General features: G+C 45.7%; 1 protein-coding gene across 1 annotated transcript; it reads left to right on the top strand.

Annotated features, from left to right (window-relative positions):
• The first annotated feature begins 20,541 nt into the window (after positions 1-20,541).
• SLC45A2 (solute carrier family 45 member 2) lies at positions 20,542-135,716 on the top strand. Its single transcript, XM_088466971.1, has 7 exons — positions 20,542-21,035; positions 26,667-26,849; positions 56,526-56,839; positions 78,849-78,992; positions 84,478-84,601; positions 91,202-91,407; positions 135,476-135,716. The coding sequence occupies exons 1-7, from the start codon at positions 20,591-20,593 to the stop codon at positions 135,698-135,700; spliced, it is 1,641 nt and encodes a 546-aa protein (XP_088323097.1). The 5' UTR covers positions 20,542-20,590; the 3' UTR covers positions 135,701-135,716.
• The last annotated feature ends 2,646 nt before the right edge of the window (positions 135,717-138,362 follow it).

The raw sequence follows: 138,362 nt of genomic DNA, 5'->3' as shown, positions 1-138,362 counted from the left end.
GGATCTTGTACTGTGTACGGTGGAGCGATATTGTTTCGTTGTGTTGCTGGCCTGCACAGTCATTCAGATCTGTATCTAGCTTTAGTCCTAAGGATACACTGAGCAGCTCTCCAATGGATATCCCAGCCTGCATAGTGGCATTCCTCTTATACAAGTTTCTCCGGCGCTGGAAGGATAGTTTATAGCTTAAGCTGCATACACACGTAAAGATTTTCTGTCCAACCAGCCAACTAGTTGATTGGTTGGAATGAAAATCTGGTAATGTATGAAAGCAAATGACAATCAGCAATTTGCTCCCAAACGCCGGAAAATGGACAAAAACTGTTGTTTCAACAAATTATTTAGATCGAACATTTAACAAACTTGTCTGACCGACCATTTTCATCTGTTTTCTTGCATTTAGGAGCAAATTCTTGATAATTATTTACTCCCATACGTTACCAGATGTTCATTCCAACCAATCAACTATTTGGATGCTTGGACAGAAAATCTTTACGTGTGTATGCAGCTTAAGTTTGGAAAATTCATTCTGTGACATATATGTCAGAGGTTCCCAAACTCTGTCCTCAGAGCACCCTAACGGTCCCTGTTTTAAAGGATAACCATGCTTGAGGACAGGTGACTTAATTAGTCCCTCAGTCTTTTGATTTAACCATCTGTGCTCAGCCATGGATATCCTTAAAACCTGGACCGTTTAGGATGCCTTGAGCACCGAGTTTAGGGAACCTCTGACATATGTGAATGGTGGAACAGATCTCGTACCAATTTGATGAGCTATTTAAATGAGAACTGTTTGATACAGACAAATAAATAAAAATAGTCTACAGATAATTGTGTGGTGGATCCAATCCCTTTACTCACCAGTAAGGTGAGCTACAGTATATAGAAACAGGGAATATCCAACAAGTGGCGATAAAAAAAATAAATGATTTATATGTAATAAATGACCACTTGAACCATACCTCCCAAAAGTCCCAATTTTGTTGGGACAGTCTTGCTTTTCAGGCACTGTCTCATCCGCAGGCCGCAGTGTCCCGCAGTTGGGATGCCACCTATCTCCCGTTGCTCTGCTTAAGCAGAGCACGCTGTGAATAGATGCCGTGCGCATGTGGAGAGAGGGTGAGGAGCGCAGCTTGCGGGCACGGCGTTTCCTACAAGGCCACACCCCCTTTTTTGGGCAAAGGTCCCTTACTGTACTTCTCACGAAAGTTGGGAGATATGCTTTAACTGAAACATATTGGTGCAAACATACTGGGGAAGGAGCTTTATATTCTTCTATGGAGCCATGTGCTGGAGTGTTGGACATAACGCAGACATCATTTTCCAGGATTGATTGTGTCAGTGAAATGGTTGGAGCTCTTACTCCCCTTCTCTTTTATTTCCGTCATTAACTACAGTAGAACATAAAAACCTTTCGAGGAATATTTTTCATTCTCTACTCAAAAGCTTCCTCTTCTAGAAATGATCTCATCATCACCTGGACTCCGCACACAGCGGGGTCCTTTCCACCCACCGAGTGCCATCATGTCATTCTTTCTTTTTCTTTGTTACAGAAATGAGTGATGTTAAACTCTATCCTTTCCATTCTGCATCTACTTAAGAAGTATTAAATACTGCTCCGATCATATTCCTGGGACTATAAAATTTCTAAGTAAATTACAGTAGAGGAGATGAACTTATAATGAATAACGGTACGGGAACACTCAATGACAAAGGGGCCTATTCATTAAACCTAAAAATTCGATGGAGATAATTAGGTCTAGAACTCGCATGGAGTTCTAGCTAATTATAGGTGGAATTCATCATTCCACCTCTCCATAAGTATCTATTCCGAAAAGCTGTCATTTTTGCGATGACAGCTTTTCGGGAAATAGATACTTTTCCCTGCCTACACTACCTTATCGCATCTGGAAACAGTGCTGCGCATGCGCTGTTACATCTGTAAAACCAGTGCATGCGCAGCACTGCCTACAGATGCGGTAAGTTTGTGTACCCCCCCCGACTTACCTGACTGCGCAGCAGCCTCTGGCTCCGTCCTGCTGGTCTGTCATGTGGTTTCCCAGCAGACCACATGACAGATTAGAAAAAAAAAAAACTTTTTTCTTTTCTTTTTCTAAACTTTCTTGTGCTCTGCTGGGGAGCACACATGTCCGACCAGCCTCCGGAGCCTGAGGACGGAGCAGAGTGATATCTCCTGTGCTAAGTCTGTTCATGAATACCAAAATTACATTATTTAAGGAAAATGTCCTTAAAAATGTTATTTTAGTGTTGATGAATAGGCCCCAAAGTGTGTTAGGGCTGTGCTCATGGTAATATTCTCTACCTATGTACACTCAGTGGGTCTGGTTCAGAGGTGCACACTAGCTACACGCAATGCTGATATATATGCCATTGGCCGATGCGGGAAGTACTCCCAGTCGCAGTGCAGATGCATCCGTAGATTACCGCTAGGCGACGCAGAATGATTTTGGATGCGAGCGCTGGAGATTTCACTGGGCGATCCTGGGAGGTAATGCATGCACCTCTGGATTGCATCTATCCTAAATACGCTATGCAGCGCGTCTTGCCTGGCGTGAGTGAGGTGCCAGGTCTCGTGCAACTCTGCTAGCGTCGGGGGTCTTTCTTGCCTAAAATGCGTCTTAAGTCACAATGCGATGTGACTAGGATGTGCTACAGACTGCTGATCAATGTGATATGTGACACTTGTATATCTGTATGCACCTGAGTCTGTATATGACGCACAATGGACTTGGAATGAAATAAAGATACATTGTAGCGCTTCGTATACAGATTCAGAGACTCAGCCGCACACAGATATACAAGTGTTGCATAGCAAATTAATCAGCACAGTCTGCTGGTCCGAGTCTCATTGAGTTGCGACATACAGTATACTCCTTTTACACCAGAGCTAAAACCCGGGTTATTGCAGGGTTAACCCGGGTAGCTCCTTGGTGTAAAAGGGGACAGGGTTGGATTGCTGGGTCGAGTGACCCGGCAATTAAACTCAGGTAGCTTGCAGGGTTTAACACGGGAATGACCCGTGAAACCCTGCAGTGTAAACGGCATGGTCCAGGTCACGATGACCTGGTGCGCGCCTCATGCCGTGGCGTTTGGAGATGATGTAATCTCCAAGCGTCCACTTCCACGCCGGAAGAGCCGGGTTACTGCAGACTCGGCTCCGTTGTGTGAACGGCGCTGACTCTGGAATTTCCTGGGTCAGCGCCGGCTAAATCTCGGGTCTGTTCCGGTTTGGAACCCTGTTCCAACCTCCGGATCAGACCTGGAATTTAGGTATAAAAGTGGTATTAGACTAATTTTTGGCAAAAAAGTTACCTGATGCTAGCAGTCTCACAGGACCTGCAGCAAAGATGTATGCTGATGGGCTTTGCTGCCAGCTCACTGCTCACCCCCACTGGTGCCCTCATCCCTCTGTCACCTGAGGCACATACCTGCTTTTCCTCTACCCCAGCTGCTCCCCTGACGTGATGTATGCCTGGCATAAACAGTGTGTGCAGTATGCGCTACTAGTGCCGACCTGCATGTATTTTTTTGGAGCAGAACTTAAGCACATTTTGCTGACAAGTACAACCGGTGTATCAGGCACTTACAGTGTGGATCATGTATGCTGCATTGCAGTTATTCCAGGTGCATTTACACTGTAGTCCCACCCAGCTGTAGGCATACATGTGAGGCAACTGCATTTAAATCATGCAGCAGCTGTATTACATGGCGCCTCTAGTACACACGCCAGTGAATGATAAAATGCATCACATAAATGAACAAGAAAATGTGTTTTAAAAGGGAAAAATATGAGTATAAAGCACATTATTATTTCCAGTACTTATCTGGACCTCATGTAAACAGAGCCCTGGTATTCACAATGGGGTGTGCCTATGTCCCTTATTTACATCGCCTGACAGATCTCCTGGGTGCAACATTCAGAGTCCAAATAAATGGGCCTACCTGGAAAAAGGTCCTGAATGTAAATCTTTGTCAGACCCTCCATATAATTCAATTTAGAAATACAGGAAGTTCTTAAGCAAAACATGGTGACTTCTAGCATATTGTGTGTGTGGACAAAGGTTTCATCAACACAATCCAGAGAGAGGGGCACTTTAATGCCCATGAGGACCCATGTTCATGCAGTCCCTCATCCTCTGCACCTTCTGTGGCTGGCACCATCTTCCCAAATGGTGCCAGAATCTTTGTATTCAATGTATTGTCGAAGCTGGATAATTGGCTGAGACAAGATCAGTTTAAAATTGAAGCGTGTACAATGCCATCTTGCGAATGGCATCTAGACTCCATTTTAGAAACAAGAATCTACAAGACGCCATTTTGCGACCAGCGCCATTTTAAGTTACAACTCACAAGCTAAGTACAGATGGCAATGTTACTGATAATCTATCAAGGGCAACTGGAAGAATAGCTTCCTGAGAAAAAGTAAATAGAATAGACAATGAGTGTTTTTACATACAAATTGGGAATCCCTATATGCAGACAAGTATAGTTGTGGCAATTGTAATATAATCCTGGCATTGATCTACACAATTGGATTTGTCTGAATCCTAAACAGGTTTTAGCCCCACACCCAGACAGGATGGCCCCAGCTTCACAGCTTGGGGTAACACATTTGCATTCACACAAGAGTCTGAGAGAACAAAGGACTTTTCTTTAGAGCCTGGGAAAGGTGGGGGCTGCTGAGAGAGGGGGGGGGCGTGTGGAACTATATGGCTCAGCATTCCACACTGCTAGGTGTTCACTTAGTAAGTGAGATTTAAGTGCACCATTTTTCATACACACATTAATACGCACAATTGCGCTGGTAACTAATCGCATATTAGCGGATGCATAAGACCTTGTATGAAAACACTGTTTTATTAGCTAAATGCGCACGCATCTGTCCCAAGTTAACTAGCGTCTTTACATCAAACCCCGTATACTCACACATTACATATTCACAAACAAGGTTCCATAAGCTTTAAGGTATAAGATTTAAGTTGTTCATTTAGTATAAATGCTATGAAATAAAGATTGTTTGGTAACTACGGTTTTATACATGCTAAGTAAGCCGTGTTTGGTTTTGTACTGATGCGTACTCTTTCCACAGTATTCCGGTGATATCGGTGGGGAGATCGCATCATGCATTCTCGAGTTATGGACCGCAGAGACTTCAAGCAACAAAATGTATATGATATAAATAACTTATGATGTTGCATGTGGCGGGAATCTATGGACCCTCAGTTGTCGGAGGCTGGGTTGTGTCTATTTGAATCAGCCTGTTAAATGCTATGTAACAGATGGATCCCCCTTGGGAACCAATAGCATCAGCAACAAACGTCTCTATTGTTTTGTCTATTACTGGGGGGTATAAATATGTGTGCTCCAACACTGGGTCTTTAGTCTTCATGCTGAATGCTGATAGATGAGGGGTTTCTTGCTGATGCCTAACATCTGGTCCGGAAGCGCTGCGTATGTATACTGTACTTGGGTCTGTATAATTCCTATGCGCTGAATTGTGTCTGGATCAATAGCGTGTAACTGTACTTTTACCTGAATAATACTTGTGCTTTGGAATCATAGATTCCAGGTCTTAAGTCTTTATTTACTGTATGACTGCATACGCAAATTAGCGTCATCCTTAGAGGTTTATAGGTAGGATATTAGAAGGTATAGGCAGAGGTATATAGAGGTTCTGATCCAGAATCATCAGTATGATGCCATTTTTCTGACATCAATGGAAAGATGCCGCTGTCCACAGAAAGGTACACTTGCCGTGTGAGGTATGTGTGTACCACCACCCTGCACCCATTATAGATATGTCTCTGCCCAAAAAAGCTAAATTGTTCTTGCTTCTACCATCTCGATTACTTCTTTGGTGACCACTGCAACGTCATTTTTGTAATAGGAGCCACATCATCTGCAAACAAGCGACCTGGCTCTGTGTCCACCAACAAGCATGATTCCAAAGAAATACGCCGGGAGCACCGGCATTCCGTGCTGGCCGATAATCACCAGAAGAACTAGTAGAGGAATAATGTTCAAGTAAATAAATTGGTGAAGGACAGTTATGGTTCCGGCAGCTGACTTTGATAATGTCTGACATCTCCCCTTTCTGCTGTCTCTCCGCAGTGTACAGTATCCATAATATCACACAAGTGCCAGCCTCCAATGGCTGCTTAATATTGGTGGCTGATAATGCTGCTCACTTAAGCTGCATACACACACAATGATTTTGTTACCAACGATTTTCTGAACGATTATCTGTCAGATTTTTTAAAGTGTAATGAACGATTTTTGTAACTTCCCTTAAGGAAAATCGTTCAGTTGGTCAGTCAGAATGAACTACAAACGATTGGTCAGTCAGAAACGAACGATAACGACGTCGTTATAGTTAAATCGTTCAAAAAATCGTTACGTGTATGCACCTTTACTGTAACCACACACACTTTCTTTACCAAATGCTACAATTGTTCTACCACTTACGCACTCCACATAGTTAGATTGTAAGCTCATTTATTTATTTTTTTTAACCTTTTTGACGTCTTTGTAAATCATTTATTATTAAGTATAAAAATGATGGCATGCTGAGGAGCTTGAAGAAACGATTGACAAATCTCGCTGTACATGTCATAAGGCTGCTTCGAGCTGTATCAGTTATGTAGACCTGCTATGTTATTTTTGTATGTTTTAAGAAAATGTAGAGATCAGATAATGACAGACTAACCTACTGTAGAAGGTAGCTGTCGCTCAATAATACAGGCTATATGTATGTATACAACAGATTGTTCATAACCTGCCCAAGGTACATAAAAACTTAATAAACCCACCCGGAAGACCCATAACATCGGGCATCAACTCAATAACCTCACCACTATCAGAATACATAGACCATTTTCTACAGAATAATGTCAAAAAACAAAGATCCTACTTGAAAGATACAACCCAGGTACTTAACATCTTAAAAGACATCAAATGGGAGGATAACTACTGGTTAGTAACAAGTGATGTTACATCACTGTATACCGTGATTGATCACAACCAAGGGCTTGAGAGTATCAATCACTTTCTACAAAAAGATCCAGAACTCAAAGGAGAACAGGTAAACTTTATCCTGGATGGGATAAAGTTCATCTTGACACATAATTACATGTGGTTTGAGGGAGAATTCTATCTACAGCGGAGAGGTACCGCCATGGGAACCAAATTCGCTCCGAGCTATGCGAATCTCTTCATGAGTCGCTGGGAGGACGATAAGATCTGGTCAAATCCCGAGCTCGGAGCGAGTTTGGTTCTCTGGCGGAGGTACATAGACGATGTGCTGTTTATCTGGAGAGGGGAGGAAACATCATTACAAAACTTTTTACAGTACATCAACAATAACAACAAAAACTTGCAGTTTACTTCCAACTACAGCAAAAAAGAGGTACAGTTTTTGGATTTAGATATTTTTATTGACAATTCCATGATTTTGACAAAAACACATCATAAGACAGTTGATGTTAATAGCTAATCTTAGCTAGCAGCAGCCATCACCCACAATGGATTAAGGGCATAACAAAAGGCAAATTTACCAGACTTAGACGCAATTGCACAAATATGGAGGACTACGTCATACAAGGAGAAAACCTTAAAAATCTATTTGAACAAAAGAAATACAATATGGGAGAGGTAGAGACAGCTTTTAATACACTAAAAGACACTTCAAGAGATTAACTGCTAAAAACCTCAACTAAGCTATGCACAAAAAATAGTGAAAAAGTATGTTTTATTACAGAATACAGTGGAGCAGGCCCAAAAATAAAAACCATTCTACAAAAACACTGGCACATTCTGCAGATGGACGACAAACTCAGACAAATATTACCTGAGAAACCAGATCTCATATTTAGGAAAGCTCCAGACCTGAGAAAAAAACTAACTCACAGTCACTTGAGAGAAACAACAACAAAAAAACTGAAACAGAGCACAATAGAGGGAAATCAGATGTCGATGGGATTCTTCCATTGTGGAATATGTTCCAATTGCAGAAATCTAGGATTCAGGAGTACAAAACCCATCAATCATATCATATCCAAGACAACATTAAGGAAACATAATATCAAAGACACCATCACGTGTGATAGTGACCATGTGATCTACATGTTGGAATGCCCTTGCGGGCTCCAATATGTGGGTCGCACCACAAGACCTTTAAAAACAAGAGTCACTGAACATCTCAGAAATATCAACAAAGGGTTCCAAAACCATAGTGTATCAGAACACTTTAGGTTAGTTCATCGGAGTGACCCAAAAGGACTTAAATTTACAGGTATTGAGAAAATACACTATAACTGGAGGGGGGAAAACAAGATAGAAAAAATAGACCACGCAGAAAGTAGATGGATTTTTGAATTACATACCCTACAACCAGAAGGTCTAAACATTGATCCATGAACATGGCTATAATAGGCATATATACGATAATGCCCGTGCGAGCACATATCATCAAATCGGAGCACGGTCGATTTAATTTTTGACAGTGTAGGATAGGTTATGTAGAGTATAATCAACTTTATTATATTAGATACTCGATACAAGGTACATACTATTTTTGGGGATCCTATGATAAGGGCATTTAATGTAGTTATATCCACACTTACCCCCAGGTTTGAGCACTAATAAACAGCAATATACCATATATAACAGTACATTATCGTTACCTAATATTACCCTATAGAATATCTGCTTTTAGAGGGTTTAAAATGATAGCAGGTATGTTTGTTCTAAAAACTCCCACAAGATGGCCGCCGCCATAGTTAGACACGGAAGACCAAACAATAGGGTACTACATACAGGGCATCCTAAGGCATATCCAATCACTAGAGGACATTATCACCATGCAAAGCTATTACAAAAGAAGGCCGCGATATGAGCATGACGCTCGCGCAACAGGGACATTTCGCAAGGCACTCACGTGACACATCACGTGAGCGGGTATAGTCACGTGAGCGGGAACAGGACGAACCCGGAAGTGCGGCGGGAAAATGCCGCGAATGGACTTCTAAGAGAGTATAAAGCAGGTGAACACGCAGAGAACCACATTTGCCCTTGATAAAGTCCAAAACTGTGGACGAAACGCGTTGGGACAAGCACCCATTACCCAATTGACTTTTAGCATTTTAAATGTTTATGACATTTGATCAATGGTCATGTGACCGTCTGTTTATTTAAATAAATTCCTGATTATCTATACTCCCATCAGTTACATTATTAGTGTATGCCACCTCACTCACATCCATCTTACTCACATCCACGGGGAAAGGAGCCGGTTACCAGGAGGACCAGCAGAAGCCGTCAGGGTAAGTACTATCCAACCTACCCTTATCTGCACCACCAGTGTCCACAATATCCTGATACTGCACTCATTGTTTTGAGGTACCCGAGGTGGAGTGGAAGAGAGAGAAGGTGCTCACTACGACACACGCAACAAATAAGGAGTAACGGGAGCAACATACGGGATAAGTATCATACTGCAAGTTCGTTTTAATGAAAACACTGCCTACAGTTTTTGCCAAGCAGACATACTGATATCTCGTTACTGACTCATGAACAGTTACTTTTGAACAGTTTCTTCTGTCACCATTGACTTTGCACATAGACGATAAACTCAGAGGGAAGATTCTGCCCACAGTTATTGCTGACCGGTTGCATCGAGGTTTTGGGACTTACTCATAAGTTAGGATACAGCTGTCATATAATACTTCACAAATAACCATAATATTCATTTCCAGACACATCTACTAGTAGTGTACACAATAGGGAACAACTAGTACGTCAGTCTACATCACAGAGCGCTTACCCTTCCCCCAAGATTGTTCATAAGTGACTGTTACTGCACTATGGGGTCTACAGTATGTACTAAGCCTTGGAGAGAGAGTGTATCAACCAATCAGCTCCTGTCATTTTTCAAACTTTATCTCTGTCCTAAGGGTATATTTACTAAAGTGTGGAGTTTTATCAGCTCCTAATTGGCATGTTACAGGCTGTGTTTGGAAAATGACAGGAGCTGATTGGTTTATCAATTTCCAATTTATCACTTTCCAGAGCTAAGTGCATCTGCCTCATAGACCCCACAGTATGTAAAATGACAGGAGCTGATTGGTTGGTACTTTATCTCCATGCAAGGCTTAGTACATAGACCCCTATGTTTGGAGATGAAAGGATCTGGTGATCTCCAAAAGCAGTTTTACTAGAAGGAAAAGGTCATGTGACACAGGATGATGTGCAGGAAATTAACACGAACTGATGAAAGCAGGCTGATTTCTCAGTTTACTATACAAACATATTATTATTATTAATAATAATAATAATAATAATAATAATAATAAATCATAATAATATGAAGAAATAAACTGTTTCCCTGATTATTAATAAATTTTTTTCATTTATAGGAATTCTCTTTTTTTTATACATACCAGTCTTTCTTGAAATTTAAAAATTGATAACCTACTTATATTAAGATGTTTTGCATTCATATTACATAACACATTAATAAAAGTGTATCAAAAATAGGTGAAATCAGTGTGAATGGTGCCAATCCTTCTTCATCCTAAAATGTTACCACTGCGTTTAAAATTTTTGAGCATGTCACAACTTGTTTGTCATCCATTAATGCAGTGGTTTCCAAAACCAAAGGCACTGTAAAGCTGGGCATCGACTATACAATTTTCTGTTAGATATCTGTCCAATCTGGCTGGTTGGAATGAAAACCTGGTAATGTATGGGAGCAAATGACAATCGTCCATTTGCTCACAAACACTGGAGAATAGCCAAAAATGGTTGTTCAGACAAATTGGTTAAAACACACAAATGTAACCTATTTGAACAATTTTTATTGTCCTTTTTTTCAGTGTTTAAAACCATATGATCGACTGTCATTTGTTCCCATACATTACCAGGTTTTCATTCCAGCCAGCCAGATTGGACAGATAATTGTATAGTGGATGCCCAGGTTAACAGCCCAGGTTAACAGTCCAGGTTTTAAGGATATCGATGCTTAAGCACAAGTGACTAAATAATACCTCCGTTAGTTTGATTATACCAACTGTGCACACAGTGCCGTAACAGGGCTCAAATGCGCCCCCTTGTGCTGCCGGCACCCGGTAAGTGCAACCTGCGGACGCTCCGAATGGCGGACACAAATGGCACTTCGGGCATCACTGCAGCAGCGATCCTGGCTACAATGTGCCATTCCAGGCACCCTGCTAGCCTGAAGCATGGGGCAGCGACGGCACCGCTCCACGCCCTTAGATATGGCCCATGGATATTCTCAAACCTTGGAGTGTTAGGGTGCCTTGAGGACTGAATTTGGGAAATGCTGCATTAATGTATGTTAGCAGCAATCTATTGTATTGGTTAAAAAAAAAAAAAAAAAAGAGAAAATGCTTAAAACATGATCCCGAACTCCATTACAGTACAGGTTATAAGGATATCCGTGGTTGAATCAAAATGTTTAAATCACACTGACTGAGGTACTAATTAAATCACCTGTCCTCAAGCTTGAATATCCTTAAAACATGGACTGTAATGGTGGAGTTTTGGAAACATCTGGCTTAAATCATGTATCATCTAAAGCAGTGGTCGCCAGCCTTAATTGGGATGTGAGCTGCTCGAGAAATACTAAACCTCTTCTGGCTAATAACCAAAAACTTAAAGATCATTTAATGAAAAAAATGTTTCATAGAAAACAACAATGCATTTAATTAATACAGTGATATTGTTGCACATTTAGGTATAGGTAGGGCTGGGCAGGAGTCACTCACCCCAAATGCAGTCGACTCCTGTGATGTCCAGATGGTGTTCGTCACGTAATTGTGTTGCCCTATGGCAATCACCTGTCGCGCTTCCCCGTCGCCCCACCCACGGCTTTGTCAAAGGTCACTTCCTCCTAGTTGACTCAGCAAGATCTTGGTTGGAATCTGCGATCTGTGTTAAGGTGTGTATCCACTACACGAGGGTGGAACGACTGTACGATTACAACATTGTAATCGTTCATCGTACTGTGCAGTGGATAATGTGCCCACACTGAATAATATGTCGTTCTGTGCGGGCACCTTCCCTCATCCCCGAACATGCACAACCTGACAATCTCATCAGGTTGGCCTGCATGTTCAGGCGATGACAAATTCCTACAACGGCCAGCAGGAGCGTGCATCACTGGTCATTGCCGGCATATTCACTGCACGATTAATGAGCGATTGAACGATAACGATGTCAGCGAGTAATGAATACACCTGTGCACCTGCAGGGTGACCTGAAAAACGTGACCTGTGTGGGATCCTGAGGACCGAGTTTGAGAACCACTGATCTAAAGCAATGGTTCTCAACTCCAGTCCTCAAGTACCACCAACAGGTCATGTTTTGTGGATTTCTTTAATCATGCACAGGCGAGTTAATCTATTTTTCTGGGTCACTAATTATCCCCCCTGCTTCCACAGACAGAAACCCTCAAAATGTCATCTGTTGGGAAAACTTGGATTGAGGTTGAGAACCATTGACCTAAAGCATTTTGGCCCTCATTCAGAGCCGTACGCTCTGAGCAGAGCGCACGCTCTGAATGAGGGCCGCCCTCCATAAAAATGGAGCGTCCTCCTGGACGCTCGTATAGCTGTGGGTCACCACCCACAACCTATACGAGCGTGCAGTTTGATGGTCGCGATGGTCGTGACCATCGCGACCATCGAAACTGCGAGCCGGAGCCTGCGGTTGAGGTTTTCAACCGCAAGCCCCGGAGTGATTTTGGCTCTATCACAGCCAAAATCACTCCCACTAGTGATGTCAGTGGGCCGGCTTCTGACGGGAGGCGTTCCCGTGGGAACGCCCCCATCAGCGAGGCACGCCCACCAAAGGGGGCGTGCTGTCAATCAACATCGACAGCACGCCCCCTTTGATCAGACACAACGAGCGAAGGAAAGTCCTTCGCTCGTCGCGTCTGGCGCATGCGCACGACGGAGCTCCCGCCGTCGTGCGCATGCGCAGAGCACAACATCGACCCACTTGCGAGCGGACAGCCGCTTGCGAGTGGGTCTGAATCAGGCCCTTTGTTTTCAGGTGTTTTTTAATTTTTTTTTATGTACCCATTTTCCCACCTCATGAATAAGCCCTTAAAAGATCTCAGCTTCACCAAGCACAAAAGGTGCATACACACACAACGATTTTTTGAACGATTATCGTTAACGATATCATTTATCGTTGAAAAAATCGTTCACTTTCTAAGTGTCAAAAAATCATTCATTACACTTTAAAAAGTCTGACAGAAAATCGTTGGTAACAAAATCATTGTGTGTGTACACACCTAAAGGGTTAACTCAGTGGTTCCCAAACTTTTTTGAACCAGAGTATGAGCATTGTTTTTATGGTACCCCTAAGCCAAAATTTGTTATTGAGAAATTCAGAAAAAAATGTAGTAAAGTAGTGAAGGCACCCCAGGGTGCCACAGCGCACAGTTTGGGAACCACTGTTATTGAACCAATGTAGAAATAAAATATTATTATTATTATTATCCTTTATTTATATGGCGCCACAAGGGTTCCGCAGCGCCTTACATAGTACATAAACATAGTGCACAAACATAGTACATAGACATAGTACATAAACAGTTGAGCAGAACAAGAAAACAGTGTCATACAGTTTAAGACACTACAAGACAAGTACATGGTATATAAACACTGCTGCAACAGAAGCAGGATGGCAAAAGTCACGGGTTAGGTGCTTTTGAGTATAGAGCAGATAATATAAGTAAAGAAAGGATAAGCACAAGAGGAAAGATGGCCCTGCTCGTGAGAGCTTACATTCTAAAGGGGATGGGCAGACAGACAGGGGTGACACAGATGGGGTAGACAGTGAGCGTGGGACAGAGGGTTAGGATGACAGATGGGTGGATTCCTATTTTACAGTATGTGAGGAAGTCATTTGAATTAAGATATATGCCACTGACATTGTACTTTAAGAGGCAGTTTTTGTAGGTGGCTGTAGAAAGCCATGGCTGTTATATCAGTTTACGTGAAGTCTGACGGGTAGCTGAAGCCACGTCATGAAGGGCTATTTAGAGAGTTTGGTTAACGTATAAACCAGCAGTCTCAGGTAAATGTAGAAATTGGTAAAATTAGTTATTGTAGAGAGATGTTCAGATGTAAAATAATAAGTTGTGATCAAGTGTGAATTCTATAAGGCACATTTATTGATTAGGAGGGTGATGGGAGACATGTGAGGTTTGCAGAATATTTATTCCATAGTATATCTGCTGTCCGTGTGTGGGGCCTGGATTTGGTGATATGTCACCAGACAATAAAAGCAGAAGAATGGAGAAGTAGATAGAGTTGTAGGTGTGTAAAAATTTTTTATAGTGACACAATGAGGCTGTAATAGTCAATTTTTGATGAAAAGAAATCTCATTAGTTTTTAGAGGAGGTGAGTGACTCAATAGGGCGGCAGTGTGCCCAGAGAGGTGAGATGCAGGGAAAGTTAGGGATGTTATATCCTTAGAGAAAATACAAAGGAGGGAGTTGAAAAAAAGAAATGTGTAGTAGATGGTGAGTTTTAGGTTTGTTTTTTTTAGACAAATTTTAAAGTAATCAGTATCTTAATCTGAAATTACCTTAGATGTTGGTAAATGTTTGTTCAACTGTTTGATTAACTGTTATGTAATTACACTTTGTGCATTTAACACTTGGTGTTTTTAACCCCAGCTGCCCCTAGACTGAATATAAGGAGTGGTATCCCTTGATTAAGACAGGCTACAACTGACTCAATTGGCCTGCTGATCAAAGGAGATAACTTGCTCTGAGTTGGAGCAAAAACCAGGCCAGATATATACCATAAACTATGCTTCACTGACCAATACAGACTATACAGGAAGAGAAAAAAAAAAATCTATGCAAGAGATACAGTCACATACATTTGAATCCACACACGATTGCAAGCATGAGGTTCTATGCAGAATATCGGTGCAATAAGCAGGATGAGACAGTCACATACATTTGAATCCACACACGATTGCAAGCATGAGGTTCTATGCAGGATATCGGTGCAATAAGCAGGATGAGACAGTCACATACATTTGAATCCACACACGATTGCAAGCATGAGGTTCTATGCAGAATATCGGTGCAATAAGCAGGATGAGACAGTCACATACCTGAGGGATGAAATTAAATAAACAGATGATTAGTCCATATTCATGCAGGATAAATGTTTGATTAACTGTTATGTAATCACACTTTGTGCATTTAACACTTGGTGTTTTTAACCCCAGCTGCAAACAGCCCCAGCTGCCCCTAACAGTAAAGCTGCATACACACACAACGAGTTAGTAAATGAACGATTTTAGTAAACGATTTTCGTTCATTTTTTCAAGGGAAAAATGAACGAAAATCATTTACTAAAATCGTTCATTTACTAAATGTAATGAACGATTTTTATGAACTACAAACAATTTTTGTATATTCCTTTACTGAAAATCGTTGAGTTGGTAAGTCTGACTGAACTACAAACGTGAACGCGCATGAACAATAATCGTTCATCATTTTAACTCAGAAATTGAACAATTTTTTCAACGATTGAACGATAAACGATATAATTATTATCGATTCCTACCTATCTATACACTCTAAAATTGTCGCTATTTAGCGTTATGAGTCGCACAAGAAATAATTGATTTCAGACTTTGATTGTGGTTCCAAAGCACAAAAAGTTATTATTCACCATAAAAACAGATAGTTACAAGCTGTGATCTAAATACAATTAGCGCAAACAAATTATACAGACACAAGGTACAGTCATTACATACGCATGCGCTCTGGATCCAGATCTCGGCATCAAAGATGAAACCTCTGTCAACAGCAAAGCAAGATGACTAGCATCTAGTTTCAGAGAGCCTGCATATATACTTTAGCAGAGATAGGCAATACAATAGAACAGTTTGGCATGATTCCATTGGTTCTTCTTTCTGGTTCTTCTGTTACAGTACAGTTCATAGGTCAATTTGTATGGTCACATTCCAGCATCCAACAGCTCTTTGTGTCCATTTTCCCGCTGCATAACAAATCTAAACTGGCTGCATTACAGGAAACATTTCAATCCCTAACTCTCTATGATCCATAACTTGCAGACACATGTTGCGATTTCTTCCCCGATGGAAACCAATGACACCAAACACGGTCTGCTTATCATGCACTAAACCTTACATATCAAATAACATGTATTTCACAACAATACTAATAATGAATAAAACCTTAAATATTAACCTTAATGCTAGGCAGGGCCGGATTAAGGTCTGTGGGGGCCCCTGGGCAACAAACTTGTGGGGGCCCCTATATATACCACAGTTTCTCATCACCCTAGGAATTTTTTTTTTCTTTTTATTCACCTCAGTAGTAGTGCCCCTCTTGCAATGCCCACTGTAGTAGTGCCCCTTATGCAATGTCCCCAGTAGCAGTGCCCCTTATGCAGTGCCCACTGTAGTAGTCCCCTCTATGCAGTGCCACCTGTAGTAATGCCCCTTATGCGGTGCAGCCAGTAGTGGTCCCCCTATGCAGTGCCCCTTATATAAATCCCCCAGTAGTGGTCCTTATATAGTGCTCCAGACCTGTATAGGGGTACCCCAGTAGTGGTCCCCCCTTTGCAGTGCCCCTTATATAATGCCCCAGTAGAGGTCCCCCTATAGAGTCCCCCAGTAGTGGTCCTTATATAGTGCCCCAGACCCAATAGTGCTCCCCCCTATGCAGTGCCCCTTATATAATGCCCCCAGTAGTGGTCCCCCTATACAATCCTCCAGTAGTGTCCCTTATATAGTGCCCCCAGACCCAGTAGTGGTCCCCCCCAATGCAGTGCCCCTTATAAAGTGCCCCAAGTAGTAGTCCCCCCCTATACACTGACCCTAGTAGCGCCCCCCCAGTGCCCCCATGAAGCGTGCCCCTCCCCATGTAGTGCCCTCTGTAGCAGCTCCCCTATGCAGCACCCTCTGTAGCGGCCCCCTTACACACACACACACACAAAATAAAATCACAACTTATCTGAATCGCCGCTCCTGACGCGACCGCCACACTCAGCTCAGGGTCCCGGCTCTTCTCCTTCAGTATGGGAGAGATGTCAGCGTCATGACATCTCTCCCATCACACTCTGCGGGGGGAGCCGGAAGGCGGAGCTCATGATTGAGCTCCAACCAGCTCCCTCCGTTGTGCAGCAGCCAATGAGAGTCTGCCTGACTCTCATCGGCTGCTGTAACATACACACAGCTGCTGCCGGCGGCTGTAAATGTCACTGTGTAGTGTGACCGCGCTCACTGCGGTCTGCACTACACTAGCGGAGGGGACACTAGTAGCAGGTGCAGACAGCACACCACTGCTAGTGGGGGCCCCTCCGCCCCTGTCGCCCCCCCCCTTAATCCGGCCCTGATTCTAGGGAACCTTTTTATGTAAGCGTGCAGTGTGTAAGTATTGGGGTATTGAGAAAAGACGCTAGTTAGTGTTGTGCGACTATGTGTTTTGTGGAGTACACCATGGTGTGTGTTTTGCAGGGTTGATCATATTATATGTTTTAATAACTGTCTGTATTTATATGATGAGGACTTTTAACATCTTTCTATTGCATGGGAATCGCACGACGCTAAATAATAGCATCGCCGTATGTACTTATGTGTGAGATTCGCTAAAATGGCGCTGGGCGGCCAGTCGCAAAATGGCGTCTTGTTGCCATTCGCAAAATGGTGTTGTGCAGATTTAATATTAAACAGATTCTGTCTCAGCCAATTATCCGGCTTCGACAGTATTGATAATCGTTCAAAAAATCGTTGTGGGTGTGTATGCACATTAAGTGATACTTGTAATGAATAGGAAATTCACAGGGCAGTAATAGCTCATGGGTTAAAATGTTTTTTACATTAATAAAATCAGTTTGTCAGCGCACAGCGCTGAAAACATTCATCACATTGTAGATCCAGCCAGTATCCGCTTGTGTTTAAGCGTTACAGAAAGTGAATCACATCTATGTACCTGACGTTTATCAAATGTGTCACCTGAAATACCCATGTAATAAGTAGATCGCTAGACATAAACTGTAACATTAATACAAGTTTCTCCTCCCACCAGAAAGCAGTAAGAAAGTTACTCATTTGTATCACTACTTGGAGAGTAGTACAATAATAGTAGCAGCAGCTTTGTCTTTCTTTCACTTTACCTGACACAAAAACCTGTTGTTGCTAATCAATCACTAGTGCAGCCCGACAGCGCTGGAAATCCCGATCGTCCTCAGGTAAGTATATATTAACCTAACCCTCCTTAGGGGTGCCTAACCCTAATCCCCCCTGTAAGTGCCTAACCCCCCCCTTCCCCGCTGCCTAAGCCTAAGTCCCCCGGGGGGGTGCCTAACCCTAACCTCCTCTTGGGGGTGCCTAACCCTCCCGGGGGGGGGGTCTAACCCTAAGTACCCCCCGGGTGCCCTAAACCTAACCCTCCCCTCCCGTGGCTGTCCGTTCGCGGCGCCCGGCATCCCTTCGTCTAGATACAGATGCCTGTCATTTAACCCACGCCGGGATAAAGCAGTCGGGAAGCCGGCTGTCGGGATCACGTCAGCCGGTTTCTCTTTGCATCCCGTGCAGAGGTTCCCAAACTCCGCCATTACAGTCCATGTTTTAAGGCTATCCATGCTTAAGTCCAGATGGTTACATCACATTGACTGAGGTGCTAGTTACGTCACCTGTGCTCAAGCATGGATACCCTTAAGTCATGGACTGTAATGGCAGAGTTTGGAAACCTCTGCACTAGTGTTTTGGCTGCATTAACTTTAAATATAGCGGATATTCTTTAAATAATCAATTATTAATATTTTTTTATTAGTGGCAGTAAAGCTATTCTTTTTTATTTCACTTTAACCGTTTCTATAATGTAACAAATTATAACCAAAAGTAAGAAATTAAATGTAATCAAAAGTAAAAAAAACTCTGCTTGATGCAGGGCCAGTACTATTGTAATGACTAGGAAATAAGGATCGGAAACGCCGACCGGCGGCCATCGATGTTCCGCGATCAGTTTTTGATCATCATCATCATCTGTGTGTTGGATTTCACCGATCCTGCAATGCAGGGTTGCAGGAATGCAGCGATCCGTTGCTGATGTATGGGGGCCTTTAGAGCGTGATACAGGTTAGGTGGGTTCTCTATTATACAGTTGTACTAAATGCTTTTGGTTTCTATTCTTTCTTAAAATATTTTAAATGGTTTTGTTCCCTTATGAAGAGTATAACTGGCTTTCCACTAGATTGCATCTACAGTAATATTTGATCAATTCATTAGGTCATCACTGGTTTCTAATTATTAATATTTACATGATTACTAGAATAGACTGCAAACATGTCTGCCTCAATTGGGCCTTCTATATGAGCACACAGGAAGATACTGTACACACCTGCTTACCAGATAGCTTGGCAAACTAGAAGTGCACCTACATGTATGGAGAGGCAGGAAAATCTGAAGAGGGGCAGCATGCGAATGTGTTATTATCACGTCCAACTTAAAGTTTTTTCTTTTCCATTTTTCTACTAATATACTGCATGATTTAGCCTACATGTAATAAAAAGTGGGGAAAAAACTGGTGCAAAAATTCAAGTGGGGAATGAGATAGATCCCCTTCCGTTTCTGTACGATGACGTCATCAGCCAGTGTCCAACATCATTCCCTACCATCCAAGTGGGCATAGAGGGGGAATATATTCATGTGGCGAGCAAAGCAAGCCATCGTGCCCGCAGCATGGCAAACCTGCAAGGGGCCGACTTTCTTATTTTTCTGGAAAGTGTGTGCAAGAACCTCCACTTCCGCCCTCACTCATGTCACTTCCAGGTACAGCTACTGAAGGGTTTTATACTCTTCCGTGAAAGTGGTCATGAGCCTAATTCTGCCTGGGAGCTGAGCAATCCGGAAGGGAAAGAGTTAACAGGTTGATCTAATGAGAACCATACCCTGATGGACTAAAACCTCAGTTTGCAGAAGGAAAGTTAATTCTGCAAGCCATCATTTCCGTGATGCTCAGATTCGAATCGCCAAACACAAAGCTAAGGTATACTAATTAATTACTACTACTGTATCGTAATAATTATGTATTGCTATCTATTTGCAAGGCAGTTTTGACAAATGTTTCTCATAAGGCATGCTTATTGTGGAGCCATTTGTTTAAGAATGCAATCTATTAACGTGCCTCGTGCCTCATTTATAATGTAAATAACTGAACGGATCTTATATAACGTTGATCATTAACAATGCAATGTTTATGCGCCATGAGAAATGTTACACATTCTGCCTATAACTTGTGATACGTTGGATTACTGTATTTGACCTTTTCTTTAAATGGAGCAGGCGAACGCTTTGAAAGTTAAATCGTCTTAAATTGACATTCACATGATTTTCCCTCTTCCTCCCTAACTTGTGATCTTCCAGCTAAGGAGCAGAGTCCCACCTCCCTTAAAACTGTGTGTGCAAAGCTGAACCTCCTTCACAGCCAAAGAGAAGCATTGTCCATCCACTACTGTGAATATATTTATCCTGGCTGGTTTAGAAGACATGACTCTCTCCAAGAATGTGAAGTATCAGGAACCTACAAAGCGCATTGCCAGCACCAGTATCCAACCCCATGCAAAGGACATGGATTACAGCAGCAGCCTGGATCAGATGGATGAAGAGGTCTTTCAGTCCATGGAGCCACCCAGAAGGTCCACTGGCAGGCTTATCATGCACAGCATGGCCATGTTCGGGAGAGAGTTCTGTTACGCGGTGGAAGCTGCCTTTGTGACGCCTGTCTTGCTCAGTGTGGGACTCCCTAAGAGTTTGTATAGTCTTGTCTGGCTCATCAGCCCCATCCTGGGTTTCATTCTCCAGCCAGTGGTAGGTTCTGCCAGTGATCACTGTCACTCGCGCTGGGGAAGGCGGAGGCCTTATATTCTATCTTTGGGGATATTGATGGTTCTGGGTATGACACTCTACCTCAATGGCGATACCGCAGTATCTGGTAAGTGCCTGTAATATTGCTTAGTTGTGTGTGGGTTTTAATAATAATAATTATTATTATTATTATATAAATGTGTGTGTATATATATATACAGTATATTCATTTTAACCATTTCTAATGCAAGGCGGCGATGGGGACTTTAACTAACTGTACATCTGTTAAAAGACCACTAATCCTACAACACAAGTTAAAGAAAAAAAAATAAAGTTACATCTAACATTCCCAAATTTATTCAAAAAAGGAGGCTGACGGCAGGTCCCTTTATTGGGGTTACTGTGCGGAAGTATACGGTGTATACTGTGTATAGGAAATACAACACACACACACAACTTCATTCCCCAAATATCTTCAGGTCTAATAAGCTCCCGAAGCTTGTATAACTATTTGTAGCCTTTACGGAGCTTGTAAGTTTAATATTTGACTATGGGGCATACGTATCAAGCCATTTTTTACATAAAATGATGCAGAAACGGCACTAATAGCACGATGCAGGAGATTTCACAGATATCTCCTGCAAAGTGCTAATTAGCACTTCAGATCGCAGTCCCCATTATTATCAATGGAGACTACGATCTGACCCCTATGTACTAAACTCCAAAAAGCAAAACTTTTCGGAGTTTAACACTGATAGTTTACACCATCTTCAGATGGTGTAAACTACTGTAAGCCTATGGGGCTTCAGGGGCAGGAGAGAGATATTCCGATATCACCCCTGGTCAGTGGCGGAAGCTGACGCTGTGCGCATGCGCAGTGTCGGCTTCCCCAGGGGAAGTCTTTCACTTCTTCTAAATGCCGGGGATATGACTCGTGGGGACACTGCAACCGCTGTCCCTGCAAGTTCTGCATAGCACTATACATAGCCGGGACATTTTTATTAAAAATTAAAATATCCCTGGAGAGTTAGGTACATAATAATCTTGGCAGTACCGCGATTATTAGTGCATAGACTAGAGAGAGATAAAGTGGAGTAACCCATAGCAACCAATCAGATTCTGCCATTTTATAGACTGTGCTAGACACATGACAGGTAGGAGCTGATTGGCTCCTCCTCCTCCTCGCATTGTGAACTCAGGCAATATCACAGGGATTTACTACAAATCCCTTGCAGGGATAGAACTTGCGAGAAAGCTCTGTCCCTGCGAATCCCCTCCGCACACTAGTCACGGTATTTTTGCCAAAAAATACCGTGACGAAGTGCCCCGCGCATGCGCCGACTGGCCGCTGTTGCTACCCCCCCCCCAGCGCTAAGCCTTGCCCCCACGATCGCGGACCCCCCCTTCTCCCCCCCGCGACCCCCCCTCTCCCTTAATTACACTTACCTGCATGATCCGGGCTGCGGTGATGTCTTCCATGTCTTCCGGTGAGGTGATATCCCATACTGCACTGGGACCCGATCACCGGGCCGCAGTGCAGCATGGGAGACCAGCTGACCGAAGGGGAGACATCACCGGAGCCCCGATCACCGGTCCCTGGAGTCAGGTGTTTATTTATTTTTTTACTTTTTTTTTACACTGTATCAGCGTCTGGTCTGTTTAGACCACACAGCTGATTACTGGGACCGGCTCTGGGCTCTGCATGTTAGAGCAGAGTAGGAGCCCGGTAACTGGGGGAGACCCTGGATAACGCCACCTCCGAGTGGTGTTATTATCACAGGGCTTTCCCCGGTATTTTTTTACAATGTATTTTTTAGTAACTTTGGTCGGATCACATTTCCCATTACAGTCATGGGAAATGTGATCTGATTACTAAAAATAAGTGATACTTAGGGGCTGGAGTAGAATTTTACGAATCCTACTCCAATTGCCCTGTAATAACTATAGGTGATACTAAAATAATGTGTAAAGGGTGTGAAAAGACCCTTTTTCACTTTATTTTAGTAAAAATAATGATAATAAATAGAGCCTAGGAGAGATAGAAAGTGGAGAGAGCTAAAGTACCAACCAGTCTGCTCCTGTCACTTTACAGGCTATGGGGTCTATGGCCCTCATTCAGAGGCAGTCGCAAGAAGCGAGCGCTCGTTCTAAATGAGAGCGGCTGCTTGTATTTTTAAGTGCTGCCTCCTGGTCACTAGCTAAGCTGTGGGTTACACATGGGCGCCACCCGTAGAGGGGCGGCACCCCTCCCCAGCATCCCGATTTCAGCGGGACAGAAGTGGCCCGCGGTTGGTCAAATCAGGAGGCTTGGTCCCCCACCGCTGCAGCTGTGCGGCGGCGCCAGACCCCCGGAGAGTGAATGGATGCCGCGCGCATGCGTGCAGCAACCATTCACTGACAGGAGAGGCTGGGGGAAGTCGAGCCAGTGACGGAGTGCTGGGCTTTACCCCCAGACTGATATTATTTGGAGGCATGCAATGCGGGCACGCCTCCAAATAACATCACATAGGGGGCGTGGCCTATGGTAATTAGACCATGCCCCAAATTCGGTTACATTGAGGTGTGTTCTCTATATTTATAGACTTTCCTCTGATATAATATTGGGCACTGAGATTCAGGGGTCTATTTACTAAGCAGTGTTAGGAGATAAAGTGAACGGAGGTAAGGTACCAGCCAATCAGCTCCTAACTGTCATTTTTCAAACACAGCCTGTGAGATGGCAGTTAGGAGCTGATTGGCTGGTACCTTACCTCTGTTCACTTTATCTCCTAACACTGCTTAGTAAATAGACCCCTAAATCTGTTACTGTTAAGTGATGTGCTGCACCTTCCCCGTGGTATGCTCTGTCTGCCATACAGTATATATAGACAGTGTTGCCAGATCATATAATGCAATGTGATGTCTCCTGTGCTGATATGCTGTATTCTGTCCCTTGGGACCCTCACCCTCTGCACATGTAAACTGCTTTGTAGTGACCTCTGCCCTAAAACATACATCATCTATGTGACTTCACCATACTTGGCTACTTTTGGAAAAGCATTTCAGGGAGAATGTGAAAGCAGCACCTATGAGCGCGGCGTAAAGTGGGCGTGTACTGCTACATCTGAGAGGCGTGTCATAAAATTTATTTAAATCCAATAGTAAACGAGCAACAAAGCAGTTAGTAAGATCTACTTGTTGATGGAAACACACTAATACTTCTCAGACAATACATGTAACCATTGGGATCATTGTGCCTTATAACCAATACAGGGAAATGATACTAATAATCCCACTTGAATGTATATATCTCTGTTTCTTCTTTTATATAACAGCTTCATAATGGGGGTAAGGTGCAATCTGGGAGATTACTAGACTCTTCAGGGAGTCAGGGAGATTGCTACTATTTCAGGGAGTCTCCCTGATAATCAGGGAGAGTTAGCAAGTATGGACTTCATACTGTATGTTGGCCTTGGGGTTTCTATACTCTTATATACTAAAATAAAAATAATCTATTTCCTAATGATATTCTTTGTTGTGTCCTATGATATGTTTGGCCTTTATTTTATTTTGGGGGGAAATGTATCAAGCCTTGGAGAGAGAAAGTGGAGAAGTTACCCAATGCAACCAATCCGCTTCTAGCTGTCATCTAGCACAATCTTTGAAATCACAGAAGCTGATTGGTTGCTTTCGGCAACTTCACTTTTATCTCTTACCAAGACTTGATATGTCTCCCCCAGACTGATACTAAATACACTCCCCAGTGATAGGTTCTGTCTTTTTATACACTGCACAATGGAGAATCATGTCCTACAGTATGCCTTCCCGATGTCTTTTTGTGTGTGCTCTCATGGCTTGTCTCTATGTCAGGGAGGTGTATGTTGGAAGTTATATTCAGCGCTTTACAGAGCATGTGTAATAGTTCACATCCAGCCCTGCACAGTGGAGCTTACAGTCTACATTTGCACTGTAACATGAACCTGTAGTTTGTTTCTTGCCTGTGGGATGATGCCAGAGAAATTCCATGTAAACACAGGAAGAACATGCACACTGCCTGGTGGGGGTACACCCTTAGGCCCTCATGCTACAAGCTTTTCACGGCATAGTCATTCTGACCATGATGATGTATGGAGCAGTCTGCCCTAAATACTTTATCCAGACCAGCGGCTCCTTTTCTGTTCTCCGGTTTTACGTTGCTGACAAAAGCCAACAGTACTGGTGTATACGCCAGGGGATGTGATTTGACTAGTTGATTAGCACTTTAAATTAGGGATGTGCAGGCTCGGATAGGTTCGAGTTTGCACGTGGAGTTCGGATTTTTCCCTCCAAAAAAACGGAACTCAGAAAGAGGCAAAACGTCATCTTGCACGGACGAACATCATCATTCCTGTACTTTTGTCCAGGAATGATGATGTTCGTCCGTGCAAGATGATGTTTTGCCTCTTTCTGAGTTCCATTTTTTTTGAAGGGAAAAATCCGAACTCCACGTGCAAACTCGAACCTATCCGAGCCTGCACATCCCTAATTTAAATATATATCCTATACATATAACAGGCTTACTGTGTTTGGACAGTGCTATTAATAATACTAAGTCACATGTAGCATACTGTATTTTTTAAGTAAAGATGCAAAAACCAAATCAAACAGGGTTGCATAAAATTTGATTTTTTTTAAAAAAAATTAAAAACCGATTTATTTGATTTAAATAGGTTTTTTATTAAAAAAAAAAATTTTCATAAATGTTTAAACATTTAAACCGTTTACTTAAAAATTTTTTTTTAGAAAAAATCCTATTTCAATCCCAAAAATCTGATTTAAATCAAATAAATCAGTTTTTGATTTTTTTTTTTTTTTAAATCCAATTTTATGCAACCCTGAAATCAAATAACTAAGTTAAATTAAACGCAAACATCCATTGTCTTCCCCTTGAAAAAAAAAAAGAAAATTAAAATAAATCAAATGGGTGTCAACTTTCCTGCCATAGACTGATTGCAAATAAACATGACATAATGTGACTCGGTTGCTGCTGCAACCACACTGTGACTACATTGAGTAATCGTATCAGAGGGTGGGATCTAAGTGCAATCAGCCAGTCAGGAGCGGCTACATGTCATCGTCGTCATCCGTGCGTGATGCACCTCCTGACGGGCGCATGTGCTTCTATGTTGTGGTCGGCGTGAGACCTGTATGCTTGAATGTGCCCAAGCTCGCACGCCCTGGCCACCCTGTGTTCCACCTCTCAAATAAAGGGGATGTGTATCAAGGCTTGGAGAGAGTGCGAGTGGAGAAGTTGCCCAAGACACCAGTCAGGGTCTGTCGTTTATGTAGCACAGTCTTTGAAATGACAGGAGCTGATTGGTTGGTACTTTTTCTCTCTCCAAGGCTTAGTACATTTCCCTTTTTAGTGTCTTGAGTGTAAATCGCATCCTAATACCCATTGCCGCTGGATGCACAGGAATCTTTTGTGCCCATCTGCAGTTTAAAAAAAATGCCCTTATGCCCCCAAAACTCTACGTCAGCCCCCTCTGTGTTGATAAACTTGGAAATCGCAAGAAAACTACTACTGCATATTTGATATGAAATTTGGCAAATGGGGCACATGGTTCTCTGTGTGTCCATTTACTCTGTATCATTTAATTACCCTCAAACTATTAAAAAATATTTTGTATCAGTCATTTGATTTATTTGTGCATAGGTATGGAAAAATAAAGGGAAAATAACGATTTATGAATGAGATTTATTTTCACAGTATAACTGTCCCTGTACTTCTATTCTTCAGCCATATTTAAGAACCGTGTCAGTGCCGAGAAGACGACTTGGGCTATAGTAATCACTATGCTGGGAGTCGTAGCTTTCGACTTTGCAGCGGATTTCATTGATGGGCCGATAAAAGCCTACCTGTTTGATGTGTGCTCACACCAAGACAAGGAGAGAGGACTTCATTACCATGCACTGCTGACTGGTAAGTACCCGCTCCAGCCCTCTCCCTTCTATGCTTCCTCCCATTCATTGCATGTTGGAAGGAATGAGCTGTAGTCATGTGCCCAGGTCACAAGAGCTCTCCTGGCATTTCACTCGTGACTGTATCAGTGCTGCAGAGGCTGAGGCTGGTTTTATATAGATCCCCGAACTGTGTATTGTTGTGAAATGGTAACCTACAGACCTGTCGCTTGTATATGATACAGCACATACAATGTAATTAATATATATTAAGTAATTTACATAAGATGTGTGTATATATATATATATATATATAAATTTGAATATAAAAGTAGTTTCCGTTTTTTTGGTATGTTAGTACTGTATATAGTTTTTGTTATGATTTACCATATCCAGCATTGTGACAAATCTCACCGATATGACTAAGGGTGCATACACACTAGGATGATATCGGCAGAATTTGGCCAAATCAGAACGCCAAATCGGGCATATTGTGCAGTGTGTATACCCAATTTGCGTGCTCTCGCGCACAGTCAATAACACGATGTCGCATGTGAGGCTGTACATATTAATGAAGGACGGAACAGTGATTGTTCCATCGTTCATTAAATCTTTTAAGTGTGTACCGGTAATCATGCGATGTCCAGGGTGAAGGCAAATAACCCTGAACATTGGCATGATTGCCGGTCGTTTAGGTGTGTACCCAGCCTAAGCGTTGATATACAATACAGATTTCTTCTCCTACATCTTGCCTGGCGTGAGTGAGCCGCCAGGTCCTGTGCTACTCTGCTAATGTCGGGCGTGTTTTTCCCCAAAATGCATCTTAAGGTGCATACACACTAGACGATATGCTCCCTGAGCGATATCGTCTAGTGTGTCCCCGGCAGGCTGTGCTCAATGTCGTTCATGACATTGAGCACAGCCGCTGAACGATATCATTAGCGATATCGGTCAGCGCCGGGCTCTCTCACCCATTCCCTGACATGCAGCAACCTGACGAGGTCGTCAGGTTGGCCTGCATGTCAGCCCGATGAACGAGGATGACGAACGACCCGCGGGAACGCGCGTCGTCGTCATCGTTCATCTTTTTTGTGTTAAAAATGGACGATAAAGTGGACGACTGAACGATAACGATATCGTTATCGTTCAGTCGTCCACTTTAATCGCCCAGTGTGTACGCACCATAAGTTGCAATGTGTTGTGACTAGGACACTCCGGCAGATTGTGCTGATTAATGTGATATGTGACACTTGTATATCTATAAGTCACCTATAGGTTTTATTACTCCCACTTCACTTACTTGATTAATTAAAGACACAGACAAGTCTAAATGTTTATTAATTGCTATTCCTTCTAAACCATATGAAATAACGACACGGACAACTGAGTAAATTTGCAAAAAGGGAGGTCTCAGCCAAATTTATTAATCAAATTAAATTATTGATTGAATTATTGAATATTACTTCACCTATTAGCAATGGTGGCGAAAGGCAGTGCACCTCGGCTGAGCTGTATGAGTACATTATTAAATAACCGCTGCGGGTCGAAATCCCACCCCTTGTGCACAACCGACCTGAGTAGAACCAGTTCCCCCTAAATGGCCCAGTACTGGTCCCTCCATGAGATGGTGACCTGGTCCCCCCTTTTAAGGTAGTGACCGACTCGCCGTTCGCATAGGAGTAACCGTAAATCAAGCCCTATTAGCTGCCTAAAGCACAGCCTTCCGCCACGTACGGGTCCAAGACCAAGTACCGCCACCAGAAGCTAACCAACTCCCCCTACCTAATGAATTGAGATAAGAGCCTTAACAAACAGCTCCAAACCCTCACCAGTCAAATGCACGCCATCCTGTAAATAAAAATCCACCTCCTCAAATCTAATGCGGGGGTGCTTAATAACACGCCCACCTATGCCTAACACAAAACGAGAAACAGCTGCATTAAGCTTCCTTCTGACCCTATCCAAAGCGGCCCCACTTTGCTCCCCCCTCCAAAACATACGGGGTATCATCTCTGACCAAACTAACAAGACTCGTGGCCAGCGGTCCGCTATAATCTGAAAATCCTTCTTGATCGCATTTATCAAATCAATGCCCTTGCAACTGCCAAGGTCATTGCCCCCTTAATGGACCACTAAACAATCGGGGATCCCCCACTTCTCTTCTGACTGCCACAGCAGATCCAACAAACCATTCATTCGCATGCCTCTCACTTCAATCCATCTATCCGCAAATGGTGCTTCAGCGGCCAAAAAGTGCCTGCTGGCCCAAAAGACATAAGAATGGCCGATAAACCACACCCGACTTGAAACCTCCAAAACACCTGTAATATTAAAATATCTAAACATTAGTATTGTAAAGTAAATAACATAACATGTCAAGGAAGGGGTAACAGGCTGTTTGGGTGACCCAAATGAAGCTGAAAAAGACAAAAACCTCCTATATCTATTTAATTGTGAGGGTAAAACTTGAAAAGCATTTCACTCCCCAGTGTTATACTGCGAGAAGCTTAAGGCGTTGGGTTTCCCAAAAAGCAACACGCAAGGAGCACTAATCTCTATGCAATCCCCTCCTCTAATATATCCTTTGTAAGCAGCAGAGCGCCAACGACCTAGTTGTTTTATCTCTGAAATAGAAGCTCCTGATTGCGCTGCACATGTCGCTGCCCCTATGCGAAAGGAATGCGTCCCACAATAATCTAGCGGCAAATCCAGCGCAACTAAACATTTCTTAAAAACGCTAGTGAATTGAAATCGGGATAAAGGGGACAAGTCCTCATGGACTAACCACTGCACCCTCCCTTTTGGACGCTGTAACAAGAAACTCCTAGCTAATGTCACTGGACAATGTCAGGGTCCTGATACGAAGGGACGAAGAGATACGAAGAGATCCAGCACCTCTACCCAATTGATCGGTTTTTGACCTCTGAATTCTAACCAAGACCAGATCTGTCTGTACTACTATATTGGCAGCAAGTAGCCCGGAATCAATCGATCTTTTACTAGATGCTGTCAACTCGCCTACCCTGAGAGCCCCAAAAAATGCCAAAGAAAGAGCTACATTAAATAGAACCACTTCATAAGGCCCGACACAATACCTGACACTGCCATGACCAGATTCTTTAGTAATTTGATATCAATTGACCTGCGCAAATCACCCACTTGAACTTGCTCCTTTGCCCATCCTTTCATGGCTTTACTAAGGACGAAGGATTTGCTGGGATCACTAAGGCCTAACATTTTAGAAAAATAAGAAATCCCTGCCAGTGATGCTGCCATAGCAGCTTTGGAACGGCCCTTTTCATGCCCATCCCATACAAACTCCAAAATTACCTCCTGCGACGGCTTACCTCCACCTCTTGAAGCCAAAAACACTTGCCAGTCATTCCAGGCTGCAGAATAAGATCTCATCGTACCTGGAGCCAAAGCCTTCATCGCTAGACCTTTTATGCCGACCTGATAACCTGCCAGATGTGATCAGGGCAAGTTAAACCAACTCTGCAAGCTAACGATGCTAAGGATCTAAACCTATCCCATTGAAAATGGGACAGCACATCTGCTATGCCGTTATCAACGCCTGGAACATGGCGAGCGGTGAACTCTATTTCCAGTTAAGCAAAGCAACACCTCAATAAGCGCAAAGCCGGAGGGCAGTCCGTTTTTTGGTTATTGATGGCCTGCACTATGCCCAAGTTATCACACCAGAAAACAATACGCCTATTGCTGAGCCTAGAAATCCAAAGCTCGACTGCCACAACAATCGGAAAGAGTTCTGAAAGTAACATGTTGGCTGTCAAACCCTCCGTCTTCCAAAAATCAGGCCAAGCCGCCGCGCACCATTCACCATCTAAATACGCCCTGAAACCTACTGAGCCGCAAGCGTCAGTATATAACTGGGGCACACTGTTAGTAACTGACTGCGGCAGTCATATGCGTACCCCATTGAAAGTCTGCAAAAAAGACAACCAAACTCGCAAGTCCTCTCTCATCTCTACTGACAATCGAATGAAATGGTGAGGTTTCTTAATGCCTGCAGTAGCCCGTTCCAACCTACGGCAAAAAACCCTCCCCATCGGTATAACCCTGTATTCAAAATTCAATAAACCTAACAAAGATTGCATTTGCTTCAGTGAAACTTTTTTAGCCGAGACAAAGGACACCAACAACTGCTGCAATCTGCAAACTTTATCTTCCGGCAGCCTACAAAGCCCCAAGACCGTGTCTATCTCGATACCTAAATAGGATAACCGGCTAGTTGGCCCCTCCGTTTTCTCCTTAGCTATGGAGACTCCCATAACCGCAAAAAGTGCTTTCACTGAAAAAAGGTCACTGCACACTGCGGAATCAGCCGGCCCCACCAACAGGAAGTCATCTAAATAGTGTGCCACTCCCAACTACCGCGTGCCCGCTTGAATGCACCACTTTAAAAAGGAACTAAAACATTCAGAAAAGGAACAAGATATGGAACATCCCATCGCAAGGGTGGATCGGGAACTTAAAGTGGCCCTGGAAAAAATTCTCAAAGAGTGGCCTCATTCAAATTTGGCGCTCCAAAACAATCATAAGTTGTGCTAGCAAACAGCCAACTTCACAGCCATACAATATAGAGAGTAGCTTTGTGTCTGCCATACAGCACAAACAGCATCCCAGCCAAGGGCTACAGTAGGTGCAGAGTGTGCTACAGGCTATAGGCACCCTCTCCCTGCACTGAGTAAAACGCCATCTCCTGGGCCCCGGCTTTTCTATTCTCACCAGAGTGCTGCTGTAGGACATCTAGGCCCAGAGCTGATCTAACTCTAGCCATCTCTAGCTGCTGCCTGCATGCATTGTGATGTCACAGTGCAGGTCACAGCCCTATATAAAGGATGCCCAGCTACTGGCAGCCATTTTGTGGTCACATTTTGTCCTACATTGATACGCTCTGAGTAGTTCCTATTTTATGTAGGCGACTTTGGATAACGACTACAGATATGAACTTTGGATTATATCTCCTAATAAGGTCCTGAACAGCAACATTTTTAGAAAAAGAATCTGAATAACATCTTAAGGTAAGGACTTTATAATAAATTTTGGCCTGTCACCCTTACCCCTCCCTCCATTTTACCAGCGGTTTTAAATTTAGAAACAATGGATAAAGCAAATTATTTATCTGATATGACACTGCATGACTCAAGATAGATACACACTTGTCCAAGAGGATTCAACTCCAGGCCAGGCCATTAACACAATCCTACTGGAGACCTGGATGCAGATTCAACATCCAGTATATGCCTACACACCTGTCCAGTATATAGCTACACACCTGTCCAGTATATAGCTACACACCTGTCCAGTATATAGCTACACACCTGTCCAGTATATAGCTACACACCTGTCCAGTTGTGCAGCAAATCTCAGACTGTAGGTACAGAGAATGGGGCAGCTATGGGGCCCAGGCGGCCTTTGAGTGTTGCTGCAGGGCATTTGCTGCCACTGGCCCAGTCGTCTCTGCCTCCATCTCTCTCCATTAACTGCTTTATTAGTGAATCATAGCCTTCTTATATACCATGCTGTTCCATAAACATTTAGGATTAGGGAGACTATATAATTGTTTTTTATATATATTTTACATATAAAATGCTTACTATATGCTAATTACAATTTATTTAATCCTGCATGTCAGCTAAGTAGGTACAGTAGATATTAGGTCATTTACAATCAAAATTTGCCCAGTGTGAAGGGCTTTGGAAATGTTGCTATTGGGCCCCCATAGGTTATGCTTGTGATCCCAGTAAACATCTTACAGTACAAAGAGCATCTCAATCTTGGTTACCACCATAAAGTACATAGATCATTCCAGGGGCTGGCACACATTATATTGAGCATCCTTGTGACAATACAGCACAAACAGCTACCACCATACAGCAAAGGCTATATCCCATCATCACCATACAGCATCCCAGTGACTGCCATCATGTACAGACAGCACTCCATGGAATGTCATACAGTACATTGAGCATCAAGGTGATGCCATACAGTACATCATAATGGGAGATCACCATATTTGAGTGACCCTTGTTGCCCAATTACTGTTGCATGTTGAACAAAACAAATTCAATACATCTACCAGTGAAGCCTACAACCAATCCGCCCTGCTGTTTAGGTGCTCATAGTTATTCTAGTCTACATCAGTATTTTAAGTCATTGTTTCCTATAGTTTAGTAAAATTAGTCAGTATTTTGATTTAATTATTTATTATATAGAGGTATGTTTTCTCATAACCTGCCACTAGTTATAGTTAGTATTCTGCAGACTAGAGTACGAGAATGACAAATTATGTATCCCTGAGTTGCTTTAATCACAATTGTATTTTGATTGCTGGCATTGTAAATAACGTGTGTCTGTTATTTTGATAACGGGATCTTCATATGTTCAGTGTGTCTGGACGATTATGTAATATTTCCCTCACCACATTTATGAGACAGGAGGAGTCAATTAAATGATGAGGAGGGGAGGTCTTGTTGACTGCGACCCACTCTGCTAATCCCCAGAGGTGAATCTTCAAGCTCATTGGCAACCGAGTAGACAGGACTTTCCTCTCTGTGAGGGAGCTTCCCAGCTGCTGGATTTGGTTTGTTTTTTTTCCTTCTGTCAGCAGGGCCAGATTAACAATGGGGCTAAGGCCTCCACATAAAAATAGGCCAATCATCATAGCAGCATGATGGTGATCAGCTGCATCAAATAGTCGGCCATAAATCTCAACTATTAAAATGGTTTTTCTATTTTTTTCACAGAATTCTGCAACTTTTCTCTTTTTATGTATTTAGGAAGACAGTGGGGCTGAGAGTGTAGGGGGTGGCCACACCCACACAGCACTGGCCACACCCACACAGCACTGGTCACACCCACACAGCACTGGCCACACCCACACAGCACTGGCCACACCCACACAGCACTGGTCACACCCACACAGCACTGGCTACACCCACAACACTGGTCACACCCACACAACACTGGTCATAGATTCTACCCTTCTCAATATAAGCCATTGTACATTTACAGCCCCAGCCCCATGTAGCCCTTAATGCAACTATGCCTGTCATCCATGGTTAGGAGAAGCAAGGCTGCTTATTCTTCAAAGGGGTCAGGACAAGTGGAGGAATTTCAGCTGGGAGGCAGAGACATTTGCACAGTACACAGTAACATACCTCCCAACATTTAGAGGTGGCAAGGAGGGCGGTGCTTACGGAAAACGGGGCGGAGCCTTGCGGCTTCCCCCGTTTTCGTCACTTTGGGGGCATGCCCATCTCTCCTAGATGCTGGGCAGCCCCCAGGATCTCCCTACACAAGAGAAGAGATGCAGTGCGCATGCGCACGGCATCTGTTCTCCTCCTGCACACCCTCTGCTCTGCTATGCAGATTCTTAAACACTTTGTCATACTGCCGCCATACATTGGCCCTGGCTGACACATACATGCCATGAATCATATGCATATATTTCAAAATGTTCCCATACTCGCCAGGACGGGTTTCCGCATAACAAGCCGCGAACACATACATGCCCGACAGCCGCTGGTGGAGGGGGGGGGGGCATCATCAGGGGAGGGGGTTGGAATGCTGGCTGCGGGCCTCCTGAAAAACTAACTGACTGCTGCGTAAACTGAGATGGGGCCATGTGAAAGCCGGCAGGCTGCTGAAAGTGCTGCACATGCGCCTGTGACATGAGTGGGAGGAGGGACGAACAAGGGCTGCTGCTGTTGCTGCAAAACAGTCACCATGGGAGGGCCAAACTGGTGTTGCGGCGCACCTGTAAAATAAGGTGACCAGCCTAAACCCGCGTTTGGTAAATAATGCAGTGGGGGGGCGGGAATGATTGGATTAGGTGCTGGTAGTGCTGTGGCCCCCGGCATCGCCGACCGCCACCCAACCCCGCTCCGCGCCGGTGAACTGCCCAGATGATAACTGAGCGGAGAGGGAGACCGCAGCGCACCAGGGCTATGGAGCGGAGATGCTCTTGACAAGTTGAAGCCAGTAAAGGGAGAACCCACGGCCCGCGAGGTCCTGGGTGGATACAAAATGGCAGCTGGGGACATGTGTGCCGAGGAAAACCCGGCTCCTGGATGCCCCGGCAGGTCTAAAATGGCGGCCGCGGGAGGGGCCGGGCGACCGAGCCGAGCATGGCCCGGCCTGCGGGAATGTGACCCGCGAAGCGGGGTCAGGCGTGCCCGCGACCGCACGCAGGAGCCAGGCCTGTAAGGCAGATGGTGAGGGAGCTGGCCCCGCTGTGAACCCGGCGTCGACGCGGGCGCTGGGTTGGCGTGCGGAAGCGGCCGCTGTGGTGGACAGGGGGCGAGAGGCCTCCATGAGGCGGCGGGGTGGGGGGGAATTGTGGCGGGATGGGGCATGTTACCGGCACTGGGGTGATTAGGAGGGGATGGTTGAAGTGTTTGGGCAATAAGGAAATGGGTTGCTGCGAGGGATGAAAAATATAGGGATTATCAGGTAATGCAAAGTTAAACAAAGGAAAGGAAAAAAGGTTAAGTGATTAAAGTAAGTGGTTTACTAATTAATCAGTAAAGCACTGGGTACTTAGCCAGCCTGGTAGGATCACAAAACTGGACGGTCACTCCTCTACCAGCAATTATATATAACCTACAGTACCCGCCTACTAAGAACTATCTATTGGCTAGACTACGCCCTAGCAACCCAGCAAAGCAATCTGCAACTGGAACACAACAACCAACCACACTCGAGTGTATTGTGCACCTGAGTCTGTATATGAAGCACAATGAAACTTGGAATGAAAAAAGCTGCAGCCGCTACTTTGTAGCACTTTGTATACAGATTCAGAGACTCGGGTAAATTTACAAAAGTGGAGATGTTGCCCATAGCAACCAGACTCTAGCTATTTTTTTCTAGGAGGTGCTAGATAAATGTTAAGTAAAATCTGATTTGGTTGCTATGGGCAACACCTTCACTTCTAAAAACTCTCACTTTAGTAAATTTACCCCTCACGCACAGATATACAAGTGTCACAGATCACATTAATCCTAGCTACACCGCATTGCGACTTAGACGCATTTTCGGCAAATAAGACGCCCGGCGTTAGCGGAGTCTCACAGGAACTGGCTCAGCGAGACAGGCTTTTTAGCCCCACTACAGCAAAGATGTATAAGGACTAGGGGTGAGCGGGTTCGGATTTCTGAAATCCGAACCCCCCCGAGCCCCCCCGATCCGAGTCCGATCCGAGTCAGGCTCGACTTTTCCCGCCTGACTCGGATCTGACATCGAGGCAAAACGTCATCATCCCGCCTTCCGAGTCTCGCGGGTTTTGGATCCTATATAAGGTACCCGCGTCGGCGCCATTTTCTCACTCGGCTGTGGACAGTGAAGAGGGAGGGTGGGAGTTAGTGCTGTGTAGTGTAGTGTAGTGTAGTGCTGCTGTTGTCCACTACTTCAAAGTCCATAGGGGCTGGCTGTGTTGTGCTGTGCTGCTGTTGTTAATAGGGGCTGTGTCCACTACTTCAAAGTCCATAGGGGCTGGCTGGACTGTGTTGTGCAGTCAGTTCCAAAGTCCTGTGCAGTGTCCCAGTCCTAAAGGGGTGCTGTAGTGTTGTCCAGGGGGTGCTCTGTCCATCAGGGGTGCTCCCCCCAAGTGCTAAAAAAATAATATATTTTCTGTGTTTGTGAATTGTGTGCGCAGTAGCCGCACGTGCATCAACAAAGTAGTGCCAAGCGTGCGCCTGTGTCATAAGTAAAGGGCCGGCTGGCTTGACCGTTAAGGGTGCTGTAACCCCCGAAAGTACACTCCAGTCCAAACCAAAAAAAAAATTATTTTCTGTGTTTGTGAATTGTGTGCGCAGTAGCCGCACGTGCATCAACAAAGTAGTGCCAAGCGTGCGCCTGTGTCATAAGTAAAGGGCCGGCTGGCTTGACCGTTAAGGGTGCTGTAACCCCCGAAAGTACACTCCAGTCCAAACCTAAAAAAAAATTATTTTCTGTGTTTGTGAATTGTGTGCGCAGTAGCCGCACGTGCATCAACAAAGTAGTGCCAAGCGTGCGCCTGTGTCATAAGTAAAGGGCCGGCTGGCTTGACCGTTAAAGGGTGCTGTAACCCCCGAAAGTACACTCCAGTCCAAACCAAAAAAAAATTATTTTCTGTGTTTGTTAATTGTGTGCGCAGTAGCCGCACGTGCATCAACAAAGTAGTGCCAAGCGTGCGCCTGTGTCATAAGTAAAGGGCCGGCTGGCTTGACCGTTAAGGGTGCTGTAACCCCCGAAAGTACACTCCAGTCCAAACCTAAAAAAAAATTATTTTCTGTGTTTGTGAATTGTGTGCGCAGTAGCCGCACGTGCATCAACAAAGTAGTGCCAAGAGTGCCCCTGTGTCATAAGTAAAGGGCCGGCTGGCTTGACCGTTAAAGGGTGCTGTAACCCCCGAAAGTACACTCCAGTCCAAACCAAAAAAAAATTATTTTCTGTGTTTGTGAATTGTGTGCGCAGTAGCCACACGTGCATCAACAAAGTAGTGCCAAGCGTGCGCCTGTGTCATAAGTAAAGGGCCGGCTGGCTTGACCGTTAAAGGGTGCTGTAACCCCTGAAAGTACACTCCAGGCCAAACCAAAAAAAAATTATTTTCTGTGTTTGTGAATTGTGTGCGCAGTAGCCGCACGTGCATCAACAAAGTAGTGCCAAGAGTGCGCCTGTGTCATAAGTAAAGGGCCGGCTGGCTTGACCGTTAAAGGGTGCTGTAACCCACAAAGTACACTCCAGTCCGAACCAAAAAAAATTTTATTTTCTGTGTTTAGCCGCACGTATATATCAAATCGATATAACATAAATGGAGGACCAAACTTTCTCCGATAAAAATAAAATAGAGAAAGATCAAGAACCACTTCCTCCTAGTGCTGAAGCTGCTGCCACTAGTCATGACATAGACGATAACATGCCATCAACGTCGTCTGCCAAGGCCGATGCCCAATGTCATAGTAGAGGGCACATACAATCCCAAATGGCAAAGTTCAGGAAAATGACCTTGAAAAAGACATTTAAATCAGCTGAAGAGAAACGTAAACTTGCCAATATGCCATTTACGACACGGAGTGGCAAGGAACGGCTAAGGTCGATCCCTAGTATGTTCATGACTAGTGGTTCAGCTTCACATGACGATGGAAGCACTCCTCCCACTAAAAAAATCAAAAGAGTTAAGCTGGCAAAAGCACAGCGAAGAACTGTGCTTTCTAAGAAGATATCACAAATCCCCAAAGAGAGTCCAAGTGTGGTGGTGGTTGCGATGCCTGACCTTCCCAGCACTGGACGGGAAGAGGTGGCTCTTTCCACCATTTGCACGCCCCCTGCAAGTGCTGAAAGGAGCACCCACAGTCCACTTGCTGATATGCAAATTGAAGATGTCACTGTTGAAGTACAACAGGATGAGGATACTGGTGTAGCTGGCGCTGAGGAGGAAGTTGGCGAGGAGGATTCTGATGGTGATGTGGTTTGTTTAAATCAGGCTCCGGGGGAGACAGTTGTTGTCCGTGGGATGAAAAAGCCCATCACGGTCATGCCTGGGCAGAAGACCAAACATTCCACCTCTTTGGTCTGGCAATATTTCTATCCAAATCCGGACAACAACTGTCTTGCCATATGTACCATATGTAAAGGTGAAATAAGTAGGGGTAGGGACGTCAACCACCTAGGAACATCCTCCCTTATACGGCACCTGCAGCGCGTTCATAAAAAGTTACTGTCAAGTTCAGAAACTTTGGCTCAGACCGTAAGCAGTCCAGGGACACCTAAATCCCGTTGTCCTGTTGTATCCAAGCGCCTGCAAACCACACCGTCAACTCCCTCCTCGTCAATTTCCTCCTTAGTCAGGATCGGAAGTAGTCCTGCAGGCCATATCACTGGCATGACTGACTCTCCTATCCGGGATTCCTCCGGAGGATCCTGCATTGCTACGCCTACTGCTGCCGCTGCTGCTGTTGCTGCTGCTGCTGGGAGTCGTTCATCATCCCAGAGAGGAAGTAGGAACACCACTACTTTTACTAAACAATTGACCCTCCAACAGTCCTTAGCGAGGAGGATGAAGTACGACAGCAGTCATCCTGAAGCAAAACGTATAACTGAGGCCTTGACTGCTATGTTGGTGTTAGACGTGCGTCCGGTATCCGCCATTAGTGCAGTGGGATTTAGACAATTGATGGAGGTAGTGTGTCCCCGGTTCCAAATCCCGTCTAGATTCCACTTCACTAGGCAGGCGATACCGAGACTGTACAGAAACGTCAGAAAAAGTGTCCTCAGTGTCCTGAAAAATGCCGTTGTACACAATGTCCACTTAACCACGGACATGTGGACAAGTGGAACAGGGCAGACTAAGGACTATATGACTGTGACAGCCCACTGGGTAGATGTATCACCTTACGCAGCAACAGCAGCAGCGTCACCAGTAGCAGCATCTCAGAAACGCCAGCTCGTTACAAGGCAGGCTACGCTGTGTATCACCGGTTTCAGTAAGAGGCACACCGCCGACAACCTCTTAGAGAAACTGAGGGAAATCATCGCCCAGTGGCTTACCCCACTTAGACTCTCCTGGGGATTTGTGATATCTGACAACGCCACCAATATTGTGCGGGCATTACATCTGGGCAAATTCCAGCACGTCCCATGTTTTGCTCACACAATAAACTTGGTGGTGCAGAATTTTCTGAAAAGCGACAGGGGCGTGCAGGAGACGCTTTGGGTGGCCCGAAAAATTTCTGGCCACTTTCGCCATTCAGCGACTGCGTGCCGAAGACTGGAGCGCCAGCAAACACTCTTGAACCTGCCCCGCCATCACCTGAAGCAAGAGGTTGTGACGCGGTGGAACTCAACCCTCTATATGCTTCAGAGGATGGAGGAGCAGCAAAAGGCCATACAAGCCTATACATCCACCTATGACATAGGCAAAGGAGGGGGTATGCACCTGACTCAAGCGCAGTGGAGAATGATTTCCGTGTTGTGCAAGGTTCTTCAGCCCTTCGAACTTGCCACACGTGAAGTCAGTTCAGACACTGCCAGCTTGAGTCAGGTCATTCCCCTCATCAGGCTTTTGCAGAAGCAGCTGGAGAAAGTGAAGGAGGAGCTAAGACGGAGCGATTCCGCTCGGCATGTGGGACTTGTGGATGAAGCCCTTCATTCGCTTTGCCAGGATTCCAGGGTGGTCAATCTGTTGAAATCAGACCACTACATTTTGGCCACCGTGCTCGATCCTAGGTTTAAAGCCTATGTGGTGTCTCTCTTTCCGGCCGACACAAGCCTGCAGAGGTGCAAAGACCTGCTGGTGAACACACTGTCAGCTGAAGCGGAACGTGACACGTCAACGGCTCCTTCTTCATTTTCTCCCGCAACTGGGGCTGCCAGGAAAAAACTTAGGTATCCTAAGCAACCCGCTGGCGGTGATGCAGGGCAGGCAGGACCAAGTTTGGACATCTGGTCCGGACTGAAGGACCTGGCAACAATTTCTGACATGTCTACTGTCACTGCATATGATACTGTCACCATTGACAGAATGGTGGAGGATTACATCGGTGACAGCATCCAAGTAGGCATGTCAGACAGTCCATACCTGTACTGGCAGGAAAAAGAGGCAATTTGGAGGCCCCTGTACAAACTGGCTCTATTTTACCTGAGTTGCCCCCCCTCCAGTGTGTACTCCGAAAGAGTGTTTAGTGCAGCCGGGAACCTTGTCAGCGAAAGGCGTAGGAGGTTGCTTCCACAGAATGTGGAGAAGATGATGTTCATCAAAATGAATTATCAGCTCTTCCAGGGAGACCAGCCTCCAGAAGGTACAGAGGGACCTGTGGTGGTGGATTCAAGTGGGGACGAGTTAATACTTTGTGAGGATGAGGATGTACACACTGAAGAGGGTGAGGAATCGGTGGATGAGGAGGATGAGGATGACATCTTGCCTCCGTAGAGCCAGTTTGTGCAGGGACACATTAATTGCCAGCTTGTTTTGTGGGGGCCCAAACGAACCAATCATTTCAGCCACAGTTGTGTGGCAGACCCTGGCGCTGAAATGATTGATTTGTTAAAGTGTGCATGTCCTGTTTATACAACATAAGGGTGGGTGGGAGGGCCCAAGGACAATTCCATCTTGCACCTCTTTTTTTCTTTGCATTATGTACAGTTTGGGGCCTAGTTTTTCTAACTGCCATCCTGCCTGCCACTGCAGTGTCACTCCTAGATGGGTCACGTGTTTGTGCCGCCCACTCGTGTCGCTTAGCATAGTCATCCAGCTACCTCGGTGCAACCTTTTGGACATAAAAACACTATTGTGAGGTGTGAGGTGTTCAGAATAGACTGGAAATGAGTGGAAATTAAGGTTATTGAGGTTAATAATAGCATAGGAGCAGAAAAACCTACAAATTCTGTGATTTTAGCTGTTTTTATGCTTTTTTTCAAAAAAATACAGATCCAAAACACAAAACCCAGAACCCAAAACACGGAAGGGTGGTTTTGGCAAAACCAATCCAGATCCAAAACACGAAGAAAGATCCAGATCCAAAACCAAAACACAAAACACGAAAAGTGGCCGGTGCACACCCCTAATAAGGACACATCGTTAAGTCACCTGTGTAAACTCCTTATCCCTCCAAAATATAGTAAAGGTACTTACAGTACGATAGGTGACCAGATTTTTCAAATGTAATCCAGGGAAGTCTTCGTGCCACATAAATACAGATTTGGCATGAATTGGGCACAATAAAAATGCAAGCTTCCATATGCAGAGCAAATTCTGCTATGTAATAATTATGTAATGCCATCATGTAATGCTTGACTGTAGAGCTGACATTTGCAGCGAGACGGTCACTCTGATACTGGTGACCAATGATGCTAACAACCAGTGCCTCCAGGGGTGCACCTTGTTACCAAAACTCTGATATATAACCTCAGAATTAATTCAAAACATGTAAATATAGCCAATACCTACTTATATTCAAATAAAGATACAGACAGAGCTTTGGCTCAAAAAAATAAGTCAAAAGTTATTATGATAAAAATCAGACTGTATGGTGGCAAACAATGACAAACAGCAATAAACAACTTTCAAACATACAGACAGTCATTGGTGTACCGCGTTCCCTTGGAAACCCCTTCCGGTGTGGTGCCCGTCCAGGGCTGTCAGCATCACCAACCTAAGGGAGGGTGCACCAAGACATTATAAATCTGAGCCGTTCTACACGGACGGAATGCCGACCGCCGGCTTCTAGACTACTTAATCCCGGCGAGGGTTCAATGACAGGCATCTAAATCTAGACGCCTGTCATTTTATTGACGCCCGGAGACCGGCACCCGGCATTTTGATCGAAGGGATGCCGGGCACCGGGGAGGACTTAGGGTTAGGAACCCCCCGGGAGGTTAGGGTTAGGCTATGGGGAGGGAGGGTTAGGGTTAGGCACCCCTGGGGGGGGGGTGGATTAGGCACAGGAGGGGAGGTTAGGGTTAGGCACCCTAAAGGAGGGTTAGGGGGTAAAATTAGGTTAGTTTATACTTACCTGGGGACGATCAGGATTTCTTACTCTGTCGGGCTGCCGCTGCCGGTTTTTGGCCGGCAGTGACTCATACCGATTCCATTCTACACAGCCACCAAACTCCCATCTATTCACTGCCATAAACATTAAAAGGGATGTAGTTGGCATCCCGGCAGTCGGAATGCCGGCGCTCAATATACCAGTGCCAGAATCCCTGCTCCAGTTTCCCAACCGCCGGCATCCCGATGTTAAGTGGTCTATTTATCAAGCAGTGAGAAGTGGACCAGTGGAGAAGTTGCCCATAGCAACCAATCAGCTCCTACCTATTATTTTATAGACTGTATTTGATAAATGCTACTTGAAAGCTAATTGGTTGCTATGGGAAACTTCACACTTTTCACTGCTTGATAAATAGACCCCTAAGTATTGGGCTTAGGGGAAGGGTTAGACACTAGGGGGGGTTTAGGCTGTGGGAGTGGGGGGAGATTATGGCTAAGGTGTATGGGGGGTTAGGGTAAGGCTGTGAGGGGGGAGAATTAGGGGTTAGTATACTTACCTAGTTGGGTCAGGATTCTGACTGTCGGTATTGTGATCATCGGCATCCCACCCGCCGGGATCCCGTTCCCAATCCCATTAAACCACTAATTAACAATGGAGAGGGCCAGAAGGTAGATTCCAGAGTTCAAAGAGAGAGAGAAGCAGGAAGAGCGGCTCACTCATAGCCTAGTGCTCATCTCCTCCCACAAGCGCCCATCATTTACTTACACATCACCTTATGCCTACTTAATCAGACTTTGGGGCTGAGCATACACCGTAGCCGCAGTGACCACTTCTTTTTCGACTTTACTTAGTACTTTAGTACATGAAACCGAGGAGCCCCTTGTAACTTTCAGCTAGCAGTTTCCAGGGCTACACTAACGGGCATATTCAATTAGGTGCGAAAAGTGCGTGACATCAGTTCGCAAGGGGAAAACTTATTCCCGTATTCAATTCCAAAGACTTTTCGCCAGTGCGGAAAGTCAATGCATTGGAATAGGCGAAAAAGACTTGCCTATGTAAGCTGTTGAAAAAAAAAGTGCAGAATTGGGGATTAAAAAATCCTTAACACCCAAAAAAATGAATTTGAAAAAGGTGGTGAAAAAGTACAAAGTTGGGGGGAAAGCTTAAAAACTAGCAAAATAGACTCCAGGGGGGTCCCCAAGGATGTCCCAGGTGTTTTTAAAATTGCAGGTGTTTGCGGCAGTTGGATTTTTAATGTTTTTAAAACTTCACTTTAGCAACTTTAAAGTATACTAGCACCCATTTTCATGTACCCCAAATTTGCTGGGACTACTTATTTCCACCAAAAAAACTGCTAAATGCTATTCTTCACCACTTTTGCTTAGACGCTAATTAGCAGCTATCGAGATCATTTAAGTATCCCAAATACCTTCAGCAGGGCTATTCGGGGGTAACTATAGTGATCCCCAATGTCAGTGCATCTTTTGGGGGGTGTCAGGGTGATTTCCCCAAATCTGACAGCACTTTTCACCAGGTCCAAATTCGCTGGGTCCCGTTTTCGATAATTTTCTAATTGAATACGGGGATAAGCGGGAATGAGCATGATACTTTTTCCGCATGGAAAACCAGCGATGTTGACGAAAAGTCCGGCATGCGAAGAGTACGGGACTTTTCGCACCTAATTGAATATTCCCCTAAGTGAGCGAAGTTGCAGTGGTAACTAGAATGCTGCTTTGAGGTGCATTTGTCTATGGTTCTAGCACATTTTGCATTTGCGCATCGTTTCCATCTAGACAGGATATAAAGTGTAAATTTGCGAGGCCCAGTACAGATTAAACATGCAGGGTCCCCTTACTCTCCCCTGCCCCCCACCCACTTTCACAGTCTTTCAGTTCTGTCAGTATGCACCAAACTGAACAAAATTTATTTGATCAATGAGCAGAAAATTATCTTTCCAAATAAAGGGCCAGATTCAGACCCGCTCGCGAACGCATAGCGCTCGCAGGCGGGTCGATGATCGGGCAGTGCACACGCGCGAGCCCCGGAGCGAGTGATAACTTCACTCGCTCGGGGCTCGCAGCAAAACGGAGCGGCTGTCGATGTTGATTGACAGCTTGCCCCATTTTGTAGGTGGGTCGGGGGGGTGGCTACACAAACGGAGGCGTTCCCGAAGGAACGCCTGCCGTTTGTGGGCGTCTCTAGTGACATCACAGAGCAGGAAGTTCACTGGGGCTTGCGGTGGATGAGACCCTACCAAAAGGGTCTTGTCGCAAGCCCGATGGTCGCAATAATCGCGTCCATCGCCAGGCTGCCCGCACAAGCTGTGGTTGGTCACCCACAGCTATGTGATCGGCCTGGAGGTGGATTTCTTTAAAAAAATATCCGCCCTGATTCAGAGCGAGCGCCTCTGAATCAGGACCAAAGTTCAAATGTATGTGTTGTTGCTTATGGTTGCTAGCTTGCAATATTCTCTACACAGAGACCGCTGAGTGGCAGCCGTACCTTTCACTGCTTCTTCTCCGAGACGCTGGCACTGGACCAGGGAGCTAAAAAGATGCTGTAAGGTCACATTTAAAGTCAAAGGACTGAATGCAGGTGTGGTAGTTGTCCACATGGGTGGTGGTTGGGCTGTGATGGTGTGTCCATCTGTGCCATCTTCACGCATAAATCTTTACATGTCCATCAAACCTCCCACTTTTTTCCCAGCCCACTCCTCATGTCCCTTTGTTGCCCCTTATACTACTCCATATGCCTTTTACATGCCCATAAGTCTTCCCCATGGGATGTAGTCAGGATCCTGGCGGCCGGGATCCCGACAATCACAATACTGGCAGCAGAATCTTGACTGGTCAAAATACAGACGGATCCCGACGGTGATTATTATGGTTAATCACTAGGGGGAGGGTTAGGGTTAGGCTGCCGAAGGGAATGGTTAGGGTTAGGCTCCCGAAGGGGACGGTTAGGGTTTGGCTGCAGGAGGGGGTGGGTTGGGGTTATAATACCAACATTCATTGGGATTTTGACAGTCTGGTTTCCGCTGCTGATATTATGACTGTCATGATGGTCACCGCCGGGATTCCGTACCAAACCCTCCCCCACATGCCATCAGATCTCTCCAGCTCTTTATATGCCTGTTACTCCGCACTACATGCCATCATACCTCCCCACATGCCTTCTTATATTTGCAAAATGAGACGCCTTCACACTGACATTGGTGAGCAGAGGACTAGAAATCTGCTGCAGACTGAGACTTGTAGCAATGCAGCAACCAGAGCCAGAAGTGCCAATGACGCTCCATCTCTTCCAGTCTGTAGAGCAGCTGCGGAGCGTCAGGTCACACTATCACGTGATCGCGGCAGTCACTGGTGAAAGTGAGGCGACGGTCTACAGCTGGGGCTGGTATTTTCCTTCCAACACAGAAGGGAACGGAAGCACTGTGAATCACCGTTGCCAGGGTCATTGGCAGCAGAATGGAGGCAGGCTGATAGCTATAGAATTATGGTGGGTACACACCTAAGCGATATATCTGCAGATCGGGTGATCTGCAGATGATGGTCATTCATACACACTGAACCACCATCATGTGCACGCTGCAATGGGTCCCGGTTGCCAGGGGGGCGGGTTGGGGAAGTGTCCCTGCGGGCGGGGGGGCGTGTCCCGCCCCCCCTCCCCACTGCCGCTGTGTGTGTATGGACAGTCTGCAGACATATCAGTCCATCTGCTGTGCAGTGCAGCCAATGCGATCTGTCTGTGAACGACGCCGTTCACAGACATTTCGCTGGTACACACTGGCCGACGTGCAGTAGATATATTGTACAATCAATTGATCGGCCAATATATCTGTCAGTGTGTACCCAGCATTACAGATAGAGTAAGAATCGGGGTCCACAACCGCAAATAGCAGAGTGAGGCTCCTGTCACACTGACAAGGTAAAATGGTGGTGTCCCACATCACTACATGACATGAAGTTCGTGCATCTGACTGGTATATGTTGTATAATAAATCACAATCATATAGGACAGTGATTCCCAACCTCAGTCCTCAAGGCACACTAACAGTCCTGGTTTTAGTGATATCCATGTTTGTGCACAGATGGTTAAATCAGTATAACTGTGGTACTAATTAAGTCACTTGTGCTCAAGTATGGCTATCCCTAAAACCTGGACTGTTAGTGTGCCTTGAGGACCGTGGTTGGGAACCCCTGATATAGGAGCTCATTCAGAGTTGGACGCAAACGGAATAAAAAAGTTGAATTTGCTACCTAGATGCACCTCCCTCCGCCTGCAAATAACAGGAGCATATGCGCCAGAAATATGACAGGAGTCGCTGCTACACTGTGAGCTAAAAAGATGGGCAAAACATAGGGTCTGATTCAGACCCGCTCGCAAGCGCATAGTGCTCGTAAGCGGGTCGATGGTGGGCCAGTGCGCATGCACGGCGTGCCCACCATGCATGTGCGAGCCCCGGAGCGAGCGCAAAAAACACTCACTCCGGCACTCGCATCCAAAAGGGGTGGCTGTCGATGTTGGTTGACAGCTCGCCCTGTTTGGAAGGCGGGGAGGGGGGGTGGTTGGGCAAACGGAGGTGTTCCTGCAGGTACGCCTGCCGTTTGTGGGCGGCCCTACTGACATCACTCATGATGTCAGTAGGTGGACTTCCTGCTCTATTAGAGCAGGAAGTCCACTGGGGCTTGCAGTCATGAGACCCTACCGCAAGGGTCTCGTCGCAAGCCCGAAGGTCACAATGGTCTTGACCATCGCGACCATCACCTGGCCACTCGCATAAGCTGTGGGTGGTCACCCACAGCTATGCAAGCGGCCAGGAGGCCGCAACTTAAAAAACAAGCGCCCACCCTGATTCAGAGCGATTGCTCGCTTTTTGCGAGCAGCTCTGAATCAGGCCCATAGTACACAACTCGCACACATAATAGTAAATGGCAGGAAAGTGAAGTCACTAACTCTTATGGAACCTGTGTCTGTGATATGTGAGTCGAATAAGACAGAAATATCAAGTTGTGTCTATTTTTAAAGTCCGCATTAATACATATCAGCAGCCTTCCTCTTACCAAGCAGAATAGGAAACATTTTACATTGTTAAAAACAAGTGTATAATACACTACAGTCTTGCTTTTAAATCACAGCAGCAGCAGTTTTAATCATTTGCCGTATTGGGTGTGTCTTTGATGCAGTCAACCAATCAGATGTTGCCTACAGCTGGCTCATTATCAGTTGCATTGGGGTTTGAGTACCCGGTAGTCATGCCCCTCCAAAAGGCGCTTAACACTTTTTCAGCACCCAGTTCATCTCCAAATTGCATGCACTTGCCCTTACTGTATGTTTGATGGAACAACACACCCCTCCAATTCCTGGCCTGGCTGGCACCATTGTTGTAGGTAGTGTGGCAGTATCACACTAGGTGGCGATAGTGAGCCAAGGGTTGTGTGTGGGGCTAGAGGGATCCGCCCACACAGGGTAGAAATAGGAAATGTGTTAAGGATAGAGTGACCTCATTAACTCAGTCCAGCAACAACCTTTAGGGCTGGATAACTTGGCTTGCCACGGCCGTATAGCAGCCTTGAGGGCTGATTATTCTTGGCTGGTAGTGGCCTGTGGGTCGTGGAATAAGTTGCGGCCTTTGGGATGTGTAGCGGCCGCATGGGCTGGTAATTCTTGGTTAGAAGCGGCCAATGGGCCGTGAGCTAGATGCAGCGTTTGGGCCGTGTGACAGTCTTGAGGGCTGGTGTGTCTTGGCTGGTAGCGGCCTGTGGGCCATGTGCAAGGTGCAGCCTTTGGGCTGTGTGGCAGCCTTGAGGGCTGGTATGTCTTGGCTGGTAGACGCTGGCATTGGTGCGCTAGATTGCGCACTTAGGATGCTGAGGTGCGGCCTGTATCACCGGGTTGGCACAGGCATTGGTGCACAGGATTACACACTAAGGACGCTGAGGTGCGGCCTATGTCACTGGGTTGACACAGGCATTGGTGCACCGGATTGCGCACTTAAAACGCTGAGGTGCGACCAGTACCGCCAAGTTGGCACAAGCCACTGGACTTGCGCACTCAGGACTGCGAGTGCACTCTGTGCCACCAAGATGACACAATCGGCTGGGAGTAGAAATGCACACCGTACTGCCTAGATAACACAAGCGGCAAAGAGCAGATGTTATGCGGACCGGTCCGCCTGGATGGTACAAATGGCAGACAAGAAATAAAGCAAACAGGAGAACTGGAACTCGACTGAAACAAACAGGAGACTGGTCACAACCAGAAACACGTGAAAACTCTATCACCAGCAAGGAATGAAGGGCTGGCTGCAATTTAACAGATACAGGGTCCAATCAGAGCAAGCCCTGCAAGCCTCCCTAATGAAAGATGAGTGTGCACCTTGGCCTGTGCACTCAAAGAAGACAATTAACTAGTGTGTAGCTGATACTGCACACAGACAGACAGGAATGACAGGCTAGGCTAAACACTGGCTATACAGGATTTAATGCAGTGTCCCAGTAGCAACTAAGACTGGAAACTGCAACCAAGATGATCTGATAACCACAGATCCTTATAGCACCCCCCTCCCCTTGACGAGGGGTTAAGGAGCTCCTACACCCTGGTTTATCTGGAATGTTCTCAAAGAATCTTCTCTGCAATGTAAAGATCTTCCGGAATCCAGGAGTGCTCCTCTGGTCCATACCCCTTCCAGTGGACTAGAAATTGAAGGCCACCTCGTGAAATTCTTGAGTCAAGGATTTTTTCCACAAGGAATGCCTGATGACCTTGAACAAGCACTGGTGGAGGCCTGACTGGTTGCCGAAAAGAAAACCTGGAGGAAAAGAAAACCGGTTTCAGAAGAGAACAATGGAAAATGTTATTGATCCTAAGAGACCGGCGTAGTTTCAGTAGAAATGCCACAGGATTAACTTGATAAATAATTCTAAGTGGACTGATGAACCTGGGATCCAACTTCTGTGATCTCTGGCATAGATTGATGTTTTTGGAGGATAGCCAAACTAAGTCTCCCACTTTGAAATTACAGGGCCTGTCATGTTTGTCAGCCCAGACCTTAGAATGACCAGATGCTTGGAGAAGAGAATGGTGCACTTTCTTCCAGACTGATCATAACTTGGAAACAGATGAGGATGGAAGAATTGTGGTTGATGTCATTTCAAAGGAATTACTCCTAGGATGAGCTGCAGAATTGCAGAAGAAAGGAGATAAGGAAGAAGCTTTTGTAAGCAAATTCAGCAAACGGTAAGAGAGTAACCCAGTTATTTTGATCCTTGGAAATAAACCAACGAAGGTACTGCTCCAGGGACTGATTGGCCCGCTCCGTCTGTCCATAGGGATGTTGATGGTATCCAGATGACAGACTGACATTGATGCATAAATCTGCAAGAAAACATCTCCAAAACTGATCAAAAATTGGGTACTTCAATCCGAGACCATGTTTGACGTAAGTCCAGGGAGTCTAAACACATGTTGGATAAAGAGCACTGACAACTCCTTAGCTGAAGGTGATTTGCTGAGAGGAACAAAATGTACCATCTTCGAAAATCGATCCACAATGGTCCAGATGACTGAACAGCAGGAAGATGAGGGCAGATTCACCATGAAGTCCATGGCTATATAAGTCCAAGGTTTTGAAGGAGTAGGTAGTGGACACAAGAGACCAGATGGAGTAGTTCGAAGAGTCTTGTTCTTGGTACAGATGTCACAGGCCACTACAAATTCTTGAACATCCCAAGACATGGACTGCCACCAAACAGAACGGGACAGAAGCTCAAGAGTCCTGGCAATGCCTGGAAGACCAACAGCTATGGACAAGTGGAAATCGTTCAGGACTGCCTTGCGAGACTTCTTCGGAACAAACAGCAATCCTCGATGCTTGTCAGGAGGAGCTTTAGATTGATATTGCCTAAGGGAATTAGCCAAAGTTCTAGTCAAGGCAAGAATCCGGGTCTTCGGAATGATAGTCTTTTCTGTAACACTAGGATGCTGAGCGAAGGAAAAGCTACGAGACAGGGCATCTGCTTTCAAATTCTTGGAACCAGGTTGGAAGGAAATAACAAAATGGAAGCGGGTAAAGAACAGGGCCCATTGTGCTTGCCTAGCATTCAGCCTCTTGGCAGTCTCAGTATAGGCCAGATTCCTTTGGTCGGTCAGAACAGAAATCACATGGTTGGCTCCCTCCAACCAGTGTCTCCAATCCTCAAATGCCCATTTAATGGCCAAAAGCTCTTGGTTGCCCACGTCATAATTTCTCTGCGCAGATTCAAACTTCCAAGAAAAGAGAGCACACGGATGCAGCTTGCCATCCTTACTATCCCACTGGGAAAGGATAGCGCCAACTCCGATATCGGAAGCATCCACCTTAACCACGAATGGGAGGTCCGGATGGGGATGTCAAAGAACAGGAGCAGACACGAAGGAAGTCTTAAGACACTTGAAGGCTTGAATGGTGCTGGAGGACCAATTAGCTACATCTCAAAGTGAAGGCTGTTTTGGACTGGGAGCAACCCACTTCGCTGAAGACCTTCAGCGAAGTGGGTTGCTCCCAGTCCAAAACAGCCTTCACTTTGTTAGGATCCATGGAGAATCCGCGGGAGGAAATAATGTAACCCAGGAAGAAGACCTCTTCTACCTCAAATTCACATGTTTCCAGCTTGGCATAAAGACTGTTATCAATAATTCTCTGTAAAACGAGTCTCACATGTTGTCGGTGCTGTTCTAAAGACTTGGAACAAATGAGAATATCATCCAGATAGACGACTGCAAACATTCCAAGAAAGTCTCTTAAGATGTCGTTGATGAAGTCTTGGAAGACAGCTGGGACGTTAGAGAGCCCAAAAGGCATGACAAGATACTCAAAATGCCCCGAGTGCATTTTGAAAGCCTTCCATTCATCTCCTTCTCGGATTGCGGATGAGATTATAAGAACCCTGAAGGTCGATCTTTGAGAAAATAGAGGCTTCCCACTGCTGATCGAAGAGGACCGAGATGAGTGGTAGAGGGTACGCATTCTTAACAGTAACCTTATTCAGCCCTCGAAAATTGATGCATGGTCGGAGTGATCCATCTTTTTTCTCAACAGAAAAGAAACCTGCCCCCACCGGTGATTTAGATGGACGTATAAATCCCTTTTCCAGAGCCTCCTGGATATAATCCTGCATGGCCTTATTTTCAGGAACAGACAGTGCATATAACCTGCCTTTAGGAAGTCTGGTGCCCGGTAGGTGGTCAGTAGCACAGTCGAAGGGTCAAAGAGGTGCCAAATCATGATATGGAGTAGGAATGGACAATGATTCAGATGGAATGACTGCAGAAAGATGAACAGGATGGGAAAGACAACAAGAAAAATGGTAAGAGCCCCACTAGAGGATTTCACCAGTCTGCCACTGGATTACCGGGGTATGTCTTTTCAGCCGAGGCAGTTCCAATACTACAGGAGCAAGTGGACAATGAAGTACAGGAAACGATAATTCTTCGAGGTGCAACGCTCCCATAGTCACTTGTAGAGGAGGAGTCCGGGAAGCTATGGGCGAACGTGGAGCCTGCGATGGCAGGTTCTTCTCCATCCTGCGTTCCCGGAGCCGACGGTCGATACGAATGGTCAGACTCATTAAATCATCCAGACTCACAGCAGAAGGATGTTGAACCATGATGTCCTTTTATCTGGTCAAATAGACCCCATCTAAACTAACTCCGGAGAGCGGAGTCATTCCACCCCGAATCTATGGCCAATTTAATTGATAATGTTAAGGACAGAGGTACATCATTAACTCAGTCCAGCAACAGACTTTAGGGCTGGATAACTTGGCTTGCTGCAACTGTGTAGCAGCCTTGAGTGCTGATTCTTCTTGACAGGTAGTGGCCTGTGGGCCGTGGAATAAGTTGCGGCGTTTGAACCGTGTAGCAGCCTTGAGGGCTGGTGTGTCTTGGCTGGTAGCTGCCTGTGGGCCGTGAGCAAGATGCAGCCTTTGGGCTGAGTGGCAGCCTTGAGGGCTGGTATGTCAGCTGGTAGACGCTGGTGTTGGTGCGCTAGATTGTGCACTTAGAATGCTGAGGTGCAGCCTATGTCGCCGGGTTGACACAGGTGTTGGTGCACAGGATTGCGCACTAAGGACACTGAGGTTGCGATCAGTGCCACCAAGTTGGCACAAGCCGCTGGATGCTGGATTGCGCACTCATGACTGCGAATACACTCTGTGCCGCCAAGATGACACAAGCGGCTGGGAGTAGAAATGCACATCGTGCCGCCTAGATGACACAAGCAGCAAAGAGCAGATGTTATGCGGACTGTGCCGCCTGGATGGTACAAACGGCAGACAAGAAATAAAGCAAGCAGGAGAACTGGAACTCGACTGAAACAGGGAGACTGGTCACAACCGGAAACACGTGAAAACGCTATCACCGGCTGCAATTTAACAGATACAGGGTCCAATCATAGCAAGCCCTGCAAGCCTCCCTAATGACAGACTAGTGTGCACCTGGCCTGTGCACACAGAGAAGACAATTAACTAGTGTGCAGCTGATACTGCACACAGACAGACAGGAATGACAGGCTAGGCTAAACACAGACAAGACCGGATTTAATGCAGTGTCCCAGTAGCAACTAAAACTGGAAACTGCAACCAAGATAATCTGCTAACCACAGATCCTAAGAGTCGATAGCAGGGCTAACTATCGACTCGGTTGCGAGCACATCGGTGCTTGCGACCGGGTCTGAATGAGACCCTGAGACTGCTACATTTGCAGACTAGCTGCCCATGACAGTCAGGGTTCAAGAAGTGAGTTATTGCCCTGAATGGGGGCTAGGTTTTTGTTCATGAATGCTGAGCGTAAAGCACCGTTTAATTTAAACCTGAAAAGCTGCATGTGGATCTTTATTATGCACCTACTCACTGCGCCACTGACGTCCCTACTGAGCTGATTACCCCAGATATATCACAGAAGTCACAAAAAAAGACTTGTGTTTACCCACAGCTCACCCATAGACCCGTATTCAATTAGTTTCGCACCCACGATACTTCTTTGACTGACGGACTTTTCGCCTACATTGCGTAGTTTAGCCGCGGAAACTTATTGTGCGTGTACCCGCGATTCGTCCTATTCAATTCCAAAAGACGCGAAAACGGAGATACGCGATGTCAGAACAGGCGAAAAGTTGTGTCAAAATCAGGGAAATCAGCCTGAACCCCCACAAAAATATGCGGAAACATTGGGGATCAATGTAGTAGTGCCCGATTAGACTTACTGAAACAGTTTGGGGTACTTAAGTTTGCACAAATGCCAAATTGGTGAAGAATGGCATAAAGGAGTATTTTTTTGGACAAAATAAGTAGTCCTGTCAAATTTGAGGTACGTGAAAATGGGTGCAAGCGTATTAAAAAGTTGCTAAAGTGAAGTTATAAGAAACGTAAAAAACTCGCCTTCAGCAAATACCTGTAATAAAAAAACACCTCCTCCATACTTGCTGACCCTCCAAAAGTCTATTTTGCTACTCTTTATGTTTGTACCCCCACTTTGCACTTGTTCACACCCTTTTTCAAAGTACTTTTTTGAGGTGTTCCTCACTTTTTTGGGTTTTTATTTACGCAGATATCCTTTGGGGGGCTGTCCCAAGGGTGCTGAGTGGTTTCCCCACCTTTGCGCCCCAAAATAGCGATTTTGCACTTTTTTTCTCCACCTATTCAACGGTGAATCTTTTTCGCCTATTACGTTGCATTGCGTTTTCGGGTACGTGAAAAGTGTTTGCAATTGAATACGGAGACACTTTTTCGCGGATCTCTGCTTTTCGCCTCGAATTGAATAAAGGCCATAGTGAGCAAGGCGACCTGATCTCTAGCGTGCCGTGTCATGTTCCTTATTTAGCAAACAAACCACTCTGTGCACGCTTTTATACTTACTTTTTAAAGGAAACTATCTTCCTGTTAATGCCTTTTTAATTATTCAGTGCTCGTTTTAGTTTTGTTTCATGTAGAATTTGCATACAGTAAAAGAACAATTTGGAGACTATTAATAATGGCTCTTACCACAGGCTTTCTTGTGACAATCTTATAATAATGTTTTACCTACATATACACTTGAGAAATGAGGATCATTATGTTAGCAGTGTGGAAGTAATTGTATAAAGTTTAATGATGGCTGGTTATTCTTGGCCTGCTAATATGTAAAGCGCTATGGCACATATTAAAGGAAATACATTTCGGCTTGTGCTAATTTATAGGATCTGCGGAAGTGCCGTCTACCTGTCTGAAGACTGAATAATATGAAGTTTAGCTAAAGCAGAAGAACCATATGTAATCTCTCATTAAATGCCTTGGTAACAGCTACTGCGCAGTACTTTGGATAGGGCGGGTGGAAGGTACTAGGCAGAGTCATAACTAAAAGCATGAGTGCAGTACTTGCATCCAGGGCAATGGGGCAGAACCATTGCATCCCCAGGGGCACTTGTATTTAGCTAGCAATGTGCCTGGAACAACATCCTGCAACCTGATAAAAGACCCTAGATAGAGCTCCCCCCCTCCTCCCTGGCAGGCAGATGCAGGGGATCAGTGCTGCTACCCCTACGTGTCGGGGGCATCATAGACCAGCCTGTCACTAGTTATGGAGGAGCATATTATGGAGAGGTACATTTTCCCCTACTTCCCCATTATCAGGCCCGCCATGAGCCATGGCGGGCCCCGGTAATAGGGGCGTGGCCTAATAGGGGGAGGCGTGGCCACGCCCCCTTGCCGAGAGAAAAAAAAAAAAAAAGATTTGCGCCGCTGCGCGCTGGGGAGGGGGGCGCTCTTTGCCCCCTCAGCCCGGCGCAAAGCCAGGGGGGGCGCGATCAGTGTCATCGCTCCCCTGCACAGGCATAGGAGACTGCTGTGGCTGCTGCTCAGCAGCCACGAGCAGTCTCCAACTGCAGCTCAGCACACGGGGGGGGGGTCCTGCCTCTTATTTCTGGCATTATCCTTGGTTGAACATAATGCTATGAATACAAGTTAGCCAAGATACATAGAATACATGACCTACTCTAAGGGAAAAGCAGTCGGGAAGCCGACGGACGAAATCCTGACCGCCGGCTTCCCGACTGTCTAATCCCGGCAAGTGTCTAATGACGGGCATCGGAATCCCACCGCCTGTCATTAGACCCACGCCAGGAGCCGGACACCTAGCTTACCGATCGAAGGTAAGCAGGGCGCGGACAGCCGCGCGAGGGGGAGGATTAGGTTAGGGGCTCTCGGGGGGGGACTTAGGGTTAGGCACCCCCCTGGGAGGTTAGGGTTAGGCTAGGGGAAGGGGGGTTAGGGTTAGACACCCCCCGGGAGACTTGGGGTTAGGCTGCGGGGAAGGGGGGTTAGGCACTTTGGGGGGTGTTAGGGTTAGGCACCCCTAAGAGGGTGTTAGGGTTAGGGGAGGGAGGTTAGTACATAGAAAAAATACTAACCTGTCAGGATCTTCACTGCCGGCCTTCCGCTGTCGGCCGGCGGTAAATCATACTGATCCCGTTGGTAAGACAGTGTGGCCAACAGAAGTTTTAATATAACTGGAGTGCAGATAATTTTTGACTCGGCCTCGTACATATGTACAGTAATATGGTTTTCCACCATGGCAGGGCATTGTGAGGTCACAGTACTAACTGGTCTTTGTCACCCATCTGTTTGCTTCTGCGTCTACACCAATTTGTCTTGTGGTTGAGAATGCTGGTTAATAAACCTTTAATGTGACTGCAGAAATGACAGAACGTCTTAAGTGGTCCATACACAGTACGATAAAAGCAGCCAATCAGACTGGTGCGATTTTGCTGCTATATCGCACAATGTATGGGCCTGATATAGGACCGACCGCGCACCCATGGGGTTGTACATCGCACCCCCTGATCTTACCGCAGGATCAGTCAATCAGGGGATACGATGTGCGATCTCATGCAGCGCTATGCGGGTGAGGAAGGGGGGAGCCAGCATATCGTGTGGTCGTCCACCCGATCGCACCGTGTGGGGACCGCCCAATATGTCGGACATCGGATCCCCCGTAGCCTCACACGGTGCCATCGCACCATATATGGACAGCTTTCTTCTGCCAGTCCGTAATGGATGTTGATGGTGCCGTGCCTCACTGAGCAATCTGGGCCTCAATAGATTTATCTTAGACTACAGTTGAATTAATGGCATGTGAATTAGCGAATACAGCCTCTATACTGTATATATATATCTTTGTTTGTCTTGCAGGATTTGGAGGAGCTCTAGGTTACCTTACTGGTGCGATAGACTGGGGGTCTACATTTCTCGGAAGACTGATGGGTTCGGAGTTTCAGGTCATGTTCGTCCTGTCCGCTTCAGTCTTCCTCCTGTTCCTTGTTGTACATTTGTGCAGCATTCCTGAGATTCCCCTGGACAATATACCAGAAACCAGGCTTCTAGTGGAACATGAAGTGTTACATGCCTATGGCTCTATCGATAAAATACAGAATGGTGAGCTAAAGCCAGAACAATCAAAAAGATCTTTCTCTCATGTGGAAGATGACCTTGAAGATGACACAAAGGTACTAATAATGGATTGCGGGCATGGGCATAACTACCATAGGTGCAAGCGCTGCAGCTGCTATGGGGTCCAGAGCTGAGAGGGCCCATCTTCCTTGTCAAAGTTACATGTGTTATTTGATACATGGGGGGGCCCTTTCAGACTTTTGCTATTATTATTATTATTATTATTATTATCCTTTATTTATATGGCGCCACAAGTGTTCTGCAGCGCCTTACAAAGTACATAAAGAAATAATTTGACAACTGACTTACAGTACAATATAGGACAAGGACATGGATAATATACATTGATACATTAGTGACCATAACACCTAGATACGCATCAGAGCATAAGCAACCAAGTGTTAGGTGCCCTGGTGGGTGGTAAGAAGTAGATGAACATATAGTAAGGAGAAGCACAAGAGGGAAGAGGGCCCTGCTCGTAAGAGCTTACATTCTAAAGGGGAGGGGCAGACACACAGGGGTGACACAGATGGGGTAAACAGGGAGGAAGGAGCATGTAGCTGGAACATTACTTCCGCACTCTACTAAACCACAACCATATTCCACCATGTACAGTGTTGATCAGCCTGATTTAATGCATGGTGCACATACCTTACTTCTGCCTATGACCTCGTTTACCCCTCTGCTATTTTAATTCACTATTCATACAAAGTAAGCATAAAGGTATAGAAATATATTTTGTCAATAATAAATGTGAAATGTATGAACAGACTAATATTCACAAGCACTCCATTATGAAAGCTTACTGTATTCACAGTAAATAAAACTTGTAAAGACAGTACTTTCTGACTAGGAAACAGTTCAGGAATTGTGAGAATGTGTTCCATTACGTTCTCAAGGTTTATGTACAAATAAGTTTTGAATGGTATGCAGCTATTTAAAGATACGCTATGGGGCCTTCAAATACCTACAGTAGTTACGTGCCTGATTGTGGGTCTTTGCTTCTTGTGGAGTCATTAGTAGGTAACCCTTCGCATAATACAAAGTCTCGCTGACAGGTTTTCTACATACTGTACGTTCATGCGGAAAGTGTATTAAGTTGTTTTGACAAGAATATTCCTTTGATTGTTCATTAGACCTTTTATTGGCATATTACATCTGGTTGGCATTTTATTCTATCTTGATTGACAATGTTACCAGTATATTAAATCTTGCTGATCCTACTCACTAGCAGGTTCTTAGTGCCATGATAATGTACTGTGCATATGGGTTGGGTACGGGATGCCAACGCTCGGGATCCCATCGGTCAGAATCATGACGCTGTCACCCTGACAGGATTTGGATACCGACACCTGTTGATAAGTATCCTAACCCTCCCCCTAATCCTAACCCTCCCCCTAATCCTAACCCTCCCTCCCCGCAGCCTAAACCTTCATTTTCCCCATAAACCTAAACATCGCGCGATGCTCTGCTGCGCACATTTCAGGCAGTGACGGTACTACCGACATCACGTTTCCCTGCGCACCTCTATGCTGTGCGAGGGAAAACTTTAGATGCGAATGGACGCGATGTCCGGAACGGCACATCGCGTCCAGCGTCCTGAACTGAATTCCCCATAATATATTTATTCTTTTGTCTCCGTAAATCACTTTGTACAGACAGGAGGCATCTTCCTAATGAATACGTTTCTCATTTTCTGTGCTGATGAGTTATCTATGACCTGTTTGTCACTAATTCCCACATACTGCCAACGTTGGCGCATTGTTCTAATTCATATAGAATTGCATCTGAGCCAATTAGTTATATCTGCGATCACTAGTCAATTACAATGTGATTGATGCCAGCATTCCTGTTGTTTGCTCCATGTTAATGTTGTTTTCCTTAATGTAATAACTAACGGGAGCAGATGATCTTCAACCTTTTGCCATCGTACCTGCCAGTTTATGAAATGTGCAATGTGAAATTCTGCAGTTGCCAAGTTTGATTTCCATTTTGTAACTGTGTGGTTCAATATTCAGACATCTTTTCAGTGTTTGCGGTGAGATAACATTGTTATTCCTTTCATTATAAGCTACATTGATAATGCCAGAGTTTTCCAAGATATCCCTGTACAGTGTACACCATTAGGGTTACTTCTGAGTTGGGAGCAAAAAGTAAGTAAGTTTGCAACTTTATAAAAACCAGGCTGCACTGCAGGTGGGGAGGTGTAATATGCGTACTTGCCGACAATCAGCTCCAGCCTTCCGGGAGGGAGCTGATTGTCGGCTAATAGCAGGGGGCGGGGCTGGCCATTGGGGGCGGGGTGGCCATTTGGTGGCACACTGGGGACGGGGGCGGGGCCACACGATCGCGTCATCGTGACTCCGCCCCCTCTTCACAATGCTGTTATTTTTAGCATTGTGAAGCAGGGGGCGGGGCCACGATGACGCGATTCTGCGCGAATCGCGTCCCCGGGCCCCCCACTGCGAAAATCGGGAGGCTCCCGGCCAAATCGGGAGGGTAGGCAAGCCTGGTAATATGTGCAGAGATGTAGATTAGGGAGGAGCGTGTCCTAGCTGAAATCTAAGTTGCAGTGTGAAAATAAAGCTGTCCAGCATTTATAGTTTACATGCAAAAGCAGCCAGTATTTACCATGCATAAAAAAACACAAAATGATGGATACCCAGGGCCGTACTGTAACTATAGTAGCTATGGGCGAGTGGTGCCGTCGCTCAAAGGCTCTGTGAGCAGTGCCACAGTCGCCCACCCAGGCCCTCGATCCTGGCTAGCATGTAGAGTGTACCCAGCCTATGACTAAGTTATTACATGTGGTAGAAATATGCCTTGTATACATTCGCTTCAATCCTTTGGAACCGGCGGTTACATTTTGAACAGATTTGTCAAACTAGGTGTCACGTCAAAGACTGCCCTGCTAGCCCTTTCACTGATGGTACATATCGTCCAATTTATACCAAGGACGTCTCCGTGAGACACATAAGGAATAGGTGGTATGGTTGGCAGGAGTAGCTGTTGATCCTTTTAATAATATAATAATTATTATTACATTATATATAAAATCTGCATTGCATGGATGCGACAATAGTTACAGAAATAGAATATACATTTAAAAAAGACAACCGTAGGAGGCTTGTAGGATGGGGTTTGTGTGACGATTAATGAGACCTGTGATAATGTACTAAGGGCCTGATTCAGAGCCGCTCGTAAGCGGCCGCTCGTTCGCTCCGAGCGATGTTCTCACATCTGCGTATGGGTCGTAATGCGCATGCGCCAACCAGTCATTGCGGTCGGAAATTGAGCGCTCGCAAAATAGCGAGTGCCTGCTAATTTGAGTGACAGGATGAGGCGTTTGTGGGTGGTAACAGGGGAAGTTGCTTGAAAACGGGGAGTGGTGATCCGAACGCAGGCGTGCCAAACGGTCAAAATGGGCGTTTTAAGGGTGTGCATAATTAACAAAGCAGCGTCATCGACCACGTCACTTGGTTGTTTCTTAGCCTGAACTGTTCGCATGATTGCGATAGGAAAACCCTACCACAAGCACTGCGAGCAGTTCAGACGCCTTTCAATGTACTTGATTAATCTAATAAATAGAGGAGATGACGTAGGATGCGAGCAGCGAGGGGGCGTCTTTACAAAATAGCGAGCGCATGTTTCGTTTGCTCGATCAGACATAGAGGCGTCAAAAGACTGCAAAGAGCGAGCGCTCAATTTAAATAGCCGGCCCCTTTTTCTGAATGAGCGAGCGCAAATAGCGTCCGGCTCTGAATCAGGCCCTAAGCCCCTGATCATTCTCTTACTATGATTATGCCCTGGGCACATTTTTCTTTTCCATCACATGCTCTGGTGCTATTGTATGGCAGTGTTAGGATCTACTACTATCAGGGGTGTTCCTGTCTGACTCGGATCCCATTTCGAGGCCGAACGCCATCCTCCCGACGTTGGATTCACGCGAGACTTGGTTCTATATAATGCGCTGCGAGACCGGGACTCAGCGCCATTTGTTACTTGACACGCACGCTGCGCACTGCTCTGCAATAAAGTGGCTGTTTTCAGAGTGGCTGTGCTGTTAAGTGACTGTAGGGGGCACACTGCATGCTGATATATGCTGTGCTACTCTGCTAATTAAAGAGGCTGTAGTGGCCTGTGTCCAGACTCACAAGTTGCTGTGCTGTTAAGTGACTGTGTATAGGGGGCACACTGCACTGCACAGCATGCTGATGTACTGTATGTTGCGCTGCTCTGCACATTAAACTGGCTGTGTCCAGATTCACAAGCAGAGGCGTATCTATAATGGATGCAGAGTGTGCAGTGTACACTGGCCCCCAGGTCCAGGGTGGGCCCGCACCCATATTATCTAAAACTTACCTCTCCGAGGTCCATCGTCTGGTCTCTCAGCTCTGCTCAAAAGGCCGGAAAATGTCTGCCGCGTCATTTTCCAGCGTTTCGCGCATGCGTTGTGAGGAAATCGCTGGGAAAATGGCGGTCGCGTAATCTCCCCGGCGATCTGCGCATGCGCAGTAGATTCTGGGCACACTGTAGTGCCCAGAGTCTACTGATTCTGCGGTGGCCGGCCAGCCGCGTCAGTCGACTGCTGGCTGCCGGGGTGAGTGGAGGAGGATGCACACAGGCCTCTTCTCTCTAAAGACGCCCTTGCTCACAAGTGGCTGTGTGTATAAGGCATGCTGATGTATGCTGCACTGTACTCATACCCATCTGTTCCAGTGTAAAAATAAAAAAAAGTACATTTAATATTTTTTTTAAAAGTTAAAAAAAAATAATAAAAGGTTTTTTTTTAAAAGAATGTTTTTTTTTGTGCTGTATCCCACTGGATATCTGGCCCCGCCCACAATACCACGCAGCTGCTTCTCCTCCCCGGGCTTCTCCCGGGGAGGAACTTTTAGAAGTCGGCAAGTATACCCAATTCTACATCAGCCTGTCAATGTATTAAAAAACCATACATGTATGATTCCCTTTTTAAAAAATATTTCACTACACATCAAAGTACTGTAACTTGTCTTTGCTGATGTATTCTAAGCAGAGTTACAAATACAGGTCATACAACATTAGACAAATGCACACAAACACAGGAAAGCAAACACAAATAGTAATAGGTCATAAAATACTCCCAGCCAGTTAAACAAACAGCACTCTACTTTTTTACTTGCTTTCAGATATTTTCAGCATGGTATAATAATCCTAGGGCAGCGATTCTCAAATTCGGCCCTAAGGACCCCAAACAGTTCATGTTTTCCAGATCATCTGTGGATCTATAAATTGTGACGTTGATAATACAGTACATGTGTGCCCAGCTGCCCAGCTAGGTACTTTGGAAAATGTGAATTGTTATGGGTCCTGATAATGGGTTGAGAAACACCAGACTAGTTAATACAGCACCCAGCAGGTGCACAGGTGTACTGTAATGCCAAGTATCACAATTTAAAGTTCCACAGGTGACCTGGAAAACATGAACTGTTTGGGGTCCTGAGAACTAAGTTTGAGAACCAACGTCCTAGAGAATTATTAGGTTTATAAGTAGAACATTATTTAACCTTAAAGCGCGCGCACCTCTTGTGGCCAGTACAGAATACAGCGACATCCTGTTGGGTAAGGCTACAGTTCAGATTGCTGTAATTTTCATACTAGTATTTCCTAATGTATCTGATGTTTCTACAGCACTCAACAATTGTATTTCATTTTACACATACTATATAAAAAGGGTATGGTATATTTTGTCGACTTTCAGAGTGTCGACATGAGCATGTCCACGTGCTTGATATGTCAACATTGACAACATCGAAAATTCATCATGTCGACACCGAATGGTAACATGATTAGAATGTCAACAAAACATTCCTGATGGTCTAGCGATGACTTACCTGGCTCAGGCGGCTCCAGCGCTGTATTCCGGGTGAGACGGTGATGTACAGCTGCTGGCACTAAGTTTCACTAGACCTAACCCTTCCCCTAGTGTCTAACCCTAACCTTCCCATAGTGCCTAACCCTAACTCTACGCTCCCTGTCCATGTAGAATGTTGGCATTTCATTTCAGATGTCGACTTTATGAACATCCCAACATGTTCATTGTCACCATGTGAACATCATAACTGTCAACATTGCAACATTGTATATGTCGACTGTATGACTACATGCCTATCAAAATAACTTCTGAGAAGTCCCTTGTGGCAAGCTCAGAAGATACCGGGTTGCTTTGAGACCACAGCCTATGAAACGGGAACATGCCCAATTTTGCAGAAGTTATTTCCATATGAATAAAGTAGAACATTTTGGAATAGAGCAAACAAAATCATTTTAAATGTTACAGCTGCATCATGGAGACTAATGAATACGTTTGTGTACTGCATATATGATTATTTGTACTATGGCCCTCATTCAGAGCCGGACGCTCTGAGCATAGCGCACGCTCTGAATGAGGGCCGTCCTCCATAATTATGGAGCGTCCTCCTGGACGCTCGTATAGCTGTGGGTCACCACCCACAGCCTATACGAGCGTGCAGGTTGATGGCCGTGATGGTCTTGACCATCGCGACCATCGCCACTGCGAGCCGGAGCCTGCGGTTGAGTTTTTCAACCGCAAGGCCCGGAGTGATTTTGGCTCTATCAGAGCCAAAATCACTCCCACTGACATCACTAGTGATGTCAGTGGGCCGGCTTCTGACGGAAGGCGTTCCCTTGGGAACGCCCCCGTCTGGGAGGCACGCCCACCAAAGGGGGCGTGCTGTCAATCAACATCGACAGCACGCCCCCTTTGATCAGACACAACGAGCGAAGGAAAATCCTTCGCTCGTCGCGTCTGGCGCATGCGCACGACGGAGCTCCCTCCGTCATGCGCATGCTCAGTGCACACCATCGACCCACTTGCGAGCGGACAGCCGCTCGCGAGTGGGTCTGAATCAGGCCCTATGCTACATAAGTCTGGCCGGTGCAGCGTTGAACGCCAGTCTGTTTGCGGAGCATAGCTTTCTTTCTTTTTTTTACACTGTACATGCTCTGGAACCAAGGGGGTCATTCAGACCCGGTCGTTAGCGAGGATGCGCTCGGACCGGGTCGATGGCCCCCCACAGAGCATGCGCACGACGGCGCCGTCGTGCGCATGCGTGAGACCCGCTACGACCGACAGCGCCGGTCGTAGCGGGTTTCGATCCAAAGGGGGCGAGCTGTCGATGTTGATTGACAGCTCGCCCCGTTTGGAAGGCGGGCCGGGGGGTGGGAGTCCAAATGGGGGTGTCCCATGGGAACGCCTACCGTTTGGGGGCGGCCCCACTGACATCACTAGTGATGTCAGTGGAGAGCTTCCGGCTCAGACAGAGCCAGAAGCTCTCCAGGGCTTACGACAAGGGAGACCCTACCCTAGGGTCTCGTCGTAAGCCCCGATGGTCGTGATGGTCTTGACCATCGTGACCATCACCTTATTCAGACCGACCCCTCATTCAGACCGACCGCACGCTCTGTGCAACCGGCTCTGAATGAGGTCCCAAGTGTGCACAAGTACGTGTGATGTAGAGTCGTACACCGTTCAGTCACATCTGGGCTGTAGAGGGGCGTTCTCATATAGGCTTAGTGCAGTGAGCAGTGACTACAGAATTATACTATGTGGAGAGCAGAGCCCACCAGTAAATACGCTTCTGCTTCAGATGAATCTTTTTCTATTTTAGTATGTAAAACGCACGTAGCCTGGCACAGAACACCACAGCTGTGCATATTGGGGCAGAGCCTTGCACATGACTAGATCAATCTAGCACCAGTCGCATGTGTGCCAAGTTTGTGCCAGGCATACTGACACCCAACCAGGTCAAATGCACAAAAGCAAAATGCACTAACGCGCTCGCTGTTAGGTTTGACTTGAAATACAAAAAAAAAAAAATCTTGTGTAGGAACGAAAGTAGCAAAAAATTAATTGTAATATAATAGTGAGACATGAAGAAAGCAGCTATCGGCTTCAGGGATGAATATAAAGTCAGCCAAGCACAGGCAGCTAGCTGATGATGGCGACAGTCGCCACTATCATTGTGTATTTTCTCCATCCCACAGGCACCTGCAAGTGGCTATTGACGGGCTTTTATGTGTCTCCATTCGGGTTTGTCTCAGTTTGGAATAATGCAAACATACATGTCCATACTCTGCACTGTCTGTGTTTGCACTTCCACTCCACAACCATCCCTTCAAGCATCATTGAGTTATTTGGGCTGATTCTTAGGGACTGATTCAGAGATGGGCGCTAATGCAATTTTCACGCAGATTGAGCGATTGTTTGCCATTGCGTATGCATCGCAGTGCGCAAAGGCAGCTCTGTGATCGCACTGGGATCATGCAGGCCACAGAGACCGATCACAGAGTGATTGACAGGAAGCGAGCGTTTGGGGTGTTAATGGGGGGGTGGTAGGTGAAACGCAGGTGTGTCTGGCCGTTTGAATGCCGTTACAAGGGCCTGCGTAAAGTAGCCACTGCTATTGCATACACAGCTCTGCATGTCAGAAGAGCACCAAAGGCTGCGGCAGGTCTGACCTGCCACAAGGGTAAGATGGCCGCCGATGTGCTTTGATGTTACTGCTATTAACGCAGGTATGCGTCGTCGCACACAGGAAAAAAGGTAGCAGTGGGCGACTTTATGCTCGTGTGATCTTTGCTAGCATCATATTTTCTCAGCTGCGTTACGTACGAAATCACAGGTGCGATCGCATTAGCGTCCATCTCTGAATCAGGCCCTTAGTTGGATGCAATGTGGCTGTTATTGCGTGATGCCGCAGAAGCCTGATTTACTACCTTGTGCTAATGCACGTTTCCATTCGGCTAATGCGAGGATCTGTGCAGCTTCAAGTGAGAGGCCGCTTCGTCCATTGTTTTTCCATCTACAGCCGCAACCTGACTAGGTCAGAGCCAATGACTGTATCACCTTGACTGGTACTACTCTAACATCAGGACTGCAATCACGCAGACTCCCAAGTCCTGATGTAGTGAGTGTAGAGCCAAATATAATACTCATAATGAATGTTCTATCTCTCTGCCCATTATACCATAAACCTCTCTGCTGCCACCACCCATGGAACATACACTAAGGGGCCACAGGTCACCTAACACTCTATAACATTTGTGCAGGCTCAGTGACACATACCACCACTCAATTAATTGGTCTCCCCCTGCTTCTAGCAATAAACAATAGTTATAGCATATCTCAAAGACTTGATTCTGAAGCATATATGAAGATATACTAGTAAAGGAACACTCTTTTTAGAAAAGGAAGTGCAATGCTTAGTTACAGAAATGGTATAAATAAAAAGGGTAACAGATTACATAGACAAACGTGTTTCAATTTAAAAATAAAAGGGAGAAACTTACATGGAATTATACGTGGCTTATTCTGGGCCGGGGGTTACGGCAGGAAAATGCAGGTCCAGGCTGCAACTCTGAATCGGTCCCCAACGTCTGACTCAGAGCAACATTCCCATACCTTTTTATTAGCTTTTCCCACATCCATAATGAGGTCACGACCAAGTCCCTGATGACTGACTGGCTGGCTTGTTAATTAACCCAGGATCCATACTTGGACTACCCACATAACTTTTAACCGAATTACAAACAACTGTACATAATACCCCTTCCATTGGATGTGTGATTGGTTAGATACTTCATTTCTCCCAAACTATTGTATAAGTTCTAGTTCCCCCCAACTCACACCAGTCCAGCGCACAGACTTTCGGTATATTTCTATGATTTTGGAAACTCCTAATTATTATAGAAATATAAATTTTATGTCAAAAACAGATAAAATTTGGTGAAGTATTTGATCCCTGTTTGTTAAATCATACTTTGTGACCAGATTGCTGTCTAAATACCCCCTTCTGTTTTAGGAGCCAGGTAGGCATCCTCATATCATCTATATGCAGACATAGCTGAAAATGCTTTTGTCTAGCCATTGCAGATAATTTGCATTTTTCTGCTGATATTAAACCATAATTTAATGTACATTTTGATGAAGATATGTCAGCCAACCTCAGGCTTCCTGAGTCTAATTAAAACTCCAGTTGATCAGTGGGCAGAATGTTGACTACATCAAAAGAACATAACTAAAGGCATTCAGATTACCTAAACTTAATGACCCTACATTTTCAAAAAACCATTCCCATATACAGTTATACTTGAGCAATAGTGAATTATCCTTAAAGAAAGATATTTTCCTCTCTACAATCAATACCGTCTATCGCAATTCATATCGGCACATGTACCAGCCCCATGCTTGGTGCAAGGGATCCATCAGGAATGGGCTTCCCTTCTCCGTACACATTCAGTTCTGTGGTATTGCTTTATCGCTGCCCAGTACCCCTTCCAAAATGCCCTTTTCACAGAATGAGCGATCCAGCAAAGATACGTCTGACTAGGATGGAGATATGCAAAAATGTGTAAATTCGCATCTGCCCATTCGCTGTATGCTAAAACCCACGATTTACGTCCACACAAAGGGATCCATCCAACTCAAAATTATCCCGTTTGTCTCCAAGAAGATAATACTTGATAAAGATAAGTAGAGTAGGCTGATATATTGGTTAACATATCAAGATGCCTTACTTTAGGGATTTTTTTTTATATGGGCTTACACCTTGGCATAAGCAGTAACTTTGCATAAATCATACTGCTAATAGCTGCAGGCCAATGGTAGACATGGAGAACACATTTCAGTGAAGTCACAAATCATTCAGACAGGGTTTCATTCCATCTCTTGAGTGGGGATGGTAACTGGGTCTGCTGTTATGGTTACAGTAAGTGACCAAGCACCACCTCTTTCTAAGCTATAATACTAAAATTGTATTTTCCTAATGTGGTCTGATCTTGCAATGTGACATGTGTATCCAGGTCTTCAGCTGTGTCGGTGATGAGTAGCGCTTGATATGGTTCCTACTCTGAAGGTGCAAAAGATGACTTCTTCTGGTGTATCTTTACGTAGACCCATTCTTCTGATGCACTTGATTAGTGTCTTGCAATGGTTTGCAGTCTGTGCAGCAGCTCAACGTGGGTTATCAGGAAGAAAAGCAACAGTTTTTGAAAATGATTCTCTCGTAGGTGCGCCCATTAGGATTTCGCGTCTGCTGAGTTTAGTCTGTTTCGAAAACAATTTGGTATACATCCGACCATTTTGATCTGATTTAGACACAAATATTTTAAAAAGGATTCTCTAAACACAATTTTGTCTTATATGTTACATTGAAACCTGTGTGAAATGGCGGAAATTAATTTTTTTTTTAACCTGTAAGGTCTTAGCGCATACTATAATATGGCCATTAAAGTGTGTATCTCTGTCCTAGGTATAGGGTGCAGGATGCCAAACCCGAGGCAACTATGTACTAACACTAATGGTATCTGCCTTGGCACTTGGGTGAGCTTCAAATGTTCCGGAGTTTGTGATTTCATTATCAAACCCATTTAAATGACAGCATTTCTTCCTTTGAATAAAATCACCCCAGATAACTCAACAAAGGGGTCGCTAGGTTTGTTGTTATGCTGCATGTTTTGTCTGCTCAGGATCCCAATATTATATGCAATCAACACAAAGTGAGCTGGATAGGGCATAGCGGACGAAAACTCTCAAGTTATGACGTAAATTATGACATTGGGTCAAGAGTTCTGTTTTTGTGAAAACTGTTATTACTTTTTTTACTTTGTTTAACTTGAGTTGAAGAATTGTCGTAGCTGAATAACCTGAAATGTAGAGAAACTTTGCAGGAACTGTTTGTTCCTTTTCAAGTTGCAGAAAATCCATAAAGTGTAATATTTTTGAAACTAGCCTTGGTGAACCCCTTGCTGAAGGATAGACTATTGGAGTCTTTTTCTTTTTTTTTTTTTTTTCTAATTTAGGAAAAGTTTTGATACAAATGTATAACAAAACAAGAAATCATAATCACATACTGTACACTCCGAAAAAGTGTAACAAGCCAGCTAACAAAAGGGGATGGGTATCCCGACGGAGTTAGGATATCGACACCCATCGGTCAGTGCGCTAACTTTCCACCTATGCATATCGCTAACCCTAACCCTCCATTCCCACTGTTTGAAGATAATCTCCCCCCTTAGTGCCTAACCCTCCACCCTCAGTGGCGGAACTAGCAGCAGTGCAGCCAGTGGCTTGAACCGTGGCCCACTGTGTTGCAGGTGCCCATAGCCACCGCTAGTGTCCCCACAAGTGTACTGCAGACCGCAGTGAGAGTGGTCCGGACTACACAGTAACAGACACACTGCCACCAGCAGCAATGTGTTTGTTATAGCAGCCAATAAGAGTCAGCCGGCTCCCTCCGTGGACTCAGCAGCCAATGAGAGTCTGCCTGACTCTCATTGGCTGCTATAACAAACACATCGCCGCAGCTGACGTCAGTGTGTTTGTTACTGTGTAGTGCGGACCGCTTTCACTGCATTCTGCTCTACACTTCAATACGGTGGGTCCCGGGGGACACTGGCAGCGGGTGCAGCGGCTACGAGCCCCCTGCACCACAGCGGGCCTCGGTGCAAGCCACCAGCTACACCTCCGCTAGTTCCGCCATTGGCTGTAACAATCAACGCCCACAGTGGGTGGACCCGCCGGCTGAATTTTCCGCTATCTACATGCTGGATGTGTTTAATATCAACAGACCATCTTGTATAATCTAGCACGGCTCACGCTAACCATCACCACTATCCTTAATGTGCAGCTAGCGGAGAACTAGTGAGTAACTTGGAGGTGGTCTGCAGACCATTAAACAGCCAGTAGCTAATTTTTTGTCTGGACAACTTTTTAAGCTTTTTATTGAGACACTGGTGAACATATGGAGTAATTAAAAGGTCTGCAGATTATGGTCCTTTGAACTTGTATACAAACTACAGATTTTTAGTGGACGACTTTTCACAATCAACATATTATTATCTGCTATATAACAGGCGTGGTACTGTCAATTGGACAATAACTGCTCAATGGAGTTTTTCACTGATGAATAATAACTGGAGTGTGTTTTGGTTTACCTTTACCAATTTTATTATGTACAAAGTGATGTATTCTGTACATTCTGACCAAGGGCTTCATGAGGAGTATATACAAACCCCAGAACTTACCATTAGGATGCCGGCGCCGGGATTATGACAGGTGGTGGGGTTGGGGGGCAGGTGTATCAAACCTTAAGCTAGGTGTGTAGAATATAATATAAATATATATATATATATTTATATATATATATATATATAATATTCATTGCTAGATTACAATTTTCTCCACACATTCTTTAAAACAGGTGTAGTGTGTCAGGGACGAATAATGTATATACAGTGCATCCGGAAAGTATTCACAGTGCTTCAATTTCTCCACATTTTGTTATGTTACAGCCTGATTCCAAAATGGAATAAATTCATTTTTTCCTCAAAATTCTACACACAATACCCCATAATGACAACATGTAAAAAAATTTTTTTAGATTTTTGCAAATTTAATTAAAACAAAACACTAAAGCTACATACACACACAACGATTTTTTGAACGATTATCATTAAACGATATTGTTTAATGATACTCGTTTGAAAAATCGTTCACTTTCTGAGTCAAACGATGAACGATTAACGTTCATGTGCATTCACGTTTGTAGTTCAGTCAGACTTGTCAACTCAACAATTTTCATTAAGTTAATATGCAAAAATCATTTGTAATTCAAAAAAATCGTTCATTACACTTTAAAAAATCTGACAGATAATCTGACAGAAAATCGTTCATAAAATCGTTCATAACAAAATCGTTGTGTGTGTATGCAGCTTAAGAAATCACATGTACATAAGTATTCACAGCCTTTGCCATGAAGCTCAAAATTGAGCTCAGGTGCATCCTGTTTCCACTGATCATCCTTGATATGTTCCTACAGCTTAATTGGATTCTACCTGTGGTAAATTCAGTTGATTTGACATGATTTTGAAAGCCATACACCTCTCTATATAAGGTCCCACACTCGACAGTGCATGTCAGAGCACAAACCAAGCATGAAGTTCAAGGAATTCTCTGTAGACCTCTGAGACAGGCTTTGAAGGTCCCAATGAGCACAGTGGCCGCCATCATCCATAAATGGAAGAAGTTCTGAACCACCAGGACTCTTCCTAGAGTTGGCCGGCTGTCTAAACTGAGCGATCGTGGGAGAAGGGCCCTAGTCCTAGAGATGACCAAGAACCCGATGGTCTCTCTATCAGAGCTACAGCATTCCTCTGTGGAGAGAGGAGAACCTTCCAGAAGGACAACCATCTCTGCAGCAATCCACCAATCAGGCCTGTATATTAGTAAAAAGCACATGGCAGCCCGCCTGGAGTTTGGCAAAATGCACCTGAAGGACTCTCAGACCATGAGAAATAAAATTCTCTGGTCTGATGAGACAAAGATTGATTCTTTAGCGTCAATGCCAGGCGTTATGTTAGGAGGAAACCAGGGACCGCTCATCACCAGTCCAATACCATCCCTACAGTGAAGCATGGTGGTGGCAGCATCATGCTGTGGGGATGTTTTTCAGCGGCAGGAACTGGGAGTCTAGTCAGGATAGAGGGAAAGATGAATGCAGCAATGTACAGAGACATCCTGGATGAAAACCTGCTCCAGAGCACTCTTGACCTCAGACTGGGGTGGCGGTTCACCTTTCAGCAGTACAACAACCCTAAGCACACAGCCAAGATATCAAAGGAGTGGCTTCAGGACAACTCTGTGAATATCCTTGAGTGGCCCAGTCAGAACCCAGACTTGAATCCGATTGAACATCTCTGGAGAGATCTGAAAATGGCTGTGCACCGACGCTTCCCATCCAACCTGATGGAGCTTGAGAGGTGCTGCAAAGAGAAATTGGCGAAACTGCCCAAAAATAGGTGTGCCAAGCTTGTGGTATCATATTCAAAAAGACTTCAGGCTGTAATTGCTGCCAAAGGTGCATCAACAAAGTATTGAGCAAAGGCTGTAACATAACAAAATGTGGAAAAAGTGAAGCGCTGTGAATAATTTCCGGATGTACTGTATACACTATTGTGGGGGTATATACAGATACTTTGGGCAAAACTTACTAAGGGGCGGTTCTAAACCCGGGGGTTTGGTGGCGGTTTCTAAATGACAGCTCTGTTCTATTCTGAAATTTGTTTTGACGGTGGTTTTGCAGTAGTTTTGGCCTTCGTAAATCTGTGGCTAGCAAAACCGCCACCAAACCACTGGGGTTCAGAACCTGCCGCTTAGTAAATTTTGCCTTTTGTGTCAAATTTGTCCACTAGTGCTGTATTATATGATTTTATATAGATTTTGTTTGTTCTATGTCTGTTTTTTCTTATTTATTAATCTGAAATAAATGTGAAAGGTATTGTATTCACTGCACATTCTCGACTCATAATTTGTACAGAAAAAGGTCAACGCAACCTATATATTGTTTTCATCTTGCCTATTTTCTAAACTGAGGATATTGCAGAGACCCTTTTTAGGATTGCTGCGGACCATTTTCTGTTTATTGCTAGCCCCTAGTCCTTATCAAAACCATCTGTTGGTTCTTTTTAATAACCTAATCATTTCATGTTGCCATAAATCCTTATAGAAAATATGATGGTAGCCTAAATATATATGGCAAGTGTGTATACCTGATATGTCTGTAAACGAGTTTGTTCACAGACATACTGTATCAGATTGACCCTGCAGCACAGACAGCCGATGCCGATATATCTGAAAGATATATCTGCATGTGTATACAGGCGACCCGCCGACCGTCCATACACTGGCTACAGGGACCGCCGACACTGACATCAAACCTGGGTGGGGAAATTTAAATGCCCGTCCAGTTGTGATATAATTCCAGACGCATCGAGTGGCCGATTGGTAAGTGTGCATAGCTTACCAACCAGCTGCTAGGATGGCGATTTGGTCTGCTGACCGATCTGTTATCCTAGTGTGTACCCAGCTGTAGATATAAAATATAACCCAGTGACAACATCATTTTCGATTTTTTTTTTGTCAAATACAGGAAAATGTGTACCAATTACTGGGGGCGATTCAATTCAACGCGATTTGAATATCGCCGGGAGCGAGCACTCAGAGCTATTCAAATCAGTGCGCTGTGTGGTCGGAGAATGTCGGTTATCGTGCCTATCACGCCTTAACAAGGGTGTAACCAGCATTCTTTGACCAAAGTGCTGGGCGCGCGGCTGTTAGCGCCGCACTAAGCAGAAAAATAGCTGCGCGCCCGGCACTTTGGTCGGATTTCTCTTCGCATCCCCAGGGGGGTACGAGAAGAAATCCTTAGCACACCCAAACAGCGCGGTGTATTGAATAGCTGCGGTAGCTCCCTCCCACGGCTATTCAACATCGCGTTGAAGTGAATTCTCCCCATTATTAAGACTAATAACCTAATCATTTTATGTTGTCGTAAATCCTTTTAGTACTGTAATATGATGGCAGCCTAGATATACATTGCAGTGCCATTCTCTGCACATAAATAATACCTCACACCGACAATCACAAAGGAAATATATGTAACTAATGACAATTTATATTCCCTTACCTCAGGGGTGGGGAACCTTTTTTCTGCTGAGGGCCATTTTGATATATATAAAATTTTTCACGGGCCTGGTGAAGACCATGCCCCCTCCGTGTGATGTCACACGGGGGCGAGACCACAATCACCGGTGATTACAGCAATACCTGGAGCATCCTGAGGATGCTACGGAGAGCTGTAAGGGCAGCGGTGTGACCATCTGAAATGTCCTAAGGACGCACCAGGCGGCACTGCTGCATAGATTCTGGCTGCAGGGTGCCATTATAGGCACCCTTCTAGCCAGATGAGGCAAACAGAAAAAAGCTCAGTGGGCCAGACCAAATTATTCCGGGGACCTTATATGGCCCCCGGGCCTGAGGTTCCCCATCCCTGCCTTTCCTGAAGGACTAAGAAACGTTGTATACATAGATGAGAACATTTAAAAAAAGGGCTAATAGCCCCCTTAACATTGTATATCAAATAATAGAGACAGTGACCACAGGATTTTCTACACTTTTGCACATTCTACATTTTATATCGCCAATAGAAGAGATTTCTAATTAGAATTATTTTAGTGCATACCAATAAAAACAATTTTTTTTATTATATTCAAACAATATCAGGTCCTTTTGGTGCATCTTTTGTATAACTCTTCTTTTTCTTGTTTTTTTAGTGAATATTTCTATAAGAGTTATAGGCAGCACCTTATTCATACACTCGAATGTATAGTTTCAAGAAAAATTATTTTCTTGTAAATATGAATATATTATTATGAGATTAGACCAGTAAAATAAAATATTAAAGAAGCATTCACATACAGTATGCCGCTGGTGTGGGATTATTTTTGCTTTTTTGTTTAAAGCTATTTTATTCTTTCTCTGACATGTAAGATGAATACAAGAGGTAAAGCTTTCTTCCTCTTCGGGGAGAAGGTTCATGTCTTTGCTTCCCACTGTTTTTTTTAAAAAGCTTCTCAATAAACCATTTTCTAAAGACACATTAACTTTTATCTCAGTTGAACAACCAAAATGAATGAGTTACATGAAATGGAGAAACAAAAACACACACATATATAGTGTAATACTGCTACATTGGTATTTTGGAACACCCAAGCAGTGGCGTCCATCCCCGCGGTGTCACCCAATGCGGGGAGGGATGATAAGGGGCGTGGCCATGCAGGCATGGGCATGGCCTTGCTAGAAGGGTGTGTGGCCTCCTTGGCCAAACCCCCGTGGTCCCGTTGTTTCTTAGAGGCAGGGGGGGGGTGCGGGAGTTTCTGACTGCCCTGTGTGCAGTGCCAGCCGGCTCCCTCACAGTTGTCAGGAGCCGAGTGCTGCACTTAATTATACAGTGCAGCACCCAGCTCCTGTCACTGAGGGGGAGTCTGCACCTGTGTGTCACCCCTCGGCGGGGGGTCCACAGCTCCTGCTGCGACTGATGTCCCGGGCCCGGACCACAAGCTGACCGCTGGCGCTGGGTCCTGGCTCCATATTGCTGCCCGCCGCTGTTTGAAGCAGTGCCGCATGTTGCCTGGCCAATGCAATGACGGGAGGTGTGGCCGCACACCCTGCACCCATATTTTCTAACACTTACCGTTCCAAAGTCCGCATCAGCTGTCGCAGCCCTGCAGAAATTGCCTGGAAAATGGCCGCCGCTAACATTTTCCCAACATTTTGTGCGGACATTTTCCTGGTATTTTGCACATGCGCAGTGGGGAAATCACCACATGCGCAGTAAACTCTGCACACAGACTAGGGTCCAGAGTCTACTGCTGCAGTCAGTTTGCTGCCGGCTGCAGGGGAGAGAGTGGGGCCCCAGACCAGTGAGGTCAGTGGCTGGGGGGGCACACATGGAGATTGGTCTGAGTGCTGGGAGCCTGTGTCACCCCCTTACTTACTGTAACTCTCCAGTCACTACAATAAGCTTCAGTGTCCACTGATTCTCCTACCTGCATCACTGTGTCTTCTATTGCTGCTGCTGACTGAGCTCCAATCTCTAAATACTGCAGTGCATATTCCTGGTCACATGACATATCAAAGGTGTCAGTCAGTGTTCAAGGCACGCCCTCCATACTCAGTGGCATGCCTGTATAACCATTCTTCTTGTTTAGCTTACTGCCTGTAGTGTGGCCCCGCAAGCAGTGTTGGACTGTATAGAAGCGAGGCTGAGCTGTTGCTGCCTCATCTCTCGTCTCCCTGCATTCCCAGGGAGCTCCACAAAGCTGGTCAGTAACTTTACAAATGATTACAATAAACAAAGAAGATGTTTATAAGTTATAAATATCTTCTTTTAATTATTCGAATCATTTTTATATCAAATCTCAGGAGTGTGAGAGGGGAGCTGCAGGGGGACCCTACCGCACCACACTGACAGGTCAGAGTGCAGCGCTGAGGGCTGGGGGAGATCCGAAAGGCTTGCAGGGAATAAAAATGGCATGCCTTATTCTTTTTTTGTGTGGACTCAGCGGCACCCTCCAGGGGCTGACACCCCTAGACAGCTGCCTAATGGTTGCACCGGCCCTGGCATATGTTCTTTATGGATGTTTGAAGACCCCCTCAGTGTGTGTGTGTGTGTGTGTGTGTTGGGGGGGGGCACTCTTGCTGTACCATGCTTTGTATACTGTTGAGAGAGGCTGATGGCAGCCCAACAGCTCAGGGAAAACTGGGCATGTCCCCTACATGAGCATGAATCGGGGCATGATGCATGGCCACGCCCCCAACATGAAACGCAACTGGGCACGCACAAGGACTTGATACCTTCCTCCCAAATGTTGGGAGGTCTGTTTATATGTAACAGGGTGCCCTTCAATGCATCTCACAAGATGGGAAAAATAGTGCAGTCGTAGCAGCAACCATGCTGTCCCCTCGGCCTTGCTTGTACCCCTCGTCACAGTCCTGCAAAAACTGCGCAAATTTTGAGATTACAACTGCATCTTTTTTTTTTTTTTTGAGAACTGCACAAACTGTGTAGAGCTACACACTGGCTAATGGTCATTGAGGACAAAGGGCCTGATTCAGAGCCGGACGCAATTAGCGCTCGCTCGTCCAGAAAATAGGGGTGGCTATTCAAATGAACCATTCGCTCTTTGCAGTCTGTTCACGTCTCTAGGTCTGAACGAGCGAACAAAACTTGCGGTCGTTTTTTGGAAAATTACGCCCCCTGGCCGCTCGCATCCTACGTCATGTCCGCTATTTATTAGATTAATCTACATCGCCCAGCGTATGAACTGCTCGCTATTGTTGTGGTTGGTTTTTCCCACCACAATCTTGCGAGCAGTTCTGGCTATAAAATAACCAAGTGACGTGGTCAATGACGCTGCTGTATTAATTATGCACACCCATAAAACGCCCGTTTTGTCCTTTAAGCACGCCTGCGTTCTGATCTCCACTCCCCGTTTTCAAGCACCTTCCACTGTTACCACCCACATACGCCTCCTCTTGTCACTCAAAATAGCAGGTATTCGCTATTTAGCGAACAAATGATTTTCGGCCGCATGACTGGTTCGCGCATGCGTATTACGATCCGTACGCATGCGCAGTTGGGCAAACATCGCTCAGAATGAACGAGCGGCCGCTTACAAGCGGCTCTGAATCAGGACCAAAGGGCACATTTACAAATGTTTGCTTTGGTGCCAAATATCCTTTCTCTGCAACTGGTGATACTGGTCATATGCTGCCTTACAGTGCTGTGTGTCAGCTGCATGATTTTTTTTTTTTTTTTTAAATTCCTTTTACTATCACAGAATCTACTTATGTAGCTGAACTAAACTACCCTGTCAGCATGGTGCTGTAATGTCTTTTATCAGTAGCTTAGTGGGTAGTGTCGTTTTCCTGTTAAAATCCAAATAATTGACATTTTAGTAGAGATGTGCGCGGACACCCGAAAGTGCTTGATTAAAAATCAATAGAAACAGCTAAAATCATGTCATTTTGACCTATTTACGTGCATTCCAAAACCCGAGTTTGGTTTCCAAATCCGAGTTCTGTACTGACTGCAGACCCGAGCTATTTGCGGACGGTCGTTCCAAAAAAGGGGCCGGCTATTTAAATTGAGCGCTCGCTCTTTGCGGTTTGTTGACGCCTCTATGTCTGAGCGAGCAAACGAAAAATGCGCTCGCTATTTTGTAAAGACGTCCCTTTGCCGTTTACATCACATGTCATCTCCGTTATTTATTAGATTAATCGGGAACATCGAAAGACATCTGAACTGCTCGCAGTGCTTGTGGTAGCTTTTTCTTACCGCTATCACTGCGAGCAGTTCAGGCTAAAAGACAACCAAGTGACGTGGTCGATGACGCTCCTTTACTAATTATGCACTCCCATTAAACGCCCTTTTGACCGTTTGGCACGCCTGCGTTCGGATCTCCACTCCCCCGTTTTCAAGCACCTTCCCCTGTTACCACCCACAAACGGTACATTCTGTCAATCAAATTAGCAGCCCCTCGCTGTTTTGCGAGTGCACGATTTCCAACCGCAATGACTGGTTTGCGCCTGCGCATTACGACCCATATGCATGCGCAGTTGTGTGAACATCGCTGAGAGCGAACGAGCAGCCGCTTACGAGCGGCTCTGAATCAGGCCCTCTGTTCAACTTGAGTGTGTTCGTATTTCAGGAAAACCGAAGAGCACGTCTCTAATTTTGAGTGCCTAGTTTTTTTTTATGTCTTATGTACATTATGATAAACGTTAGCCCCTGCCAGCTCCAGTAATACAGGGATAAATAAATGTAACACACTGTCATACTTACCTACTCTCCCGGCAGTGGCGTCATAAGGGGGATGAAGGGGTGCAGGCTGCACCCGGTTGTGTTACCCGCCAAGGGGTGACGCCAAGGTGCAGACTCCCCCTTCAGTGGCAGGAGCAGGGTGCTGCACTGTATAATTAAGTGCAGCACTCGGCTCCTGACACTGTGAGGGAGCCGGCAGTCACTGCACACAGGCCAGACCGCACCTCCGGTACCCCCCCTGTCCCCCAGTAATAACAGGGCCACAAGGACTCGGACGTGAGACCACGCCCATTCCCACTTGACCACAACCCTGTCCACTAGTCCACGCTAGGGATGTGCAGGCTTGGTTCTACTCGGTTCCATTCGTTTTTTTTTACCGAATCTTATTGGCTATCCAAAACTCGTGACAGCTGAAACCCAATAAGATTCGGTAAAAAAAACCGAACGGAACCGAGTAGAACCGAGCCTGCACATCCCTAGTTCCACGCCCCCTATTTCGGCGGGGCGCGTCTCTGCTGCACACACAGCCACTGTCTCCTGGGACTGTCGGAGGCCTCCCGAAAATCGTGAAAGTGGGTGGTTCTCTGTGAGCTTATACTGTAAACTGTTTTCGGCAGCTTTGCGGGTTGGATTTAGAAGGGCAATAGTTATACACACACAACTGTCCCTTTTAAATCCAGCCCTCAGAGCAGCGTTTTAGTAAAGGAATATAAGCCCCGGTTTTGCATTCCTGTAATACAGTAAATATAATTTCTTTATTAGCTATTTTTTTCTGCTAAACCCTCAGCTAATCAGTCCCATTTATTTATATTTCTACTGAATTAGTTTTATTTATTTTCAGGTTCAGAAACGAATGACCATTAAGTCTCTGATGTTGGCTCTTGTAACGATGCCGTCTCATTACCGCTACCTGTGTGTGAGTCACCTCATTGGATGGACGGCTTTCCTTTCTAACATGCTGTTCTTCACGGACTTCATGGGGCAGGTGGGTCACACAAAGTTGCAGTCTACTGGATATGGTTCTCCAATACAAACAAAAATAGCGATATAATATTTGTCGTATAATGGTGTGTGATCTATAGTATCTAGAACTGTATATAGATCTGTTGGGGTCTGCAGGCTCTGACCCCCACACAGGTACAAGTTAGATTTTCCTGGGTAGATGATGAAGGGCCGTAACTAGGGATGGGCGAACAGTGCAGCCAACCTGGGCTCAGCACAGGGACTAGGGAGGCAGCACCATCATGTTTGTCATGCAGGATGCCTAGAACACCACAGACTGCATGTAGAACACTCCCAGCGCTCATCTCCTTCTTGGCCCCAGTGTCCCGCCCACTCATTGTGATGTCATGATGACACATACTCTGGGAGCAGGGATTGTGGGATGTAGTCAGAAAGCCCGACTGTCTAATCCCGGCGTGGTACTAATGACAGGCGTCGAAATCCCTACGCCTGTCATTAGACCTACACCGAACGAAGGTAAGCCGGGCGGCAGCCATGTAACCCCCCTGGGGGCCTAAGTTTAGGCTAGGGGAAGGGGGGTTAGCGTTAGACACCCACGGGGGGAGGTTAGGGTTAGGCACCCCACCGAGAGACTTAGCGTTAGGCTGCGGGGAAAGGGGTAGTTTTAGGCACTTGGGGGGGAGGTTACGGTAAGGCACCCTTAAAGGAGGGTTAAGGTAGGGAATTAGGTTAGCGATACTCACCTAATTAGCAGTTGGGATCTTCACCTCTGCCGGCCTTCCACTGTCGGGATTAATACCTACTACACCCGGGATGGCACAGGGCACATTTCCACCCTGCTACGGCCCTGGGATGTTATATGAATATTTATCAGCAACGCAAGGAATAGGATTCTCCGTTCCAGAACAGATTTACTTAATATCTAAGTTACTACATTAAGGGGGTCATTCAGACCCACTCGCAAGCGGCAGTACGCTCGCAAGTGGGTCGATGTTCCCCACTGCGCATGCGCACGACGGAGGGAGCTCCGTCATGCGCATGCGCGAGACCCGGACTGCGACAGCTAAGCTGTCGCTCCGGGTCTCTCACCAAAGGGGGCGTGCTGTCGATGGTGACTGACAGCACGCCCCCTTTGGTGGGCGTGTCGGGGGCATGCCTGCCAGACGGAGTTGTACCCATGGGAACGCCTACCGTCTGAAGCCGGCCCCACTGACATCACTAGTGATGTCAGTGGGAGTGATTTTGGCTCTGATAGAGCCAAAATCACTCCAGGGCTTGTGGCTGGGAGACCCTACCGCAGGGTCTCCGTCGCAAGTCCGATGGTCGCGATGGTCAAGACCATCGCGACCATCTTTTTGGACGCTCGTATATGCTGTGGGCGGTGACCCACAGCTATACGAGCGTCCAGGACGCTCCATTTTAATGGAGGAGGGCCCTGATTCAGAGCGAGCGCTCTGGTCAGAGCGAGCGGCTCTGAATCAGGCCCTAAGTTCATAAATACATTATGTCGACATGAGAATGTCGAGATGGTTGTAATGTCAACATTGAACATGTCGGCAAGCTTACCATGTCAAGATTTTTGAAATATCGACAATGGGCCGTATTCAATTAGGTGCGAAAAGTTGCGTTAGGTGAAAAGTGTTAGCAGGGAGAAGTTTTTGCCTCATTCGTCAGCTTTGATGAGATCTTTTGGTAGATTTTCTCAATGCACGCTCCCGCTTTTCGCCCTATTTAATTACAAAACACGCAAAAACACAAATATGCGATAATTGCGCATGGTGAAACTAGTGAAAAGTACAGCACATTTTGGGGAAAACAGTCAGTACCCCATAAAAAGCCTAACTGACATATGAAATCAATATAGAAGTGTATTAATAGCCCTAATAAAAGTATTTTGGGTTCTAAAATTAAGTCTATTGGCTGTTATATGCATATTTGAATAGATGTTAAAAAATTATAAAAATCAATATTTTTTGGGGAAAAAAAACTGCTACAGTTAAATTGGGGGTACAGTACATTTAATTGGTGCTAGTATATTTTTGTGTTGGACAGGGATAAAGTGGGGGTGGAACTGCGTTCCGTCTCTTCTATTTGGAGATAGAACCAGTTCCGCCTCCTCCGGCCAGGCCCGGCGACAGGGGGGGACTAGGGGCACACCTGTGCCGGGCCCCGAGGTTCTGAGGGACCCCGAGGGCTCAGGGCAGTGGTGTAACTACGGAGGGTGCAAGGGGGGTGGTTGCTATGGGGCCCGGCGGCTTAAGGGGCCCGCCGGCCCAGTGATCACACCCCCTGCACCCTCTGGGAGCCCGCTGAGATTGTGTTACCAGCAGGCATCCGGCTCCTTCTCTCCCCCGCCAAATCCCCCCCAGCGCCAGCGGCAGCCGGAGGATGGAGCTCACTCCTGAGCTCTGGCTTCCGGGTCCCGCAGTGCACTATGGGAGTGACGTCATGAAGTCACTCCCGTAGTTCCGAGGAGCGGGCGCCGGGGACGGATGGCATCAGGCACTGGAGCGGGGTTTAAGGTAAGTATTTTTTTGTGTGTGTGTGTGTCGGTGGGGGGCTTACTACTGGGGCATAATATGGGGGAACTACAGGGGGCATTACAGGGGCCTGCCTTACTACAGGAGGCACTACAGGGGGCATTACAGGGGCCATACAACTGGGGGCATAATACGGGGGCACTACAGGGGCCTTACTACTGGGGGCATAATATGGGGGCACTACAGGAGGCACTACTACTGGGAGCATAATATGGGGGCACTACAGGGGGCATTACAGGGGCCTGCCTTACTACAGGAGGCACCACAGGGCGCATTACAGGGGCCATACAACTGGGGGCATAATACGGGGGCACTACAGGGGCCTTACTACTGGGGGCATAATATGGGGGCACTACAGGAGGCACTACTACTGGGAGCATAATATGGGGGCACTATAGGGGGCATTACAGGGGCCTTACTACTGGGGGCACTACAGGGGCCTTACTACTGGGGGCACAACAGGGGGCATTACAGGGGAATTACTACTGGGGGCATAATATGGGGGAACTACAGGAGGCATTACAGGGGCCTTACTACTGGGGGCATAATATTGGGGCATTACAGGGGCCTTACTACTGGGGGCATTACAGGGGCCTTACTACTGGGGGCACTAAAGGGGGCATTACAGGGGAATTACTACTGGGGGCATAATATGGGGGAACTACAGGAGGCATTACAGGGGCCTTACTACTGGGGGCATAATATTGGGGCATTACAGGGGCCTTACTACTGGGGGCATTACAGGGGCCTTACTACTGGGAGCACTACAGGGGGCATTACAGGGGCCTTACTACTGGGGGCATAATATGGGGGAATTACAGGGGCCTTACTACTGGTGGCATTACAGGGGCATTACTACTGGGGGCACTACAGGGGGCATTACAGGGGCCTTACTACTGGGAGCATCATACGGGGGCATTACAGGGGCCTTACTACTGGGGTATAATATGGGGGCTGTCACTGCTGGCATCGGCAATAGGTCGGGGTAGAGGGGGGCCATACAAATATGTGTAACTGGCCCCAAGATTTCTGTTGCCGGCCCTGCCTCCGGCCCACCTCAGCCTGGCGCCACAGGGAGTTTCCATTTGCTGGGCACCCGCTGAGATTTTGTTACCAGCTGGCACCCGGCTACTTCCCCACAGCACCAGTGCCAGCCGGAGGCTGGAGTTCATTCCTGTGAGCTCCGGCTTCCACAGTGTGCACTATGGGAGAGACATCATGACGTCATTAAGGTATATATAGTGGGGGTTTTTTGTGTGTAAGCGGCGCTACTACAGGGGGCAATACTACAGGGGGGCACCATTACCGTTGGGGGCACTACTAAAGGGGGTACTACTAAAGGGGGCACTACTACTGGGGCACTGCATAAGGGGCACTACTACTGGGGGCACAGCATAAGGGGCACCACTATGTGATCTCTACATAAGGGGCACCACCACTGTGGGCACTACATAAGGGGCACTACTATTGGGGGCACTACCTAAGGTGCACCACTACTGGGGTCATTGCATAAGCGGTACCACTACAGGGGGCATTGCATAAGGGACACTACTGCTGTGGGCATTGCATGAGGGGCACTACTACTGTCGGCATTATGTGTATTAGGGCCACTATTACTGATCGGCATTGTGTATAATTGGCACTACTGTGGGTATTGTGTGAAAGGGGCACTACTGTGTGTCATAACATAAGTGACACTACTCCTGTATGTGGTGTAATGTGAATCAGGGGCATAGGCAAACGCAGGGGGGGTTTCAGTCTGCCTGGAAACCCCCCCTCCCCAGCCCACACCATGACCACAATTGAAATTGTAATGTAATAGAATTTTACTAGTGCTGCATGTTCTTCACAGTATCACAAATGAAATAATTAGCACCACCTGTGCAACTTTTAACATGTATCAGTCAGTAATAAATAACCTGTGCACCACCTAGGAGATCTGGAAAACATTCACTGTTAGGGATGTGCTGCTATAGAGCCCAATATGTACATATATGTCCAGAGCAGTGCTAGGTTATTCTGCTGCTCCCCCAGACTCCTGGACTTGCTCCCATGCTCTGGAATGGTGCTCACATCTAAAATACAAACATTCAGCTCAAGCAGGATGGCCCTACTGCCGCATTTAATGGCTTACTGTGATCTCTGGTCCTGTATATGCTGGAATTATAACACACAATACACTTTGTATGACGCATATTAAAGCTGGTTAAGTGCTAATTCTACCCTCTTCATGGACTGGCTACACTCACTCTAAAATCAAGCATTTGGAAACCCCCCTCTAGAAATCCTGGGGCACTATGTGCAGTGTAATGTGGATAAGATTGTGCTACTGCTTGGTGTCATTTGAATTGGGAATACAGTACTATTGTGTCACCGCGCCCCTTTCTTTTGAGATCAATCCCCCTTTTTCGGCATGCACCGCTGTCCCTTTATTGAAAATGCGCTGAGAGGGGGGGAGGGTGAGTTAAGCACTGGGGTTGGATACGGATGCCGACACTCTGGATCACAGTGGTCTGAATCCTGACACCAGCATCCAGACAGGGCTAAGATACCAACAGCTGTCAGTAAGTATGTTAACCCTTTCCCTACCCCCAAACCTAACCCCCCCCCTCCCTGCACACTAAACCTACCATCGAGATACTGGCGGTCGGGATGCCGGTGTCGGGATTCTGACTGGTGTCAGGATTCCGGTGCCGGTATGTAAACTACATCCCCTTTGAAGACCTGTAGATAAAGCAGTGACTAATTTTTAAGTTCTGGGGCAGACCCCTACGTTTTAGTGTGCACACTTTTATCTGCCCAAACATTTTCCAGGTACAGATGCCCTGCCCTTTAACGTCTCTCAGAAAGAAGGCCCGGCAGACATCATTGTGTGTATCATTAAGCAATCAGGCAGGAATATTCAAAAAACTGTTATCTTTTATCTTAGAGTTGGCTGTATCTGACTGAGCTCTAACCATTTTACAGATCGTGTACCATGGAAATCCATACGCACCACATAACTCCACAGCATACTTAATCTACGAGCACGGAGTGGAGGTTGGCTGTTGGGGCATGTGTATCAATGCAATCTCATCCTCCTTGTACTCCTGTAAGTAACAGATCCCATAATAACACATACTTAGAGTCATTTTAGCTGCTTTATAAACATGAGTTTCTCTTCTCACTGCCCAGCTTTTTTTTATCTTCTTTTTGTGGAGTTCGGAATCACTATATTTACACAGCATGAATACATTTTTGATATGTATTTTTGTTTTTTAAAGGAGGTTATGTAAACTCTGACTGCACTACACAGTATTTGAGTAGATTAATCAAAGCTGCAGATTAAACATTACTGGATAATATGATTGTAGTATTTAAGTGTAGAGACTATGATGCCTTAACTGTTAATTAAACAGGATTTTAATGCGTAAAACCCTTTTATTTCACTCCCCGTTGTGTTACTTTGGGTGCAGAGGAGTTTGGGCATTTTAAATCCGAACTGTTCCTTCTAGCTCCTCTATTAATACATGCCTGCCGGAAACACTTCAGTTATGTTTAACAAAGCCACAAAAAAGGGGATAGAGAAGAAGGAAAAAATGTACAAAAAAAGAGAAGAGAACAATGTTACTCCACGTCAACAAAGAAACCAGCTTAAAGTGGAGTGTTCCCGAATAGAGTAAAAGAAGTATAAAATCGGGTTTTCTTAGCCCTCCATCAGGGGGCACTGGAAATACTGTACATTGGCAATGTCCCAAAGCCTCCTCTGAGGGTGGGTACACTCATTGAAAGTGGGTAGGCACTTGTCTTTCAAAACTCCATTTCTGTATGCTATCTGGTGAATGTATGAGCAGAGAACCAGGTGGCAGTCCTACACAGCTAATCAGTCGAAGCCCAGTGGTTTGCTGCCGAGGAGGCACTCAACAACCTTGCAGAATGTGCCTTAAAGTACTCAAGAGTCAGATGCCCTAAACCTCAAATAAGACGATTGGTGGAAGTAATCCTCATGGCAGTGGACTGCATGGAAGTTGACCATCCTATTCTCTGAGAATCATGAAGAATCAAAAGGTCCTTTGTCTTTCGTAAAGCCCTTGCCCTGTCAACATTAAGAACTTGATACCTTGATTCCCTAACCACATGCAAACAAAGAGATCCCTCTTGGTCCATAGATCTATTTTGATTTAAAGCTGGCATCATGATATATTGACTTATGTGAAATCTTTAGATTACCTTTGGTTGATAGGAAGGCTTGGTCCAAATGACAGATCATCTTGATGAAAGATAAGGGAAGGTGATCTTCAGGGTTGAGTTCCCAGCTCTGAAACTGTCCTCAATGAGAAACTGTTTTCCATGTGAAAAGTTGAGGTACGCAGAATCTAAAAGTTCAAAAGGAATATTCTGTAAAGTATTCAAAATCCATCCGTAAAAAATATCTTGACCACTGGTAACTCTTATAGTTTTCTTCTGAAAGAAAAATTAAAATGTAGAAATTTGGACTTTTAAGTCTCAAGCCAGTGAGGCATGAGGAACAAATGGGCTAGAGGTATGGTGAAATTGAAAGGAGGCTTCATTAAGCCCCTGAACTAAAGAAGCAAAGCTGCTAATATTGACCCACTTCAATGGAGTGGTTGCCACGGAACCCACAGGCTCCTGACCAAACAAACTCTGATTGCTAGAACCCAACTCAGAGGCTCTCTAAGGAACAACTGGGTGAAATGGAGACCCATTGAACTCCAATGAGCAAGAAACCAGTTGATCACACCTGTCTAGGGAAGTAGCCATAGACCTGTCCATGTCCCCACCTGCATCGGAGACTCTGGATCCCCAGCACAAAGACTGTGCAAACACAGGCAACACCTGATAGTCTTACCAGCAAATTTTCATGACGTGTGGGAAGTAGCACCCCTCCAATCATTGGGCCATCTGTGAGACATGGTACAAAAGCAGACAATACAGCTACAGGACAATAATAGTCACTATAAATCTAGAACTTAAAGAGCGGACAGAGTACATACCTTCTAACTGTCCCGCTTTTCAGCAATTGCCCCACCATCCCACACGCGACCCGCACTGTTTTGCGATGCGGCAAGTTTGGGAGGAGGACTGGGTGCAAGTGCACGACATCTGTTCACAGTCTCCAGAGAGCCCTGGGGGGCAGCCCAGCATCCTTGGGAGTGAAAAGGTGTGTGCCACAAAACCATGCCCCCTTCAGCGCGTGCAGGATACCGATTGCAAGATTGAAGTTTTTGTGAGGTATGCTGTTAGCGAACACTGGAGCACTTCATAATGGCTGTAGTTTCTGGCACTTATATGTGGGAGATGACCATAGAGGAGGTGCATAAAGAGGGAAAGGCTCCCCCCAGCACCTTCTAAGGAACAGCCTCCTCATTCATATTGGCCCCTAGCATACCCTTACTCAGACAGAAAGCCTCACCTGTCCCAGGCCCCTAAGAACATTATGGGGTCTGTACCCCTAATAGACACAGACCCCCAATTGCCAGGGCTCAGCATGGCTTCAAAACTCTCCACCAGGATGTGGGAGCAACTTTACTTACCTGGAGCTGTGTCTCCGGATATGCAAAAGGAACCCTGCCTTCCTAGAAATTGCCTTACGCTCCCACCCCCAGGATCCTGTGAGGAGTGGGGGCCCAGCTGTGGAGGCACCGCAACGTGTACCTCCAGCCCCTGCACCTAATCTCCCATCTGCCACCTGTGAGGGATCTTTTCTCATACTCTTACTTTTTTCTTTGAACTTCTTTTTTTTATAAAAGCCTATCAATATTAAGTAAATGTACATATGAAAACAGGACCCGTTACAGCATACATCAATGTACGGTATAGTGAGTTTGGATGAAGAACGCAAGGAATCGAAGAAGCCCAAATCAACCAATCAGCTTCTAACTGTAATTTATTGTATCTAGCACAGTCTTTGAAATCACAGAAACTGATTGGTTGATTCGCGCAACTTCTGCACTTTATCTCTTCAAGGCTTGATACCTCTCCTCTGCTCCTACTAAACTTAAATGTACTTTCTGATGTACACAGTGGAGGACCATGAAAGTAATAATTAAAAACAATGTAGCAAGATACTAAAGGGCACTAACTAAGCAGCCTGCGGCAAACCCACACAGGGGTACCCTGTACCACAAAGTGAATGTGTTTTTGTGAAAAAGTTGGTGGTAAGACCAAGGTGCCAAGTAGGAATGGAATTATATAAAGTGAGAGAGTGTGAACTAGAAAGGTGCTGAATAATGTATGATACAATGTACTGTACTTCCCTTTGAAATCCATTGGTGTGGATGATTTTTCAACATAAAGGGAAAATCAGAAATAGAGTCACAGTGTAATCCCTTTGGACATAAGTGTCAAATAGACCAATAACTGAAATGACCAATAAGGCCCCATGCCAGAAGAGGAAAGCTGGTCGGCATTGAGTTGCACACAGGGTGGTTCCGGATATATACCCTGTGTGTCCTCTGGAGTGGGGTAACTGGTAACATGCAGCGCCGACACATTTCAAGCTGAACTCTTCTTCAGGGTTTTGGTCAAAACTCAGGTTGATACGCTTCTTTTATAAGAGTTTGTCAACAATAAGTAAATGTGCTTATGAAAACAGTACCAGTCACAGCTTACATCAATGAAAGGTTTCCCAATATAATGAGTTTGGATGTAGAGTACAAGCATAATAAAGTAGGAACGCAAAGGAAGAATCTCACAAAAAGAAGTTTCCAGAAATCCTTTTTCAGTGACACCGTGTATATGTATATATACTGTACTTGTTTGAGATACCTTTCCTTTCCAGTAACATGCAACTTAGATGAAAGACTCTTAGGGGCAGATGTACTAAGCTCTGGGAAGTGATAAATTGGAGAGTGATAAACTACCAACCAATCAGTTCCTAACTGTCATTAACTTTAACACAACCTGTAATGTGACAGGAGCTGAGTGGCTGGCAGTTTAGCTTGGCATGTGGGTGTGTGTGTGGTTATATATATATATATATATATAATTATATATATATACATATATATACATATATATATATATATATAAAACCTAGACAAATCTACCTTGCTGTACTGGGGTGCAGATATAAGTATACGGTTTTCTGTGACTGTGATGAGCGGTGATAGCAATTAGGCATTTTTCCTGCCTATTTAATAAATAGACCCCCATATGCCAAATGCAGGGTGGTAATGATTTGTGCTTGCAAAAGAGACCTTAATGTCAGGGGCGGAACTAGCGGCGGTGCAGCCGGTGCCTAGCACCGGGGCCCGCTGTGGTGCAGGAGCCCATGGCCACCTGCATCCGACAGCACCGCCGCCCGCCGACCCGGTCTCCATTAAGTAAATGGTTGGAGCCAGAGCGGGCCTGCTTCAGCCACTACGGCTCCAACATGACAGACACCCGCCATGATGTCACGTTCGCCGTGTCATAACTAGGGGCTGGGCTGCTGAAGGGAGAGGATCGAGAGGAGCAGCGAGGAAGAAGCAGCCAAGGAAACAAGGTAAGTAAGTGGCTGCGGTGGTATGGGGTGGGGGGGCAAGGCTGGGAGACACGCTGGGGCTGGGACACACACTGGGGCGGGGGGAGCAAGGCAGAGACACACACTGGGGCTGGGGGGGAAAGAGGCTGGCGCTGGTGTACGCTGGGGCTGGGGGGGAGAATGAGGCTGAGACACTGGGGCTGAGGGAGAGAATGAGGCTGACACACTGGGGATGGACAGACTGAATTTAATAACTGGGGGGGCAGTGAGGGGTGGTGAAAAAACAAGGCTGGGCAGCAGGACAGACACTGGATTTAATTACTGGGGGGGTGAAAAAATGTTGGAGTGCGGGGTGTCAGGAATGGGCGGGGGGGGGGGCAAAAACGTATTCTTGCACCTGGGCCCACCACTCTCTAGTTCCACCACTGCTTAGTGCATCAACTGCCAGAATGTAGTTCTCTAAACTTTAGGTTTCCCAACATTGCTAGGCTATCCTCATGTTTATTTTAGCTATTAAAGAACTACAAGTCCTAGAATGCAAGATGAATGTCGTGCATATTAGAGGGTTCAGTTCTCAGAGAACCGACAACATCCAAATATAGGGTTTCCAAGTCAAACCGAGCTTGAGTTCGGAATCACTTTGGGGTACCGTTTCGATCTTCCCACAGCTCGGAACTTGGATTTAAAAACAGAACTCGGGTTTTGGATTGCATGCTAACAGGTCACAATTATGTAATTTTATTTTTATTTTTTTTTACATTTAGCTCCAAAGCCAATACCAAAACACGTCAGGGAGGTTTTGCAAAACCAAAACATAAAGATGAATCTGGATCCGAAACCAATAATATAAAAACATCTCATTTTTGCTCAATTATTTACTAAAGGAAATCCAAGCTCTGACATGACCATAGCAAAACCACAGATACTACCAATAATAGTAGAACAATAATAGTTAGTAGTTCTTGATTGCAGGCTTGGCATCTCAAACATTACAACATCAATACTATTTAACTATGTGACTCAGAATTTCTGAAAGAACAGAATATGTGCGACATGTCCTTTTGCTGTTCATAGTTTGTCCTTGGATATTACATTTGTGCATCCCTACTCAAGTCCACTTACTCTCAATACCCTGAAGACCACACAGTTCAGATGTTTGATCCTGATTAAGGTTGAAGGAGGGCTTTTAATCTCCACCAGAGCAGTGATCTGACTTGACTAGACTTGGGAAGTTTATGAACTCAGGGCCTGATTCAGAGCTGCTCGTAAGCGGCCGCTCGTTCATTCCGAGCGATGTTTACACAACTGCGCATGCGTACGGATCGTAATACGCATGCGCGAACCAGTCAGTGCGGCCGAAAATCGTTTGTTCGCTAAATAGCGAATGCCTGCTATTTTGAGTGACAGGAGGAGGCGTATGTGGGTGGTAACGGGGGAAGGTGCTTGAAAACGGGGAGTGGAGATCCGAACGCAGGCGTGCTTAAAGGTCAAAATGGGCGTTTTAAGGGTGTGCATAATTAATACAGCAGTGTCATTGACCACGTCACTGGGTTATTTTATAGTCAGAACTGCTCGCAAGATTGCGGTAGGAAAAACCAACCACAAGAATAGCGAGCAGTTCATACGCTGGTCGATGTACTGGATTAATCTAATAAATAGCGGACATGACGTAGGATGCGAGCGGCCAGGGGGCGTAGTTTTCCAAAAAACGACCGCATGTTTTGTTCGCTCGTTCAGACCTAGAGGCGTGAACAGACCGCAAAGAGCGAACGGTTCATTTGAATAGCCACCCCTTTTTTCCTGAATGAGCGAGCGCAAATAGCGTCCGGCTCTGAATGAGGTCCTCAGTACAGAGTTTGCTTAGGCCATGTCCTTCATTAGATTCTATTCAAACCTTGTGTGTAGACATTGCCATTCAGCCTATTAATTGTTTTGGCTTTTTTTTGCTATAAACTCTTTAGAATGATTAAGCTGAACATTAACCAATGAGTTCCGATTCACCATTTAGTTTTTTCTTTAGGAATAGATGTGTTAGATAAATTAGGTGCCAAATCGGACCTTGCAGACGCTATCATGGGCTGGTGACCTTGACCTAACTGACTGGGTCTTGTAGAGAACAAGTTTGTACCATTACATGTTGCAACGTTTACACAATTTTCAGCTTCTGATCTGTAAATGTGCAACTATTTTCCACTTATTGCACTAATTGTTGAATCTTGGTTCCAGATCTCCAGAAATCACTGCTACCATATATTGGATTGAAGGGTCTTTATTTCGTTGGCTACCTTCTTTTTGGAGTTGGAACCGGGTTCATAGGACTGTTCCCCAACGTATATTCTACGCTGGCTCTGTGTTCCCTTTTTGGGGTGATGTCAAGCACTTTGTATACTGTGCCTTTCAATCTGATCTCGGAGTACCACAGAGAAGAAGAGGTGAGTTCTCATAATAAGGTATTTAAATGCCCCTTACAGCTAATAGGACCCCTGCTTACTTCCATGGTTTCCAAGAGGAAAGTGGTCCCAGATATAAAGTGGTATAACCATGCCATATGTGAGGATATGGCCATGCCATGTGTGGGGATATGGCCATGCCACATTGTGAAGTTTGGCCCACATTGTGGTAGTCCACCACTGAAGATAGCATGACGGCACCATGTTGGGGACATGGCTTTGTTTTTTTGGCAGTGCCCAGGACATTGTACCCACCTCACTCTTGGCTTCTATGGATGGTGGCAATGTCTTAGAATTAATTCCTACCTTGTAGTGCCCTTCAGTCAACCACTCCGCGGTAGCTCAGTCTCTCCTACTGTACCTCTAGGATCCTGCCGTTAAGTTATCATCAAAGAGGTGCCATGAGCAGGAAATGATAAAAGGAATGAGCCTCAGGTCATCTTAATTGATTCAAATAAATTGGGGAATACGTATTGCATTTACCATCCTGAATTTCCATTCTCTGGTCTTCCCCTTCTCCATCACAAATCTTTTTAGCTCCATTTTTTTTTTTTGCAGTTAAACTCATTGCAAATCTCCATTCATGTTCTCTCCTCAACGCAGTTATCACATCATCATATCACTAATTCTAGTACAGCAATTGTCTTAAGAGCTAACACTCTCTCCTGATAGAATTGTCCCTCTCTCTTGTACATTCCAGCCCCCACATTAGTGTACTTGCGTGCTTGTTTTTGTGACTTTCTAAACTCGTCCTGCACTTATCAGGTAACACAATGCACTAATGAAGGGCAAGAGTCCATGCTTTCATCGTTCCACTCATATGTGGGTCATGTTGGTTGATAAATGCTTCCAGAACGCTGATTGGTTGCTATGGGCAACTTCTCCACTGGTCAACTTCTCTGCTCTTTTCACTGCATCAACCCCCTGAGTCTTTAGGTAATTATTTAGTGTACAGGCAATGCAAACTACGGGGGAGATGTGTCAAGCTTTGGAGCGAGAAGGTGGAGGAGGTTCCCAAAGCAACCAATAAGCTCGTAACAGTCATTTCAAAAACTGTGCTAGATAAATGACAGTTAGAAGCGGCTTGGTCGCTTTGCACAACTTCTCCACTTTATCTCTCTCCAAGGCTCGATACATCTCCCCCTATATATTTAAAGTGGCGGTCTCCAATGATAGTTTTTAATATTTAAGGGGGAGATTTATCAAATCTTAGAGAGAAATAAAGTGGAGAAGTTGCTCACTGCAATCAATCAGCTTCAAACTGTCATTTTTCTATCATGGCCTGTGAAATGACAGTTAGGAGGTGATTGGTTGGTACTTAATATCGCTCCACTTTATCTCTCTCCAACATTTGATAAATCTCCCCCTTAGCTGACCAGTGAAATGTAAAATCTGCATCCTTCTTAAAATGTCCACATGACTACGGGATGTAGTCAGGAAGCCTGCGGTCGAAATGCCGTCCGCCGGCTTCCCGACCGTGAAATCGAACGTAGGTAAGCCGGGCATCGGGAGCTGATAGCCGCAGGGGGAGGGGGGGGGGGAGTTAGGTTTAGGGACTCCCGAGGGGACTTAGGGTTAGGCACCCTTCCGGGAGGGTTAGGCTAGGGGAAGGGGAGGTTAGATTTAGGCACCCCCCCGGGAGGGTAAGGTTTAGAGTGCGCAGAGGGGGAGTTATTTGTAGACACCCCTGGGGGAGGTTAGGGTTAGGCACTAGGGGGTGGTTAGGGTTAGGCACCCCTAAGGGAGGGTTAGGGGGGGGGAGTGGGGAGGGTTAGGGTCTTACTCACCTCAGTTGGGATCTTCATCTGCCGCCTTCCGGCGTCGGCATTTCATCTGCCGGGCTTAGGTCCGGCGGTAATTCACACCGATTCCATTGCTATATACTGTATCTCTTCAGGCACATGCAAAGAGAAATTTGCATGTACTGTCTGTAAGTCATCTTTTCAGATGCAGGGATGACACTTGGAACTACTTATTCTGTTTAGGCAAAAGTGAATGGACTCCTGAATTAGTGACACTAGACAACAGCAAAATAAAATATCAGTCACACAAGATAGATAAATCGCAAAAGTTGCAAATAGATTTTGTTATGTTTTTCAAGTCATGTTCTGTTGTTTGTTCCTAAAAAATAGGACTGATTTTAATTGCATTGGCCACCGTTATCTGCAATGATAAATCTCAGGGCCTGATTCAGAGCCGCTCGTAAGCGGCCGCTCGTTCGCTCTGAGCGATGTTCACCCAACTGCGCATGCGTATGGGTCGTAATGCGCATGCGCAAACCAGTCATTTCGGTCGGAAATCGTGCGCTTGCAAAACAGGGAGGGGCTTGAAAACGGGGGTGTGGAGATCCGAACGCAGGCGTGCCTAACAGTAAAAAGGGCATTTAATGGGAGTGCATAATTAGTAAAGGAGCGTCATCGACCACATCACTTGGTTGTCTTTTAGCATGAACTGCTCGCAGTGATGGCGGTAGGAAAATCCTATCACAAGTACTGCGAGCAGTTCTGATGCCTTTCGATGTTCCCGATTAATCTAATAAATACCGGAGATGACGTGTGTTGCGAACGACAAAGGGGCGTATTTACAAAATTCGTTCGCTCGCTCGCTCAGACATAGAGGCGTCAACAAACCGCAAAGAGCGAGCGCTCAATTTAAATAGCCGGCCCCTTTTTTGGAACGACCGTCCGCAAATAGCGTCCGGGTCTGAATCAGGCCCTCAGTGCAATAGGGCTGATTCTGATTTGGGAGCAAAGCATAAAAGAATACATTTGCACATGGACATGCTGTGTTGCAATGCAAGGGGTGTAAATACATTTATTTATTTTGCATGCAGGGTAAATACTGGCTGCTTATGCATATGATTTCAAAGCAGACTGGGGTTTCAAATACAGCTAAATAAATGTGATTTATTAAGGTGAATTGAGGCCCTCAGAAACTGGGACAGTTGTCTTTGTTTTATTGTAATGCACCCAAGGTGGGACCATAAGCCATTTAAAGAGGCTTGAAAATAGTTATCATACGGAATTTATTGAATTAAATTTCAATTAGTCATGACCAGAGCCATGACGGGGTTTAAATGTGCCCTGTGCCGGATGCCTCCTTAGCGCTCCACAGCACCGATCAGCTGCACAGACTGCAGGGTACCTATCTGGAGTGTCTAAAGGGCGCTCTAGGAGCTCAGTGGCAGTGATCCTGGCTGCAGGGTGCTTTTCCAGGCACCCTGCTAGCTAGAAGCAAAGGCCGTGGGGTGATGACGGTGCCGCCCACAGAGCCTGCGCTCTGGGTGGCAACACCTGCTACACATCCCTGGTTACTATAAAACACAAATAAATGCATTTAATTGAAATTACATTGTGCTCTTTCCAAAAACTCCAATATAAAAGAACAGGCTAAAACAGGAGGTTATAAATTTAGAGTAACTATCACAGACGGAAATAAACTATTTTGCAACCTGCTGGTACGCCATTTAATGCACCTATAGCGTTTTTTAGAGGGCAATAAAGAAAATGGTGACATGGATGACTAGGATCTGCAATGATCTTATTTGTTTTCAATAATCTTCTCCTGGCAAACATTTCCTCCCAACTGGCTCAAAGATTGATCAATGGTTCTCCTGCTTTAACCACCCACGGCCACAGCTTTACGACCAGAGTGCGTGCAGCTCCCATACCATACCGTATGCTTACCCCCCTGACTGCATTGCGCCGACCCTGTCTGTGTTTGTATGTCTATTAAGTTTCTCATGTTGGGTACTTCAAAATAATTTTTATATAAAGCTTTTGGCAGAATAAAATTCTCTCTCTTCTCTGTACAGCTCTGGAGTTCAAGGAACTTTATAGAAAATGATCACTAATATAGCTGTCCTAGAAATTTATTTAAGAAGTTCTTTAGAGTCATCTGACTTGAGGAACTGATAAAGAAAGACAAAATTTTGGTTATAAACACCCCTGAAGAAGTCACCATTGACAAACGCGTTGGGTGAAAACATTGTCGGTCAAAAATCGAATCCTACTGGCTAATGTCAAGCTGCTCATTCGATGACTTAACTATACATACTGTAAAAGTTTTTTAAGGATAACCTGTATACACATTGTGTGAAATTAGGTTATAATTATATTTTAGTGTTATTAAATAGTTTTATAAATCCATATCTGTATTGAATATTATATTAAACTGTTGTGGGTATACTCAGGAAGGTTCAATATAAGGAATGATTTCTGTATCTTTTTAAAGTTTTATTTATTCAAGTATCAATTTAGCGAGCCAACTTTTCTCACACAATAATATTAGGTGCTCCATAAGACAACCATTCTTTGTTCCATTAAATCTCTTGGTCCATACTGGCAAATGGACCTTTTTGGAGTTTAGCAGCCTGTTAATAACAATAGTATTAATACAAATAACACAATTAAATATATTTATAAATAGATATACAAGATCTCAGTATATTACAATTAGTGTAATTTTTCGAGAAGAATACTATTCCAGTATAGCGCAATATAGGTATCCTTATTAAAAAAAAATATATATATATATATATATATATAAATGTCCATTACGCACAGTTCATGTGAGGTGTAGTAAGTCCACTTTATAAAAATTTTCTCACTCCTTTCATGCAGCTCTCCTCTTTAGCCTTACCCCAGGGCACAATCTGTATAGAGGACAAAAGAACCGGGAGGTGCACAATGGTGAATCAATTAGAAGCTAATTTATTAAACAATATCTGAACACTCACATCAGTGACGAAGTCTGTGCGACTAAACATGTTTGGGATTTGGACAGTGTGTTTTATATGACAGCTCAGCCAGAACTGGGATTGAGACGTAGGACTGCGCCAGTCACATAAAGAGCAGCGCCATTGTATGCAGCTGATGCCCGAGCCGGAATAAGATTGCCTTGTACTATGTTATTCTCCTTGATGTGAGTGTTCAGATATTGTTTAATAAATTTGCTTCTAATTGAATCACAATTGTGCGCCTTCCGGTTCTTTTGTGATAATTTATATATATATTTTATTGGAACTGAAATGCAGTGCCTATCCTGCTATGTACAAAAGACTTTTGTATGTATATCTAGATATTCAAACAATAATAGTAATATTTTCAAAGTGCAAAGTGTATCAGTGCAATGAAAAAAAGGTGGAATCTATGAGCCTCTAACATGTTTCGTCTAGGCATTCCCTTGAAGATGTCTAATACCTAGATGAAGCACGTTGGAGGCTCCTGGACCCCACATTTTATGAACTTACCTTTTTGATCAGATAAGCCATTTTTTACTATTTTTAGTGATGTCCTTATGAATTTCTTATTTATTTATTTTTATATATATTTGCGATATGCACATGTTTTAAACCCTCCATAGAGAGAGTTTTTACTTCCCTCTTTTATTTTTTGGCATTAAATAAAACTTGTTTTTTTAAACACCAACACAAGACAAAGAAAGTATCTGTGTGGGTACACTAAAGACTGTAATAATAATAAAAATATAATAAATCTTTATTGGTATACTTTAAAAAATGTGATTTATAATATAAACAACAGTGAAATATTAAAATATAGTAAGTGTAATGAAGAAAGAAAATGTGTTTTAAAATGTAATAATACTTGTGGCTGCTGTCTGTGTACTTTGTTTTAATAATGTAATCAAGGCTTAATAACCGTTATTAAAGTACACAGACAGCAGCCACAGGTTTTATTACATTTTAAAACACATTTTTCTTAATTACACTTACTATATTTTAATATTTCACCAATGTTTATATTATAAATGACATTTTTTAAAGTATACCATTAAAGATTTATTATATTTTATTATTATTACGTTCTTTAGTGCACCCACACAGATACTTTCTTTGTCTTGTGTTGGTGTTTATGGTTTCAGTAGAGTAGTGGGTAGCACCTCATAGGCATCTAATAATTGAGAAGGTAATTCCTCAATAAGATTGCAGTTTGTGAGATAAGATCTTCGATATTCATGAATATATAATTGTACTGGTGCAGGATAATTTTCTTTTGTAGTATAGTGTTTAAAACTTGTATTTTATATATATATTACGTATGTGTCTGATATAATACTTTTTCACCTTGCACTAAGTTTATTTATTTACACATATTTTCTGTATATATTGTTTTTTAAATTGAAATTCTTTGCACATATATATTGTAATTTATTAGCATTTTTACTCAATGCACTGATACTTTGCACTTTGAAAGTATTATTATTATTATTTTTTTTTATTATTATTATTTTTTTTTAAATTGAAATTCTCTGCACATATATATTGTAATTTATTTATAAGCATTTTTTCATTGCACTGATACACTTTGCACTTTGAAAGTATTACTGTTATTGTTAGAATATCTAGATATACAATACATACAAAAGTCTTTTGTACATAGCAGGATAGGCGCCGCATATCAGTTCCAGTTCATACGTAACATATTGCCATTGTTACATAATTGCTGTTTGGCTGCCAACCATACAAGTGGGGATTACTGCTTTTAAACATTTACTTATTTAGGTTTTATTTTTATATTTGGTATACATCTACACCTGTGTAGACCTTAAGGGTTAAGGGTCTATATATACTTGCAATAGTTAGGCACTCCTTTGAAAATGGCAAAGCAACTACCTGGGTGCTCCTGCTTTACAATACAAACTGTCCTTTTGGTAGTACTCCATAAGAAGTGCAACACCATGCAGGTCACTCCAGGACTTTCCAAATAGCAGTTTAATAGATTTGACGTTTCAAGACCACGCAGAGTCTCTTTGTCAAGATACAAAACAGATATAAAAGCAATACAAAATACTTGCTTACCTTATATACCTAATGTAATGGTCTAAGCTTCGATCTGTCTCTTTATAGTGTACTGCCGTGGACAGTTGTCCCTCAATGAGGTTTATTTTTACATCCAAAAACTCTACATTGTCATTGCTGCATTTGTACGTAAATTTGATTGGAGTATTGAGTGCATTGATAGATGACACCATTGCTTTAAACTGATCGGCACTCCCATTCCAAAGTACAAACAGGTCATCAATATATCTGGTATACCATAAGATATACCTGTTATAGTGAGGGAGCTTTAGAATATATTAATTTTCAAAATTAAACATCCGCCGGAGGGGGAGACGGAGCTTGGTGTTACCATGGTAACCAGCCTCCTTGTGCGTTGACGTCATCTGGAGTGCGACTCCAGGCCAGCGTGCACGCCTCTCTTACCTCCGTCGGAAGCTTAGACCATTACATTAGGTATATAAAGGTAAGCAAGTATTTTGTATTGCTTTTTTATCTGTTTTGTATCTTGACAAAGAGACTCTGCGTGGTCTCGAAACGTCGATTCTAATAAACTGCTATTTGGAAGGTCCTGGAGTGACCTGCATGGTGTTGCACTTCTTATGGAGTACTACCAAAAGGACAATTTATTTTTATATATTATATATATATATATATATATATATATATGTATATATATATTTTGTGTGAATTTTGTGTGAGTATGTATGTGTATATATATATATATATATTATGATATGATTGGGCTAGGGGTCCCTCTCCTGGGGTAGGTGGACACCTCCTTACACACAGCAGCCAGGAAACAGCACTCCAGTCGTGGGTTTTCGTGCAAGCTGGTCGGCACCAGTTTTTATTGCGCAACACCAATAATCAAATAAACCAAACATAAAATAACTCCTAGCCCGGCTGGGCACTGACTAGACAGGTAATTTCCTCTATACAAGTGGCAAGGCCTACTATCTCACCACAAACACAGTACTTTCAAAAGGTCACAGTGTCTCTGAACAAACCTCTGTGTCTGTTCTCCCCAGGGTGTGTGAGACTCTGCATCTAAACTCTTACACAGCTATATTGAGCCACTTCCAGGTGTAATCCCTAATTAGCCTGCTCTCAGGCTGAAAGGCCTAACACCTGAAGCGGCCCTGTCAGAGTCTGTGTTTGTTGTGGACCCGTGGAGGAAACAGGAGCAGACACCAGAACAGGTTCAAACTGAAAGGTGGGTTGTTTAATGAGACTGTTTGTAGACATGAATAATAAGATAACTAAAGTCCAGTAATAAACAAACTGATATATGTGGCTGAAGGGAGCTGTAGTGAATGGGAGTAAGGAATGTCCAGATCAGTGACAGAGATGAATCCAGATAGACTGTGAGAGTGAAGTGGATATCCTGGTTTGCTGAATAGTGGCTGAAGGGGATATCCAGTAATGCTGTGATGCTGGCTGAAATGGAAATCCGGAAATGCTGTGATGCTTGGCTGAAATGGAAATCCGGAAATGCTGTGAGCTTGGCTGAAATGGAAATCCGGAAATGCTGTGATGGGTTTAACTGAGGAGACAGGTTCAGGGAGGAGTGGGTTAACTGGGGAGACAGGTTCAGGCAGGAGTGTATCTCGTGGAAGGTGAAGGACTGATCTCAGGAGAGAGCAAAGCAAGGTAGAGCAGTGCAGGCTATGCAGGGAGCCAGAGGCCGACAAGGAGTTTAAGGCAAGCACCGGAGCACAAGTCTAGGTTTCAGGAGCGCAGAGAACTCTCTCTCACAGCTACGCTGTGAACACGTTGCACTGGCAACTACAGGGAGCTCCAAACACCCTTAAGTACCCAGTAGCGGAACGTGATAGGCCAGAGAGAGCAGGTGACCTACAGACGATTGGCCTGCTATGTCACATGGCCACAGACAACATGCCACCAGACACCTGTGACACAGAGATGCCACTAGACTTATCCTTGCCAGGATGGCCCAATCTTGGCAGACCTCTGTGTACAGCCAATGCCCATCTCCACATGCCAGCTCCCCCGACAGAAGGACCACACCACAGCACCCTCACCGGTAAGGACCGCAAACCTCCATGCCGCAAAACCCTGGTCGTGACAGGCCCTGTGGTAGGAGCCGTCCCTTCTCTCTCACATTCACACCCCCAGGACCCATTCTCCGGCTTTTACCAAAAACCGACACTCAGATCTGTTTGTAAAACAACAGACTTTTCCTGGGTTGAAATAGATATTACAGGAATCTGGGACACATATACACGCCATCCCTAACTTCTCCAGTGCTCCTATCACAAATATAAATACATGAGACTACAGTTACGTCAAGCAGAGAGACTTAGCATCTAGGATATCGAAAATAAAATGACTCTACTTTATCCTTCAGAAAGCTATGTCTATAGATAGCATTAGATGGCACTAGATAATGATGTGATGCTTGCTTAGGGGAGAATGAGAAATGAAATGCATACCCCTTGTATATGGAAGATTACTTTGTATTTCTCTGTGTTTGACAGAATAAAGTTTGTTGCGTTAGCATGAGACAAGATTTGATGATCTTTTATTGGCAGGCCCGGCGACAGGGCGTTACAATGGGTACATTGGTCCTGGGCCCCGAGGTTCAGGGGCACAAAATGGGCCAGCTGCACCTAATAAGGGTCCGTCTGGCGCAAGCACTGCAGCTCTATCCCCAATACTGCGGTTATCTCCATCACTGACTGTCCACCAGGCACAGTGACAGGCTGACAGCACAGGCAGCACTGCACCGTCCGTCAGCAGGCCTGCAGCACCACCACTCCAGTCCCACTACAGACACCTGACTCAACCTGGCTGACCGTCCCACCCATGAGCCAGTCCAGAGTAATTGACTCTGACTTGGCAGTGTCAATTGGAACCTGCACAAACTGTGTGGTGTGGGAAGTCAATTCGGTCATTTATTTAAGTTTGCAATGGATTTATATATGGGATATTATGGGATATTTTTCAAAATAATTATGATGTGTTGCAGCTACATGTATTGACAAATGCAGGGGTGGGATGTGTGTGGGGGGCAGAGTTATCAGTGTACTGGGCCCCAAGATTTCTGTTGTCGGCCCTGTATATTGTTTTAGCTTCTTCCCAAGCCCCTATAGTGATTTCAGTATCTGACTTCTAGAGTGAACTTTATTATATACAAAGGGAGCAATCCAATTCTTGGCTTTGTTACTTCAGTGCAGGGGCATATTCAGAGAGGAGGGGACCCATGTTCACTGCCCGTCTAGAGCCCCCTCCTCTCTGCCCCGGTTGCCGTCAGCAAACTGACAAGCAGAAGTAGACACCGGGCACTCCAAGTCTGCTGCGCATGCACAGGTCACCGGGAAAATGACGTGGAAACCATTTTCCCAGTGATTTCCTACTACACATGCGCAAAACGCCAGGAAAATGGCTGCGGCTGCCATTTTCCTGGCGTTTTGTGTAGTGCTACTCCATGGGACTTCAGAGAGGTAAGAATGAAAAAAAAAGTGAGGTTGTGCACCGCACACCCTGCACCCATTATAAATATGTCCCTGCTTCAGTGCGATATCCTGCTGCACACATCACCGCATATGACAGTAGGCACCATCCTTTTTCTTCCTGCCCACCTCTAAGGTACTGGGGATGGAGTGCCTTCACCTGACCATTCTGGAGGCGCTCCACAGACATCGCACTGCCAAGGGCTGGAATGTAGAGTACCCACTGAGGAAATAAATGGTAGGGATTCTGCAGTAGTTCACCAGAGGCGGATGCAGGTCATGCCAGCATAGAGCATGGCTAATCATTAATAAGTCTTCTCTTCAGCCACCTCTTTCCTCTCTATTGTACACATGTAGGTGGTGCATAGGTGTGTGCTTGGGTTCGGAATATATGTCCCACATTCATTATTTTGGCATGTTCATAATACATACATGCCTACCCTCCCGGTTTTCACGGGAGGCTCACTATTTTTCAGGTAACCCCCCGCACCCCTGGAAGGGTAGGCACTTCTCCCGCATTCTGCCCACTTCCTAATGAAGTGGGCAAAATGGGGAGAACTTCCGCGGTGATCGCGGGTCCCCGTGTAGGGTGCAGGGCTTAATGATGCAATTCTACATGAATCGCGTCATTTAGCCCAGCCCCTTATTTAAATATGCGCCAATCACGACAATTTGCCACAGGGGGCGTGGCTTAATGTTGCAAATCATCAGGCCCCACCCCCGCCGCGACCCACCTGCTTCTCCTCCCCGGGTTCTCCCAGTGAGGAGATTTAAAAGGTAGGCAAGTATGTCATAATGTCGACATTCAGCATGTCAGCATTGTTAGTGTATCAACATACAGTACTGTTTTTCTGTCATTCTGGGTATCCAGATGCTTCAAGCATCGCATTTTTTAATGCGATACATCCCGCCATTAATCACATGCATAGCTGCGTTTAGTAACGCCGTATGCATGTACAATCACGTTTAAAATTGCAAAGTACAGCTTTTCCGATAAGAGTGACCAGTGACGACATGGTTATTGTTAAGAAAACCATTTAACCAGAACTGAGGTCTATTATCACCGAATTTAAGTCTAATTTAGCTGAGTTGGGCTGATGTAAATCCCCCCCCCAGGCACTTCTGTATTTTTCTTTTGTTTGTTTTTTGTTTCTTCCTATACATTTAAGCAACGCGATATCCTCTTTCCAGTTCCTAAGGTAATGTTTTTTTTAATTTGAGCATTTCTTTTGAATGACAATCACCAAGGCAAAAAGATAATGGAAATTCTTCAAATCAAAATCCTTTTTCAGAGGATCTCGCTGATATCCGTGGGAAGCTTTGTCCTAGTTTTTTGCAGTTCTCTATCAGATATCTAACGTCAATCAACCAATTGTTTTTTTATTCTAAAATTATGTTTCACAGAACCCAAGAAACAATAATATCATAGAAGCCTGGATGGATGTGTGAAATACTGGAATTGCATACCTCCCTTAACCCCTCAAGTGCAGCACACAGTGGACTGTCGCTCCATTCTTTCAGTGGGGCTTTCCAGAAGCGGCCTGCTGAGTTTTGGAGTCTGGTTCCTCCTCTGCACAGCGTATCCCGCTATTTTGGTACAGCTGGTCTGTTTCCAGTGACCGGATATCCGCTGGCAGTCTGGCTTCACTGTGCTGACTTCTGCTAGTCCACTTGGATCTCACTGACTGCACCACATCCTCTAGTGCTCCTACAGCTGCTGTGGAGAGATCATCTGCTTCCATGCTGCGTCAGATCTAGCTACACCCCTCTAGGACCCCTGGAGATCTGAAATCTTAGAGCCCTCCACTGCATGACTATCCCACCCTGTTTACGACCTCAGGTAGACACTTCCCTGCTGGAGGTTGAGACCTGCATTACCACTACCAGATGATCATCTCTGCTTTCATCCAGTTCCTACCCTGGTGGTCCCCCTACTGTCCCACAAGGGGAATTATGTGATAGACCTCCTGGGCAACAATAATTGACTGAGTGATTTTCCTTCTATACCACACTGGCTCAGAGACTTCAGTTAGTCCCTGATTTGCCGGCATCTATGCTTCATCTTGATCAAGCAAATGGAGCATTGGGCCTGACTCAGAGGTGTTCGCAAAAAGCGAGCGCTCGCTCTGAATCAGGATGGGCCGGTGTTTTTTTACACTGGAGTCTTGGCCGCTTGCTAAGCTGTAGGTGACCACCCACAGCTTTTGCGAGCGGCTAGGTGATGGTCGCGACCATCGGGGCTTGCGACGAGACCCTTGTGGTAGGGTCTCATCCGTTGCAAGCCCCAGAGAGCTTCCTGCTCACTGGTGATGTCAGTGGTACCTCCCACAAACAGCAGGCGTTCCTTCGGGAACGCCTCCATTTGTGTAGCCACTCCCCTCCCCGCCTACAAAACATCGACAGCCGCCCCGTTTGTAGCAAGCCCCAGAGCGAGAGAATTTCTCTCTCGCTCCGGCGCTTGCGCACTGCCTAACAATCGACCCGCTTGCGAGCGGGTCTGAATCAGGCCCATTGTTCCCTAAACCCAGTTCTGATCAACTTCCAGTGAATGTTATATTATTTGCCTACATTACTTTCAGACTAAAGATAAACTCATGGCAGCATCATGAAACATTCCTGCTATTCCTTACTCTGAATCCCCACCTGCAACTCTTTCAGGACTTGGCAACCTCCACCCTCAAATTTGACTTTCCCTAGCGCCTCTGCAAGCTTTCTTGCTCCTATACTATGTGTTTACTGGTTATAACGACCCTGTTCCTTTTCTGGGAAAGAGCCCCTTGTATTGTAAATTTAAATCAGACTCTACAATGTTTCCCTAGACCTAACCCCTTTGCCTCCCCTCTGTCAAGTTGCTGACCTGTTACTGGTTCTGCAATCTCTATATCTCATTGATTTTCCTTGAGCCTAAAAATGGTATCCCTTCATGTAAATGACCTCTATTCCTCTACCAAACGGGCAGGGCTGCCATCAGAAATCATAGGGCCCAGGACTGACAAAATAGGCAGGGCCCCTCCGTGTTTCTGCAACTCCAGCTCTGCAGTGTCTCCCCAGCCTGCACTCTGTCTGTCTCTCCAGGCAGGCCACGTCCAGCCCCCTGCAGTCCACAGACACTTACCTTCCCCTGTGTCTTCTGGTTGCTCCATCTCACGCTGCGGCTGCATCCTCTCAGTGGTGCGGCGCACGTGATGTCATGACATCTCAAAAAAAGAAACTTTATTGTACCAGGTAGCCACAATTTCCCCCACTTTTCTCGTACACACACATACTTACTGTCTCTCAGTGCGCTGTGGGGTCCTCATTGCCACCTGTGGGAGGAGTCCAAGTAGCAGTGTGCACTTAGGAGAAAGGAGTGTTCTGAGCTCTTGGTAAGGTCAGGTAGCTGGTCTGGGGGAGGGGCCAACCACCAAAAGTATATGACAGCTTTCAGTGATGGCTGCACGGCCTGCGGATCCTCGGTGTTGATGAAACGATATTAGCTAGGATCCCAACACCCATTACTCCCAAGGGCCCCTGCTGCATTGCCGGTAAGTCCATTCCTGATTGAGCACCCTTCTCTGTCAGTGCCCGGGACTCCAGACAAGCAGACCCCCTTGATGGCGGCCCTGCAAATGGGCAATAGCATGCCAATATTTTAAATGTCAAAATACAAATATTATCATGCTCCAAGAAACTTGCCAAAGCTCCCCCATCCTTCACTAGTTTGTAGGCAATCTTCTCATGCATTCCACGTTACATGTTGGCACGGTTATCTTAATTTACTATAGAGTCCCATTGACAGTGGCTGATGTCCTCTAAAATAAGCATGGTCAGTATACTCTCTTGACAGGTTTTCTAAATCAAACTCACATCACTCTGGCCTCAGGGTATGCTCCCAATGTGCGACATTGTGTCCTCGTTGCTGATTTATTTGGCAATCTCACTTAGAACCCACAAGGTTTAACTATTATCGATGGGGATTTCAATACTATTTTAGATCCACAATTAGATAGGTTATCCCCAAACAGTCACTCACTTAATTACTCAAAAGCAACAAAACAATTGTTATCTCAACTGTGGCTCTTTGATCTTTATGATGCTTGGAGGGTCTCTTACCCTACAGCAGGGCCGCAACTAGGGGGGGGGCTGGAGGTGCACGTGCAACGGGTGCGCCGCTGTACCCGGTGCCAGTGACCTCCAGTCCGGCGCTGCAGAGGGGCTCCAAGCCGGATGTCCGCTGGTAATATTTATTATCAGCAGGCACCCGGGTCCTTCTCTGCAGCTACGCGGTGTAGCCGGAGGCTGGAGTTCTCTCCCGAACTCCAGCTTCCAGCTCTCCCCACGGGTACTATGGGGAGACGTCATGACTATGGGGGCATTATCATATGGGCACTACTATAGGGGGATTAGTATATGGGCACTACTACAGGGGCATTACCTCAGGGGACATTACTATAGGGGCACTGCTGCAGGGGGAATTACCGGGGGGGGGGCGCCAAATTTCTGTCTTGCCCCTGGTGACAAAAATCCTAGTTTCGGCCCTGCCTACAGCCCGAGAATTCCCATATTTTGCACCCCCACACTATTTACAGTGTATGCCAGGATAGATATTATTTCTGTAGACCGGCCGATGACCCTATCTGGGGTGCAGGTCACCGTCCACCCCATTTCTTGGATAGCCCATGTGACAGTTGAGATGACCATACATATTCCTCATTATCAAGATAACATTCAGGAAATCACAAGGGTTATCAAGGAATTTAAGGACCTAAGTGGATCTTCTGACACCCTCTTTTCCATATGCTACATGCCGGGAGTTCTGATGGGACTGGATATAACCCAGAAAAATGAAGAGAGAGAATTCAGGGATTGGAAGAGGTCATTTTCCTACTCACTCTGCTTTAACAGCAATGTCCAAAAAAGATGCCCATCTTACATATTCTGTCACGTAAGGGTCAATTAACTCCGATTCTATCCAAAAAGGCAACTGGGCCTCTTCTTGGGGCTATCAGGGATACCATGAAAAGGGAAATCAAGCATATTTGCTTTGCTTTATAATCTTTTATACAAATAGGGTGTCTATGCTAATGACTATATAAAAAACATAGGCTGTGAAAATTATAAATATATTATTTTATCGAACATATGAAAAAATGAACTGCAGTTCAACTCTAAAAACATATATAAACATATATAAACATTGCACATTGAATGAAAGAAGAAATTAAATGTTACATTAATAATCTAATCACAAGGACCAACATCACACCTACTTGTTTCTATTTGTCTGGGAGTTGCAGGAGCAGTTGGTTCCTAGGGAGTCTTTGGGCGGAATTCAATTGATTTTGCGGCCCGCATCTCCCTTCTAAAGTGACAGGAGATCGCGGGTCGCTATTCAATTGTGCCAGAATTTCACGCTGATCGCGCCCATAGAGGTCAGCTGAAGTGTAGCGCTTGCCAGCTGATCGCGCCCGACAGTAGCAAGAATAGAATAGCTCCGTCGGGCGCGATAGGGGCTGGAGAGAATTGAATTCCGCCCTTTGAGTACACTGGGACAGGTGAGATACTGGACTCAAAAGGGGGGGGTCTGGAGACCCCCTGCTATTATATTCACCGTACCAAGATATTGTTAGCTCCACAGCTCTGCAATTTAGGGAGTCTCTCTATACCCTATATCAGGTTTCAACAGAGTGACTATACCTACTTTACAGATTGATATCATAAACTTCCCATCGTCTGAGGATTGACCTGCGTGTGAATCAGTGACAATAACATACTTAATTGAAATAAAGACACGGAGACTTGTATTTGGCAGAATTTGTTAGCTATTTATTTAAAAACATATAATGAATTAGTTACTATATTAATTAAATTAATTTAAATATGGTGGCAAAGAAAGAACGGCTAACAACAGCCCAAGCCTAACACTATAAACACTCCAACCACAACACAATACGCTCAAGCCTTCTATCTTGACTACCCACCCGGTAAGGTGATGATGCTGCCCCCGGCAGGGTGGTCCAGCAGACTTTATGAGTCAACGAAGGTGAGCAAAACAATGAGTAAACAAATATTCACAGTGCTAATAGGTAACCTGCCGTTCTTTGCCGCCTAAAATAGCCAACGAAACAATCACCAAACCCAAATCAAAAAGAGCCCATAAAAATAAACTTTAGGGAGGGAGGGTGGGAAGACAGGAACAAAAGAGGCTGACTCCGCCTCCAACAATCTCTAATATCCCTGCTATAACCTACAACCCTAAAAACCCATTGGCCCTAATTATCACATGATTCCTCACACTGGTCTGCCCCCAGCCTAGGAAGTTTAACCCTCTCCACTCCTATACAGTCATTTCGTTTATCTAAACTTCCCATCGTCTGAGGATTGACCTGCGTGTGAATCAGTGACAATAACATACTTAATTGAAATAAAGACACGGAGACTTGTATTTGGCAGAATTTGTTAGCTATTTATTTAAAAACATATAATGAATTAGTTACTATATTAATTAAATTAATTTAAATATGGTGGCAAAGAAAGAACGGCTAACAACAGCCCAAGCCTAACACTATAAACACTCCAACCACAACACAATACGCTCAAGCCTTCTATCTTGACTACCCACCCGGTAAGGTGATGATGCTGCCCCCGGCAGGGTGGTCCAGCAGACTTTATGAGTCAACGAAGGTGAGCAAAACAATGAGTAAACAAATATTCACAGTGCTAATAGGTAACCTGCCGTTCTTTCCCGCCAAAAGCAAGGTTCTGCCAAAAGAAACCTTGCACCGCCACCATAGAACTAACGCACAGAAACCACAACCTCAAACAGATCCTCAAGAAAATAAACATACCTTCCTCCGCTAAATGAACCCCGTCAGACCGAAAAAGGTAAGTATACCGAAATTTTATCCTAGGATGTCTGACCACTGCCCCACCATTTTCCAACACAAATTTTGAAACCGTAAAGTTCACTTTCTTCCGGGCTTCATCAATGGCTCTGCCGTCAACCACACCACTCCAACACAATCTAGGGACCATGAAAGACCAAACTATTGTGCAAGCTGGCCATGCCATTATAATCTGACCCAAATCCTCCACCACCGCATGCCTTAAATCCAGAGATGTCCTCTTGCCCAAATCATTCCCGCCTAGATGAATAACCACGACTCTCGGTAAGCCATACCGCTGAACCTGCTGCAAGAGTTTAGGCTTAAGGCTCTCCCACAACATACCTCTGACCCCTATCCATCTAACTCCACTAGCCCCCGGAAACAATGGCGCGTCCTGCGCCTGCATGAACCTAGCCGCCCAAAAAACAAATGAATGGCCAATTATCCATACAGTACAATCATCAAAAGCCATTCCTATAATGAGGGAAAAACAAAGAAAACATTAAAGTTATTGTAAAATTTTAGCATATTTAATCATGTATATCTAACGGGGAACATATTACTGAGGATCTGCCAAAAAGAAAAAATTTTGATTTGAATCTTTAAAGATCAACAAGCTTCTGTGCCAATTTGAAGCAACATGAAGACACAAGAGGATAAGTTAAAATAAAAAAGAAGGGGGGGGGAGAGCGGGGGGGGGGGGGGTTTGGGAGAGATATCGGATAACACAAGTGAACTCGACCAGAGAGAAAACGTAAAACCTGCTGAGGGACATATAATTGTAATTATAAACCAAATAGCCGAATTAAATCCGTCAGATCAGGTAAAAAAATCGTCAAAACTCTCCAGACTCCCACTGAAATCAATGGCGAGTAGCTAGTCCCCGAGTAGGAAAGACAGGGAAAAACAAACAAGACCAGGACCAATGACATTTCGTAAAACATAACAAACCATATGTAACGTGCATGCACAACATTAACCTCAATGATTCGGTCGAATGTAACGCTTATAACTGGCTGATTTCCATCGGCCCAGAGCTTGAATCTGTGACTCTGGAAATCCCGCAGCAGCGGCGAAGTGGCAGCACCAATTCGAAACGAATGCGTGCCGAACTCCCCTGGTGAGAGGCCCACGCTGCAAAGACATCGCCGCAGCATCCAACTAAACTGAAATTTTGTCAGCGGAAGCCCACCGCCATGCATCAGCCATGAGCCCTCCGCTGAGGGTCTGAGATGCATAACGAGTGGCCAAGCCGACCGGACAAATTGGACAATCCGCCGAGGGGACCGATGTTATCCAGCGACCCCTGCCTAACTGATCGGTCTTAGAACGACGCAATCTGCACAGCAAGGACCTCTCACCCACCTTCACATCCGAACGCAGCATAGTTGAATCCCTCCACTTGGAGGGAGCAACCAATTCCGACACCCGGAAAGCACCATGAAAAGCCATGGAAAAAGCTAACTTAAACAAAAGCGTTTCGAAACCGGAGGCCGCCACGTCCGCAACCGCTCCTAGAATGGACGGTAACAGATAAATGTCTATAGGCCGTCTTTTATCGGGGTTAACCGGCTCAGCGCGCGCCCAACCTTTCAAGGCCTTTGTGATGACAAAACTCCTTGTAAGGTCAGGGATTCCCTTCAATTTGGAGAAAAACGAAATACCTGCCAGGTACCGTGAAACTACCGCTCTCGATTTGCCAGATACATACAGCTGCCAAATAAAAGCAAGCATCAATTGATGCTGACCCTTACCTCCAAGGCCTTGGCTACGGGAAAAAACTTCCCATTCTTCCCAAGACCGACGGTAAGCCTTGAGGGTACTTGGTGCAATGGACAGCTCCGCTAACCCCTCCAGTCCGGCTTGATAACCTGCCAAACATAAGAGGGGCACAGCACACCATCAGTCTCTGCATCAAGAGCCAATGTACGGAACCGACCCCATTGACATCTGGACAGCGCATCGGCAATCCCGTTGTCAACTCCGGGTACGTGTTGAGCTCGAAACAGCACATTATGGTGCAAACAGGCAAGCACCAGCTGCGCTAGCACACGCAAAACCAGCAACGACTTTGCTCGCTGCCCGTTTATCGCATGCACCACGCCCAGATTGTCACATCTGAACAGAATGCTGCGATTGCAGATGCGCTCGCCCCAGACCTCCAAGGCGACCATTATTGGGAACAGTTCTAAGAGCAGCATATCTCTTGTCAAACCTGCACGAATCCACTCCTCCGGCCAAGTTGCGACGCACCAGGATCCCCTCAGGTAGCAACCGAACCCCGAAGATCCTGCTGCATCGGTGAAAAGCTGCAAATCGACATTGCCCACCAGAGGGGATAACCATATCCTGATCCCATTAAAATCTGCCAAAAAGGAAACCCAAACTTCCAGGTCTCTCTTTATTTCTGACGATAAACGGATCAAATGGTGAGGTTTGGAAACCCCCGCTGTGGCCCTCTCTAGCTTTCTGCAAAATACCCTCCCCATCGGTATAACTCTACAGGCAAAGTTCATACAACCCAACAGTGATTGGGCCTGCCTGAGCGAAATTTTGCGCGCAACCAAACACTCTGAAATGGAATCTCGCAATTTGTCAATTTTATCGCGCGGCAGCCGACAGGATCCAGCCAAGGTATCAATCTCGATACCTAAAAATGACAAACACGAGAGGGGTCCCTCTGTCTTTTCGTCTGCCACAGGTACTCCAAAATGAAAAAACAGCGCTCTCATGGAACCAAGTAACTCGTTACAATGCTCTGACCCAGCGGGCCCCACGCAGAGGAAGTCATCGAGATAGTGCGCTATCCCATGACCCCCACAAGAAAACTCTACGCACCAATGAAGGAAAGTGCTAAATTTTTCAAAGTATGCGCAGGAAATCGAACACCCCATAGGCAAGCACTTGTCTATGAAGTATTCCCCCCCAATGCGAAAACCCATGAACCTAAACGATTCGGGGTGCAAAGGAAGCAAACGAAAAGCTGACTCCACATCCATCTTAGCCACGAGGGCCCCGCGTCCATATGCCCTAACGATACTGAGAGCATCATCAAAAGACTGATACCTTACTGAACAGAATTCAGGAGGTATAGCGTCATTAACGGAGGACCCCAATGGATAAGACAGATGCTGGATCAGCCGAAATTTTCCTGGAGTTTTCTTAGGCACCACCCCCACTGGGGAAAGAATCAGATTCCCCATTGGAGGATGCGCAAATGGACCCACCATACGTCCTAACTGAACCTCTTTCTCGACTTTTAACTGAAGAACGTCAGGAAAAAGTCGAGCTGATTGTAAATTTCTCGGGGAACCGACTCGAACTTCCCCTATAACTGGTAAACGAAAACCCAACTTGAACCCGAAAAACAAAAACTTAGCGTCCTGCCTATTAGGGTACCACCCTAGCCACCTGGACATAGCATCCAAACGGATAGGGGTTGGTGCCCTATTTAGCGCCTGCGCTACCTCCCGCTTTGGGAATAGCTCCTCCTCCCGACTTGGATCCCTGTTGGGCTGACAACCTGAAACAATTAGAGGCGGGGTGCGATCCGTTGCAACGCAAGCAAAGGTGTCGAAAACGACACCGTTGGCCCTGGGAACAGGAGGCATTATTAAAGGCAAAACATTTACCTTTAAAAGGTGTCTGCGCAGAAAGCCGACCGGGGCCCGTCTGTCGACGCCCCGGGGAGGGATCAGAACTCGGGCGCCACGCCCCAGACCCCCCCTTATGAGTATCCCCGCCTACCCGAGAATCCTCCACTCCACCTTTTGGTGGTTGCGTGACGTCAAGCCACACTTCCACGTCCTTGCACCCAAAATCTAAGCGCTTGGATCCGTCCTGCTTGCGCCTAAATTCCTCATCATATGTTCTCCAGGCGCTGCCCCTGGATTTACGCTGCATCCCATGAATCAGGTGGATATACCTTATTACGTTCAGGTGCTCCCCTGGGCGATCTTTCAAGTAGCATGCTGCGAATACGCAAAACCCAGCAAGCCAGTTATCATAGGAACGAAAAGCTTCCAACCCCACCCCGCCTTTAAGCTTAGCTGCCTTGAAATCTTTTTTGGCTTGCTCAGTTAAAATGAACATGTCCACATAATCGCCCTTCCTGATTTTTTTCTTGCAACAATCGCGCAGACCCTGCAATACTGCTGTATTGTCGCAATGCACCACACCTGGTTGATGCTGACGCTTCTTGGACTTCCGCGCGCTACTACTCTGACGCTGCCGCTTAGCCCGCTTATCCCGCCTATCCGCCTCCTTGCGCGCATATTTAGCAGCCCTCTTCCGCGCCTTTTTCGCGCTGCTGACAGAAGAAGCCAGAGAAGAAGAGGTCGACGACAAGTCAGAGACAGAGGAAGAAGAGGAGGCAGAGTCAGCAACATCATCATCTTCTGAGATCTCACCTGACGATCCGGACTGCTCCCTCCCGGACACGACCGATGATGAAGCCTCCTCGACGCTGAAATCCTGTTCCATAGCTTCGCCCTCAGCAGTATCTGAAACAGACGATGAAGCCGCCCCCTGGGCCGAAACCCTGGGCACGGTCGACACAGCAGGAGAAGACACAGCCGCACCAGCCCCAGACGCCTCTGGTCTTGCCAACTGAGCCGCAGCGGAGCCCATAGCCCTGCAAGCCTGCATGAACTGATCTACCGCTGGCCCTAGAGTAGCAGAAATTGAACGCTGCCTCTGATCCACCCTTTCACTATCTGCTTGGCTAGGAGCCAATGCCGCAACCATGGGAGCAAAAGCAGATGTCATTGATGACATCATGGCCGCAAAAGCTGCAGGGTCAAAGGACTGACTTGCACCCCCACTAGGGACCTGAGTATCCACATAGCCAGAAGCTGCTGCCCCAGACATGGCCCTGTCTGCTGATTGCTGACTAGCCTGCCAATCATCCTCCATATTAAGTGCAAGCCCCGCCCCCCTTTCATCAGCTCTCCCTGTCCTAAAATGGCTGCCTGCCTCCCTGACTGACAAAGCCCCTAATGTGCTGCCAGGGCCGTCCATCTCCCCCACCTCGACATTCCCCACTTCATTAACTGTGGGGGAGTCCCCCCTGCCCCTCCGGGCACTAACAGGGCTATTAGCAGCCCTCCTTGCGGTGCGCGTGTGCGCCTGTGACCTTTGAACCCGCGGGGGGCGAGCGCTCACCGCCCTAATCGCGGCAGCTCTGCCCTCCCGCGGGCTCACTAACTGCCTCTCGCGGCTGCTCAGAGCAGCCGCGCCTTCCCCCCGCCGGCGGCTGTGTCCAGCCGCCCTGACAGCACCTGCTTGACGGCCGCCCATGACGCCGCGGGGCCGCGCGACTCGCGCTAGCCCCTTCAGCTCCCTCTTGAGAGGCAGGAGCCTCCCCAGAACTCCCTGGGCCTTCTTCCTGTGCCCGGTAACGGGCGGGGATCCGCGATGAGCGGTGCGGGCGGGGCATGCTACCAATTTGGGGGGGGTCACAGTCCTTATAAGGGTTAGGAGGATTGTTAGAAAATGCAGAGCGCAAAGGTGGGGGAGGGCAGAGAGAGAGAGGGATAGATGAAGAAGGTGAAGAACAAAGATAAGAAGAGGAAAGAAAAACAGAAGGATGGCTATGAAGAAAATATAACAGAGCTCAGGTAAGAGCACTTACCCATTCCCAAGACAGGAACAAAAGAGGCTGACTCCGCCTCCAACAATCTCTAATATCCCTGCTATAACCTACAACCCTAAAAACCCATTGGCCCTAATTATCACATGATTCCTCACACTGGTCTGCCCCCAGCCTAGGAAGTTTAACCCTCTCCACTCCTATACAGTCATTTTGTTTATCTTCTGGTTGCCAATAGCAACATATGCTGATTACCATCAAGGCTCTACATAGAGTTTAAAACATCTATCTTTTTTCCTATGATATATTGGAAACAATATGTGATTAGATTATTAATGTAACATTTAATTTATTTTTTCATTCAATGTGCAATGTTTATATATGTTTTTAGAGTTGAACTGCAGTTCATTTTTTCATATGTTCGATAAAATAATATATTTATAATTTTCACAGGCTGTTTTTTATATAGTGATTAGCGCAGACACCTTATTTGTAATTTTAGTTCCTTTTTGAGGGTGATTTGCAGGTATCCCTCTGGTGTCAGCAGCAAGTCTCTATATTAGACAACACCTGAGTGATTAGCGCTTCAGTTTTTCTCTTTATAATCTTTTGCCTGCTGTTTTTGTTCCTGCGCTCCTTCAACAATACAGTAAATAAGATGATTCCACCAGTGCTCCTGTGGCCTGCCCAAATTATCCTCTTCTCAAACTATTATTATTATTATTATTATCCTTTATTTATATGGCAATACAAGTGCTCCGCAGCGCCGTACAAAATAGGACAAGGACATGGATAATATACATTGATCCATAAGTGACCATAACACCTAGATATGCAAACCATGTCCTTTACTAACGATATGTCCGCTGAGGAGTTTGAGGCGGTGACACCCGATATCTCTGTTGAGGAGTTTGAGACCTGCCTAATTTATCCACTTTTCAAACCAAGTCCCCTAATAAGGATATATGAACTGAGGAATCTGAGGTGGTGATCAAACAACTTCGCAGGTCAGCTGGCCCAGGCCATGATGGATTCACAGCCTTGTATTATAAAAAAAAAATATGGAGCATTTGGTCCCCATGCTCCTCAGTCTATTTAATTTGCTTCTGAAGGATGCTAAGCTAGACGACGCACCACTAGTGCCCACATAGTAGTATTTCTTAAGCCATCAAGGGACCCCATGGATTTAGGTAGCTACAGGCTACCTAAATGTAGATATGCAGTTATTTGCAAAAATGTTGGAAAATATTCTTGCTTTGGTTGTGCCCTCTTTGGTACACCCATAACTAGTAGATATTATTCCAAATAGGCAGGCTGCTGATAACATTGAAATAAAAATTTGTTTGATGCATGTTGCCCATACTTGTGTCCTTCCAACTCCAGTGATGGCCCTCATGCAGCAGATCCTGGTGTGCATGGGGGATAACAGGTGCTTTTTGTACAGATCTGATGGCTATTTATCATAATCCATCTACCAGTTCTGACCAATGGCTTTAAGTCTAGTCCTTTTCAAATAGGAAGCGGTAAACAGCAGGTGTGTCCCCTTTCCTCTCTGATATTTGCACTGATTATGGAATCACTGGTGGGTTAGATTAGTCTTAATGTGGACATTTCTGCTGTTGGACCCTGAGAGCTCAAATTGGCTCTTTACACCAATGATGTGCTCTTGGCAATCACTAACCCACATTTTTCCATTCTAAATATTTTAGTAGAGATCAGAGTATACCAGGGGCTGTCACACTAGTCTGCATGAAGGGTAATTCATCTTGATTTGTGGGTGCTATTTCCATAAAACACAAAAAATCGTGTTTTTATGCATAAAATGCTGACCAGGAGAGTGCTCATACCGAACCAGGGGTTGAGTGCGGCCTCAACCACTATTATGTGATCATGGAATTAGTTATGGACGATATTTGGAGGTATGGAAATGTACTTTAATGGATATTTTGGCTTCTTTCTATGATTGTTTTTCTTCCAATTTGGTAATAAATTAGGAGCATTCATGCTAATTAAAGCAGCATTACCTCTTTCACTGCCCCATTACAGAGGTAGAGTGCCCACAAATCTTTCCTGGTTACCTCTGTTAATTTACTACAGCTAGGGGCGGGATCAGAAGGACCAATAAGGAGATGCAGGTAATGAAACCCTGTTTTTTTTTAGCAAGAGGTGAGCAAAAGTCTCAAAAATGTAAATATCCACCTTGTTCTGCATTTGGCTTTGTTTCATTGTGCATGCGTGAATGGCTGGCCCGGTCATGCGTATACATATCCACTGGCCCAGCAGAGCGGTAAGTGAGATTCTATCGATAAATCCTGGTGATGATAGGTGGTTCTCTATTGTGTGGATAAGAGGCACAATCATGTAAATCAGATGGAACAACTACTGCTGTTGCCGAGTATCTCTAATACACCTTTTACACCGACCTAAAAGTCCGGGTTCATGCGCATCAACCCGGGATATTTGTCAGTGTAAATGGATTCACCTGGGGTACTTTGCAGGGTTGGCCACGGGTCATTCCCGTGCCACCCTGCAGTGTAAACGGCACAATACGGGTCATGATGACCCGGATTATGCCACATACCACCCGATTGGCTGGCTTCAGTGGCGTTTGGAGATGACATCTCCAAGCGTCCACTGCAACAATGAAAGACCCAGGTCACTGCAGACCCAGCTTGGGTGTGAACGGCGCCGACTTGGAAATGTCCTGGGTCGGCGCCGCAGTTTGAAAGAGGTAAATTCCGGGTCTGATCCAGATTGGAACCCTGTTCCAACCCTCGGGTCAGACCCGGAGCTTTGGTATAAAAGTGGTATATGTTATAATTAACCCATGGCTCTTCCATTGTAAATAACACCCTTTTCCATCGTATCTTGCCCCAAGCTTTCATCATATTTTCAGAGTTTCAAAACGGGGGTGGTATGTTAGGTCGACATTTATCATTTTGACGTGCATTAGGTCAACATGTGAATGTCGGCATGATTGCAATGTCAACATGCAGCAAGTCAAGATACACTGACCATGTCAACAGTCGTCATGTCTACACGGATCACATGTCGACATGAAAGAATGGCGACCTAACGTCCCTGGTGTCCCAGCGATCACTTACTTGACCTTGGTGGCTCCAGCGCTGTCTTCCGTGTCCCGGCGGTCATATGATGAGCAGTACCGGTACAGGCGTCTTAGGAGCATCATTCTGGTTAAATATTCTGGCACATGATGGCGCATTTATTAGCGCCATGCTCCTGAATACAAGAGGAGAAAAGGTGGGGAAGTAGGCCTCAGTCAGACACTGTCACTGGGTATATCTTATTGATATAGAGCCAGAAGGAAAATTTTCTATCTCTTCAGAGTACTTTTTTTTTATAAATCTACCCCTAAATTGGGTGGCTGGTGGTAGAGAGATTAGATGGGAGTGCTGTGGTTGGGGATCTAGTGACTAAAGCTGGCCACACACTAGACCAACTTACATCCAACTAGTTGATTGGTTGGAATGAAAATTTGGTAAGGTATGAAAGCAAATGACAATCAATTTGCTCCCAAATGCTGGAAAATGGACAAAAACTTTTGTTTGAACAAATTGCTTAGATCAAACATTTAATAAAATTGTCTGGCGACCATTTTCATCTGTTTTCTGGCATTTAGGAGCAAATTGCTGATCATCATTTACTCCCATACGTTACCAGATTTTCATTCCAACCAATCAACTAGTTGGATGGTTGGATGAAAGTTGGTCTAGTGTGTGGCCAGCTTAATTCTTTCTGGTTATATAGCATTGTAGTATCTGTTCATTAGGGGATAATTATTAATCATATCAACAACAACTATGTACACCCATCAGCCATTATATTAAAACTGTCAGGATTCAAGTGGCGTTTCCCCTGTATGATCATACTTGCAGTAAACATTGCTTGATTTAGATGAAATAGTAAGATTTATTGTTATACAGGGTGGTGCAAGACTTAAGCAGGAAGATAAAGCAAACAGGTAACAATATTCACATAGGCATTTCTGAGTAACTGGTATGCAATGGTAATACAGTCCAGGATAATGCAGGGAATAGCAACAGACTTTAGGATGAAGACAAATGCTGGATGAAGTATATGGATACAGAAAGTCCTGGTTGACAAATAAATAGCAGTGTTGACTGAAATGTCCAGAATATACTATAAAGTGCTGGTACACTAGGAACTTGATTAACAAGAATGCAGAGGTGAAAACAGATGATTGGAGGCTCTGATCTAGAATGCTGCAGAGCAGTGCAGAGAATCTGGAAGGCACTAGTCGTTATGAAGAATATGCCTTGGCAAACACACTAAATAGCAACACAGTCCCAGATTGTAAGTGCAGTTTGACCAGCAGGCGAAATAATAACTGGACAAGTCCAGGATAGTGGAGCTCTGGTAAAGCAGATAAATGTCCCAGACAACTCACATGAGACTCAAAGAGGATATCAGGTAGCAGGGACCAGGCTCTGGAACAAACAGGAATCACAAGGAATACTAGCTGGTAGTATAATCCGGAGTGCAGACACTGAGGCAGACTTGACTTGATGATCTGGCACCAGGGAACTTGTGTGGCTGGTCTATATAGGAAGTTCAGGTGCAGCTCACAGCTGTTGCATCAACTAATTGCTCAGTTTATACTCAGACCAGAGTGCTGAAGCACCAGGGAAGAGAAACTGCACAGATCGTGACAGTACCTGCCCCCCCAAAGAGCAGAATCCAGGCGCTCAACAAATTTCAGAATCTGAGTCGATGGGTAAAGGGCATATCAGGGTATCCTCATGCTGCCAGGGAAGCCCAACAGAGGCTCTTAACTCAAGTGCTCTCTTTTTCCCTTCTTCTCCAGATCTCCCAGTAGAGACAGTTGGCTGAAACTGGATAGAACCAATACGCAAGCTGATTGCTGGAGTTTCAGATCTGGTAATGGAGCTCTCTGTCAGGGACGGTGCATGGTGAAGAGACTCTAAAGACCTAGCACTGGAGAACCTGGGAGTATGCAATTCTTGATGTACTGTAACATGGTTGCTTGGATTTCTTCTGGCATACTATCTGGGAGTAGAGCAGGTGCTGGGCACTGAAAGGGTTGAGAAGGTACTGAATTCTTGGAAGGCTGAACAGAAGGTGAACACGGATGGACAGGAACCTCAGACAGACCTGGATGGATAGGTACCTCGGCACAGAATTCTGGTGCACTATGAATCTCAAACAATGGAGAATTACAACTGCTAGAAGACACAAGAACAGTTAGAGTACTTTGACAGGTGGCCGACGAGGCGGCACCCAAAACAGTGGTTATACCCTCATGCCCAAAGGCAAGGGCAAAATACAGGTGCTCATGCCCAAAGGCAAGGGCAGTTGGGTCCTCATGCCTGAAGTCAAGGGCAGGTGGGTCCTCATGCCTGAAAGCAAGGGCAACACGGTCAAGATTGGCAGCCCACTGATAAGATGGCTCTTCCAAATAAAAAGGCAGCTGAGAGTCCCCAACTGGGATAGATGGATTCCGTGAAGACTGATGGGAACACAAGCCAAATTCCTTAAGTACAGCATCACTGAAGGCCAGAAGTGTCACGTCCAGGGCTGAGAGGTCACCTGGATCGCGGGCCTCACCCCTCCGGGCGCTGTGGCGCGGGACCTCCGGCGGTGGTGCGGGGTCTTGGAGAGCGGCGCTGGGCACGGCGAGTCTGCGCAGACTGGGAGCCTCCAGTTGGAGGCAGGTGAGAGTGGGTAACACTGACAACGCTGCCGCACTGTAGACTGCTGGGTGCGGCAATGTTGGATTTGGTCAGGTGTCTGCTTGGGCCAATCAGCTTGCAGGGAAAGCTAGTAACCTATCCTGCGCTACATGAGGGTACTAAAGGGCTGTCCAGAAGTCCTTTGGTTGCCAGTGCAACATCTATCACATCGTATGCTGTGAGCTAGTTCCCTGGGCTCCCTTGCTACTTGAGGCGCAGCTCCAGTGTGTTCCAGTGCACCTCTCGCATTACTGGTATCCAGGGCCGCCATCAGGGGGGGACTGCCGGGACTGGAGTCCCGGGCCCGGACACTGACAGAACGGGAGGGGGCCCGTGCCAGTTCCTACCCTATTCTATCGCCAATGTATAGCCCTCACTACCCCCTGGAGTTAAAATGGGGTGGGGTGCTGCTACAGCCTGCCGGCCTGCACTACTCGTGTGCGCACCTGCTCCAACCAGAGAGCCCGCTCCCCTCCTCCGATGGACCGATATAATTCCCTTCACGCTGATTGCAATGGGGGCGGAGCCAATGTGACAAGCCCCGCCCCCGCACGTACGTAAATCGCGTCATCGCACTGGGGGGCGGAGCCTAATGATGCAAGGTGCCCGCCCCCCATTACCAAGCTGCTGTTGCTTCAAAGTGTACGTTAGAAGTATGTATTTTAGCATGTGTATGTATGTGTCTGTATGCTTTAGTGTGTATGTGCTAGTGTTTATATACAGTATTTATGTGTCTGTGTTAGTGTGAATATGCTAGTGTGTATATATGTGTATGCATGTTGCTATATACTGTATATAATATATATATATATGTGTGTGTATATGTATGTATGTGTGTATGTGTATATATATATATATATATATATATATATATATACACACACACCAGACCTACGAGGCGGCACTCGGAGACAGTGCAAATGTGATAAAGAAGCAATGTGGTTTATTGCATAGTCATCATCATCATAAAACACATCGCTTCTTTAACACATTTGCACTGTCTCCGAGTGCCGCCTCGTATGTCTGGTACACAGTGGGGACGCAGTTCTCCTTCAAGGAGGGCATCGGAGCAAGTAATACTGCATTTACTGCATCTATTTCTTTGTGAGTGCCGGATCAGTGGTGTGTGTGTGTGTGTATATATATATACATACAGAGTATATTAGAACCCCCCCCCCTCAGAAAATCCTCTGTTTGCCCCTGCTCTTGTTTAATATTTTTTTCTACTTTGCGGTCGGAGCGCGTGACTTCATGATGCCACGCCGCTGGAAGGGAGAGGTCAGAGGAGCCGCGACAGCCAGACCTGAATGTGAAGAAGCCAGAAGAAAGGAGCATTCTTCAAGGCGATAAGGTAAGTCATGAATAATGAGACTTATAGTGCATACACACGGGACGATTCGCTCCATGAATGAAATCGTCCCGTGTGTCCCTGGCAGATGTGTGCTCAGTGTCATTAACGACACTGAGCACAAACACTGAACGAAATCAAGAACGATTAAGTTCAGTGCAGGGCTCCCTCCCTCATCCCCGAACATGTTCAACCTTACAATATTGTCAGGTTGGACGGGAGGTTTGGCCGATGAACGTTAACTATCAACTACAAATGGGAGCGCGCATTGGTAGTTATCGTTCATCGTTTTGGGGCAAAAACTGAACGATTTTTTTGACGACTGAATGATAACGATATCGTTATCGTTCAGTCGTCCAAAAAATCACTGCGTGTGTATGCACCTTTAGCGGTAGTGGGGGGATGGGGGCCCAGGGGCCCTGCCTATTTTGTCAGTCCCGGGCCCCACAATTGCTGATGGCAGCCCTGCTGGTATCAGTCTAGCTCCCGAGTATCCACTCGCCTCCAGAGACCCGCAACCTGCTGGTCGCCCAGCCGATCCCGGTCCGCTGAGTTTCCCTGCCTTACCTCAGCCAGATCTCGCCCTACGTGCTTCCTGTCACTCATCCTATTCATGAGTCATACCCCGCTACGACTGGCTGCCTTCCAGTATCAGACTACACCACCTCCTTCTCCATCCTACTCCACTCCGGGTCCAACTCCACGCCACCCCGTGACAAGAAGATCCTGAAGAACTGGGTCATTGGATTCAATTAACGGATTAGCCCATTCCAAAGCTTCTTTCCTAAAGGTCAGGAATAAATATTTAAACTATGTTGGAGGGGGTAATTCCAGAGAAAGGATCAGACTCTATGATGGCAAGATATCAGTTAACCAGTGCAAAGTATTGAACTACACTACCATTCAAAAGTTTGGGGTCACTTAGAAATTTCCTTATTTTTTAAAGAAAAGCACTTTTTTTCCAATGAAGATAACATTAAATTAATTAGAAATACACTCTATACATTGTTAATGTGGTAAATGATTATACTAGCTGCAAACATCTGGTTTATAAAGGAATATCTACATAGGTGTATAGAGGCCCATTTCCAGCAACCATCACTCCAGTGTTCGAATGGTACATTGTGTTTGCTAAGCGCGTTAGAAGACTAATGGAGGATTAGAAAACCTGTGAAAACCCTTGTGCAATTATGTTAGCACAGCTGAAAATGGGTTTGCTCGTTAGAGAAGATATAAAACTGGCCTTCATTTGAGCTAGTTGAGTATATGGAGCATCACATTTAATTATACTCTCCAAATGGCCATAAAGAGAACTTTCATGTGAAACTCGACAGTCTATTCTTGTTCTTAGAAATGAAGGCTATTCCAGGCGAGAAATTGCCTAGAAAAAGAACATTCCCTACAACAGTGTGTACTACTCCATTCAGAGAACAGCACAAACAAGCTCTAACCAGAGTAGAAAGAGAAGTGGGAGGACCCGGTGCACAACTGTGCAAGAAGACATGTACATTACAGTCTCTAGTTTGAGAAATAGACACCTCACAAGTCCTCAACTGGCAGCTTTATTAAATGGTACCCTCAAAACACCAGGATCAACATCTACAGTGAAGAGGAGACTCCGGGATGCTGGCCTTCTAGGCAGAGTGGCCAAGAAAAAGCCATATCTGAGACTGGCTAATAAAAGGAAAAGATTAATATGGGCAAAAGAACACAGACATTGGACAGAGGAAGATTGGAAAAATGTGTTATGGACAGACGAATCGAAGTTTGAGGTGTTTGGATCACACAGAAAAACATTTGTGAGATGCAGAACAAGTGAAAAGATGCTGGAAGAGTGCCATCTGTCGCCATCTGTCATCAGACGCCATCTGTCAAGCATGGTGGAGGTAATGTGATGGTCTGGGGCTGCTTTGGTGCTGGTAAAGTGGGAGATTTGTACAAGGGATCTTGAATAAGGAAGGCTATCACTCCATTTTGCATCGCCATGCCATACCCTGTGGACAGCGCTTGATTGGAGACAATTGCCTCCTCCGACAGGACAATGACCCAAAGCACACCTCCAAGTTATGCAAGAACTATTTATGGAAGAAGCAGGCAGCTGGTATTCTGTCTGTAATGGAGTGGCCAGTGCAGTCACCAGATCTCAACCCCATTGAGCTGTTGTGGGAGCAGCTTGACCATATGGTATGCAAGAAGTGCCCATCAAGCCAATCCAACTTGTTGGAGGTGCTTCAGGAAGCATGGAGTGAAATTTCTTCTGATTACCTCAACAAATTAACAGCTAGAATGCCAAAGGTCTGCAATGCTGCAATAGGAGCATTCTTTGACGAAAGCAAAGTTTGAAGGACAAAATTATTATTTCAAATAAAAATCATTATTTCTAACCTTGCCAATGTCTTGACAATATGTTCTATTCATTTTGCAACTAATTTCATAAATAAAAGTCAGTTTTCATGCAAAACACATAATTGTCTGGGTGACCCCAAACTTTTGAACGGTAGTGTACATCTCCAAAGTAGTCAAAAGATGGAGCATTGGATGAGTTCTGTAAAATTGAAGCTGGTTTATCTGGAGAAACTACAGATGGAATGATGAATGAATCGTCCAAACATTGAGGAAAAAGTCTTTCAAGAGACTGGTCTGTAATATAGGTTGACCCTAGCTGTGCCCTGAATAGAGATTCTGATTGCCTTTTTGGATTTGATATTTTCTGGAAGTCTTGGGAGACTGGACAGCACCCAAACCCTGAACCAACAAGTCAGTATTAATATTGGTGACCAAGGCTACAGCAGTGTCCTCATGATCAGATGCAGAAGCTGTTACTGTGAGAAACTAAGATGCTGGATTCCCCTCCTGTGATTGACATTGTGCTCAAAGCCCCCTCCTGGGGCTGGACAGACGAAGCCCCCTCCTGGGGCTGGACAGACGAAGCCCCCTCCTGGGGCACGGCACTAGAAACCCTTCTTTGGAGTTTGGCCTTTGAGACTCCTCCTCGTGCTTTGGAACTCGAGATTCCTTCTGGAGCTTTAGAACTTTTGTGAGGTGAATCTGGCTTCAAACTCCTTGCAAGAGTGGCAGGCAGGAGTCCCTCCTTGGAGCAGACAGGCTCGGGACCCCCTCTTGGAGCAGACAAGCTCGGGACTGGCAGAGTGAAGACCAGCTTTGAGACCGATGGTATTACATGGAACTTGAGTTGGTGTACTTATTTTTGTAACTTGAGAATGACACTGCCGCACTCTAAGACCCTTGTGGGTTGAAAAACTTGAAGCCATTCTTTCAGAGAGATATTTGGGACAGCTTGTTAGCTTACTGAACCTAGAAGATTCTTCTAGGACTACAGACTCAGAGCACCTTTCTGGAATGGAATACTCTGCACCCCTGCCAAGGGTAGCCGGCACCGAAGCAACTGAACGGATGGCACTTAAAGATTTGGGTTGCACTCCGACTCCATTTCTAGGCTTCCAAATAGGACAGGCTAGAATAAAATGTCCTGGACTTCCACAATACAAGCAAAGTTTATTGTCCCTACATTGCTGGCGTTCAGTTTCTGAGAGACTAGGACGAGGAAAACTTTGAAACCTGCCTTTGGTCTGTGTAGGAGAGGTACATCTAGCAAACATAGGGCCTGATTCAGAGCCGCTCGTAAGCGGCCGCTCGTTCGCTCCAAGCGATGTTTGCCCAACTGCGCATGCGTATGGATTGTTATACGCATGCGCGAACCAGTCAGTGCGGTCGAAATTCATGTGCTCGCAAAATAGCGAATGCCTGATAATTTGAGTGATAGAATGAGGCGGATTTGGGTGGTAACAGGTGCAGGTGCTTGAAAACGGGGAGTGGAGATCCGAACGCAGGGGTGCTTAAAGGTCAAAACGGGCGTTTTATGGGTGTGCATAATTAAAACAGCAGCGTCATTGACCACGTCACTGGGTTATTTTATAGCCAGAACTGCTCGCAAGATTGTGATAGCAAAAACCAACCACAAGAATTGCGAGCAGTTCATACGCTGGTCGATGTACTCGATTAATCTAATAAATAGCGGACATGACGTAGGATGCGCGCGGCCAGGGGGCGTATTATCCAAAAAATGAGCGCAAGTTTTGTTCGCTTGTTCAGACCTAGAGGCGTGAACAGACCGCAAAGAGCGAACGGTTCATTTGAATAGCCACCCCTATTTTCTGGACGAGCGAGCGCTAATTGCGTCCGGCTCTGAATCAGACCCTTAGTTCCTAAATCACAAGAAAACTCCTTTCCTGGAGCCACTTTAAAAGGATCCGCCAGTCTCCCCTGAAATTCAGGTAATATAAATAATTTACCAGTTAATAAAGTTTGTAACTGGTCCAGCTTTTCTTTGAAAATCCCTAGATGAACAGAATCTAAAGAAAATGATGTCTCAGAACCGAAGGAGTTAACAGGCTGTGAAAAACCCCTTTCAGGCAGACTGCAATTATCTTCCTTGCTATTGCATTTAATAGGCCAGTTCATACTGTAAGGATTCAAGTGGGGTTTCCCCAGTATGATCATACTTGCAGTAAACAATGCTTGATTTAGATGAATACAGGGTGGTGCAAGACTTAAGCAGGAAGATAAAGCAAACAGGTAACAATATTCACATAGGCATTTCTGAGTAACTGGTATGCAATGGTAATACAGTCCAGGATGATGCAGGGAATAGAAACAGACTTTAGGATGAAGACAAATGCTGGATGAAGTATATGGATACAGAAAGTCTTGGTTGACAAATAAATAGCAGTGTTGACTGAAATGTCCAGAATATACTATAAAGTGCTGGTACACTAGGAACTTGATTAACAAGAATGCAGAGGTGAAAACAGATGATTGGAGGCTCTGATCTAGAATGCTGCAGAGCAGTGCAGAGAATCTGGAAGGCACTAGTCGTTATGAAGAATATGCCTTGGCAAACACACTGAATAGCAACACAACACAGTCCCAGATTGTAAGTGCACTTTGACCAACAGGTGAAATAATAACTGGACAAGTCCTGGATAGTGGAGCTCTGGTAAAGCAGATAAATGTCCCAGACAACTCACATGAGACTCAAAGAGGATATCAGGTAGCAGGGACCAGGCTCTGGAACAACAGGAAACACAAGGAATACTAGCTGGTAGTATAATCCGGAGTGCAGACACTGAGGCAGACTTGACTTGATGATCTGGCACCAGGGAACTTGTGTGGCTGGTCTATATAGGAAGTTCAGGTGCAGCTCACAGCTGTTGCATCAACTACTTGCTCAGTTTATACTGAGACCAGAGTGCTGAAGCACCGGTATACAATCGGGAAGCCGGCTCCTGGAATCCCGGCAGCCGGCTTCCCGACTACTTTATCCCGCCGTTGGATAACTGACCGAAGTCTATATCTAGACGCCGCTCATTTCCCCGATGCCGGGAGACAGGCGCCCGGCATCCCGATCGAGCGGATGCCGGGCACCGCGAGCGGACAGCAGCGGCGGGGAGGGTTAGGTTTAGGGCAGGGTTAGGCACACCCCCAGGAGGGTTATGCTAGGGGGAGGGAGGGTTAGGGTTAGGCACCCCGGGGGGGACTTAGGTTTAGGCAGCGGGGAAGGGTGGGGTTAGGGTTAGGCACTTAGAGGGGGGATTAGGGTTAGGCACAGGGGGGGAGGTTAGGGTTAGGCACCCCTAAGGAGGGTTAGGTTAGATTAGTTCATATTTACCTCACCACGATTGGGATTTCCAGCGCCGTCGGGCTTCCGCTGCTGGGCTCTGCTATTTTGTCGGGCTGCCGGGATTAGAACTCCCGGCCATGCGGCAGCCGGTATATCATACCGATTCCGAAGCACCAGGGAAGAGAGCAACACCCCAGGCAGAGAAGATAAACTGCACAGATCGTGACAAAAACCTCTAACAGGCGAAATTAATAACATTGATTATCTTGTTACAATGGCACCTGTCAAGGGGTGGGATATAATAGGCAGCAAGTGAACAGTCAAGGCCCCCATCAGCAATTGATTGCAGCAATCGTGCAATTTGCAATCGATTGTGTATAAAAATCTTTCCCTTTTTCAAGTCGATTGCAGATTGCAGAATTGCCACAATCGATTGAAAAAGGGAAATATTTTTATACACAATCGACTACAAATTGCACGATTGCTGCAATCAATCTCTGATGTATGGGGGCCTTAAGCCTGAACAATGGGCATATGTAAAGGCCCCATACATCAGCAATTGATTGCAGCAATCGTGCAATTTGCAATCGATTGTGTATAAAAATCTTTCCCTTTTTCAATCGATTGCAGATTGCAGAATTGCTGAAATCAATTGCTGATGTATGGGGGCCTTAAGTATATGAGCGATTTTGACAAGGGCCATATTGTAATGGCTAGAGGACTGGGTCAAAACAGCTCCAACACGGCATGTCTTGTGGGTTGTTCCTGGTGTGCAGTGCTTATTATCTTCCAAAAGTGGTCCAGAAAAGGATAACCGGTGAACTGGTGACAGCGTTATTGGGTGCCAAGGCTCATTGATGCGTGTGGGGAGCAAAGGCTAGCCCATCTGGTCCAATCCCTCAAAGGAGCTTCTGTAGCACAAACTGATGAAAAAGGTAAGGCTGGCCATGATAAATGGGGTGGGGACCTGTACTGCAGACCATAATTTTAAACATAATAAGAGACTTGTAGTGCCAGGCAGAAAAAAATGCAGGTGCACACACTAAGCACTAAGAGAATACTGATAATCCAAACAATTTTAAGAAACCCTGCAATTAACATGGAGTATAAATAAGGTTCTTAGCACGTTTGGTATTCCCTGATGGCAGTGGTCTCCTACAGCAGGATAATGTGACCTGTCACACTGCAAAAAATGATTTTGAATGGTTTGAGGAGCTTGACAAAAGAGTTCAAGGTGTTAACTTGGCCTCCAAATTCCTCAGATCTCAATCATATTGAGGATGTGCTGGAAAAGAAGTCCAGCCATGGAGGCCCCAACTCACACCTTACAGGACTTAAAGGATCGGCTGCTAACATCATCGTGCCAGATATAAGAGGACACCTTCAAAGGCTTTGTGGAGCCCATTCCTTGGGGGGGTCTAAGCAGGAGGGGACCCTACACAATATTAGGCAGGAGGTTTTTAATGTTCTAGCTGGTGAGTGTACAGTATGTGTGTCATTAATGCTTATTATCACGTAGCCTTCGCTGAGAGCTCCACTGTAATGTTGGTGCCAATTTGAAAATTCCATGTTTTCTGCCACTATTGCTGTGGAGTCCTGAAAAGGTATTTACAAATGTCCTTTCTTTACACCATAAATTACTGTAAATATAACTTCATATTCCAATATATTTTTTTAATTTTTTTTTTTTTAGACGGCAGATCCAGTTTAATTTACAATTTGACTTTGGAGTATACCACCCAACAATAAGTGAAATATCTTTCTGTGATCAACATGTACAGTAATATCATTTTACTCTGATGAAACAACGCGATTCAGGGTGTACACATAGGGCCTGATTCAGAGCCGGACGCAATTAGCGCTCGCTCGTCCTGAAAATAGGGGTGGCTATTTAAATGAACCGTTCGCTGTTTGCGGTCTGCTCACGCCTCTAGGTCTGAACGAGCGAACAAAACTTGCGGTCGTTTTTTGGGAAACTACGCCCCCTGGCCGCTCGCATCCTACGTCATGTCCGCTATTTATTAGATTAATCGAGTACATCGACCAGCGTATGAACTGCTCGCTATTCTTGTGGCTGGTTTTTGCTACCACAATCTTGCGAGCAGTTCTGGCTATAAAATAACCCAGTGATGTGGTCAATGACGCTGCTGTATTAATTATGCACACCCTTAAAACGCCCGTTTTGACCTTTAAGCACGCCTGCGTTCTGATTTCCACTCCCCATTTTCAAGCACCTTCCCCTGTTACCACCCACATACGTCTCATTCTGTCACTCAAATTAGCAGGCATTCACTATTTAGCGAACAAACGATTTTCGGCCGCACTGACTGGTTCGCGCATGCGTATTACGATCCGTACACATGCGCAGATGGCCAAACATCGCTCGGAGCGAACGAGCTGCCGCTTACGAGTGGCTCTGAATCAGGCCCATAGTGTGAGGGTGACCTACATTACTACTGCTCTGTAATTTAAAAGCCAGGATTTCCATCTACAACGCAGAACGGAAGCAGTCTTCATATCATAAATATCATAGCTTTTTAAATTGATCTGAAAATTTATATTTTTTTGGAGACCATAAAATGAATAGAATTATTGTAATCACTCAGCTGGCAAATTGTATGGGTTTTTTTAATTACATTTTTTATTTGCTGCTCTGACGCCTCTCGCCCATAAAATCTGTGTATTGTAATAATATGTCAGTGCTCTGGTTGTTTGTTGTAATTGCTTTGGTCGCCTGTTATCAATTAAAACACTCAGGAATTCAGTAGATTCTAACGTACATTTAAAATGTTGAACACTCTTTTTGGGACTGGTTCTTGGGAGCAAAGCAAAAATAAAGTCACTTTGCAACTGGGAAAAACCACGTTGTACGGAAAGGGGGCAAATACATTTATTATTTTTGCATGCGGAGTGAATACTGGCTGCTTTTACATGTAGCCCACATACAGATGTGTCCTCACACACTTAGCAACAATACGCCACATGGTGTAAGATGCCTGGCGTGAGTGAGCCGCCAGGTCCTGTGCAACTCTGCTAGCCCCGGGCCGTTTTGGCTGAAAATACGTCTAAAGGAGCAACACACACACAATTATTTTTTGAACAATTATCGATAACGATATCGTTTATCGCTCAATCATTGATCAAATCATTCACTTTCTGAGTTAAAACGATGAACGATCATCGTTCATGCGCGTTCACGTTTGTAGTTTGTAGTTCAGTCAGACTGGCTAACCAACGATTTTCATTAAGGGAATATACAAAAATCTTTGTAGTTCAAAAAGATCGTTCAAAATGAACGAAAATCGTTTACTAAATCGTTGTGTGTGTATGCAGCTGTAGTCACAATGTGATGCGCCTAGGACGCACCAGGAGACTGCGCTGGTTGATATGAAACACATGTAAATAAGATATAAGGGCTGCCTGTGCATTCCATGGCATTAAGCAGTGGTGCAATACACTATAATTATACACCCGCACTAGTTCTTCACACACTGTACTTGCCTACGCTCCCAGAAATTGCTGGCAGTCCCACGGGGATGAGTACGATATGCCCAAATCCCGATGCCGGAAGCCCGATCAGTGAAGATCCCGACAGGGGTGGTAAGTACCCTAACCCTTCCCCTCTCCCCCACCCTAACCCTCCCTTGGTGGTGCCTAACCCTAACCTCCCCCGGTGGTGCCAAACCCTCCTTGCCCGCACCCTAAACCTAACTCTCCCCGGGGGTGCCTAACTCTATCCTCCCCCCGGTGGTGCCTAACCCCCTCCTTCCCGTAGCCTAAGCCTCCCAGGGGGGTGCCTAACCCTAATACTTACCTGGGTCTTAAAGTTAAGGATTTCGGTATTTGGGATGCTGACACCGGTATCCTGATTTACTTCGGGATAGCGGCGTCTGCATTTTGCTGGGCGGTGGGATTCTGGCATCAGTATATTGGTGGCCGGCATCTCGTCTGCTGGCATATTAACTACATCCCACCCTCCGCACCCCTGGTAGAGTAGGCGGTCCTCCCACATCCAGTGCCCACTTTGTAATGAAGTGGGCACTATGGGGAGGTTAATGCCGCAAATTGTGGGTCATTTTGGCTCCGCCCCCTCACAATTGACCCACAAAGGGTGGCATTGATGCTTTGTGCAGTCCCTTCTTTTAACACTATGACAAAACCCTGCTGTCCCTACCATTTTGTGTACCGTATCTAAATATTAACTGCTTTTGTCGTTATATTCGATGGCTCAGCCTCCCTCCAGTCTCCTGTTTTAGCTTTTTTTAATATAGAAATATCCATGCTAAGATTAACCCCTGACCTACCAGGAATATGATAAACAGTGCCAGAGGTATTCAACATGAGTCCCCAAGCTGCTGTGGAACTACATATCCCAGGATGCCCTGCTGCAGTTTTAGCATGTCCTAATCACACAACTGGGCAGGGCCTAACAGGTGAATAATCCTCCGTACTGCAAATTTATATTTTTTTAAAGGATCATGCTAGCGCTAGTATTCTAATTAATTTATAGAGTAAATTGCTATAAAGTATAAACAAAAAATGTACCATGATACAGTGTTTGTGAACGGATTATTTTTCAGGCTCGGTTTCCCAGATTTATGGATCAGAGGATATTTCAATGTACTTTTAGTAATCTCTATAACAAATGTAAAAAAAGGCTTATTTTTCTAAGTGAAATCCGTTCCTTTAACACAATTTGGATGGAGCTTATTGATAACTTTGTTTTTCCACCATGTGATTTACAGTATAACTATAAACCAAATCTCATGTGCACCCATGCACTGCTAATGCTGTCTTATTATTGTGGTGTTCTGAAAATGTTAATAAAGCTTAGAAATCTCACAATTTCCCTCAAAGATGAAACATAAAGGCTATATAGAGGGTATACTGTACATCCAATGATATAATATAATTCCATGTTCATGTACAGGATATCAAAATACATATGTGGACCTTCACTTGCTCCATACTTACCCCAGGCTCGTGGAACAGTGAGTCCTCCTCTCCCTTCTCGCCCACTTCCTAGTGTAGTGGGCTGGATAGGGAGAATAATGCTGGGAATCATTGCCGAAACAGGGCTCCGGAGCGCCGTGTGCCAGCTCCGCCCCCTAAGAGCATGACCTCAAGATGTTGTGCATAGGAGGCGGGGTCACCAGCACCGTGAAGTGCAGCACTCCCCGGAGCATCCTCAGGATTCACGAGCGCAGGCAGCACTGCCGCAGCAATTGTGGCTGCAGGGTTGCAGTTTTAGGCACCCTGCCATGCAGAAGCAAGGGCTGTGGGGCAGCGGCAGTGCCACTCACAGAGCCTCGTGCTCTGTGTGGCGGCATCGCTTGCACACCCCTAGTTATGGCCCTACAGAGGATCGCGCGTCTATGGAGAGGGTGATTTTATGATAATCGCATCTTATTTTGCCCCCCCTCCGCTTCTTAGACACGCACATCACTGCATTTTGTCTTGAGAGGGTGGGGCATAATGTGAATAATTAGGCCACACCCCCTTCCGCTGCCACCTGCGTCTCCTCTTCGGGCTTCTCCCGGACAGGAGATTATAAAGGTCGATAAGTTGTATGCTGGCACATGTAGTGTCACAAGGTTGCATTAAAAATGGTGTCGTCATAAATAATTTTAGCAACAATTTGCCCCACATACTGTATTATACTGTAAATACAAAATATGCATGTTCGCCTCCCACAACCATCCCGAGACTGCCAGCTCCCTCCCGTCCCACAACCATTGCTTCTCCTGAGACTGCCAGCTCCCTCTCGTCCCACAACCATTGCTTCTCCCGAGACTGCCAGCTCCCTCCCGTCCCACAACCATTGCTTCTCCCGAGACTGCCAGCTCCCTCCCATCCCACAACCATTGCTTCTCCCGAGACTGCCAGCTCCCTCCCGTCCCACAACCATTGCTTCTCCCGAGACTGCCAGCTCCCTCCCGTCCCACAACCATTGCTTCTCCCGAGACTGCCAGCTCTCTCCCGTCCCACAACCATTGCTTCTCCCGAGACTGCCAGCTCCCTCCCGTACCACAACCATTGCTTCTCCCGAGACTGCCAGATCCCTCCCATCCCACAACCATTGCTTCTCCCGAGACTGCCAGATCCCTCCCATCCCACAACCATTGCTTCTCCCGAGACTGCCAGCTCCCTCCCGTCCCACAACCATTGCTTCTCCCGAGACTGCCAGCTCCCTCCCGTCCCACAACCATTGCTTCTCCCGAGACTGCCAGCTCCCTCCCGTCCCACAACCATTGCTGCTCCCGAGACTGCCAGCTCTCTCCCGTCCCACAACCATTGCTTCTCGCGAGACTGCCAGCTCCCTCCCGTCCCACAACCATTGCTTCTCCCGAGACTGCCAGCTCCCTCCCGTCCCACAACCATTGCTTCTCCCGAGACTGCCAGCTCTCTCCCGTCCCACAACCATTGCTGCTCCTGAGACTGCCAGCTCCCTCCCGTCCCACAACCATTGCTGCTCCAGAGACTGCCAGCTCCCTCCCGTCCCACAACCATTGCTTCTCCCGAGACTGCCAGCTCTCTCCCGTCCCACAACCATTGCTGCTCCAGAGACTGCCAGCTCCCTCCCGTCCCACAACCATTGCTTCTCCCGAGACTGCCAGCTCCCTCCCGTCCCACAACCATTGCTTCTCCCGAGACTGCCAGCTCTCTCCCGTCCCACAACCATTGCTTCTCCCGAGACTGCCAGCTCCCTCCCGTCCCACAACCATTGCTTCTCCCGAGACTGCCAGCTCCCTCCCGTCCCACAACCATTGCTTCTCCCGAGACTGCCAGCTCTTTCCCGTCCCACAACCATTGCTTCTCCTGAGACTGCCAGCTCCCTCCCGTCCTACAACCATTGCTTCTCCCGAGACTGCCAGCTCTCTCCCGTCCCACAACCATTGCTTCTCCCGAACCTGCCAGCTCCCTCCCGTCCCACACCCATTGCTTCTCTCGAGACGGCCAGCTCCCTCCCATACAACAACCATTGATTCTATTCTCCCGAGACTGCCAGCTCCCTCCTGTCCCACAACCATTGCTTCTCCCGAGACCGCCAGCTCTCTCCCGTACAACAACCTTTGCTTTTCTCAAGACCGCATGCTCGCCACCCACAACTATTGCTTCTACCGAGACCGCATACAGGGGCGTATCTACCCATTGGCCAGGATGGCACTCGCCAGGCGCACCGGCCAAAGGGGGGCGCCATCCGTCAGTGCCACCAGCAGCCAACTGGTGGACTACCTTAGGGGCGGAACTAGCAGCAGTGCGCCCACCGCTAGTCCCCCGGGCCCCACAAGTGCAGGGCAGACCGCAGTGACAGCGGTCTGCCCTATGCAGTTTACAAACACACAGCCGCCAGTGGTGGCTGTGTGTTTGATATAGCAGCCAGCCAATGAGAGTCAGACAGACTCTCATTGGCTGCTGCGTCCATGGAGGGAGCCGGCTGGAGCTCACTCATGAGCTCTGCCTTCCGGCTCCCACCACAGCGGGTGATGGGAGAGATGTAATGACGTCTCTCCCATAGTGCACTCCAGAGCAGGACGGGAGGAGCGGACAGCGGCGGTCGCATCAGGAGCGGGGATCAGGTAAGTTGTGTTTTGTTTTGGGGGGCACTTTATAGCTGGTGACCGCTACTGGGGGCACTTTATGGGGGAGTGGCCGCTACTAGGGGCACCAAATATGGGGGGCGCTACTGGAGGCACTTTATGGGGCTGTGGCCACTACTGGGGGCACTGTATAGGGGGGGACTACTACTGGGGGCAATGCAGCATAGGGGGGCTTCTGCTGGGGACAATGCAGCATAGGGCGGACTACTACTGGGGGCAATGCAGCATAGGGGGGATTACTACTGAGGGCACTGTATAGGGGGACTACTACTGGGGGCACTGCATAGGGTGGTAGCTGGGGAATCATTTTAATTACTTATTTAATGTATAGTGTAATTATGGGGGTCCATTAGTTTGCACTCAGATCCCTAGATACACCCCTGACCGCATGCTCGCCTTTCACAACCATTGCTTTTCTGCAGTTTCTCCGGTGCTTCTACCTAGACTACATCCAGTTTGGGACTTTTCCAAGCCACATGGTAAATGCAGCGGTTTGTAGGTGATTACTGTCAGCGATTGTGTGTTGATGTGAAAACCAGACTAAAGAATAGCTAGTTAGTAGATTTTATCCCTACGGTTTTATTGGAGAATGTCTTGAAAGTTGACAGAAAATTCATAGTCAAGTGATCAGCACATTCCCCTTCAGTCTATGGGGCCAATGCAATTACTGTAGGTGTGAGCTCCCTCGCACCCGCGATTAAGTGCAGCTTTACGTGTGTCACATTTACGGTACTACTGGGCCAGCACATTTCTGTCTGCAGCCCCATGGAGTCCCGGGGCGAGATTGGGCCGCGAGAGGGGCGAATTGCGTGCTGTTCTCGGCTTTTCTGTGCTGTTCCAGTGTCGTCTACAGTAAAAGCCTTAAAGGCGCTTAAAGAAAAATATAGCTGTGTATTTTAGATTTTTTTTAACCAGTGTACAGCAATAAGATTTTTCCATTGTGATCATCTTTGAAATTAGATACATTTATCCTGCTTTCTTGCTGTTTGATTTTCAGCGTGAAAGACCTTTGGACGAGAAAAAGAACGCACATCACAGAGGAAAAGGAATAGATTGTGCCGCTCTCACCTGCATGGTTCAGCTGGCTCAAATTATCATTGGAGGCGGACTTGGATTCTTGGTCAGCCTCGCTGGGAGTGTGGTCGTGGTCGTTGTTTTTGCCTCTACTGTGTCGTTGATTGGTTGCTGTTTTGTTGCGATGTTCGTCAGATATGTTGAATAAAAAAAAATAAAATCCACTCTACTTTGAGTTCTAGTGATTGCTATAAAGCAAGATGACATTGCTCTTTCTTCATACAGTACATCAAAATGGTTTCTTAGTTTATATATATATATATATTAGGGGTGTGCACCGGCCACTTTTCGTGTTTTGTGTTTTGGTTTTGGATCTGGATCTTTCTTCATGTTTTGGATCTGGATTGGTTTTGCCAAAACCATCCTTCCGTGTTTTGGGTTCTGGGTTTTGTGTTTTGGATCTGTATTTTTTTGAAAAAAAACATAAAAACAGCTAAAATCACAGAATTTGTAGGTTTTTCTGCTCCTATGCTATTATTAACCTCAATAACCTTAATTTCCACTCATTTCCAGTCTATTCTGAACACCTCACACCTCACAATAGTGTTTTTATGTCCAAAAGGTTGCACCGAGGTAGCTGGATGACTATGCTAAGCGACACGAGTAGGCGGCACAAACACGTGACCCATCTAGGCGTGAAACTGCAGTGGCAGACAGGATGGCAGTTTGAAAAACTAGGCCCCAAACTGTACATAATGCAAAGAAAAAAAAGAGGTGCAAGATGGAATTGTCCTTGGGCCCTCCCACCCACCCTTATGTTGTATAAACAGGACATGCACACTTTAACAAACCAATCATTTCAGCGCCAGGGTCTGCCACACAACTGTGGCTGAAATGATTGGTTCGTTTGGGCCCCCACAAAACAAGCTGGCAATTAATCTGTCCCTGCACAAACTGGCTCTACGGAGGCAAGATGTCATCCTCATCCTCCTCATCCACCGATTCCTCACCCTCTTCAGTGTGTACATCCTCATCCTCACAGAGTATTAATTCGTCCCTGCTGGAACCACAGGTCCCTCTGTACGTTCTGGAGGCTGGTCTCCCTGGAAGAGTTGATAATTCATTTTATGAACATCATCTTCTCCACATTTTGTGGAAGCAACCTCCGACGCCTTTCGCTGACAAGGTTCCCGGCTGCACTAAACACTCTTTCGGAGTACACACTGGAGGGGGGGCAACTCAGGTAAAATAGAGCCAGTTTGTACAGGGACCTCCAAATTGCTTCTTTTTCCTGCCAGTACAGGTACGGACTGTCTGACATGCCTACTTGGATGCTGTCACCGATGTAATCCTTTAACAGACAGACGCACGCTTGTCACTGCTGCTTTGAGGATGCAAGTGCGGCTACAGCCCACACAATTCACAAAGACAGAAAAAAAAAAGAATATTTTTATTGTTTGTGGAGCGCACTTTGAGGGTTACACCACCCTTTAACAGACAGACGCACGCTTGTCGCTGCTGCTTTGAGGATGCAAGTGCGGCTACAGCCCACACAATTCACAAAGACAGAAAAAAGAAGAAGAATATTTTTATTGTTTGTGTAGCGCACTTTGAGGGTGTCACCACCCTTTAACAGACAGACGCACGCTTGTCGCTACTGCTTTAAGGATGCAGGTGCGGCTACAGCCCACACATTTCACAAAGACTGAAAAAAAAAGAACAATATTTTAATTGTTTGTGTAGCACACTTTGAGGGTGTCACCACCCTTTAACAGACAGACGCACGCTTGTCGCTACTGCTTTAAGGATGCAGGTGCGGCTACAGCCCACACATTTCACAAAGACTGAAAAAAAAAGAACAATATTTTAATTGTTTGTGTAGCACACTTTGAGGGTGTTACCACCCTTTAACAGACAGACGCACGCTTGTCGCTGCTGCTTTGAGGATGCAGGTGGAATCTAGACGGGATTTGGAACCGAGGACACACTACCTGCACTAATGGCGGATACCGGATGCACGTCTAACACCAACATAGCAGTCAAGGCCTCAGTTATACGTTTTGCTTCAGGATGACTGCTGTCGTACTTCATCCTCATCGCTAGGGACTGTTGGAGGGTCAATTGTTTAGTAAAAGTAGTGATGTTCCTACTTCCTCTCTGGGATGATGAACAACTCCCAGCAGCAGCAACAGCACTAGGAGGAAGTGGTTCTTGATCTTTCCCTATTTTATTTTTATTGGAGAAAGTTTGGTCCTCCATTTATGTTATATTGATATATACGTGCGGCTAAAGCGCACACAAACACAGAAAATATTTTTTTATTTTTGCTGGAGAGTAGTGCACTTTGTGGGTTACACCACCCTTTAAGAAATGAGCCAGCCGGCTCTTTACTTATGGGACACAGGCGCACGCTTGGCGCTGCTCCTTTGTTGATGCACGTGCAGCCACAGTGCACACAAGTCACAAACACAGAAAATATATATTTTTTTGGTTTGGAGTGTACTTTGGGGGTTACAGAACCCTTTAACGGTCAAGCCAGCCGGCCCTTTACTTATGACACATGCGCACGCTTGGCACTACTTTGTTGATGCACGTGCGGCTACTGCGCACACAATTCACAAACACAGAAAATAATTTTTTTTTTGGTTTGGACTGGAGTGTACTTTCGGGGGTTACAGCACCCTTTAACGGTCAAGCCAGCCGGCCCTTATGACACAGGCGCACGCTTGGCACTACTTTGTTGATGCACGTGCGGCTACTGCGCACACAATTCACAAACACAGAAAATAATTTTTTTTTGGTTTGGACTGGAGTGTACTTTCGGGGGTTACAGCACCCTTTAACGGTCAAGCCAGCCGGCCCTTATGACA

Source organism: Taudactylus pleione, unplaced genomic scaffold (genome assembly GCF_031769625.1).
Source record: "Taudactylus pleione unplaced genomic scaffold, aTauple2 ptg000068l, whole genome shotgun sequence".
Taxonomy (NCBI): Eukaryota; Metazoa; Chordata; class Amphibia; order Anura; family Myobatrachidae; genus Taudactylus; species Taudactylus pleione.
The sequence above is the reverse complement of the archived record's forward strand: the minus strand, read 5'-3'. Positions and strand labels throughout refer to the sequence as shown.

What these genes read in the sequence shown, in the direction of transcription:
- SLC45A2 (XM_088466971.1), top strand. Translation starts at nt 20,591, where the DNA reads ATGACTCTCTCCAAGAATGTGAAGTATCAGGAACCTACAAAGCGCATT. An exon ending in TCACGGACTTCATGGGGCAG is followed by an intron (nt 78,993 to 84,477) that starts GTGGGTCACACA and finishes ACCATTTTACAG; the next exon opens with ATCGTGTACCATGGAAATCC. An exon ending in AGTACCACAGAGAAGAAGAG is followed by an intron (nt 91,408 to 135,475) that starts GTGAGTTCTCAT and finishes TTTGATTTTCAG; the next exon opens with CGTGAAAGACCTTTGGACGA.